This window comes from Aythya marila, assembly GCF_965140915.1.
Source record: "Aythya marila genome assembly, chromosome: 1".
Lineage (NCBI taxonomy): Eukaryota > Metazoa > Chordata > Aves > Anseriformes > Anatidae > Aythya > Aythya marila.
The window spans coordinates 101,843,945-101,988,123 of NC_139042.1; the positions used below are offsets into that span (position 1 = coordinate 101,843,945).

The 144,179-nt window shown below is 42.5% G+C and overlaps 1 protein-coding gene across 1 annotated transcript; it reads right to left on the reverse strand.

The window, feature by feature from the left end:
• Positions 1-8,294: 8,294 nt before the first annotated feature.
• CYYR1 (cysteine and tyrosine rich 1) lies at positions 8,295-67,763 on the reverse strand. The gene is made up of 4 exons (XM_082764365.1): positions 67,352-67,763; positions 65,611-65,716; positions 17,811-17,968; positions 8,295-11,039 (listed from the first exon to the last, which is right to left on the reverse strand). Exons 1-4 carry the CDS (start codon positions 67,437-67,439, stop codon positions 10,906-10,908), a joined length of 486 nt encoding a protein of 161 aa, XP_082620491.1. The 5' UTR covers positions 67,440-67,763; the 3' UTR covers positions 8,295-10,905.
• Positions 67,764-144,179: the final 76,416 nt, after the last annotated feature.

Genomic DNA, 144,179 nt, shown 5'->3' on the forward strand with positions numbered 1-144,179 from the left:
TTTACCAAGACAAACTTCTTCAAGGCTGTCTCTTCTAAGGCAAATTATAACTTACAGCATCAGGTAGAAAGGTTAAAAAAAAAAAAAAAAAAAAAAAAAAAAAAGTGCCTTCCAAATCACTTTGATTTTGAATTTTTGGTTTTAAATTCCTCAGGGTTTGAAAACATCTCTGAAACATGTATAAGGGTAACAGTATTTCCTTTCACTAAAGGACTTAGGGCAGGTTTGGTAGTCTGTAGTCATCACAAGAGATAATAGTGGGATGATCTTAGCAAAAAGTTTAGATAGTTACGTCTCTGTGTTGCACTCCATCTCAGCAAAAAATAAATTTCAAGATCTGTGAGGAGAGCCATTGATGAGCCTTAGCTATGCTCAGCAATACCGCACAGGTAACAGAAAACGTGTTAATCACCAGTGAAGCCAAATACGCCATGGGAGCTTCATCGTCCATAGGAATGGATGCTCAGACCAAAGGTTTCTTTAAGTAGCACTACCTCTGTTCCAATGCTTGCTTTTGGTGGGTTACCAGATCTCATTCAATTCAACATACCCAACTCAAATTTACCAGTAACAACATGAGTAAGGACAGCAACAAAGGTATGGGAGCAAGGAACTTACAGCAGTAGTCTCGGGGCATGGTACAACCTCTCCAGAGCTTCTGTGTACATCCTCTGATTGCTGGTCTGCATGTCCATAAAATCACACTCCCATGTCACCATGCAGACTTTACCCAAAATCTTGCTGGCACATTTCGATGAACAATGCTAGAAACACGCTGTAATTTTTACCTTGTATTCAATACTTCCATGGGCAGAACTGAATATTTCATCATGCTCGAGAAAATTTCTAAGTTCAAGCCTTCACCCAGACCCTACCTAGACGTTGAATAATTTTCTTCCTGAATTACATAGAGACTAGCAAATCAGATATAAAGGAAACAATAAAAAAAATGCTATTTTGTGATTACATTGTCTCTAATAAATAGGAACTGTGAAAAAGAATTACATTCAGTATCAATTATTCACACTTTCACCAAGTAACTGACACATCCTCAAGTTACGACTTCCATCTATGCTGGCTATAAAACACCATTTTCACTATGATTGGAATGGCTGTTCCTGGCTGTCAATTAAAATATATATCATGTCCCAGGCAATAGAAGGTGACAACATTAGGAAGAAATAACACTTGACAGCCACACGGGAAATACATAAGCAAGAGAAGACTGAAAATTACTGAAGATCTTTATCTACAGCTTCTTACTTTTAAACACTGACCTTCAAGATACGAAGATCAGAAAGATTTATCTGCATTTGAAAATTTCCTTTAACTCCTGTTCTATTTCTTTTTCACAACAAGGATGACTGAAATCTTGCTAAATTACAGATTGCATTAAGCATATTCTAAAGAAGCAGCAACAAAGCCATTCATACTGCCCAGCATGAGAAACTTCCCTTAACAGAAATCTTTGGATGTCATTTTCCAGCTCAGAAAACATACCCAGAGTGCACTGGGACTAATTACCTCCAAGTGAAGAAGTCTTCAGATGAAGTTCAGGGAAAGTTTATCATTTTCTTTGTTTTGCCCTTAGATTTAGTGGAATTGGCCTTTCATAGGAGTATGACATTTGTGTAGGAAGAATTTTTTTAGAAACTGGAAATCTGAACAAAATATTCTCACTTCTCCTGTAGGCTTGAACAAAATATTCTCACTTCTCCTGTAGGCACCCAGATATGAAGAAAACTTACCCAAAGAAGCTATACTACCTCTCAAAAGTTAGCAGTCTAGAGACTGCAGAGTTGGCGAAATACCAGTCTAACAGTTCCTAAGACTGGATGCAGAATATCATCCTTTGGAGATGTCAGAGCTGCATCCATTCCTTCTCTCTGCGCTGTCACTGGGCTCTGCTGGTGGGCAGTGACTGGCAGAGCTACAGCCAGGGGCTAACCCCACTTTCTCACTCTGGAGGCATGGAAGAAGTGAATGGCAAAGCCTTACTTGCCTTTTTACATTGCTATGGGCAAAAATACCAGTTTATCAAACTGATATAAAATGCATAGCTGTATTTCCGGATGTAGATCCCACTTTGCTTAATCCACCTGCATCATGCATGCATGTCTTATGTGAGGGTCATGGTGTTCAGGGCACAGGAAAATCAGACACTCTCTAGACCAGGAGAGTTACTCTGCTGCTGCAGACAGAACTGATGCCTGTTGTCCTGTTTCATTTATGGGACTTCTCATCAGATACCTTGACTATCATGATCTAAACAACCCACAGATGGAAAACTGTTTTAAAACTTCAGTGAATCTTGAGCTCCAACTAGTGGGATGCTTTGTTTTCCCTCACTTCCCACAAGCCTAGATCTAAGATCTGAACGAAGCCCATTTATTATCCTTATTGGTATCAGAAGGATCACTCTCTAAGCTTACCAGTGAGTATATCAGGCTTAGAAAGGAAATTCTCTGCACTCATCAGCTAGAGAAAGAAGATATGCTGGGCTCCTACTCCTTTTTAAATGAATATGATGCATGTAAGGGATGGGTAGGTCAGGATGCTACTCTTTAGGCTTTAAAGATAAGCATCAATAAACCTTCATATTTGTGTTGGGACTTTTCCAGGGTTATTGATTATCAAGTCAATCTTACCTTTCTGCAGGACTCCAATCCTTTGAGACATACAGTTTCACCTCTGCACCACATCAGTAGTCACAGGTAGTCCTCAATTTCACTCACTAAAGCTGACCAGAAATTATAACCAACAATAAACACCAGCACCAGAAGTAAGGGTGGATGGGGAGGAAGGTTTTTTTAGTTTGTTTTTAGATCTTACTGCTTGAGTCTGTTATTACTAGGCAATAAATTACATTGATCTCCCTATACTGAGTCTGTTTTGCCCGTGATTATAATTGTTAAGGACTCTCCCTGTCCTTATCTCAAACCATGAGCCTTTTTTCATCATTCTCCCCTGTGCTTTTGAGAAGGGGAAGTGAGAGAGCAGCGTGGTGGAGCTCAGCTGCCCATCAGTGTGAAACCACCACACATGTCGAGTAGGGAAGGCTTACTAAACTGCTCCATTTTGGTTGTAATCACATGGTGACAGCTGGTGGTAACTTTGTTTTACTCTACCAGCCTCTCAGTTGTGACAGGGACTCTTCATTCTTCTCCATATTCTCCGGTAGATTATGAAGACAGATATACAGCGATAGCTTAACTAGGACAGTTGTAAATATCTTAAACATATACTGACAATTTGTCAGTAAGGAGACCAAAATTTATCACTAAGCTGGGTTGATTTACCTCTCAGTTCATCATTTTATGCACAAACATATATGCTGATTTTCTAATCCTGAATCGGGTCATTGATCCCCTGCCATTGACCTCAGAGGAAGAGCACCACCAAATGAGGAACAGCAATGCAACACATATGTATTTATTTTTATTCCTAAAACTCAAGAATTTACCTGATTAGGTCTTGGCTGAGGCACATCAGTGGAGACTGCAGTACCGCAGCGCTTCTTTGATGAATGCCCACAAGAACCTTGCCTTGTTTTTTTTAAGCACAGAAATAATGATGATGATAATTGACAAGGGCAGCCTCAGATGATTTCATAAATTCTCGTTATGTGAGGTAGCAGCATCAGAAACAACCTTGTCTCTTAGCTGTCAATAAATGGCAGGTACCGTGGTATCTCTTCATGCCTTGGCGAGTAATCAACCACCCCAAGCCTATTATCATAACAAAGCAGCTCACTGCCATGACAGCCTGTCTCAAGCAAGGGCCAGTCACAAGTATGCAGGTTTAATCTGCATGTGTGTTATGCAGATCCCATCATACAAGCTATATAATCTGTAGTAGTCGATTTATTATTCAAGTTTCAGGGTATAATGAAATGTACAGTGAAGTTTTGAGTCCCACCACATGAGTTGACTGGATTGCCAGCCTTAGGTTAACATTTTGTGCAATTAAATGCAGCCTAGTCACCACGTTACCACAGGTATGTATACATGAGATATCTAAAAAGTAAGCCCTGAAAAGTGTTATATATCATCATCATCAACAACAAATCAAAAACTTCCCAGTTGACTGATTGTTCACAAGGATCCAGATACAAAACAGAGGGACACAAGTGCCAAAATCAGAGTGCAACCCCAGGTAGGGTTTGGGTTTCACAGCCGTGTGGGTTGCTGAAGCACACCCTCCTCTTGTCTTAAAGGCCGCTGTACAGGAAAGGGGCTGGACCCCTCTTCAGAAATCAGGAAGCATCCTGTCAACTGGATAGCTGGAAATACACGGAGAAAAGGCATCTCTCAGAGCCAAGCTAAGGGCAGATGTGTGCGTGACTTTTTTTTCCATTGCCATTTACTCTCTCTAAATTTAATGGCCATATTTAGATTTTGGGAAAACCAAGAAAGTGTAGGTTTATCACGACTAACTCTTGGGCTGAGGGTGACATCAGGATAGCTGGAGAACAGCTGGCATTCCTCCCCTGTGGAGGAGGTGATGTTTAAAACTGGGCTATGGATTACTCTTGTAGAGCCTGATCTTCCCACGCTGAAGGTGGTAACACGGTGGGGGCAGGGGAATAAAATGTCTTCCTGCGATCAGTATTCTTCAGAAAAGCTCTTTGGCAAGCGATGGTAAAATAAGGACACAGCCTGAGGGATCTTGAGGGAGCACGTAAAACAAGGACAGTGAGAGGAGTCATCGGTAAAAATGCTGTAACAAGAAAAGACCGGGCAGTTTGTATAAACTGGTGAAAGGCGATACCGGTGTGCAAATTCGTTTCTGTGAAGGACTTTCTGTCAATAGAATATGGCATTTATTGAGGGAAAGTGGAGGGATTTTTTCCTGGCCAGGTAAAAGTGGCTTTGCCCATGTTACTGAAAACAAACGTGTCTTAGATTTGTTGTGAAGGTTATGGGCAAAGATAGCCAACTCTGCATTTATGCAAGAGTGCAAGAAACAAACACTGCCCTGAGCCCTCACCCACAGACATCATCCCACAAGTGGGCAGGCAGCTCAGGTAAAGACTGAGGCCTCTGGGAAGACAGCACCACACAGCTCCTGCTTCAGCCTCGCTCCTTCTGGCATCAGCTGCTCACCATCAGCTGCCCGAGCAGGCGGCCTGCCAGCTCGCTTCCCGTGAGGAGCCAGCTCCATATTACATGCTAGCAAAAAAGAACACTTTCTTCAGAAACACCTCAGTCTTTGGCTTTCCTGTTGTTTCTGTTGGCTTTACTTCATTCTTAGTCATTGTTGTGATTGCAATGGCATCCAAAGGCTGCCCTTTCCTAATCTCCACTAAAATACTAATCATGCACAGCATAACAAAACTAATTAATGTTTCCCCTTTCCAGTGCTGTGCAAATATTGACCATCTAATCTTCACAGCAAACCAGACAGACCAACACCTCTTCTCTAGTTACTGACGACAGCACCTTGAATTGCATTATCCCCAAGTATGAGCTTCCTGGGATCTTCTATGGGCTCTCCTCCTGGTTGCACGTCAGTTCCTTAGCACACTTCTTACTCATACCTCTCAGTCTTCCCACAGTGATAGCTATTGTCCACAGCAGTAGCAATCCATCCTCCGCAGGTCACAAAAAAAGCAAAACGTCTCCATCATGTTGTTTTTCCATCTCTGTAAAATGAGGGACTGTCACCCCTTCTTCCTCTAGTCTTCCATTTGTTCATCTAGTTTGACTTCACACCAAAACCACTGCAGAGTGGGAGAGGTGTTTTTACAATAGATGTACTATAATTTACACTTGGGCTGATGTTCAGCTTTTTGGACCTCAGAAGTTGCTGCAATATAAAAACAGCTGCTAGACTGGATGTATCCATTGGAAAGTAGCAATTGGAACCACTTTGATAAAGGTTCCTGGTCATTATTTTCTCAAGGTGTTTTGCTGAGCACTGCCATTTAAGTGAAACTGAAGAAATATATTCAGTATGTCCAAATTCTTTACTGCAACTTCTGCCTCAAGGTGTTATATACTGCTATTGTCTGCTGTTAAATACCTGTTGTGTTTTATTCTAAGGTGACTAAAATATATATATATATTTTTGCCAGTTACTAAAGCATTTGGCGAGCTTCCAGGATGAAAATGAATATAGAAATGCAGAACATTTACTATTCAAATAGATAGCCATCAGTGCCTTATGAATTATTCCATTACATCAAAAAAAAAAAATCATTGTGTCTTAACAAAGGGTCTTGAGAACATTTGCTTTAAATTGAAAGAATGTATTTTTACAGTACCAAGAACACTGCTAATATCGATCCGGGTGTTCTGTGGAGCAATCTAATCTTTTCATTGCGGCGCTATTGAAAATCTGGTCTTGTACAACGGTGATACTGCATCTTTCAAAGTTAGCAACAATGAAAAAGTAAATCCTTACATTAATTAAAAAGGGCTTACAATTGCATTAACGATCCTTTCATTGGAGTGTGTCATTTAGGTAATGGTAGCCTAGCATATTAACTTCCCTTGGCTTTGCCTTGGCCTTGTAACTCCTCCAACTGATTATTAACTAATTTGTAAAGTCTCCCAAATGGGACATTAGCTCTTAAATACATTTCTCCTGCTGTTTGTTATATATCCTAGGAAAAGTAGACTGTCAGAGAGATAACTGTTTTAGAAGTAGCTTATTCCAAGGGAAAAAAAAAAAAAAAAAAAGGTTAACAAAATACCAGATTAAAACTAAATTTGTGAAATGAATCATGGCTTGAAATATCCCCGATATGTGATTATCTAAGATGCTACATATATATATATATATTAAAAAAAATATATATATATTATTTTTTTTCACAAAAGAGGACTGGCATCAGAACATATGCAAGCATATGTGCTCTTGGAAGTACTTGTAACTCCTGATACTTCTAGTCCATAATAACACTCACGCAACCAGGCAATCTTCTAACATGCTAAGCTATGAAACCGAGGAGAAAGGCTCATGGGACCAAATCCTGTACTCCTGATATTACAACCTTCCCTCTGCCTTCTCAATCCAGCCCAGAAATCATGAGCCAAAGGCAGGGCAAACTGAGAGCACAAGCCAGTCAGTAGCACATAGTCCAAGTATTTGAATCACCCAAGGCAATGCTACATTCATTAACTAAATTAGTTATTCTGTCCACTGCCAAGCAAGAGAAGCAAAAGATCATTTTGGTATTTACAATAATCACTTACAATTGATGCTGCCTTATTTTGCCTGCATGGAGGACAGCTGTTGGGTCTTGATGTCCTCACTACATTGAAAAGAGATCTACTCATGGTAGGACTAAAGTGTTTTTATAATGTATTATCTGCGATGTAGTGATCTTTAGTATCTGTGCTGATCAGGCATGCTGGGTGGTGCACAGCCCTGCTCCAAAGCGTGGGAGTATGGGGACGTCTCTCTGTCGTGTTGGACCTGCAGGAGTGTGGTGTGACTCCATCACTGCAGAGCTGGGTGGTCAGGCTGTGCCCAGGGAGCTGGCAGAGGGGTGGACCTGGCGATCTCCAGAGGTCCCTTCCAACCTCAGCCACTCTCTGATTCCGTGATTCTGTGATATGATGCAGTGCCGAAATAAATCTTTATGACTAAGTAAAAACTCTTTGTACTAACCCACTCATCTGCAAGCTATTCATGTGAGACAGAATAAATGACTACTGGCCAGCAATATCCGAACTGCAGGAACTTTGAATACTGAGATGCTGAATAAATTACATGTTTCCACACAAAGAAAATAACACCTAAGGTATAACAACACTTCAACTTTTTCAACAGGATTCAACTTCAGTGTTAGCAAGTGCTCCCATTTGTTTATGCAGCCTATGTTCATGTGCTATTTCTTCACTTCTATACATTTCTCAAACTCCCTCCTCTTTGGTTATTTCCTTATTTTTGAAGCAATCTTAACCTGATTTTGAAAAGAGGTGACTTGACACTACTTCTACCTGATTTGCTGGAAGAGCAGCTCCTGTGTGTTTTATCTTCTTAGCAAGGACAAGACATGTGGTAACCTTTGAGAAGTAAAATAATTGTCTGGTATGGCCCAATACATATGGGTCTGCAGAACATTAACTGGCATACTAAAATCAATCTCCTCACTAGCGTTTTCATATCAAACAAATAGCTCTCTATCACCATGAAATTCTCAAATTGCTATTTCCATAATTTTCCCCTGAAATTAGTCATGTATACATTCCAGTTACTTAGGTCACCATGACATTTATGCAATATCATCAGAGGCAACATGCAGTCTCAAAGCCGAAAAACAGAGGACTCCATGACCAAAGATGTTTAATTGTTTTCCTGAAATTCCTTTTTATTTAAGAGATCTGCTTGGTCACTTGTTCTGACAAATGTCACAGGTGGAGAAATTCTTCCTCTCAGGGGAGATTTAGGATAGTTTTCTTTCTCTGTATTTTTCAGGAGACTGGATTCATCAAATACAAACTACTTTTTGATTGGTGTGTCCACATGTTCAATACAAAGACATGAAATACACAAATGGGGGAAATGACAAATACTCATTATTTACAGGTAACTTTTTGGCACAGAAATATCATCCTATGCAATCAAGGGTAAAGTGCTGAGGTAGTAGCGTAGAACGATGTAGAAGCAGGACTTCCCACATAGAACACCATGCTCATCCTTTCCTTCACACTGACCACCAGCCCAGATGGGAAGTTTGGCAGGCACACCAGCACCCCTACAGATGGTTTTGCAAAGGGAGTGCCAAAACCCAGAAGGTAATAATTCACAGGAGGATTGCAACTGAGGAGCATCCGTCTCTTAGGAGAGGTCATGTTAGCAGCAGAGATGTCACAGGACAAAGCCCAGAGAAGTAACTGTAAAGATAACCTAGTTCAGGATTTTTCATCTCAGAAAGCAAAACAGAAATGAGAATGTAACTTTCCTTCCTTGGGGAAGGCTCCAAGGAACCAGCAGTAACCAAAATCTGTGACACAGCTCAGTTTTCCTCTGACCAGGTCACAAAAGCCCGGAGAGCTAGTGGGTCGGTGATTCAAGGCTGAGTTTGGCCAAAGGCCACAACACAGATCTGATCCTAGAATGGTAAGGACTGAGGCCATTTGTGCTTTCTAGTGTGTTTTTTCAAGAGGGTAAAGTTAGTCATCTTGGAAAGGACAAATACAATTACAAAATCTGAGCAAGAACAGTCAATAAGGTCTTGGATGCAAGAAAGCTTCTGAATAAGTTTTGTACTCGGAGCTAAAAGGTTGCTTGAGTTCTTCCCTAAATCAGGACTGAATGCCAAAAATATCTCACTTAGGGGGTGATGAGAGAGTTTGTTATCTGGCTTCACAGGGATATGGATACCACCTTTTGCAAGCTGTTTTTCAGTTCATTAACATGCTGAAACATCTGAAAAAAAAAAAAAAAAGACGAGGGCTATACTGGAAAACATTTAAATACCTTCAGATCTCTAGGAATCAGTGGTAACCTGAAGCTTCTCCTCTGAAATGAACTTGATGCCACAGCTGTCTTGAACTGTCTCGAACCAGGTGTCGTATTTTGTCACCTTCCAGTATTTTGGCTGCACAGTTCTCCAACTGCCCAGCTACCCAACTCAAACTAAGTGAGTTCAACACTTCTAAATCCCTGAAGAGAACCATTCCCTTTTGGTTTGCATGTAAAACCAGTCTTGTCATTGAAGGACAATGCTTTAGGATGAATGATGCTTTAGGTAACTGGATACTCTGTTCTGAAATAGCTGCTGCTGAATTACAGTTAGGCCAATAAGTATATGGAAGATTTTAAATCATGAAGGTCTGTACTTTACATAGCAGAGATTAAACAATTTTGAACAATATACATGACAAATGCAAAAAATACTACTTGGCAACTTAGACTTTTAGAATGGCCAAGGCAACATTCAAAAGTAATCTGATGCTCACAGTCTCTCTTCCCATCTCTTTGCTTAGGCTGAATTTCATTACTACTGAAAAACACTACAATTTTTTTTTTATTTTTAAAAAAGATCTTTAAGCAATCCAATTGAAACACAGATCTATGATGTTTTAGTAATTGATTTGTTTTTCATCTCCCACTTGTGAGTTTTCCTGAATTAATATTTTATTAAAAAATCAAAGTATCATTTAGTCTTAAAAAAGGCATTGTGGCATTGTCCGATGTCCACGGTATTTAAGTCCAGGCAAAAGTTAATCAGCTATAAATTAGTGTAATTCACATATAAAAATGCTCTTTATGTTTACATTTTAGGCCACAAACTAGTCTCAACTTGTTTAAAAGTAGGCACTTAAAACAGCCTGCACCTGGCCAAAAATACCATCCATCATTTTTTGGTTACTGAGTAACTCCCAACAGCACTTCTCTTTGTAATACACCTATCAGGTCAATATGCACAGCTGATCATCAGTTATCATCATCCTGAAGTAGAAACTGAAAATAGCTTCAGTCTTCCTTGTTCTTCCTTATTCCCCTTGTCTCACGGAAAGGTGTATCACATGTTTGAAGACCGCAGTTGGAATTTTCTCCCAGAATAAGCCCCAGCAGCTGCCTCTTGTGCATTTGAAACAGACCTTGTTGAACCATTTGCAACATTTGCATGTTCCTAAATGGGAAGACCATGGCTCCCGTGTGCTGTAACAGGCTGCAGCTGAGGCTAAACACTGGTATTAAGGGCTACTCATCAGGCACTGACTTAGAGGAACTTTGGTCACACACTGTTTAACCATGAAATGTGATGGTCCAGAGTAGACAGTATTTTTCTTTGCCCTGAGCCACATCAACCCTCCTTGGTTATTTCAACCTCTGACCAGATGTGTTGATGCAGACCCCATCCTCCTTGTCCCTGAGCCAAAAATATTTGTTCCAACGGTGCTGGCTGTTTCAACAGGCAGTTAATATCCAGGTGAAGCCATGTAATTATTTCCCTGAATATCCAGGGTAAGGAGGGGGTGGAGGATACTGTATTGAAGTCTGTGGAGTGGGAGTATATGGTGGAGGTAGATCAACGGGGTACTCCATTTCATATTCATAGCTGTACGGTGGTGGAGCCACTAAAAAGGGAGAAGGAAGAAAGAGTTAAAAATTAATCTTTTTCATATGCAGGCACCTAAGTATTTTCTTGTTGGCATTAAGATTTCCATAGAACAGATGTAAAGTCTCCTGACAACACACTTGTGTTTTTTTGTTTTGTTTTGTTTTGTTTTTTCAGACTGTTGCTATAAGTAACTTTATGTCAATGCCAGTCTTTGCTTATTGCTCTTTCCTTCACTGCTGTCTCTATGCCCACAGACATGCCACAGACATGTTGTGCTGCTAACAGGGCTTGAGTGGCCATATGGCAAAAAAGACCAGGGTAGTGTGGCACAGAGCTACACCTTTTCAGAGGAGGGAGGTTGGGTTTTCATCAGATCTATTCCCTTTCACCCTCTTCACCAGCAACATAGACTTATGGTGTCTCAAAATGATGGTGTAGCCTTCACTGATCCCTACAGACAATTGGAATATTCTCTGGGTCCCCAGGAGGTGTGTGCCATGCCATGCCACACTATGCCAAACACAGTGGAAAGCTTCTTGCAGCACAGCAGTGTCACACCTGCTAGGGCAAATGCTGGACATTTTTCCAGGATATTCCCAGGTCTCAGGCTGAACAATAACAGAGCTTTCATCTTGTTCTCCCCAAAGGAGACACTTGAGGAGAGAGAGCCCTGTGTCTGTAAACCAGGTCAGGCAGTTAGGAAAAATAAATAAATAAATAAATATATTAAGAGGCGGCTGAAAAGCTTTTCTTCAATTACTTCTGCTAACCTTAGAGAAAGATTAATTCAGTGATCATAAAGACAGTAAATGTTGCAGAATTGTATGTATGGTAGGAACAGAAGGCCCCATATCAAAACCCCATTACAGTAGTCCACAAATTTTAAGCTTGAGTCTGCCTCTTCTCAGTTTGTGTCACCACGGAGGCCTTTCTATTCCTTGCCTAGGTATCTCAAGCAGACTGGCATCAAAACAGCACTTTAACAGAGAGGAAACAGAAACTTGGGATGTTTGTGATGGAGGGAAGAGACTCAAGTCCCGGTGTGGCAGGAAAAGCACTCCCTGCTCTCTGAAAAACTGGCTGCCACGGTGGCTGAGGCCAAAGGAAAGGCACCTCCTCACTTGCTGTTCCTCTCCAAAACTGGCAGTGGCAGGGGGGAACAAATCTTAGAGCCAAGGCCAGGTCAGTCATCACTCCAGAAGTGTTCATGACAATGGGGAACACAGAAGCCATTTCAGGGCTTGTCCCATCCTCCAAAGGTGCTGCTGCTGAGAGGAAGAACTGCATGAACAAATATTTGGACCAGGAACAGGGAGTATGCAGTCAAACTGCCTGGAGGTGGAGAGATAGGGGGTGAGTCATAGCAGGAGCAAACTTGGGGAAGCTACAGCCCCAGAGACTTCATTTTGCTGTTGTTTTTACAGCTTGCAGTCACTGTTAGATTCTGAAGTAGCTCTTCAGCAATTCATGGCTGAGAGTACTGCAGTTTTCTTTCATTACTCATCTCTCTATGCAAAACAAGGTCGCCATGATAAGGATGATTATAGCTGGGTTTAGTTTAACTGGAAAGTCAGAGGATGAGGGAGAGAACAGACACTAAGGGCAGTGAATGTGATGAAGGAAGACAAATACTGCATGGCTTGCCTGTGAGTATACTTAATGCACCTGGGGTTTGTGGCAACCTTTTAAACAGGAGGGAATATAAAGGCAGGAGATCTCCAAGAGTGGGATGGGGGGACATGTTCTGTGAAATGCCATTGCCCTTTATGACACTGAACTCGCAGTTATCCCTAGGCAGTTGCTCCTGGATGTGCAATTAATCACAATACCAAAGCAGAGACACAGCTGAAATGCATAAACGCTGTTAATGCTGCTTCCAGGGGCCAGCTTTGTTCTTCAACAATGTGGCCATTTTCATAAGGTGGGGACCCCAGAAAAACAAGCCCTGCAGCTTGGTGCAGACTCACCTTTGGTGCTCCTGTACCTCACTCCTAGTGCATAGCAAGCTGACAGATCTGCACGGAGCTAGCACAGGTGTCAAAGAAGCACACAGAATCACAGAATTTCTAGGTTGGAAGAGACCTCAAGATCATCGAGTCCAACCTCTGACCTAACACTAACAGTCCCCACTAAACCATATCACTAAGTTCAACATCAAACCATCTTTTAAAGACCTCCAGGGATGGTGACTCCACCACTTCCCTGGGCAGCCCATTCCAATGCCTCACAACCCTCTCAGTAAAGAAGTTCTTCCTAAGATCCAACCTAAAACACCCCTGGCACAACTTTAGCCCATTCCCCCTCATCCTGTCACCAGGCACGTGGGAGAACAGACCAACCCCCACATTGCTACAGCCTCCTTTAAGGTACCTGTAGAGAGCAATGAGGTCGCCCCTGAGCCTCCTTTTCTCCAGGCTGAACAAACCCAGCTCCCTCAGCCGCTCCTTGTAGGACTTCTTCTCCAGACCCCTCACCAGCTTTGTCGCCCTTCTCTGGACTCTTTCGAGCACCTTCTTCTAGTCCTTCTTGTAGTGAGGGGCCCAAAACTGAACACAGTACTCGAGGTGCGGCCTCACCAGAGCCGAGTACAGGGGGACAATCACCTCCCTAGCCCTGCTGGTCACACTGTTTCTTAAGCAAGCCAGGATGCCGTTGGCCTTCTTGGCCACATGAGCACACTGCTGGCTCATATTCAGCCGACTATTCACTAATACTCCCAGGTTCTTCTCTTCCTGGCAGCTTTCCAACCATTCCTCTCCCAGCCTGTAGCTCTGCTTGGGGTTATTGCGCCCCAGGTGCAGGACCCGGCACTTGGCCTTGTTGGACTTCATGCAGTTGACCTCAGCCCATCGGTGCAGCCTATCCAGATCCTCCTGCAGAGCCTTCCTAAAGGCCTTCAAAAGCCTTGCTGAAGTCAAGGTAGACCACATCCACAGCCTTTCCCTCATCCACCCAGCGTGTAACTTTGTCATAGAAGGAGATCAGGTTCGTCAAGCAGGACCTGCCTTTCATAAACCCATGCTGACTGGGCCTGATCGCCTGGTTGCCCTGTAAGTGCCGCGTGATGACACTCAAGATAATCTGCTCCATGAGTTTCCTTGGAACTGAGGTAAAAAAGACAGGCCTGTAGTTTCCTGGGTCTGCCCTCCAGCCCTTCTTGTAGATAGGCGTCATGTTTGCTACCCGCCAGTCAACTGGGACCTCCCCTGATAGCCAGGACTGCTGATAAATGATGGTAAGCAGCTTGGCCAGCTTCTCCACCAGTTCTCTCAGTATCCTTGGGTGGATCCCATCTGGCCCCATCCACTTGCGTACATCCAAGTGCCGTAGCAGGTCGCCAACCATTTCTTCATGGGTAGTGAGGGCCACATTCTGCTCCCCATCCCCTTCCACCAGTACAGGGTACTGAGTATCCAGAGAACAACCGGTATTGCCGCTAAAGACTGAGGCAAAGAAGGCATTGAGCACCTCCGCCTTTTCCTCATCTTTTGTAACTAAGTTCCCCCCCGCATCCAGTAAAGGCTGGAGATTCTCCTTAGTCCTCTGTTTTGCGTTGATGTATTTGTAAAAACATTTTTGTTGTCTTTGATGACAGTAGCCAGATCAAGCTCCAGATGAGCTTTGGCCTTTCTAATTTTGTCCCTGCACTGCCTCGCAACATCCTTATAGTCCTCCCAAGTGGCCTGCCCTCTTTTCCAAAGATTGCAAACCCTCTTTTTCCTGCTATGCTTGAGCCACAATTCTCTGTTCAGCCAGGCCACTCTTCTTCCCCGACGGCTTGTCTTTGGGCATGTGGGGACAGACTGCTCCTGCGCCATTAAGATTTCCTTCCTGAAGAGTGCCCAGCCTTCCTGGACTCCTCTGCCCTTCAGAACCGCCTCCCAAGGGACTCCACCAATCAGCGTCCTGACCAGATCAAAGTCAGCCCTCCAGAAGTCCAATACAGCAGTTTTACTGGTCCCCTTTCTGGCTTCTCCAAGAATGGAGAACTCTACCATTTCATGGTCACTCTGCCCAAGACATTTTTCAACCACCACATCTCCCACCAGTCCTACTCTGTTTGTGAAGAGAAGGTCCATCGGGGCATCACTCCTGGTAGATTCACTAACCAGCTGTGTCAAGAAGCCATCTTCCACGCTCTCCAGAAACCTCTTAGACTGCTTTCTCTGGGCTGTGTTGTGCTTCCAGGATATGTCAGGGAAGTTGAAGTTCCCCACAGGAACAAGCGCTGATGATTTCGCAATTTTTGTCAGCTGCCTGTAGAACTCCTCATCAGCCTCCTCATCCTGGTTTGGTGGTCTATAACAGACACCCACCAGGATGCTTCCCTTGTTGGCCTTCCCGCTGATCCTAACCCACAGGGACTCAACCTTATCATTCCCAGCCTCAAGTTCCACGACATCAAAACTCTCTCTGATATAGAGAACTGCACCACCACCCCTTCCGTTCTGCCTGTCCCTTCTGAAGATCCTATAGCCAGACATTGCAGCACTCCAGTCATGAGAGTGGTCCCACCACATTTCCGTGATGGCAACCAAGCCATAGCCTGCCGGCCACATGATGGCTTCCAGCTTCTCCTGTTTGTTGCCCATGATGCGTGCATTAGTGTAGATGCACTTCAGTTGGGTCATTGCCTTCTCTCCCAGCCTTGCCATTGTTCCCCCTGGCACAGCTCTAACAAGCCTTGTTTCAGCCCCATCCCCCTTCTCACCTAGTTTAAAGCCCTCTCAATGAGCCCCGCCAGCTCCTGGCCTAGGATCTGTTTTCACCTTAGAGATAGGGACCTGTCTGTGGCCATCAGTCCGGGTGCCGAGTAAAGCACCCCATGGTCAAAAAAAAACAAGTTTCTGTGTTGGCATCAGCCTCTGAGCCACATGTTTATCAGGTCGGTTTTCTGTGTCCTCTCTGTACCCCTTCCTGCCACCATAGGGATGGATGAAAACACCACCTGTACTCCTGCTCCATCCACTAACCGTCCCAGTCCCCTAAAGCCCCGTTTGATGGTCTTCAGGTTTCTCTCTTCAGTGTCATCACTGCCAGCCTGGACTATTAAAAGAGGATAATAGTCAGAGGGGCGAACCAGGTTGGGAAGCTTTCTGGCAATGTCCCTGACCCTGGCCCCAGGGAGGCAGCAGACTTCCCTACGGGTAGGGTCAGGCCGACAAATAGGTCCCTCTGTTCCCCTGAGAAGGGAGTCACCCACAACAATCACCCTTCTTTCTGTCCTGGTGGAGGCAGTCCTGAGGCATGGAGTTGACCTCCTCGCCCTAGGCATCCTCCTTGGCAGACTTTCTATCTCTTCCTCAGCTACCAGTGTCTCAAGCTCCAGGGCTTCAAACCTGTTGTGTAAGGGCACCTGGGAAGGCGGGGCTGGTGGGGGAGGGCATCGCCTGCAATGTCGAGTAGGGACCTGTCCCCATTCCTCCTCAACTCCTTGGTCCCCTGCCTCTGCCCAACAGCAACAGGGCAGGGGGTCCACCCCCATTTGGGGTGTCTCACCCGGGGCCTGTCCTTCTGGCCACGCAGGGAGTTGCTCCACCAGTCTATCTCGCGCTCACACTCCCTGATATCCCTCAACCTCTCCACCTCCTCCTTGAGCTCTGCCACCAGGCGGACCAGGTCGTCCACCTGCTCGCACCTCACGCACACAGTCTCTCTGCCCCCCGCAGGTGGTAGCAACAGGCTCAGGCACTCCCTGCACCCAGAGACCTGAACTGCCACAGTGTTGAGCGGGCAGTCGGTCTGGGTGCGTACAGACTCCCAGGAGAGCGCACTGTGCCTGGTGTACACCATTGCAGCCTAGCTAGCGGCAGGCCGCCCTTAGAGGAGGTGTTCGTATGGGCGGGGAGAACGCTCTGCCCTGCCCGCGCCAACTGCCGCGCCTCTCCCTGCTGAGGTGCCACGCGCTGTGTGCCCGTCCTGGTGGCCGTGCTCCCTAGGGGCAGGTTATGAACGGCCGGGGAGGGGGCACTGCTGGCCCCGCTACGCCTCGTTCCCGCCTCGTTCACCTCCCTCGCGAGGGCTGCTGGGTCCTGGCGGCTCCCTCGAGTGGGCACGGTGCTGGAAAAATCAGCCCTGCCTGTCCGATCCCCCGCTCCGCTGCAGAACGCATCTGACCCGGAGCCGATCGCCTCAGCTGGATTGTCTGGGTACCACCAGACTTACCAGCTCCTGGTCACCATGGGCACAGCTACGCTACAGCAGAAGTGTAAGGGGTCCCTACTGCCTTTTGGGGTGCCCCAGGGCCCTGGCTCAGTGCCTCCCCTGGTGCTGCCCTGATAAACCATTACGGCAAAATGGCATATGGCCATCTTGGCATATGGCATGCTGGGTCCCCATGGTGCTGGGTGATGAAAGGGAGCTGACTGTACGTGACCCAGTGCAACTACAAGAACCAGAGCACAAAGGAAAACCAACTGATCTGTCACCGGAGAGCCTCTGGCACGTGGAGAGAGCCAGTTCCGCACAGCGCAGCGAGGCCTGGACGTGCTGCTGCGGGCACTGCCCGCCGTGCAGCCGTGCTGAGGATCTGGCACCTGGCCAGACCTCATTAGCGCATGGAGGAGCGGAATAAATGAGCCTGGGTGGAGAGCTGCACTAATGAACCCTGCGCAGGCTGGGCTGTCTTGCGCTTGTCAGCTGGGAGTCGTGGTTCCTGCCTCTCCCCTGCAGGCCCAGGAGAGCCACCTGCGCTCGCACCCACATTCGCTGTGGGGCTGGGGCTGTCCAGAACCATGGCTCCACCCGGACTGCCAGGGCTCCTGCCGGCCCTGTTCTGCCCCCTCACCTGGGTAGGTGCTGATGGCATTGATGTGCGTCGTGCGGATGACCCCGACTCGAGTCCCACGGTTGTTCTTCATGCACATGCAGATGCAGATGGCAATCCCGGCGATCACTCCCATTATAAAGACGATGCCAAAAACGATCCCGGCTATCGCTGTGCCTCTGCAAGGGGAATGGAAATATGCAGTCAGTCGCAGCTGAATAATGTTTACAAAAATAATAAATTCTTTCCTCAGGAGTGGCCTCATTTGAGCAGAAAAAGTGCATATCGGCTATTGAAAATGCTGCAAATTTTGACCCATTAGAATAAAAGAAATGAAAGATCTCAGAGACTGTAACGCAGACTGTTTCAAAGTCACCTTTGCAATTATGCCAGATCACTTTCCTGATTTACTGTATGTGAAATCCTCCCATTCCAGGTCCTTCTGCCTTTAAACACTTCTAAATATTGCCAGAATAACTTCCTCCCTTTCTCCTCATCACACAAGACCTTTTTTTTCCTGAAGGCATTGGCATGATTTTCTTTTTAAAGGCAGTGTAAGCTATCCCCAGTAATATATTCCAGAAGCATCCAGAAGTGCAGCCTGCTTCCACAGGAATGTTTGTGTCATTGTTTTATCTTGGGTCAAAAAGTCCTCCTGCTCTGCTTCTCGGCCCACAGATTAAGGAGAGCCTGCTCTTCTTGAGGATGAGCAGCAAGAGGCAAAGCAATGACTATCCTTTCACACATCTGCTGCTGCAACCAGTGCAAGGATTTGAGGCTTAAATGATTTCTTTTAAAATGGTCCAGGGGCTGGAATTCAGCTCAGCCCCTGAAGTAATGAATCAGGCTTTCCTTGAAATCATACAGAGAAAGGACAGGAAGCCTTGTTGTGCTGGCACACAGGAGAAAAACCTCACTAAAAACTCCCAATAATACCAAGGGCAAAATTGGCCTTTCTGATGGACCCTGCAGTTCACTTGGGCTTGTTGTCAGGCATAGGAATGAAAGGTTATATGAACGACAGTATTTATAGCCTGACCTTTTATGTAACAAACCCAGTGACTTGCCAGAAATATTCTTACTTCGTGCACCTCTTCTTCCTCTTTGGAAGCCATTTACTGGCTTCCAAAAAGTCAACAGGAGTCAGAGTAGACTCAGTATTTGAAAAACCAAACCTTTTATTTAGGGACCTAAATATGAATTTAAGAGTTTGTTTGTAGGTACTAACTTTGCAGGAATCTGGCCAACATTTGCGGTAATACTGAATTGTATAGCATAAGTAAACGCAGACAATTTGCTGTCTTAGTAAAATACACTGCCAGGGAGCTAAATTGCTCTCTGCTGCTATGTAGCAATGAGTGAAGGGTGTGCAGGGAGAGTAAACCTGCTAATATTTTGCAGAATACATAAAGGTCGAATTTATGAAATGCTAACTCACGGCAGCAAGCACTTGGCCACAAAACCAGTAGCTCAGAAGTCATTTTGGAGCACTGCTGTGATCAAGTACTTTGGTATTAGCCTGTATGAATGACTTAAAAAACACCTCCCCTGCCTCTGCTTCAACATGACCTTCCCTGAGAGCTCTGTGCTATGGTCACAGAGAATGCTCTTACACCCACATTTCTTCCACCCACTCCCAGGTGGAAGAAACAGAAGCAGCCACTGCTGGCCTCAGGACCTGGGCTGCATTTCTTTGTGCATGGCTCACTGCTGCACAGCGCTTGCAACCCAGGTAGGATCTGCCAGGCAAATCTCCTTAAATCCCAGAAACTACAATAATTTCCCTTGCTCATAATTGGCAGCAAGCTGAGGAAAATGTGACTTCCATCCTAAAGGTTGACAGATGTGGGTAATGCCCAATATTGCACACACATATAGCTAATACATAGTATAATTACTTTCCAAGACCTAAATTAAAACTTCAATATTGATGAAGCCCATTTTAAATAGAGTTTGACTCAGCTGTCTCCAAAGGCAAAGGTGCCCTGTTTGTTCTGCAGGCGTTCAGCTGGATGCCATTTGGTTATCTGCCCCAAGCGATGGGTTGCACTAGCAACACAGAAAGCATTCTTCATGCACCAGTGCCCACCAGACAGCTTGCATCCAAAGCCCACTTTCCCCTCCTGCATGAACAGCTATTGCTCCAAAGCAGTGTCTCTCTGCTCAGATGCAGATTCAATGATACTCTTCATAGGAAAAGTGTTCATAAAGAAAGGAAAAAACATGACAAAATGTCTGATGTTGTCTTCAAGAGGAGTTTCCACCGTTCCTGAGATACTATGCAGATGCTTGTACACTTGTCAGCTTGCTTTGGGTGACAGAAGTGAGATCTGAGGCCTTAGTTGCAGTCCTGCAGTTTCTCCTAGTGACCTTTGGATGGTGCTGGCTGACGGGCACCATCCTGCCTCTGCAGGGAAACACTGGCAGGGCAAGACAGCTGCACAAAACCCATCAGCATCTGTCCGCATCTGAAATTCATAAAGAGCTAGAATTGGCTAGTATATACATGTGCCTGAAATTCACTGGCGAAACTTCCAAGTTTGAAAAGGCCTCTCAGTCTAAACACACCTTCTGCCAGGTTCAATAAGCAAAATGAGGAGTTGTGTTTTAGCTTACAGTTGTGTTTTAGCTTCAGTTGTGTTTTAGCCCCCATCAGATAGCAAATTCTTTTGCTTGTATCCACCATAGCTCCTGCTGGCATAGCCATGAACTAGGAACAAAAACGGTCACCAAAGAAAATATCCACCAGCTCAGCTCTGTCGTGGCTAAGTGCAAGTCCTGCCTTGGTTCAGAAATCAGGACAGAAAGTGGTTTAAATAGCTAGACCTACTGCTGCTCATGGATCCTTCTTTCCAGACTGCAATGGTAAATTTAGACCACCTATGAGTAGTTATGCAAAGAGAGCCTGAGGTGTGGAGCAGAAGATGTAGGTCACTTTTTAAATCCGGCTGCAGCCTGCCTGAGCATCAGCAGAGAGGCATTCACTGGCCTTTGTGGGCTTCAGATTAGAGCCAGAGTCACACACGTGGAGCTGCTACAAGGGACAGAGTGTTTCACTTCAGAAGGGGCTGGCTGTGAGGATGTGGGGAGATGCACATGGGGACACTCCCTGGCACAAGTCCTGGTGCAGGAACCTGCTGCACCCGCAGTGTCTCCTGTAAAGCTACGGGCACTCTGCTTTCCTGCATCAGTCTGAGTGTCCCGGCACCATCACAGGCATGTAGTATCGGTCTTGTGGATATAACACAAAGACTTGTGCTTTTTGTGGAAAGCCCATGGCATGACTAGACTGTGTGAATTAAAAAATAAAGTATGCATTTTTTAATGGAGTGTCTGGGTTTCTCTTCATGCTATTAGGGAATTTTTGAAAATAAATGTCCTACAAATACATATCCCTTATTTTATATTTAAAAATGCTTGCTTTGTGTCTCTTTGTCTCACAGATATTTTAGACTTCTATGTAGTGACACAGAGGGATACAGATGATATTTTTCATTCTATCTCCACCGCAGAGCTTTTCAAGGGAAGCTGCCTAAGAGATAAAGGACACTGTAGCGCAAAAGGAGACCTACAAACCACACAGCAGAGTCACATAGCAACTGGGAAGTTTGAAACAGAGGGAAAACTTTGAAATGGAACAATTTAAAGGGAAACATTATGCAAAGTCATTTACAGGAGCAAAAGACATATGAGAGAACAAGCACCAGAGAAAAACAATGCACAGGAAAGTAAAGAGAGAGGGGAAAAATAATTTTAAATTGGTGGAAATGTCACGAGGAATTGCCAGGGTAAAAATCAGATAGAGAAGCAGCTTTGGAGGTGTCTTTAGCAATATCCCACTGGAAAGAATATAAAGCTGATTTACACTGCCCGCCAGACAGTGCCTCGTGCAGGGGTCAGCTGGGCAGGGCTCTCACTGCCTGAGCAGGTGGCATGGACGAGGTGCCCGGCGTCAGGCACTCCGTAGCTTGGTGGAACCGGCCAGCTGGGTGTTTTACTCAGGTGTCAGAGGCATCATTTACCCTGCTGGAGCAGGGGGTTGGACCAGCTGACCTCCAGAGGTTCCTTCCAACCTCAGCTGTACCATGATTTGGTGATCAGCAGCTACTGCTCCAACCTGCCAGTGCTAGGGCTGAGGTGACCAGAGAACAGGAGGGGACTGAAGAGCAGCCCCGTTCCTTCAGGTCTTAACGAGTGGGAGTCAAGTTCATTTAGCACCATTTTCCCCTTCAGAAAGCCAGTAGGTTGGGATTTAGGCAAGCAAAGTGGATGCCAAACTTGCAGATACAGGTTAATACTGTCTCTGTGGTCATCTCCACTTTGGGACTACTGGATCTTGGAGGCCTAAAAACTTTACAACTCAATAGGTTATTGTTTCCAAAAAGAAGAATGATTACTGAATAGGCATTGATTTTTAAATGTATTGCCAAAGTTTGGGAGTCAAGTCTCCACAGCCTGCAGTGTGATATGGCAGAGACTTCCTCATCCACTGGCATCCTTCTACTGCTGCAGTTTCTCCTTCTTTGGTTCTACCCTAACTTTACGAGTAGTATTGCCCAGAGCACAAAACTTTGCCTGGAAGCCTCGTTTATTAGAACAAAAAGAAGAAAAAGCTTTCAATCAGTTTTTCCAGAAAGCCCACAGACCATAATACAACATGCCTTAATCCCACCAGCACCAAAACAGCCCCTCCCTTGACTCCCCCCTATACCCCTTGCTCCCACCTGGGGATGCCCAGGAAGGTGCACATCCCCAAACTCCCCATGTCATCATGCCCAAGAGATGCTGCATGGCAAGTCACTGAAGAAAATGTGCATTTCTCTCCTTGCTCCCTCCAATGCTTTGCAGCACAGCAACTCTGACCTAGGTAGGTCTGTTTGTTTTTAACTGTATCACTCAGTGCACTTCTCTGCAAACCTGCCCAGCCTCTCTCTGCCCTCATGCAAATTTTAGCATCCATAGCCTCATGTGGCAAGGAGCTCCCCAGCTTAATTACACACCTGAAGAACCACCTCCTCTGCTCTGTTCTGCACCAAACAGGCAGTTTCCCCAAGCCTCCTAGCTCTCAGCTCTTCTGTCACCAGCTTCCCTGTCTGCACTGCCCATGATTTTACAGACCTTTTTAGCATCACGCCTGGCAGTCAGCTCCCTCCCATCCTACAGGATCCCTGTCCTACTTGGTTGATTTGTGTACAGGAACTGCTTTATACCTTTAATCGCTCTGGTCACCTGTCCTTGTACTTATTCTCATCCTACTTTGTTGGTTTTTGAGTGCTGCATACAGCATTCAGGATGCAGCTGATGCTGGTGCTACACAGAAGCATAATAATGTTTGCTGTCTCTTCTCTAGATTTTTTTTTCCTAAAATAATCCATGGTATTAGATCTTTTTTTTTTTTTTGGCTGTCAAACAGTTGGGAGCTGAGATTTTGTGGAACTATTCATCATAATTCCCAGTCTCATTTCTGAGAGGCAACATCAGCTCAGAGCCCATCATTTCATGTGGGACTTGGGACTGTTTTTCCCAATATGCATTAGATAATGCTTACAGGCCCTGGGTTTCCTGCCATGGTGCCTGGACACGTGTCCTCTACTGGATGAGAGAGACTAAAGCGAGCACAGGAGAACTTAAGCCACCAGATTTTCAAAAGCCCAGCTCTCTCTGTAATATCCTATCAATTTAAAAGCCATCATTGCAGAAGTGGTAGCGCTCTACACCAGAGATTCATTTATACTGGCATAAAGGTCCTTTCATTTTGTAATAGCTTATGTCAGCAATCTTACAGAAATGTGACCGAGTATGGCAAGAAGTTGGTTAGAAGCATGTGAAGATCAGTATTCCCACTCTGCCTTCGCTGTATTTCATTACCCTTTTACTGCAAGAATGACGTGCCATTTTCGGTCTTCACTTTGGTCAGCTGATCTCTTCTATCTCATCATCTCTCCTAATTTCCAGTACTTTTTTAGTCCTCCAATTAATTTCTTGCCAATTCTCTGTATCTGTGATTTGCTGGCGCTGCATCTCCAGAATAATATGAATAATAATGCATGTAATACATTTTGGAATACTACTGCTAATACTAATAAATACCCTTTAATTTCTTCCATCTTTTGGGCATTCAAAAAGAGGCTGATAAAGGATTTTTTAAAAATCATTCTTTGAGATAAAATAAAATAAGAAGAAATCAATAATCTTTGATCTTCTGACCCAACCATGGACGTTTTGAAAAATGTACTCTTTGGACTCTTAATCAGACCCGATGTTCCTTGCAGGCAGGGGGTGTTGGCCTGTTTATTTAATTTGGTTAGCAAACCTTGGTTTACTCAGACTGGCAGCAGAAATGCACTTCTCCTGAGCGCACTGAGCATGCAGACCTGCTCTGGAGGCTTTCCCCCTCTTTACAGCTGCCCCTCTGTTCTAATAAGGGCAAAACCACGTAGTGAGCGCCCGTCCCAGAGGCTGTGCTGTTCGGGGCAGTTTGGCTTTATGGCTGGGGCACCTTGAAAGCGCCACTGCTAAAACTGATGGAGCAATGGTTGATTATATCTGCAGCCCAGGTACCCCATGGCTGAGCCTGCAGCCACATTTTTACAGCCGTGAAATGAAGAAAACAGTGTAAGGTGGACTGCAAAATCATCTAACTCAGGAATCAGTGCAATAGTCTGCTGTCTGCTGCCTCCTGTTTTAAATTAAATAATTAGTTTATGGACTAGCAACTCAAATGGACCAGGTTTGCCTTTGAGGCTGTACTTTGCAGGCACTACTTAGACAAAATTCCTACTAGTACTTCATTTTAAGGCATGTTTTATAGCACAGAGGAAGGCAATGATTGTCTGCTTCCGTAAACAAAACCTGTCTGCCTATTACAACTAAGTACAAACTGTACTTGGACGCTATTCCCTTCTTTTGTTCCCATTCAGTTGGATCTAAGGTGTGCTGTTAATGTTTAATTCCTTCAAAATTGTTTCCTCTGTGCCCTTCTCTCTCTGCCTTGCTATATTCATGACATTATTAACTCAAGCAGCAAAATATTCTGAGTAATCCCGGTGTACAATGGAGAGGTAGTGAGTGGGTAATCATCCCAGTTCCTGACCTCCCTCCTCCCACCTACCTGTGGCAGGTCACCATCTAAGACTACTCTGTACTGTTAAGCTGCGTAACCTTGCAAAGGGTTAAAGGCTGGTACTTTCTGTCTTTTAGTACTACCAGTGCATGAGCAATAGGGTACCTACTACAGCTTGTTAAAAAGCTGCAGCGCCACTGAAGTGTAACTGCGGCATGCTTGCAAAACCAGAGAGAAAATCATACAAAGTGCAAAACAAAAGGACAAGAAATTACAGCTTGTTCTGTTTTGGGCTAGCCTTGGAGAGACTCTTTGGACAATTTGCCCTTTGAGAAATATGTAGATGTCTTATGCTTCTTTCCCTTATGCTAAACCATAGACTCCTCTGCCTGCGTACCATGGGCCTGACATCCTCCTGCTGCCCTGTACAAAGCAGGCGAAGGCAGGGATCAAATCGCTTGCACCCTGCTTAAAGAGTCAGTGCCAGGAGCAAGGCTGTCTCAGAAACAATTTTATGGACAGAGGGAATGATGCATGAAATGGAGCTAGGAAGTGCACGCCGCAATTTAACAAGCACAACACTTAAGACACAGTGGTGTTATTAACCGATCATGGTTAAGCAAATACATTTTGCTCAGTCTCGGCCTGCCCAGCATGTTCATCAGACTGATTTGTGCACATATGCAGAGGCTGGTTTTGAAACTCTGAGCCTGTCTGGCAGTTCAAAAATTTCAGAACATTGCCAGAATGTGAAAATAATAAAAATCAACGTGTGTTTAAATTAAAACAAGAGACTTATAAAAAAATAAAAAATCAGAAATACAGAAGTAACTGGGGGTAGGGAGAAAATGCTTTTCTTTTCGACGTTATATCCAAACAAATTCTGATTAAGATGCTGCCAAAGTTTCCAGTTACCATTTTCCACCCTCATGCTCTCTTGCTGCTTCTCTGCCCTCGCTTTCCAGCAGCTCCTCTTGCTCCACCTTTCCCTGCTCAGACATCCTGTCCTGTTCCCTGAAGTCGTGACCTTCCCTTGCTCTGTAATGTGCTTCACATGCTTCTCTGGAAAGGAAACAGAGCCATAATGCAATTTCCACTTTTCAAAAGGCTCCTCATTGTGTTTATGAATCCAAGGCCCAAGCCGGCGTTGTCTGAAATAGAAAATTGTGGCACAACTGCACCTAACGTAGACTTTCCTTATTTTAGGCATTTTTTATTCTCTTTATGCCTGCAGCTTGCATTGCTGGCAGAGCCTGCCATTTAAAACACTTTCTGAATCAACAACAGGAGAGGCTGAAATTGCTGCCCAACTCGCAGCCCTCTGAGAGACAAAGTGCATGCTGTTGAGATGACGTGGTGGGTTTCCACGAAGATCACAAGGCTAGTAGCCCCAGTAATAACTCACTTTTGGCACCAACCTGTTTACTGGGTGTAAACACTTCATAGAATCCCAGGAATATTATCTTACTGGTAATTCTTAACATACTCTTTCTGACAGCAATTTTATTTATACCAGCTTCTGCAAACAATGACTTTGCACACTCCGTGAGCTTAGCACAGGAGAATCCTACAGCTCCCCTCCTGGGAAGCTCTTGCTCTAAGAGCCCGACTTACTGTGCTGACTTCTGGACCTCTTGCCTGTGGGATCCTGAAATCTCAGAGTGACTGAAGTCAGACCTGCCTGGTTTTACAGATTGTTTTTACCCAGTTGCCAGAAAGGTTGATAGCTCGGCACTTCTTAGCATGCTTACTCCCTGCTTTGAGGCTGTAACAAACCCCAAAGCCAGCCTCTGATGGGATTTCAATCTGCCAAGGAACATCCCGCATGGGGCTGTTACTTGGCTGGTGAAAGAAGTGAGCAGGCACTAGAGGAATGGGCCAAAAGGCAGGGCTCTAAACTCTTGCTCCATGAGGCAGAGGAGCACCAAGGCAGGATGGAGGTGACCCACAGATTCATGAATTTTAAAAGACAAGGAACTCAAATGGCTACTATTAAAAAGAGCAGTTTCCCATGATTTTCATGGCAATTGCCTAAACAGAGAAGGAAACGCTTGATATGGAAACCAGAAGAGACCTCTGTCACAGTCCAGGATGTCTTCTGCGAACTCACTTCATTTTCTTGCTGTTGGCCTCAATATTGTCTCCATAGTTTCGCACCACTCTTTCCATTCTGATCAACTTCACTTGCAAAATTGTGCACGGTGAAGGCTGGCCCTACCTTATTTAATTTTCTCCACACAAGGCTTTCTCTTTCTCAGCAGCCCTGCATGTGCAATCCAGCCGCTAGCCCTGAGCACTGCGGCACAAGCTGGAGTTGCTGGCAGAGCTCTGAGCTAACCATCCTCTGCTGCCACATTTCCTTTAGCTGAACAGAAACTAATGAAAGAGAATAAACTGGTTGTTGGAAAAAAAAAAAAAAAAAACACCTCTGCCTGTTAAACTGACAACCACACCACCATTTTTAACTTTCTGAAAAAAACAAAACAGAAGAAGTAGTGCTGTCCTCTGTGTTTCGTTTGGGTAATGGGGTGGAGGAAGATAGGCACCACGGTGACTTTCTTCAGCTACTAAGAGCTGAAGGGACCTGATTCCTGGACATGGCACCCTCTGGGCTTTCCCAGAAATGCTCATGCTGGCAGAGCAGAGAGCAGGATCTAGTGGCTTAGGAAGGCAGCACTGGAAATGTCTTCTCCTTCTCCATGACCAGTGGAAGCTCGAATGCATGCCAAACTCAACTGACCATGCATCTCTGGCCCAAACTCAATGACTGAGTCAAAATTACACTTTTTTTTTTCTTTGCCAGTTAAATGCTTTTCATGACAGAGTTGTCTTTGAGAGGCAAAAAGCCACTGAATATAACTCCCAGACAAGGTTATTATTTGGTTTGCTAATGAGAAACCTGTTTGCATGATGTAAATGTGCCTTTTCCAGGCTATGACCATGGGCTTTCCAGGTTCCCCTCCGGGGCACCCAACCAGGCCGTGCTTCAAGCATTCTCTCTCAAAATACTCTCAAAGAGGCAAAAGCCCAAACTTGGTCTCTTGCATTTGGTCCGTGCTTCATACAAAACTGCACACTGCTGACTCAAGGTCTTCCTCCCAATTATGGAAAAACTGAGGGCCAACTGAAACATTTTTTCCTCCTTTGTGGTCAGCTCTGAAGACAAAAGTAACCTAGAAGCAAATCTAGTAGCTTATGTAAATTGCTAAGTAAGACATATTTTTAATATTGAAAGATTTCTGCCTAGATGCAACGTAGCCCCTAAATACACGCTTGGTAATTGTTGCAAAGAATTGCACTGTCAGCTCCCGACAAAGACAGCAAATCCAAATATGAGCTTTCAGGGGAATGAAGGCCGTGCTGTGCAGAGGGAGGAGCCAGCAAGCACATGCCCACAGACCAGATATTACAAGGCTAATGGCAGCTCTTTTTTTGTGCCAACTGACCTGGAAGAGCATCACAGAGACCATCATCCCCGAAATGCTCCCTGCCTGTTCAGCACATTTTTCATGAGCTCACCGTTCCCCCTCAAGAGGCATCACAGACCTTGTTCTGGCATCCCAGGATATATCCTCAGCACCTATGTAACAGCACTGTTTCATTTGTACTCTTTCATTGACATTAGAGAGCTATAAATTACTCCCAGAACAGATGCTTGTTAACTCTTCATCTTTTTTTCCCCCCCCTTGGAGATAGAGGGGAGGAAGAAGCAGAGAATTTTGCCTTTTTATGCAATGAAGAGTGGGAAGATTGTAACCAAAACCCCCTTTTCACAACAACAAAGTGAATACAAGATGAAGCAATAAAATACCTGAAAATGAACAGATGACTCCCAACAATGTTCCTTTAATGTACCTAAAAAAATGCTTTTGACCTTTTCAGAAATTTGATTCCCACAACATAAGCCATGCCCCCCAAATGCATTTACGATTTACCATATTTCAAAATGGAATACTTCACTGCTTTTAGACTTCCGTCTGATAGACAGACAAACAAAAAGATGCAAAGATGCAGGCTCTTTTTTTGTTTTTTTTTCAGAAATTGAGTAATCTGAAGTGGCTCTTGGAAGATCTGGGAGAAAAGTCTGGATTAAGAGATTAGTCAGCTTCATATATTATTTGATTCCATTTTAAAAAGGAAATCATAATTTATGTGCACTGCCTGAGTGAAATAGCATTTAAAAAAGGCAGTACTGCACTTCTTGAGTCTAAATAAATCTAGCTGGGCATTGAATTATCCAGCATAGGGGGATTTTTCCCTCATATCTTCCAATAAAAATAATAAGACACTGAGAGTTTAATTTTAGAAATTCTGGATCAGACTGAAAGAAAAAAAAATGTTTTTCATCTTCTCTTTCCATCTCCTTTTTCTAATGCACTTTAATATTCAACTCTCTTACTCCTGTGAAAGCAATAAAAGAGCTTCTTCTGCATTATTTTCTGCATCAGATTTATAGCACCAATTTCATTTTTCTTTCTCGTTCTTTCTTCCCAGGTGCTGTGTCAGAGTTTATGAGGACCACGGAGATAAAGATGCATCGAGCCCACGCCAGTGGAGGTTGTGGCTGTAAGTCACCATCTGCAGAAACCTACAATGAACTGCAGTATTTACATAAGTCTTTGCAGGCTTCGAGCCTTATTACGTAGCATAAGCAAATTATGGTTTTAGTGGTTTGGAATACCCTCGTTAAGCATGCATGAAGTGCCATTTACAAATTTAAAGTGAGTTAAGTGCTTGGGTATATGAATCATTTTCTGTTTCTGAAGAAAAGGGCTATGAGTCAGAAAACTAAAAAAAAAAACTGAAAATTAAACTGTATTTACAAAAATATTCCGTGGCTCTTACAAGTTGCATAAAATGTTGAAAGCTGCTGAATCTGAAGGCAGCTATGAGGAGGATGCAGAAATCGCTGTGCGATAAAACCGTATGCACACACTACATTAAGTAACGTTGAGCTAGACTTGACCTCTTCCCCTGCCGGAGCTCTCTGGGGGCTGGAGAAGAGCCAGTTACTGATCACTCAGCAACAACTTCCCTTGTAAATGCGAGAGATCCTTGCTCAACTGCGTACAGGGCCCCAAAGAAGGGAAACCTCCACATTGGGTGAGGAGGAGCAGACCAAGGGATCTTCCTCCTCTATCCCTGAAGATTAGATCTTCATCGCCTAACCTTGTAGGGCTGTGCAGAAGAGACACCCTGCTGTCTTCCTGGTCCCTCCCTCCCTATTCTCAGAGTCGCTTCACCTTGTTTTTTACACCAATGTGATGCTGCAAAGTGCCCTGATGTCTTCAGGCACAGAGCCTGGTGCCTTTTCCCTCCCATGCAGGGAAGGTGAGAAGCTCTCTCCCTGAAGGCCCTGCTTGGCAGCCTCAGGAATGAACTTAAACATATGCTTAGGTCTAAATGTAACACTCCCAAGGAAGCCAACAGACTCCATGTACTTTGCTAAATAAAAGCCTAAATCCGCTGCCTGTCAAACAATTAAAATGTTATCCTTCCGTTTTAGTTTTGCCTAAGGTAACAACAGCTTTGAGGCTGGCTTGACTATCTGAAAATAAATGCTCTGCTCCCCCTCCCCGAAAGGCGAGGCAGCCTGGCAGAAGGCTCTCCCGTGCTGTGATTATCACATCTGACAGTAGTTAAACACACTTGGGAACACCAAAGCACAGCCAACCTTCAGGTGTCCTTTGTCATACTGCATGCTCTAGTAGGTTTGTGCTCCTGCACGGGGCCGAGCGTTCAGCATCACCCTGTGAAACCACAGTGGCATCCGTGAGCCAGAGGAGCTCATATCCACACAAGTATCTCTGGCAGCAGAAATAGAGATTTAGCGACAGTCTGAGTTATTTTGACAGGATGATCTGTAAACATAACATTTTCTGAAGTTTTCCTCAAGGCTTTAAGCACTGCTGTTATGCCACGACCTGTTACTAATCTAAACTTTACACAGTTTTGCAACAGTGTGAAGGAAGTGACTGAATAACATTATATGGCTTTCAAAATATTCAAAATCAAAAGCATCCACCACTGCTAAACCACACATCAATACAGTTTTAAATTAAGATATATGTTCACCGGGTCATTTTTTTTAACATGTGTCACAGTCCATTAGAGTCACTTCAGACCTGCGTGCATCTGTTGGAAAGAACAGCCAGGTTGGTCAACGCTGTGGTGAAGTAACATAGAGAATTATTTCCCCAGGAAAGCAGACTGAATTATGTCCCTTGCTGCAAGCAAACCATGCACCCCAATTAAACAGGAATTACATCCCTTAATCAAGAAATGCACATTCACCTACACAGTTGACTAATATACTGAAGAGGAACACTGTGAGACATATGAGGACATACATGTACTCTGCCCCACAGCCGCTCCCCAGAGCAGCTCCAGTCTGGAGACACCATCACTCAAGAAGGGACCAAAAAGGATATTTCAAGATTGCAACATGGCATATGCAGGGTCAATTTATAAATCACAGAATCACAGATTAATCTAGGTCAGAAGAGACCTCCAAAATCACCCAGTCCAACCTCTGACCTAACACTAACCAGTCCTCCACTAAACCATATCCCTAAGCTCTACATCTAAACGTCTTTTAAAGACCTCCAGGGATGGTGACTCCACCACTTCCCTGGGCAGCCAATTGCAGTGCCTAACAACACTTTTGGTAAAGAAGTTCTTCCTAATATCCAACCTAAACCTCCCCAGGCGCAACTTTAGCCCATTCCCCCTTGTCCTATCATCGGGCGTGTGGGAGAATAGACCAAGCCCCAAATATATCACCAGAATTAACACACTTGTAGAGGAAGCTTGCAAAATCAAGATTTTCAACAATCTGCAGAGTATGGCTCTGGAACAGCTTTTCGTGGATGCAGCTGGGGTTAGCTACTTATGAGGTGTGAATATTGAGCTTGGCACATTCATAAAAGCAACCACGTGGTGCATTGCCTGTGATAGCAAGAGCCTGGTCACGGTGACCTGGGAGTGCAAAGCAAGCAAAAGTTCTGAATTCAAAGCTAAGCTGCAGCAGGTTAAAAAAAAAATGCAAAGACATCAGAAGGACTCGTGTCTCTCTGAGTCAGTGCTAAGTCACCAACACTCTGGGAAAGCTCTGGGCTCAGATTGAGAGAAGGATCTAATTAGCAACCCCCATTTTCAACTTCTCCAAATTTTCAAATCTTTTCTTTCTGAAGCAGCTGCACACATCAACTGTTCGCTTACAAAACCCAGGAACACTCTTGTACTAAGTAAACATTTAGGCCAGCACGTATATTTTTATCCCATCAGGACAAATTAAGGTGAGATAGTACCCTCAGACCGGTCTCACTGTGGCATGAGAGTGGCATGTATAGACAGGCACCTGATGGTACCAGAAGCATGTCATGGACCAAACAACCTCAGGTGCCAACTCAGTTAAATAACCATTTACTATGTTTTCTGAAGTTCAAAATAGAAGCATGCTTGCCAGCTCTGCGGAAGACAAGTGGTAAATAAAATAAGAGCAGAGTGATGAGAAACAAAAAGGCAGACAATACAATATGGCAGAGAAAGCAAAAAATGGGAAGCTAAGAGCAACTACATTAAAGGGCCAAAGAGACTAATAAAAGGAAGAATTAATTGGTCCTCTCTGTGCCACTGAGAACCTCTCCATGTGCCTTTCAAACTTCAAAGGATACTCGCACTCAGACACGCAGAGTAGAATAGAAAGGTCCTGACTCAACAAAACACTTCATCACTTCAAGCTGAACATATGTTTAAATGCTTTATTGCACTGGGACTCCAGCACTTAAATGGAATGAGGAAAGGAAGAACAAAAAAAAAGAATAAGTGGCAGTATGTTGGACTTGGCAGAAGTAGCAGAATGCACTGCATCTAATACGTGAAATTAACTGAAGCGGAAGAAGGCTGGGAATAGAGTTAGGAATTAACAAGCTTTTAAGTACCAATGGCCCAGATGATGTAATGGCCTGGAAGGACTAACCCTGAAGTTAAGAGAAGCTAATGAGGCACACCAATTTCTCTAAAACAGAACCAAGTTTTACGAGCAAACCTTTGGTTAGTGCTTTGCTTTTCAAATAGCAACTTTGTTGCTTCCCACCCTTTACGTAAGTAATTGCAAGTGGGCTGAAGTTTTGCAGTTGCAAATGGCACCTCTTAGGGATGTGACAGCAATGGCACACGTGGATCATGTGAATAAGCAAGGGTGGGGGTGATGGGAATATCTGAATTCTGGTTGCCTGACATGAGAGCATCCAAAAGTAGGAGAACTGCACTAGAAACCTGTGGCTGTATCACCTGGCACACACACCGCAGAACGAGATCTTGCCATGGGAAGCTGCTATGTTTTGGCCCAAGATGAAAGCACATCCAGCCACAAATTGCAGGAAGCGCCACAGAGAATGAGAACAGTGGTGAGTAAGGTGCCCGTTGCGTTAATTAGAAAATTAGGAACTCCTGTTTGAGCAAACTGAATCACCACACAAAAGGATAGCACCACCAGGAAAAATAAATACGATCTTTAAAACCTGTTAAAGGAAGAAAGCAAAACATTACTGAGTATAATGAAGAAACCAGAGAAAATAAGGGAAAATAATGTTTTATGATACAGTTCTCATTTTCAGCCTTTTTTTTTTTTTTTTTCAGCAATGGAGTGCTTACACACTTTTGACAGTATTTTTTTTTTCCAGTTTCACTATTTCATACTTTTATGCATGTTTGTGTGAACAAAAAACATGACTTAACAATCAAGTAAAGGTATTTTTATCTGCCTATCTTTAATGCTGCCCTCTGGTCTTACAGCACTGAATAGAAGTCGATACAAAACCCATAAAGCAAGAGAATACAGTAAATGGTATAAATGACTTAATGGTGTAATTTAATGGAAGTATTTCCTGCTATAAAAATGCACTTGCGCCTTTCTTATCACCTGCCAGCTTATGAGTAATAAAGTATGTGATCTTCTAGTTACCTAATTATTGTAATGATTCCGTAGGTTGTTTTGCTTAGGAATTCTTTAATAATCCCTTTTTCCACATTATGTTTCTACCCTGCTTTATCACGTAGGTAAGTACAAAGAAAGAGATTTACAGCTATTTTTTTTTTTTTTCTGCTTGGAGAACTCACATGGAAAATGAAACATACATGCTTGCACATTTTATAAGACTGCAATTTCAAACATCAGACTATCACTTGATTTTCAACCTTCAAGTCCTGCACTGGCCAAAAACAACAGAGCTTTTACCTGGACTGCATCAATGACCAAATAATCACCATTATTTTTAAGAAGTAATTTGCATTTTTAAAGCATGTATAAGAAAGTAAGTTAAAGAGTAGCCTCACTGTATTTCCAGCAGCTATTTTTTGCAGAACTACTGTTCAGTACATGCCACACAGTGCAGTTATCACAGTAAGAGATAAATATTGCAGCTGCCAAAGAAGTAGCATGAAGTATCCACGGAATCATTTCAGTCCCATGGTGCTTTGGCTTTCCTTTTCCAGCAACTTCTCTTGAAAGGTGTTTCATCTATTTCAAAATGTTTTTACAACCCCCTCATTTCTTTAATGGCTGTGGGGATTATGAACAGACTCTCCCACCACCAGGGAATCAGATAATGCTCAGATAAACATCTATTTGGAGACTCAAGGTTGTGCTAGACCCATTACCAGATTATGGGTGGTCTGGAGACCCTGTTGTAAAGACTAACTTTTGGGAAGCAGAGAAACAGATAAATTAAATCCTTCTATTTCAAAACAGCAATTTGGTAAAGTGCTTTTTCCCATTTCCCTCCTCAAAAACACGGTTCAGGAGATTTCAGAAAAAAGGTTTTCACCACTAATGACAGGCTTAGCTGAAAGCTCATGTGATTTAAACGATGGTGTTCCTTTGTTCCTATTTAATTGTCAAAGGAAAGTCATGTTTTAATTTTGCCTTTTCCTCATTTACTAATTACACAGAAAGCTATTTCATTTAGCTTATTTAGCCCTTTACAGAATTAAACTCTACAGAACCAAAACGTATATCATGGTCAATCAATGACAGTTTAGGCTAGCAGAAAGCAGTTAAGTCTGACTGGAAGAAGGGAAAATTTAAATGCATATCCAATACATAACTCAAGATCAAATACTCCCCTTTTCCTAGCCTTACAGCTGTGCTTTGTTTCCAGAGATGCCAACCAAGGTATCGTTTTCTGACTGCATTTGACTGCCATTTTGCAACACACTTTGTGTCCAGCTATTCAACCTTTGGCCTCAGGTAAGCAAGAGATCTCAGGGCGAGGGAAAGCAAGGAGCAAAGAGAAAGTCTCTTTCTCAGCTTTCTAAGGATCCTCATCTCTTTTTAACTGATTGACACCAGACATATTATACCCAGACACCCCAGTGACTGAATGTGAGGGAATGTCACAAAGCTGCACCAGGGGAGGTTCAAACTGGATATTAGGAAAAACTTCTTTACTAGGAGGGAGGTCAAACTCTGGAACAGGCTTTCTAGCAAGGTGGCTGATGCCCCAAATCTGTCAGTGTTCAAGAGACATTTGGATAATGTCTCAATAGTATGCTTTAACTTCTGGTTAGCCCTGGTGTGTTCACAAAGTTGGATTTGATGATCTCTGAAGGTCCCTTCCAACTGAACTGTTCTATTCTGCATAAGAAAATATTCACAATACAGGAAATAGCTTCTCATTTCTTCTTTCCAGAGAACAAAAAAGTTGTTTCAGATTCCCAGGTGGCTTGAGAAGATGTAGATCTATGGAACCTAACAAATATTACTGCAGGTATTCACCAGCCCAAGACCTGGCTCAGAAGGTGTTGGAATACTTCCTTCCCCAGTAGCAATCAAATGACCATTTCTGTTCTTCCTCCATATAAAACTGTGGTCAATGAGAGATGAAATAGTTCTGCTGATGCCTACAGCCCCGTATGAGGGGCGGGTGCCCAGGTGGTGGCAGGGGTCTGGGGGATGCTGCTTGAGGCAATGCCGGGGCTGCCCCAGCTGGCCCCAACAGCCCCACCGCTGGGCACCAAAATGGCGGCGCCTCACCTCAGGGGCAGCCTGGGGAAGGGAGGGCAAACACCGCAGGGCAGGGGGCGGTGAGGGGAGCAGTGTGAGGAGTGGCCCTGCACAGACAGCAAGGGGAGAGCATGGAGCACAGGAGGTGCTCCAAGCACCAGAGCAGAGATGTGGAGGAAAAGTGTGAGGAGAAAGGAGTGGCAGAGAGGAACTGTAACGGACTGACCACAACCCCCCACATTTCCTAATTTGTGCAGAACTTGTTGGTGGGTCGGGGGCGAGGGTGTTGGCAGAGGAGCTGGTAATGGAGGAGACAAATTGAGCCTTGGAAGAAGGGAGCAGGGGGCAACAGGAAGGCATTTGAGTTTTTGGTTTTGATTCTCAACAACCTTCTCTATTTTCATTTGGCAATAAACTAATTTTCCCAAAGTCAGGTCTGTTATGCCCATGACAGTAACTGGTAAAGTGATCTCCTGGCCTTTATCTTGACCATTGCCTTGCCATTTTCTCTTCTTCCTCTGTCTTGTTGAGGAGGGAAACTATGAGAGGGGCTGGGTGGGCATCTGGCTGCCAGGCAAGGTCAAGCCACCACAAGCAGATAAATACTAGAGCTATTTTCTTCCATGACTCAGGCTCTCAGACACAGATGTCCTAAGATATCTTAAGTACCCAATCCCTATGCCAGGAGAAGTCAGATTTTCAACTCATTATCAGGGAGGATCTATTTTAGAAACACCCAGGACTGTCACTTAGCTGCCCACTCCACCTCCCCAGAGAACCCTGCTGCAGGGACCGCTCAGGTTTCTGCTAATCACTCACCCACCCACAGCAAATAACAGCCTGCTATATTATGAAAACATGAAACCAGAGTGAGTTTACTTTAACTGCACAGAGCTTGACTGCCATTTTGAAGCAGGAGGCAGTGGTAAGGCTTATATTTTCATTAAAAGGTAGGCTGTTTTCTTCTTTCAGGTTGGGGTGTAATGTTAATATGACCTCCAAAACAAGGCAATAGAAAGTTTTGCTCCTTCCAAACATTTCTGCTTGGTGAGACCAAACACAAAGCAATCCATTGTAGAAATACCAGAACTTGCACAGACCTTCAGAGAATACATTATATTAAAAAATGTAACACAGGTGCTCAGACGTGGAGCTCACCTATTCTGGTCTCAAGCTGACATGACATAAAAACATAAGGAGAAAAGCTTTTGTGAACCGAGCTGAGGGAACAGGCTGTTTATTAAAATGTCATACTGAAAAACTGCAGGTAAGTGACAATAGTTTAAACAGAAAGAAAAAATAGAATGAGGGACAAAAAAAATTGTGTTTCGTAGTTCAATAATATTTAAAAAGACTTGAGAGTAGCTGGTTAGCCATAATTTCCAGAAAAACAAGAATCTCCATGATTTAATGTGGAAGGGTGAAAATAAATACTGTCTCAGTACTATAAAGGAAAAGCATTCTTATCTTTAAAAGTGAACTCGTTAAACACCCGTGTATCACCCTCTAAATTTATGAAAATACAGCTAAATCACACTTCTCACAAATACCTGTGCCCACCCTATTAACCTCCCACAGAGAAACCTGAGGCGCTTATTTTAGTATGTGTGCTGCTTTCCTATTACATGGTGCTGTAAAGAAATTAGTCAGTGCCAGAAGAGCAAAGCTGGGAAATGCAGCCAAGAAAATCATAGCCTAGAAGCTACCATGGTGGCAGAAAGAAGATTTGCTGCTGTCCTGGGGCTAACAAGGAAAAGTGGATGATACCCATTCCCTTCCTTCCCTACTAGTCTCAGCTCCTAGGGATGGGATCTCAGTAAGGTTGGCTGAATCAATCACATGAAATGGAGATGTCATGGTGGAAGGTATAGCATGCCTGGACAAACTAGAGGTCACAGACTGTATTTTGCCTTCAGCACATGTCTTCTCATTGCTATCTGAAAAGACAAATGGAATTTTTATACACTTACTCCTATGTAGCAGGTTTTCTTTGCCAAGATAAACACTAGGAATCGCATTTTTTTAAGCTCTGGAAGTTGATGCCGGTGTCCCTAGCTTGCTTTTACAAATCTTGTGTAGGACAGCAAATTAGCTTTACAAAAGCACTCCTGTCAGGTAACTAACCAACAGCCCTATTTTATGAAAGGAGAAAAGGAGACACAAGAAGTTGAATTGCAGCAGTCCCTGAAAAAGAAGCAGGGATTTCCAGTCATCATAGGTATCAGCTACTTCACATTGAAAACTTGCAAAATAAAGCTTTATAATTTCCAAATGTTCTACTGCACGTGATAAGGAGATATTGAAAAACAGTGCTAGAAGCTTCCTCAACAGTCAGAGCACAAAGATCTGTGCAGAATGCAGTCTGATGCAGGCTGTGGGATGCTTTACTTTCTCTTTGCGTACACATTCAAAGGGTCTTAAACTTAAAGAATGTGTTTGAGATATTGGTGTTGAGCCAAAGAGCCCTCCAGTGATTCAGTCTGACTGTAGGCTTGAATTTCCTTCCTTGCTCACAAGGAGTTCTTACCCAAGTAGGCTGGCAGTCATAAATAAATGTGCAGCCATTTGTATCTACCAGCAAATTTCCATGATCCGTTAGTTTGGATTTGGGCTAAATGCAAACCAAAGCTGACGAAGTTACAGGGGGGAGCACTGATGTATAAGCAAGGCTGGCAACAAATGGTAAGGAGCACCCCCAGAACAGCCAGTTTTGATCTCATCCAGGCATCTTAAAAGCAGACTTTGGGTTTATTGGGTGCTTCTCCTGCTTCAGGCATGGTGGCAAACAGAACACTTACTGAATACGTAATGTGCTCAATACATAAGCATTGAGGGCTGCAGACAAGCTGAACATAGCTGATGGAAGTAGTCAACTTCAGGCACTTTTCTACCCTTTTCTACAGTGACTCTTAGACATTTCCTCCCCTTTCAACTGCAGGATGAATGGAATGAGTGGTTCCATGTTGAAGAGTTATGCTGTAGATTTGCTTGTTGAGTAGTAGTGAGGGAAAGGCCTCCAGCTGTCCTGGGGCTGAGGTAAATACAGAATACTTCTTTTATTTAGGACTAAGTCATGGGGCAAGCAGCTGAGTGGAATGGAGTCATTCCCCTCTTCCTGATAGAGGAGGAACAGGGAGAAAAGAAATAGGTCCGCTGTTAATAATTAGGAAGAAAATCTGATAGCACATCCCATTCTTTATAGTGTTTCATAGGACGCACTTTAGTGTGTCCATTTACATTCATGTGAGATGACAGTAAAAGGTCTGCAAATAAGGACAGGAGATTACACTGTTCTTCTGTAAACATGCAAGATGAAAAGCAGTGGAGAGGAAAAAAAACAACAACAACAAAAAAACATAAATTGGGCATTCATGGTAGGAAAAACAAGATTGTATTGCTTCCACGAAATCCTCATGTCAGATTGTATAAGAGCCTTTTAAGTGCTACACCGGGACCTTGCTCTGCAGAGACCCTTCCATGCCCTGAAGGCTATATGTGGCCCTAAGCCCCCATAAATCTACGTGACACTCCTTCTTTCACACAACTGGTGTTGTAGCAGAGAGTGAGTTATCTGACAAGCACATACATTCCTCAGATCATTATTACATGCTCAGACCTAAAAACCAGGAATGAAATGCTGGCACAAATGTAATATAAGAAGACAGTACCTGTTCCCCTGGGAATCTTAATGGCAGTGCTGTGCACTTTTGAACCAGGCAGAAAAATCAAGAAGGTATGTAATAAAATATGAGTGAGCTTTTGTAGAACAAGTCCTATCAAAACCCCCAACAATGTGTTTTTCCCTTTTCAACATTTCAGTTCTTTTAATCTTTATGTCAACTTCCCTTGTTTCAAATAAAGCAGGAACTATTAATGCATTTGCTTTCATTTCAGGAACCAGGCAAGCTCTTGGCTCAGGAACTGGTGATTGGAAACAGTTATTTTCCCTCAGTATTGAGTCTGCCTGAACATAAGATGCTTTGGAAGCCATGATGGCATCGGCAGTGTAATTCTTTCAATGTTATCTGTGTGGTGTAAATCCAACCCTTTTTGAAATTCATTGCCTGCCAGGCAAAACTATTCATGCATAATACATATCTTGGAGTTGGACACAAGATTACTGACATTATATTACTCCCTATTTCCTTTGTCATGGAAGCTCTGAATTGCTGGTGAACAGAAAAAAATGCCTTACATCTCGCATAAAAAAGACCCCTCAACTATATTTTTATTTACCATTGCTGAGCACTGACTCGAAGTTTGGCATCAGTATAAGAGTTGCTCTTGTTCTTCCTTTTCATAAAGTTTGGAATTTGTTTGCATTGTTCATAAACCGTCTTTGAAATGACATTAAGGCAGAGCATTTATGACAAGCACAATCACAGTACAAGTAACAACATGTGTTATAAAAAAGGTGCGTATCAGTCATTCTTAGGGTAAATCTAGCTATGAAAAATGACGCAACGCTGAAGTAAGCCAGCAATTTTCCTCTGAAAGATGTAAGTCTACATTTTGCTAATATTCTTCACAATTTTATAAGGCAACACGGAATCATATTAGAGCTTTGCTTTTTCATCTTTATCAACCTAAGTATCTCATTAACCACCTTGATAATAAGTACTTGTTCCCAGGACGAAATGGGTGTGACACACTGTCTCACATGCAAGAGCGGTGACATCCCAGGACCCAGCATTGGGCCCACACTAAGATGGCCCATCCCTGCTCTTCATCTGTATGACCATGACAGAAGAATGGTTACAGATAGCTTTGGCAGATGAGTATCTTGAAGTAATTTCTAGGGAATAGCAGTGGGTTAGATCTAAAAGAAATTCAACCTTTGGGATGCTTAAAAACTACCTGTAGTCAAGTTCTTCAGAGTTGTCTTACGGGCTACTTAGAAGTGCAACTATTCACTTGATCAAAGTTACTTTTAAGGTATTTCCAAGAAGGTGCTATTGAGAAATCCAGTATGATTTAAACTCTGGGCTTCTAGCTAATAGCATGATAAGTAAGCAGAGTTAAATTGTGGAGCCTAAGTGAAGCTCACAACAGCTGTTTGCATGGACCTACCAAACATCAAGCCTCTGACCCAGGTCTATCAGGTCCTTCCCCTCATTGGTAATCACATTTGAGTCAATATTAAAAAAAAAAATAAAAAATACATAGAATGAAACAATAGATACTTAAAGGAATTAAGTAGGTAGCTTTGTATGGAGAGCCTCTGGAGATGTTCCAGAAAGTTACTCAGTTTTTCAAAGGATGAAATAACAACAAAAATAAGCTGCTGCTGCTAAGCTGGTAACCCTAGTCATGTTATCTGAGCTGTGGTTGTGCCCTTAGTTAGGGGGAATGAACTTTTTGAATGAAAACAGTCAGATATGATGGACTTGTGGAGAAGGTCATCCACACAACCCCCTCTGCTTGTGTAAGTGCAGAGTGAACATACAGTTCTAATGACCCAGCACAGCTGTGTTTGCTTCTCATTTAGCCCTGGTCTAAACAGTCTGCCTTTGCGGAGCAAGAAGAAAATCAGTGGAGAAGATGGAGAGCAGGGCAGTATGCAGGAAGACATGATTGCCAGCAGAAAAGAACTTCTTGCATGTATTAGTTACTGTCAATTTTATTCAGAAGAAAATTTAGTCTTACATCAGAAATCAGTAAATATATGACAGTATCACCTACTATTTTGGCAAAACTGTCTTTTTCTTCCAAGCAGCTTTTCCGGATTATCATTGTCCTGCTGGTTTCCACATTTGGTCAGGCTGATCTTCTGCCAAGGGCTGCTGCTGAACTCTCTAGCCCTCTGATCCTCACAGCACCTCTACCAGTCCTGACACTTGCCTCAGGATCAGGAGCAAGAGGGTGGCCTGGACAGAGTCAGCCCTGGAAGAAGGAGACAACTAAATGTGCCAACCAAAGGGAGCCATGCCACTGACAGGAAGTGCCTGCACTGACTCTCCTGTTGACATGGGAGCTGTAACTATTTAAAGTCTCCAGAGACAGAGAAAAACTCCTTCCTACCACATTCACTAGAATGTTTCTTGCTGCTGATCCATGTGGAATAAAACTTCAGGACCTGTGCCAGCACGTGAAAACATAGAAGCAGACACAAACCATGCAGTGTTTTTCCAGGGATAATGTGACACAAACCCCAGAAATTCAAGACCAGAATTTTTCATTTAAAAACACTCCAGGATTTGCAAACCCTACACAACCTCATGATTTTTACTGTTCTGATTCATAAATCAGTGATTGCCATCCCAAGGGTAAAGAAAGGATTTATATTTGAAAGCATATTTAGGATTTATTGGCAGGATTTGTACTATAAAGGCATGGAAGGATTTGTAAATCTAATTTTTCACTTATAAAGGCTTTTGAGAATATTTGTGTGGTAAATCCAATTAATATAATTTTAATGTCATGATTAAAAATCAGGCAGCCCTGCGCCCCAATTTTGAACCATGTCAGTGCAACCCGCTGGAATAGTGAGGGGACCCTGCCATTGAGTGAGGTTGTCTGGAAAAGCCTCACCTACCTACAATGGAGACAGGTGAGAAGAAGCATGGCCTCCAGCCACATGGGTACTGGAGAAGAAACACTGATGGCAGACAGGCCTTTAACTTTTGTCTCAGTACCTCCTCTGCTTGCTCAGCACCATCTCTCCTGGGACCACAGAAGGGAAACAGAGGCACTTTTAGCCCCAAAGAGGCTGAAAGGAGACCTCCTCCTTTGGACCCAGCTGTGTCCCCACATCCTGGCTCAGCTGTCTGACCTTGGGGGCAGCAGCTTCCAGGGATGGAAAGGATCTGGTAGGTGATCAACCCACAATTTGGAACATCTGTCTGCAGGGAATGGCTGTCTCCAGGCTGACAAACCCCATAATACCTCCCAAAGCTTTAACTCTGCTAGACTCCTCTCCTGCATCTATCCCTGTCTGGGTCAGGGCACCCCAAAACACAGAGTGGCGGCTCACCTCACCGCATTCACTGCACTGGCCCCCACAGGCACATCCTCATGCCAGAGGTTTGTGCTTGAGTAACAACACTACCTTCAAGTGTATTGCTACCTGAGAGACCAAGGTCCTGGACACCATTAATCCTCAAAACCCTAGTTTTCCCGAGGTTGAGCACCTACGGTGCATTATCCCTGCAGAGCTAATTTTGAGGATACATACTAATTTAGAACATAAACAGATTTAGATTTTGAAACTCTACTGGCTGTAGGTGTGAAGGTGTTTATAGCCAGGTGCTGTGGGGCCGCTGTGTGAGGTGACGCCGGGGCTGCCCCATGCCAGCCCCAATGGCCCCACCGCAGGGCACCAAGATGGCGGCGCCTCACCTCAGGGGCAGCCTGGGGAAGGGAGGGCAAACACCGCAGGGCAGGGGGCGGTGAAGGGAGCTGTGTGAGGAGTGGCCCTGCACAGACAGCAAGAGGAGAGCAGGAGGAGGGCAGGAGGTGCCCCAGGTACCACATCAGATCTAGAAAGAGAGAACCGTGGAGCATATATACCCACAGTGCAGCCTGTGGATCAGGCGGATATGGCATGAAGGAAGCTGCAGCCTGTGGCAAAGGAACAGGGGAAAAGCGTGAAGAGCAAGGAATGGCAGAGAAGAGGTGGTCTGACCATGGTCCCCATTTCCCATCCCCCTGTGTTCCTTGAGAAGATGGGAGGAAGAATCAGGAATGAGCAACATTCAGCCTGGAAAGAAAAGGAGGTCAAAGGGAAGGTGTTTTTAAATTTTATCTTTGTTGCTCCCCATCCTACTCTATTTTTAATTGGAAATAAATTAAATTAGTTTTCCCCCAGGTCAAGTCTAGCTTTGCCCATGATGGTAACTGGTAAGTGAGCTCCCCATCCTTATCTCGACCCATGAGCTTTTCCATCCCACTTTCTCCCCCTGTCCTATTGAGGAGGAACAGTGAGAGAGCAGCTGGGTGGGCATCTGGCTGCCAGCCAAGGTCACCCCAACACAGAAACACAAGAAATGTTGGCACAATTCAGGTTGCTGAGACAGCAGCACCTATGCAATCCTTCTTCCTTCAGTGCAGTTTTGCATTTTGTAATTCGTCCTTGCCACTCTGTCAGTACTTTTACTTAACCTAATTATGTGTTTGCTTTTTTTTGCAGAAGAACAACCACCCTCTTCCTGATGTTTGAAACAGCTAATGCAAGACAAAAGAATTCCAAGTACTTAATTATCCACAAGAAATTACTTGATTATAGTAATGTTAAAACAACTGGTATCACATATGCACTTGGATTTTAACCAGTGTCTGTTTTCTGCATTCAGATTTGCCCATCAGTTTCTAAGTCTCCTGGGTCAGCAGCTAGAACGGCCTGTGTCTTTTCAAACAATGAGAACGACTTTTAAAGAAACCAAATTCCAACTTTAGGGCCAACTGCCTGCAGGGTAAGATCAGGGACTGAGTACATTAGCTGAGCAAGACCTTGCCAATTTGCATCTGGGAAAGATTTGCACAGAGATGCAGTTATTGCAGCAAGGGACCAGATACGAGGAGAACTGGATTATACATGGTGATATAATTCTACTCCTTGCTCATTTAAAATATTTAGACAACTCACTTCATCTCATGGTGCCTTACTGCAAACATAGGGGGGGAAAAATGATTTTCTGTTACCTCCAAAAGGAGCTGTAAAGCAGTATCTGGTTCCTTGCAGCTTTGGGATTGCGAGCTGTATAAAATGTGGAGGTAATTCTGATTTAATTTCACTCCTAAATTCTGTCAAAGTGCATCTAGTAAATAGGGAATATGCTTTATTATGACTAACAGTACCACAGGGTTTCAACCAAGGCTATTAACTTACTGAGCCTGAAAAAGAAAAAAAAATACACACATGCCCACAGAATTGGGAACACTTGATTCCTGCAAGGCATTTACAGGCCAAACCAAGGCTACCCAGGACACCAGAACCAGAGCAAAGAATTTACCTATGACTTTTACTAGTCAATAATCCAGCAATTCAACCCTCATTTTGTCCTTGATACTTTCACAAAATAAACCAAAAGGAGATTCCAGTATTAGCTGAGATAATTCTGATGAATCACAAAAACTAGAGTATTGCTGGAACATGTGTTTCTCTCCCACGCATTAGAAACAGGGATGATGCCGGTAATCCCCTACAAACCACTGGCTTGGTAAAACAATTAATTACTGACCTTATAAAGGTTTAACAGGATAAAAAATCCTGCTAAGAGAAAAACGCAGTGTACAATTAAGTTTTATCTTTTGATGAAGAAACCCCCTTTGTGCTAAAATACTGCGTGATTTATGTTTTCCATTTCAACAGATCGTTTAAGATTTAACAGATTGCTGAATAAATTGTTTAAATATGCAAATCATCTGGGCATTTTGTAATATCTCTCCAAGGACTTTTTCCCAGTAGTTCTGACCAGATCATGCAAATTGCTAGTGATTCAGAAAAGGAAGCATATTATATTTTAATTGGCAGGGTGTTTATTTCGGCTTAAGTTCTTTTACATTTTCCCTCATAGATAACTGGAAACATATGACCTCCAGGAATACCCATATTCTGTGGAGTTTATGACAAAATAGAGCATTAGGAGAGATGGAGCACAGGAAATTAAGTGTTTTACATAGATAAAATGCGCTGACTTTGGGTATATAAATAGTACTGAGTTACACTATATAGCGTGCCCTGTACACTTTATTTACATGATAAATAACAAGCTGCACTGGGCATTCATGCATTCATTACACAGCATCCCCAGAATTGCATTTCACCTCTCCCCACGTCCTGCCTAGAGGCTGGCAGACTCCATTTCACAGAGGTCCAGGATCTGCTTTGAGAAGGGAGCACTGGCTGTCGGGCACCCTCACCACCTCGCTGCTTACCCACCCGTTGTGGTTTCTACCACCACACACCAGTGCAGCCAAACCCCATTTCCATGAAGCACTCCCGACTTGATGCTCAGGGAATCTACCTTTCCTCCCCAAAGCCACGAAGAGGAAAAGAGGTTTTCTCCTTCTTTCCCATGGCTGTCTCCTGTGACTGCTTCTTTAATTACCCTGGTTAACTAGCAGCCCAAAATCTCAACCTCTGGGCCAGAAAAGAATTGAAGATGAAAAAAGACAGCTTTTTCCTTAATGACTCACGCACTGATTACATTTATCCACTACCTGGTGAAAAGGCCAATGCATTTGTAATTGCATTAAAGAATAACATTAGACACAACCTTTTTTTCCCCCTATTTTCTTAAAGCTCCACTTCTATACCGGCCTAAAGAACGAGTAACACAAATGCACTCAGTCCTGGTTAGCCAAATTGTTTCCCTAATACACTTCTGCTGAGAAGCAAACTGCCTGCTACTGAGGCAGATTTGGGTACGCTGGCTTCAGCACAAGCTCAGTTCCCCAGTGATCCACTTCAATCAGAATCTGAAAAGAGAGATGCCAGCCCTGCAGCATGGTGTGAGCTCTGCTACCTCATGCATTATTTCAGCATGAAATATTTATAAATGGGAGAGAAGGGGCAGGCTCCTTCTTCAAAAAGTATAATGAAATTTTTTTAAATGCATGAGAGCAACTTACGATATCCTCGGCTTAACAGCCAATTCCCAACTTCTTATCCATACGAAAGGAGCTAAGATTTCATCTTGCAAATGACTTCTCTTTAAAAACTCAGCTTGGAATAAGCAGTTATTTTTATGTTTTAGGGCTAATTTTGCTTTTCTTTACACTAGCTCTCAACACTACACTTGCATATCTTATCGTAGAGAAACAACGTTATTTGTACTGTAATTATCTTTCCCCTAGCAGCAGTTTGTATTCTGTAATTAAAGTGGTGGCCACAGTCTAGAGTGACACGCTGTCACAAAGCTGGTCCTTGGAAGCCCACAGAGAAGTGATGGAGGCAGATCTGACAACACAAGGGTCAAACCAGTATCCCCGTAATACAGAGCAGACAGTGGAAAAAGCCTCTGACAGGAAGATCCCCTTGCTCTACCAGATTACACCTGTAAAATTTAACTCCTGTTTTAGCTGGAAATCGGAAGCTGGGACTTAAAAAAGGCAGAAGGTAAATGGGTCCCCTGGGGCACCGGAGTCCTCAGCAAGGGCAGCAGCTTCATAGCTTGGAGGACCTGGGGCTGAAGAACACAAATCTCTGCAAATTAACCTGTTCGACGTGTAACTCACTAATGAATTCTACAGAAACAGTTACACAATTGACCTGTTCTCTGTAGTGCAGATGAAGCATTACTCTTTTTTACCTACAGATTTAGTAATATTTACCAGTAGACAACTAATTGACTCTCAGGAGAACAAACCCAATTTTGCTTCCTTTGAAACATCAGGAAATAATGCTGGTTATGTAGCACCTTGCAAGCAGGAAAATGGTGGTTGTTACTGCCTAGCATTTCTGAAGGCATCTGATTAGAGAATAGCTAGCTACTTTTATTTTAATGAAACGTGATTTCTTTCTTTTTCTTTTTATTTTTTTAAATATATTTCCTATTTGGCAAAGCAAAGGTCAGCTGACCTGCCTTCCATTCAGCCCTAAAACACGTCCTATCTCTGTCACTAGCTAGCGTGCATGCCTTAATTTATATTTCCTTCAAGCCTGCACTATAAATAGACTTCTGTGGAGGTACTGTGTGTGCAGTGATACTTATAAATGCCAGAACCATTGTGAATCCAGCCCAGGAGCCAAGAGACATGCACGAAGCTGAGCTGAGCAACCGAGCATGCCACACAGCCTCTGCCAGCTAAGGGCACAGCTTTCCGAGGGCATGGACAATTCCTAAGCGTCCTGGATAAAACAGATTACAAAAAGAGCTTAAGTCCAGTGAGAATGCTGAAAATTACTTACATGGACTGCCTGTGGAATTATAAATTCCTGGGTTGGTAACTCTCTGTTTGAACATCAGGATAAATGCACCACAGACTGCTCATATGTGTCTCCCTTCCAAAGAGATAATGGGAGACCACTACAGTGAGTTGCCAAAAAGATTATGCTTTATTAAAGGTAGCTGGTCCAGCTACAACCCCGTATCTCAGTAGGAGGAATTTTTCAGGAAATCAAGCGTTTGCGCAAGTTGATAACTTTTTTCCCCACCTGGGACCCCCCTTTGGTTACTCATTCCTTTAGAGCATTGTCTGTTTGACTGACAGACACTGCAGTGAAGGGCATTTTGTGGGGAATAAAAGCCTGTACTTCATGTATTTCTAACTTATTGGACGTATCCTTCCCAACAACAACGCAAAAGGCTCCATTTCACTCGGTGCAGTACAGGCTGTGCTAAACCTATGCCATCTGGTGCAGAGGCACACAGTAAGTACCTATTTAAATTTAGAGAGCAGCTACAGTATGACCTACAGATCACAGCAGTAGATATTCATGCCTGAGCAACATTATGTGCTTCCATTATCACCCTGCCTTTTAAATGGAGCCCTAAAGCTGATGGCACATTAGCTATTTTTGCAAGCGTTGTCTTTGTTACACATTGCCTTCTTCGTGGCACTATAACTAATTTGCTGGAAACTTCTAGACATGGACTATACATTGCAATATTCACTGTCCGGCTTCCTGACATTAAGCTAATAGATTCAAAATGTATCTGCTTTACATCAAAGCACTTCTCTTGGAGCCAAACTCCGCAGCCTTGTTTTCAGCGTATGACTTTGCTTCAGGTTCTAAATGGAGATTACACTGATTTTTAAATGTGCTGCTTAAGGGAGGCTTGAGACATCCAAGAGAGCTGTAATAAAATATACCTCTACGTGATCAGTTCAGAAGCCACTGCTGTAAGACCAGCAGCGAAACTGCTGGATGGCTTCAGCCTGCTCCTGAATTGAAAGGGATCCAGCTCCCAATAGCCATAACCGGCTATTAAGCCACCACAACCGGTGCCAGCCATGAGGCTGACTGGCCAGCTCAGCAGCAAGACTGAGAAGCAAATGGCACTGCTGTTCAGGTGGAGGAGGAAAGGGTAGCATTGCCACCAAGGAGGTGATGGTCCTCTGGTCTCCTCTATCACAGCCCATGAAATACAGTGTGAAACTTTCTGCTGAATTCCTGGGGGCCTGGACTGGGACATAGGTTACAACACAAGCTGTTTTCAAGAAAAAACGCTTTTTTTTTCGAGAAGAAGAAAAAAAAAAAGTGACATGGTTTGCAGCAAATCCATACACTCTCAGCATAACCACTTGTACTTACAAAATAAACACTACTGTAAACAGCACTTTGGCCCTTGTAAGACGATTCAGAAAATGCTACAACACTCCTTAGTATAAAGCTGCTCCAGCTCCCACTAACCACAGATTCTTTCAAAAGCCTGTACTCGTGTTGGAAAGGTAACTAAATTTAGAGCCAGACACCACCATGTATTTAACAGTGAATGCTTTTTCCTTACACCCCGTTCCTTGTAAGAGCTGCCCCAAGGGGCCATCAGGAAACATCCCCTGCTGTATGCCACCGCGTGCTGCTCGTGCAGGTAGCATGCCAGCCATCTGGCAGGACGAGATTCATAAAACAGCTCTGGCCACTTTCTTACATCCCCAAAACAGACCAGGCTTCCAGAAGGAGAGGGATTAGCAGATGATGTTCCTCTGCAACCCCTTTCGGTTCCCACACCCTGCAGGTTGTTCCACAACATAGGAGGAACATCCCTGTGAACCGCTCCTTCTTCTTGGAGGATGACAACTTCTGCCACCCCTTTCCTGCCTCTCCTCGAATGCAAAGCACCCCTGGAGGGGGCAGATACGTGCCATCATCACCCCTCATTTCTCATACCTGTCCGCTGAGCCCTGCCAGCACCTTTGTATCATGGAGCAAACTCCAGCAGATGGGCACTGGGCAACCTGCTACAGCCCATTGCCCTGCACTCAGTTGGATTGTACAACCTCCTGCTTCAGAAAGAGAAGAAAGAATGGCATAAAGACACTACACTGATACTGCACTGCTATGACGAATGGGCTCCAACCATCACTCTTGCCTATTTACTTTGGAGATTAAAATGGCACACGCGAACCATGCATCAACCATCGCTATGCACACAGACCAGAAGCATTTATTACCCGTCCGGTTCTATAGCCTCAACAACACTCCCACTGACTTAAGGATAAATCAAATTGGCATTTTCAGGACCACTGCAAATCTGTTTTCAGACTGTAGAAATTAAACCTGAGACAGACATATAAAGGCAGATTCATTTTTTAAAGAGTCTTGAAAATATCTTGCTAAAAATGCAAGTAAAAAATCCTGTTCCACAGATTAAATATAACACTTGCTATGAAAAATATGCTAAGTAGCTTAAGAGAATGAATATATTGTTACTGAAATCTATTTCAAACAGGATAGAGCTTATTTTCACTCTCTTCTTGACCTTTATTTGAGAAGATGCACTGAAACTCCAGATATTTTGTATTGCATCTGATGGCACTAATTCAAAGGAGTTTTCAACCTATATTCAACTATCAGAGATCACAGTGCAATGCCCTCTCCCCCGCCCCCCAATTTAATTTGCCATCTTGGACAGCTTTCAGAAATAGAAATGCAGTCACATCTGATTAAGAGCTTATTTATTATATTTCATGGTTTAACAGAAATAATGTAACAATGTTAGTGGAAAGTCTGGAGGGATCAAGAATCAGAGTAATTGAGCAAGCAGAGAGTACAAGGACTTTTTGAGATATTTGTGAGTGCATTTTCTTTTTATTTGTTTAAAGAGGAACAGGAAAGAGCCATGCTGCTAAGACTATGAAGTCAGGAAGCACACCATGAAGTCAGCGTACACAAAGACATTCAGTTTTCCAACACTCGGAAGTTTGGTCACGGAAAGTGAGTGCTCCAAAAGTCAGGGGGGACTCTGGATGCCCCTACCCACAGGAGACCACCTGCAGAAAGCCTGAGTTTTTTGAGACTTCCCAATGCTTTTTCTCTGGAAGTGAACCTCTTGCTGGATGCATGAAAACAGGATCTGGGATCCCACAGAACTTCTGAACATAGAGGCTGTAAAGCAGTTTGTTATGTTTTTAATTAGGCCTGGTAAAGAATTTTGGCTATGAGTGGCTTGAGCCACTTTCTGCTCCAAAATCTCCCATATCAAGATCAGAGAGGGGCTCTTTTGTGCTACTGTGAGTAATATGCATTAAGAGTCTAAGTTTAAATTTGTATAGAGAAGTACATTCCCTTATACATTGAAAATATCTCTGCAAAAGCCATACAAATGTTATAATCCTGCTGCTCTGTGGAAACTATGTAATTGCCTGCACCTCAAAAATACACAGAAAAGGAACAAATGAAGGTCACAGAACTGCCCTTAAATCTGAGAACTTCCAAAGTGCGTTCATTTAAGATGTATCTTTGTCACACATACACACACGCACACACTTTTGAGCAAGGATTTTGCATTTACATCCAAGGTTCTGACTGGCATCGGAAAATTTTCAGTGCTAGTGCTAATCCCCAACGAACTTTGCTGCAAACAACCCTTATTACACGGTAATTCTTTGCTGCCTCCACTTTCTGACATGTCAGCCAGTTCTTAATCCTTTTAACTTCTTAATGAAGGAGCAGTTACACAACGGCGTTGTCCCACAGAAGGTCACTGATCTGTCTCCGGAGAGCGCTTCCCTGGCACGCGGCAGGGAGGAACGGGCTCGGATCCTGCTCACGGGGATGGACAGCTCTCGGCCAAACACCTTCTGGGAGGATGGGGCTTTCAGGCTGGGAGAAGCAGCAGCAGGCACTGGGGGCAGAGGAGTAACACTGCTGCAGTGCAGGATTTCCTCTGAAGAGATCTGCTGGCAGGGGCAGCGACAGCTCCCACCTGGGGCCATGGCCTGATGTGTCTCAGGACAGCCACGTGCATCCCTGCAGCACGAGAGGCACAGCACTGTTGCTGCTGGGGAACAGTTGCATGGTCTGGCCCAAACTGTTTTTATTTTGGCTTCTGGGCCTGTGTGGAACTGCTAGAGCAGAAGAGCAAAAGCCTGGTGAAGGCAGCTCTTCCAAGCAACGTGCTCGCTGCCGAGATTTTTGTGTCACTGCAGTCGTCACAAAAGCTTTCCAAGCCCATTGGCAGGCCAGGCAGGTGGACAGAGATAAAAGTAAATTAAGGTGGCTATTTTGTGAGGAAGAATCAGTTAAAATGCTCAGAATAAAACAGGACTGAAAACACTTGGCTACTGAGCAGGGGCCAATTTGAAGGTCAGCCTCAAGCAACTTCTTAAGTAGGTTAGACCACAAAATCCAAACCCTAAGACTTGAACTCACAGGGTGAGGGAGGGCCTCCAATCTCTGTTTTATGGCTCAGGCCCCTGGATGGATGGGCTTGTGTTGCTCTTGTGAAGTATGAGGATTTTGCTGACACTACCAGGAAAAAAAGAAGTGTTTCTCAAGCCCAAGTGCAGGCAGTGGAGCACCAGGAATCCTTATGGTCATGGAGAGATGGCCCAAATAATGCTGCTGGCTAGTCTGGGAGGACAATGTGGTCACCCCTCTCACACTGAACTTTATTTTCAGGCTGTGCATGTCAGTGCAAATCAAGTGACTTGATGACTTTGATTAGTTTATTGACGGTTTGCATCTCCTGACATGAGTTGAAAAAGCAACGAGAGTGACAAAAATATGGCAGCAGCCATAGAGGTGCTACTGGTGGTTATGAAGGAGCTGTTAGTTCTGGCAGTTATTAAAACCACTTGGTGCAAGTGACAGCTAGCAGCAATAAATCATCTGGCTTGTTTCACAAATCCACACATCATGTTTTTTTGTGTGTGAGCGCAGCAAATATGCAGCCTAGAAAAACAATGACATCTCATTACAAAGCCTTATTGGCACCTGAAATGTAGATTAAATTACCGACACGTAACAAAGCCAAAGTGAAAACCGTCACTGGAGGCATAGCTCCTTCAGGTTTAAACAGCGGCTACTAACTCCTAATTTGCTTTCCAGTTAGCGGTCTCGCAGAGAAGTAATTGCTTTCACATTGGCTAGAAGAGGTACTGCGCCTTCTCTCAGTGCCAAGGCTGTATCCTCACAGAGTGGCTTTGGGAGGCTACTGGGAAGGTGCAAGAAGGCACCTGTAGAGTGAGAGCATGTCCTTGCCACCCCCAAGGCCTCTGTGTCCTCCCTGCCAAAGACCCAGCCTCCCTGGGACCACTTTGGCCACCCTTACCTCAGCCAAGAGGCCAAGCACCAGGCTAGGCCCACAGGCCTCAAACGGTGCCTGCCGTGGAGCATGACACAAGGGGCAGGACTGTGCCAGTCCAGCTGTACTGTGGTGACTTTCTGGATGAGCCTTCAAGTGTCCCCATGGAAAAGTAACCTCCCAACATATTAAGTACTAAGAACTTTCAAGTAACGCAACTTTTCAAGAAAGAGACGAGCCAATGTTTAATGGGAGCCTAACCTAGTCATTGCAAGTTCCTGGGGTAATTTGGGATTTCAAGTAGCTCTGCAAATGACAGCTCCTCTCTGGAAGAAAAATAAAGCAGAAGTATACAGCAACTTAATTGATGCTGTCTGAAAATAACCTCACTTTAGCCTAAGACAGATTTCAAATTACATGGAGATAAGCTGCAGACATTACTTTCCTGAACTTGTTTAAATACCTGACAATCCAGGGAACACTCAGCCCTCCTTGGCTTGCAATAGCAGCAGCCTCCCTGCAGCCTCCCACTGCCCCCTGCCTGCATAGGGTCCTTCAGGACCATTTCCCAGCCCTTCAGAGGACACCAAGGGCTCTTCAGATGCCCCCTGGGCATCCTTCTGGGTAATTATTCATGGACATGCAGAACAAAACCTCCCTTGTAAGAGGGAAAAGCCAACAACTTCTTTAAAGAAGGATACACTGCTGAAAAAACAAAGCAAAATTGCTTTATGACTTCCTAAATAGGAGTGACACAAGCCAGGGCTGCTACAGGAGCAGAGCAGAGGCCAGTTCACCCTCAGAGGCAATTCTGCCTGCTAGATAAACAGTACCAGCCCCGTATGCAGACACCAACCTGGAGGCTGGCTTGTAAATAGCTGCTGTCAGCTTGTGACTTTAGAGAAAGAGAGGGGTCCCCATATCTAGCAGCTTGCCCAGAACTTCAAATGGAATGAACTGTCCAGACCCCAAATTCCTCCTCTTTCTGTGGCAAACGGACCTTCCTAGGTCATCAGATCCATTCGCTGCTGTGCCAGGCAGCCAGACCATCCCAGCCATTTTGTGAGCAGGCTGCATGTCCTCACACACCTTCCTGGAAAGGAAGGGTAATGGGAGGCTGTGGGGAGAGAGCAGGAAAAATCCCGCTTCTTGATATGGAATCTTAATGCAAAATGGCTTATTTTAGAAGGTAGCAACAATGTAAACGTACCAAATACAAATGTTAAATACCACAGCTTCCCTCTTAATTTCAGCGCATTATCTTATTATCTTGATGTAGCGTGGTACTTGAAACACGCACCAGACATGCCGCTATGTTTACAGCACCCGTCATATAGCAATTTTGAAAGCGTTACTGTCAAGCTGACATTTTATTACATTTCTGGAAATATGCTAATTCAATCATTGAGCTTCATTCAACAGTATGAAGGCTCAGGAACAAAGATGCATTGCGCTGTACTTAAAACAATTTTAAATGGAGAATGAGGGCCATAACTTTTCATCCTTCCCCCGCCCCCTTGAAACTCTATCCTTTTGCCCTCCACCAGAATTTAATATCACATTATCTCTGCAAGGAGCCACATGAGGAAAGCAATGCGAGGTAAGCAGCCTGGAGATCCTGTCAGCCATTTTCATCATTTCACTTCATGCAAATAGGCCATCTATTGCCAAGCCAAACACAGGGTTACCACAGTGGGCTGAGCAGACATTATTAGCTTTCAGCCATGTCAATATATCAGCTATTGTTGGACACAGCCTCACTGAGGTCTGTGGGGACGAGGACTATGCGGCATAGCAAGCAGCCGGCACACTATAGTGCAGGAGAAGCTGTGCCCCGGAGCAGAGCTGTTGGCAAACAGAAAGGCAGACAAAAATAACAGCTGCCATAGAAAAACACAGCATTTGCACATCGGATGCTCTGACAGAATAGGTTACTAATTCCTCTGATTAGATCAACACCAAGAAATTTCATTCAAAACTGCAGAGCTTTTGTGCTGGACATAGCACTAAGAAGCTCCTCACACACAAGGCCCAGGAGGTTTTCATCTCAATGTGCTCACCCATGACATACTCAGTATCCACATCTAGATGTCAAACTTTGTCTCCAAATAATCAAAATTCTGCCCAGAGTTCCAAATTATTTACATTTATTTGTGATCATTGACACCTCTAGATCATTCAGAACTGACTAGCCCATCACCAGCCCACCGCCACGTGGATTACAGGCAAGCAATACCCAGACACAGTTTCTTTGCCTGACAGGATAAGCCTGTAAGTATTTTGGACCCTTTGGATGGTCATATGCTACACAAGGGGAAAGCAAAGATAATTTCAAAAAAGCTGCACTAACAAAATTATTGTTACTCTTCCAGGAAAACCTCAGATATTCCATGAGATATATTTCACCAATGTCTTGTATAAAATATGAGTAGCACTGCTTTAGTCCCAACAATAAAAAGTAAGTGATAAATTTATGCTGGCTGCTTATTTTCTCTCCTGTTGTTTTACATTTCCAAAGCAGCAGATGAGGAGAGGCCTTAAAGCTCAGGGACTTGCTGAAGGAAAATTCAAAAAACAGAATTAAGAGCTGCTGTCATGTATCATATAAATGCTATAATATTATAAGCACTACTTTTAAGTGAGTAATTAATTTAGGGTCTTTCCAATGCTTGTCTTCTGTCCCTGAATTCTCCTCAGTATGTTATCAAAGTATTTCTGTTTCTCATTTGCTCCACGCCAAGGGGTCTGTTGTAGAGGTGTCACGATATGGGAACATGAGCTCTGCAGTGTTTCTCCCTTCTCCCCACTCAATCACAACCAAAGTCACAGAGCCTTGAACTCTGAGTGCCGACTACTGATGATGGGCACCATCAATTTTATGCTTCAGCAACACAAACACCAAAAGAGGACTGTAATGCCAGCAGCTTCTCTAGATGGTTTTAGTGTTGCTGGAAAACAGGAAAGCAGGAACAGGTTGCACACAGAAGTAGCTGAGTCACCGTCCCTGGAGGTCTTCAAAAAACATATAGATGTAGAGCTTAGGGACATGGTTTAATGGTGGACTTGGCAGTGCTAGGTTAACAGTTGGACCAGATACTCTTAGAGGTATTTTCCAACCCAAATGATTCTATAATATATATAAAAATTATATATATAACAATATGTATATATATTATAATTCATTTATAAATTAAATAATATATGTAAATACTTATATAATGTAAAAAACATAACAGACAGCAGTTGCAAGCCCCTGTCCTCCCTTGCCAACCTTCCTGTTCTCCCCAGCTGTTGTTACTTTAACCACAGGCTTGCAATCTACTCCTGGGGGTCTTTGTCTTCTGGATGCAAGACATCCACTGGTGAAGCTGGTACCTCACCTTCCATGGCAGGACCCACTGCTCTCCAAAGCTGTTTTCCTGGTGCCCCAAACGACTGTATCTATTCTGTTCCTTTTACTGGGGAGGAGCAGGGAGCACCAGTGGTGAAGAGAGGGAATGAAAGGGCACAACTTACCTCCAGGTCCTCTCTCACCCCACTGCTGGAACAAAAAACTCAAATGCACAGGCAGCATAGGAGCAAGCAGTACTAGGGAATTGCAGATCAAAACTGCAGTTAATGGGATCACATCAGCACATGCATTTGGGACTGCATTTTATATATTATTCCTAGTTTACTAACACTAAGCAGCCCATAGGGCTGCTTAGCAGCTGGAAATAGCTGCAGGTCAGCAGTACCCAGATTATGCCTTCATTAGATCACCTTGACTATGGACTGTAAGAAGGGCTGAAATACAGAGAATTTATACAGTCTCTTTATGTTTCAAAAGCAGTGTAGGAAGTCCACAAGGTATCCAAAAATAAGGTTCTCTGCATCTTGGCTGATGAACAGATGTTTCAACAATAGCAGTAGATCCTCTTGCGCTTGTCACAAACTGTACCATGGTCCTCAATAAAGAGAGAGAAGCTGGAACATTCAGCATTAAACCAAGCCTCCCTTGAGAGCAAAAGGAATAACTTCATTTAATGACAGCAGTAAAAACCTCTTATCTGTGTGGATGAGCCAACAGAGGGAGATAGGATGATGGAACATGCCTGCCCAGCATGTGGTATTACTGCCTTGCCATCCCATACTAAACACTCACATATAGAGTAAGACCCAGGACAAATCTTTTATTTTACTAAAATAAATCATTAAAGGAAAAAAAAAAAAAAAAAGAATATTCCAAAAGTAAATGTCACCACTTTTTTTTTTTTTTTTAATAGAGAAAAATTATTAAGAAACCTTCACTGAATTTCTAAAGATCATATTAACCGTGGAATTTCCATCTACGTGGTGGTTATAAATCTCAAAGGAACTTACTTGTGGCTGCCCTGTGAATTAATAGTTCATTTCCTTTAATTTTTAATAACTCACTTATATACTCCAAACTTTCTTTCTGTCCCTTAAAGAGGCACATGTAAGATTGGAGAGTTTTCTTTCTAGGAGAATATTGTTCAAATATTGAACCAGTGCTACAGGTGTTATTTGGACTGGCTGCAATTACAGTGTGCACAGCATCAAATGGCCCTCTCGCACAGCTTTTGACCCAGAAGTATCTTCATTAATAACCCTACCCTGAGTCAGTCTGATATTACTTACTCCAGAGGAACCAGTACAAAATTCATCAGGCCAATCCCCTGAGAATCCTGTGAGCTCAGTGAAATCTCAGAATTAGCCAATAAAACAGAAATTCTCCAGCCGAGGGTAGGGAAGGCATGTATGTGTCTGAGAAATGCAGGGAGGCAGTGCAGGGAGGTGGGGTTTGTCCTGTGTATCTCCTGACCTCCCGCCACTTGAAGTAGGAGCAAGGGAGCACGAAGAGGCAGAGAGCATGGAAGGTACCACGGTTATGGAAAAAATTAAAGAAAAGTGTCTTTTTTCTAACAGCTGGATTCAACAAGGTACTTGAGCTTACAACTCGTCCCAATACAGCCAGTGTATGAAATCCCCACTGAAGTAATTAGCTTATTGATTTCAACAGGGTGAATGATACACTGCATCTCCTCACTGCCTTGAAGTTACACGTGCGTTTAACTAGTTGCTGAACTGGTGCCTAGCAGTCTGTCTGAATTATCTTGAAAGCTCTGGATGTACAGATGGCTTAACAAAGTTACAATTTTATATAAAATTCAGGGCTGTACCTTTCTCATACTGGAAAAAGGAAAAAAAATGGGGAGGGGTACAAAATAACAGACAGAAGATAAAATTCTTACAAAGGACAGACAGGGTTCTTGTGATCAACAGAATTCCCAGGCCCAGTTCTTTATGCCAGTCTTACTAAGTGCTAAGAAAGAATCATCTTTTACATGACCAAACCTTGTGGGAAAATCCTACAAGCTTCCAAAACAGACAATTGCAAGTGATAAATACAAAATTATCTCACCTTTTCACTGAATAAATCTTTTAAAAGCAAACAGTGCAGTAAAGGCAAGTTAATTGCACTGAATTCCTTAAGAATGTTTATTTCCCCCCCTCCAGTGAGTTTTCTGTAAGCCACAGGCAGCACTTCAGTGATTTATACCTTAATGCATCCATTTGCAGGCCAAATTCTAGCAATCTTCCAAGTGATGAAAAACAGATGATCCACAGAGATGTCAAGAACTCAGGGCTTCACACAACCATGCTATCCTTTTTTCTCATGAACAGCATATCTTTCACGTTTACAACGGCTTCCAGTTTTCATTAAAAAGGTATTCTAGTTCTTACAGCTACTTACTGAATAATAAATAAATAAATAACAACAAAACTTCTGAAAACAAACAAACAGCCAAAAGAATCCAGTCCCAGTCCCGTTGGCCTTAAACATTTCAAAACAGTTAGTCAGATGCCCTGTGCAAATAAAAAGGAAAAAAAAAAAAAAAAAAGAAAAAGGGGTGGGAAACTTGAAGTGGGAGCTATCTTTTGAGAGTTTCTGTTTGGCAAGTTAAAGAATTTTTTTTTTTTTTTCCATTTTGAGCTGCTTGTCACAACACAGGGTCAGAAATAAAAACACAAAGGGCTAAAGAAGAGACGCCCTACGTTTTAATTCTGGTGCTGACAAGGGTTTCCTCTGCATCCGTCGTCGGGAGCAGATACTGCTCTGGTCGTAAATCTGATCGCACATTCTCCACTGAAGGATATGAGCTGGAACAATAGGCATGGAACAAAAAACAACTGGGAGTTCAACTGCTTAGCAAAGGTCACATTTCAAATATCAGCTCCCTCTCCAGCAGATCTTAGAATGAAAACGTGGTCCTAGGTCTTTCTCTGAGCTGTAGTTAATCAACCCCCTGCACAGAGCAAGCTGGATGCCTCTCTTGAGGAGGCTTTCCCAAGCTGAAGCATGAATAGCACACTTCCACAGGTACTGCAGATGTTGAAGACAGGGATTGAAGGGCTGAACTGCTATCCTCCTCTCACACAGAATGAAAGGGAAATAGTTTTAGTCCTGGAGCCTTGCCTGTACCAATCATGTGTTTACAGCCAGCCCCCAGTGCTCAACACAAGCGTCCTCAGGCTCTGCCCTCGTCACCTCGCAGTTCAGCCTGCACTCAGTGTGCTCATTCAGGGAGGCTTTCCTGACCAGAAGCCACAAGTCAAGCCAATTGGAAAAAATAGTTACTGAAGCAGGCCTTTGTCCCTCCTTCCGGCGTCGCATCAGGAGTCGTGGAGCCAGAGGCACGCCATGGTAATTGTCAGGTGAACTGCAGTTTTACATATTGTCCAAAAGTGCTCCAATCGGGGAAAATTCTGAACACTGCACTGACAATGAGGAACCCGGTTTTATTTTAAGCAGAGTACCAAGCAGCTGAAGTGCAGACACAGAACCATTCCCAACCCATATGTTGCCTCACATATTTACTGTGGGATGCCTGAAAATATCTAATTTTAATTATTTGGAATATACAGTGAATGCCAAGCTTCCTGATTTTTTTTTTTAATTTTATTTTATTATTCACTATGAAGCCCGGAGGCTACATCTCTCTATACCTAACTCTTAAAATGTTAATTCTGCCCTTCAGTGCACTCCTCTTCCATACCCACCCTCCAACTCAAGCTGCCATATTAAGTGAATCAACTTAAGGGACATTCTTTCTTCCACAAACAAAACGGGGGTCTCTGAGGTCATCTGCACTTCTCGTAGTACTACTGGCTATGATGTCAAATCATGTCAAATGCCACACTGACATACACTATGCACGTTTTTTTCTTCGGTTTTACAGGCTGAGGCCTGCATGTGACTTTTATGCTAAATATATTCTCTGCCTCTTTTCCTCCCATTCTCTCTGTCTGCCTTCCTTCCTTCCTGGCCACATTGTGCGGCTCCTGGACTTAAAACAAAACAAAAAACCATGCAAAAAAATCATGCTTTCCAACATACATTTAAGTTCACGTAAATAGCACCTGTTTCAGCAGTCACTGAATAGGCTGCTGCTTCCTCATTATCTCTGGTAAGATTTGTTCCACCTACTCTCTTGCAAATTGCCATCCACTACCTATAATGAGATCAGAGTTCCCTAAAGTTTTTATTTACTTTTTCCCCCAGTTATTTTTGAAGTCCTTGGAACTATTTTTTTTTTCTAAAAAAGTTCCCTCAGCGTAAGTCATTGTGAAGACGTTTACCAAGAAACTTCGTGTACTTTGTGACTTAGTGTAGCACCACCGCATCTTAGCTTCCTTCTTCCATTTTAGCTAATATTCCAGTTTATTCCCCTTCAAGCCTTACACAGGAAAATATGGACGAACCACTAAGGCTGAATATTTTAGCAGTGACTTTTCACAAATACTGTGGGCCAAATCTGGGCGCAAGCCCCTTCATTTCCAACAAATAACCAACTGGCCCAGCAACATTCATCTGAAAGAAGAGCTGGTTTATTTGTCCTCTGTGCCTCATTGTTCACCTGGAGTCTGGGACTGATGGTTGCTGGCAAGAGTGAAAGGGCAAAGCAGCACCCCGAGTGTGTCCTGTCAGCATGCAACTGCTGACATCTCCTCCCAGGGACCTCCTTGTGACTCCAAAGGTATATGTGGGCCACTGTAAACACAAGGCAGAAGGTGATGGAGAAAACTAAGTGTGAAATTAGCCCACAGAAAACCCAGCAGCCACTAGGCCAAGTATGTGGACCAGACAATTTGGGGCCTTAGAAGCAAATACATAGGGCGCTGGCAGAAACACTCATGGATGCAAATTTGGAGCCTCTGAGGAGCACAGGGGTTTGAGACTGGAGCTGAAGGCAGTAACCAGATGTCTCCAGATCCTCTGAGTAACAGAACGCTGCTCGTTGGTTGGTTATGAAGATACTTTTGCTGGGGGCAAACCTGGAGCATCTGTCACAGAGGAAACACAACTGCAGTCCTCTCAGTCCCCAGCCAGGCAGCAAGTTGCAGAAGTAGACACAACACAGGGAAACTGATAAAAGGTCAGTCACCATTGATTCAACAGGCATAGAAACTAGCTTCTGAGGAGGAGGGGAATTTGAGTTTCTTGCCTCAAAGGGCTGGGATGGTGCTGAAGGCTGGCTGGAAAGGGTGCCTCCACTCTGCTGTTTGGTAAGGAATGAAAAGCTGAGCAGGAGGATCAGTCTGACCACTCAAGCATCCCTGAATCTTTTCATTCATTGCATAGAAACAGCTCCATTACATAGCACAAGTCCAAACATAAATCTATAATTTGTCCAAGAAAAAAAACACATTTTTAGAAGGGCAAAGTATTGAGCACTAGATGCCTAGTGGATAAACAGGAGGAAATGCACATGCATCAGAGGAAATAATGACAGGCTATAAATACTGAAAAGTAGTGGGAAGGGAAATATAGCTGGAACATTAATGCTGTAACAACTTGCTCTGAAAGGGGATCATGAAAAGCAGGGGGAGAAGGAGGAGGAAGGATGCATTACTTTATATTAGAGATGCTCATGGGATAACAAGTGACTCAGTCACAGACCTTGAGTACTTAAATTATGCCTGTGGTCCAGCTAAAGAGGGTGTTATGGGAGCACCTCTTAAAATCCCCAAAGTCCTAACAGTAGAGTGAGCTGATAACTCTGCATCTGTTTTTCATATGCAGAAAGAAAAACAGGCTAATCACAGATGCACACAGCCTGGAGGATGTTTGCTGAAAACCTCATCTGACTAAAGAAAAAAATTCCCTGGTGTCCTAAAAAGATGACGGCTTCTTAAAATAGATAACTCTAGAACCCTACATGGAATATCTCAGAGTTGAATCTCATTTTAATGAGTGAAGAGACTTAATTAATCACTGAAAAGCTAAAAGCTGCCTAAGTATCAATGATCATGATCTAGTCACAGTGACTCTGTTTTAAAATTAGGATGTGCATTATTGCCTGGAGTTTATATTCTGTTTGCACAGTCGTTGGCATATGGGTCTAGAAAGAGAACAGTGAGAGACGTAAAGCAAAACACAGAGCTGTTTAAAAGGAACCTACCACACACTGAAAGGCTTTTCCAAAACTGCAAGGGAGAGTTATGCTTGTGAAAAAAACATCCTGGAGAAGATAAAGAACAGAAACCTCAGAAAGATGTCCCAGTGTATAAAGAATGGAGAGAGGAGAAAAATGAGTGGTAAACAAATGAAGAAGCATAGGGAACCTCTGAAGAAGCAGAGGAGCCAATAAAACACTAAGGACTACTAACAGTGCTTCAGGCAGTAAAAAGGCACTTCTAAAAGCAGCCGTGCAGATCGAGTCCACTTGGTGTTTGGTGCAGGCAGTAAGATCAAGAATGATGATACAAGCAAACAAGGATATTGAAAGGACATCGCTATGTGGAACTATCAGGGCACATCATTTGTTGGATTAAAAACAGTTCTTTGAAAGATTTCAACACACAGAAAGACATGAGCAGAAAGGTCACCAGTGGTGATTTCCAGATTCCACAGATCTCACAGTGTAATTTCACAGGTTTGTCCTTTGGGGGTGAGGCAACATGAAACTTTGTGGAAAAATGGTGTCACATGAAACAAAGACCGGTATAGTGCCAAAGAATGAAAAGCGATGGTTATTGTTACGGAGCATAGCTGAAGATACAATCTAAAGTCACTCTTCTGTAATAAAACTAAAGCTGCTAACCCCTAGCAAAGAACAATCTGTAAGCTTAAAGTAGCAGACATGTTCTGAGGACAGTGACTTAAGGACTTAGACCTGGAACAAACCGCTAAGTTCACTTATGTCTTTGGTGGTGATCATTATAGACAAGTGCTTCAAAATACGTACCCAAACCTAGACTCTCAGACATAGAAAAAAATAATCTTAGTCAGGCTTCTGTCAAAACCTTGTGCTCAGCTCCGATAGACACATTTTCAGAAGGAAGTGAAAATACTAGAGGGTGCTCAAAGGAAGGCCAAAGAATTGACCCCTGGGCAAGGCAGAGCAAAACAAGGCAGATCCTACATATGAGGCTGACAGAGTTTGCCCAGCTTACTGATAAGGTTGAAGGCTGTCATGACGACTATTTAGGACCACATTTCAAACTCACAGATAAGGTAAGAGCTGACATTAGGAATTTCAGCCTTCATTTCCCAACAAAATTTTCCAGCAACATCAGTAAATGAACTAGAGAAGAGTTTACCAGGGCAGACGGTGAACTCATTAATGACTGAAGTTTTCAGAATGGTATTACATGTGTTTGTAGAAGGTACACCCCATACAGATTTCAGGGGAAAAAAAGGTGTGGCTCAATCATGCAAAATGTCAGGTCAGAGGAGTATAATGACTCCTGACTGGTCTTTGAGTTTATGAATTGGAGTACTTAACCATAAAAAATGAGAAGAATCAAATGTCTCCTTCATGTCATGCTGCGACAAACAGTATTTGTAAGAGCCACTCCGGTGTTCGAAATCATCCAGATACACCCAAACCTTCCCAACATGCCAGTGTCACTCCCACTTCAGCTCTAATTCAATAGCTGTTTACCTTGGTTAAATAAGCATACAAAAGACTAAGTGTGAACCTGGTATTAAGGTTGTGGTTTGAACATTTCAGCAACCATTCTAAAGAATAAACCTGGCTGATCCTTTCCACAGTACAGCTCTGACATCAGGCTAGACCAATGCCAATGGTGTTCATGTGCAAGTGGGAGACGAAATCCACTTGCTTTGCTGCTCTGTGGGAAGCCTCTGTACGATGCAATATCCCATTCTGCTGAGTCCATCATTTCTAACTGCACATGAGCTGGAATCAGCTATTCAAAAGCAGCACCTCCTTCCATGCATTTAAATAGGAAAGCAATCTTGGAACGAGAAAAGAAAAAAAAATCAAAGCAGACATTCCCTAAGTGAGAAGAAAGCAAAATCACTTGTCATTCTCCAACAGTAATCTGTCTTGAATGCATGCCTTCTTATTCCCAGAGGAATGAAGTATTCTGGCGCTCTATCACCATTTTATTTACCTTAAACCAAGAACTGCTCTGATCTGCTATAAATGCTGTGGATCAGTTCTGTACTAAAATGCTGTCACTATGCCTACTCCTTCAAAGTGCTATATAATATGCTGAAGGGAACACTACCACGTTCCCCAGGTACCATGGCTAAAACAAAACCTGCAACAGATGAATCTTTTAGAAAAGGCAACTACCACCTTCGCACTCACTCCTCCTTAAGCACTGAGCAGTTCATGTGACACGCCTCACCTTCCTTCTCTGGTTTTAGCCAAGAATACAAACCAAAACCACAGCACAGACTGCATGCTAAAGATTAAGGAAACTACTTGATGGGGTTGACAAGACACCATTTAAGATGCCCTACCTTCAGAATATTTTATGTTCTGAACATAAATGTTCTGTGTTCAGAACATTTTATGTTTTGTTTAGGTTTATCCACATGCACAAATGTAATACTTATGGGCTGTCACTTAAATGAAGCCCAGAGCCTGGAGTCAAGTCTGCTAGTGCACGGGCTTCTCTTCTTCCTCATCAATAGAGATCGAAGAGCTAACACTTGAACTGGAGACTGTTTTTTATCAACAGCTCACCTCTATACTTTTCTTTAGACAGAAAATACCCATTCCACTTCACCTGCTGTGTTTTTTTTTAGGCACTGTGAAAGGTGCTACTTGTACCACAGTATTAAAGGATCAGATTACTCTCACCTAGAATGCATTCAATAAATTCCACCAAAAGCCAAAACGCCATTTAATCAAAACAAATGAGTCAGTAAAAAGAAAAAAAAAAGTACCCAAATCTCAAATCCAAGTCATTTGAATAGTGGCTTGACTCAGGTATTGTAACAAAGCATTTCAAAAAAAAAAAAAAAAAAAAGCTTTCTGTTCCTTTTCACTTGAAGAGCTTGAAACAAAGTTCTCAGTGTCTCTACAGTTTGCTTCAAAAGGCTCTATCAAAGTACATAATCTAAGGATGTAACCCTCAATTTTAGCAAGCTTTTTAGGTAATAAGCATGCTTCAAAAAGTGAGACTTTACAGAAATAACAATATTTGTTACTAGCAAGGAAAAAAAAAAGAACTAAAACCCCAAGAACCCAAACCCTGCCACAGTTTCTTGCCAAAACAGTTTCCAGCAACCTGAGTTTACATCAAGTCCATGAACACAGTGCATCAGCTTTTCTGAAGAGCAAATATACTTACGAAAGGACATTCCCAATGTAGGCATAATATGAACAGCAGTAGGGAGTAGTCCCATCACAGCAGTAAGCCTTGCAGTCATTATCACACTGAGCCAGACAATCTTCTGCTGAATAAAAATAACATTCATGAGGTCAAACAGCAGCAACAACAAAAATCTGTACAGCACAGCTTTAAAGAAAACGCAATCTACCAGTTTTATACAATCACAGGACTTCACTTGAGGCTTGACCTGACCCTGTAATCCAAATGGCAGCCAATTCCCACTCATTCAAAATTTCAATAAGAAGTTCAGATTTAGGTGCTTTGTGTACAGGTACTTTGTAGCTGGCTGTATCAGTTCCTTCTCATATTTAATCACTTAAAATAAAAAAAGAGCATCTCAAAATGTCAAGTCACCGCGGATGATCTTTTTTTACGCTCCAACAAAGAGTCCAGATTAAAACCCGAGGCCAGGCTGCCTCCCGTGCCGTGCTGTTGGGCAGAGGGAGAGGAGAATGAAGCTGTCTGCAAGCTGGCTGCCCCCTGGCCCCCCGCCTGGCGCAGCCCACCGGGGTTCAGAGCTCAGAGCTGCCCTGGCCAGCTGGCAGCGCTGCCCTCTCTCTGCGCCACCTCCAGATCTGGCTCCGGCTGCAGCTGGGCCCCAGCCAGCACGGCACAGCACTGTCCTGCCCGCTGCCCCAAGGGCTCTTCTGCCTAGCAGGGGCCAGGAATGGCTTCAGCAGCGATGCTCCTCAGGACTGATGAGCAACTCCAAGAGCAAAATAACAATAAGGGAGTTCTTTACAAGTGAGAGGTATGGAAGAACACATCCTTTTATTGTAGCAAGGAGCTGTTTTGAAGCTATCGATTGCTTGTTTGCAGCACTGCTGTTGCTCCTCTGTTTTGGAAGCTCCAAGCCAGGTCCCCCTAGGTAAATGTTACAGTACAGCCTCAGTGTGCTGGCACTGTCCTGCAAAAGCACCCACACGGGTCGCATATTTCTTGAGTCTCGTTCTGGGCTCTCCTTCTTGACTGCAAGGAGCTCACCTGCAGCCCCTATGACCACAAATGGAGCCTCAGCCCTGAAGACGCTTGCTGCTACAGCACAGACCTAGACATGAGGACAGCTAACCACGCTTCTGCATTCCCAACCAGCTGCGGCTCCTCTTCCCCAGGCAGCAGACCTTGCTGGGGGGGTCCCACTCTCCCTGTGGGTTTTACTCCCACCCTCAATCGCACTGGCCCTGTTTGCCCGGACCCGGGCAACTCCACCTCATCCCAGCCGCTTCCTTGGCCACCTCCTGCCCCATCCCCGGCTGCAAGCCGCCACCTTGCTCTGAGGCTCCCCTGAATGTGTGAATGTGAATGTGTGGCGAGCTGCTCGTGCTGCTGGTCCATCCCGCAGCTCATCACCTGAATCCCGCTGGTTGGGGTTCAACAGGTCAGCTCCCTGAGCCTGCTCAGGCTCGGTCCCGTGAGAACAAGCACCAAGGTGCGGGTGAAGCTGCCCACCTGCGCCCTAAATCCGTGCGATGTTGGAGGAGGGCATGTGCACGACGGCATGGCACAGCCGAGCCCTGCCTGCGGGCCGAGCAGTGCCAGGCTCCTGCCCTGCCCCGCACCGCCTCCCCCAGCCCCGGCAGCCCCCGGCCGGGCTCCAGCCCCCTCCGCACACCCCAGCCCCTGCGACACAAAGAAAAAACCTCCGGGAGATTTTGCCTCAGCCCCGCCGCCCAGCCCCGCCGCCCCGCGTCCCGCTGACCTGCGAGGAAGAGGAGGAGGAGGAGGAGGAGGAGGAGGGAGGGCAGCAGCGCCCCCCGGGCCCGCCCGCCCCGCAACGCTGCCTCCATGCCGGCAGCGGGCGCGGAGCCGTCGCCGCCCGCCCCGTCGTGGAGGCGGAGGCGGGCAGGGGCCGGGGCCGGGGCCGGGGCCGGGATCGGGGCCGGGGCCGGGACCGGGGCCGGGCGGCGCCGTCGGGGCCGGTCCGGGCCCGCTGCCCCCCGCCGAGCCGGGGCCTCCCCCGGGCAGGGCCGGCGGCGCCGTGTGTGTGTCGGCGGGGCCGCCCCGTCGCGGCCCGGCCCCCGGCCCTTCCCCGCCTTTGTCCGCCCCGGGCCCTGCGGCCGTCGGGGGTGTGAGGAGGGCACGGGGGAGCCCCTTCGGGGGAGGGAAGGCTCCGCGCCCCGTCCCCCTTCGCACACCGATGGGTGTCCCAGGGGCGCGAGCCCCTTTCCCAAAGATTTCGCAGAGTTTCGCCGTCTGGCTTGGGAGCTGGGAGCTGCATCTTTCGTCTGCGTTCCCCCAGCGGGGTTTGGATGGCCGCGCTTGTTTTCCTTCTTCCTCCAGCAAGCACGGTTTCCGAGCAGTTACATTTCTTCCTTTCTCTCCTCTGGGGTTAAAACCATGCCCTGTTCGTAACCGCGAGGGAGGCATCAAAGCATGGCACCTCCTGGTGAACACAAGATACCATCTACACGAGTGACAGCAAAATGGGACCTCTCCAACAGCAGAATGGGACCTCTCCAAGCGTGGCGAGGTCCCCTGCTGCCCCCAGGGAGCACAGCCCTTGCCGAGCTGGCACAGAGCAGAGTACAGCACGGCCGGCAGCCTGCAACCCCCCCCCCCCCCCAGCCAACCTGTCTGCATTGTCCACTGTTAGAGTTGTTCCGTGACCCGGCTGGAGCCATACTCTCTAAAGTGTTTTTCACGAGAGATTTTTGATAACTGTTCAAATGCTGCGGCAATTAGCCCTGTGCCAGAGTTCCCATCGACAGGGCCCGGAGGCCAGAATGTTTTCCCCATGTTCTCACAAAACAATAGGGCCAGCACTGACCTTGTGTAAAGAGTTACAAGTCAAGGAATGCACTTGGAAGCACTGAAGTATGCACGCAAAAATGAGAAAAATCCACAGGTGTTTCTGCTCATAAAGGGCTTCCTGCTGTTGGCAGCTTAGAAGGGAGGGCTGACACAAAAACATACAATGACATTTTTTAAAAGGATTTAGCTATTCTACTGCGGCAACAAAAAGCAACCCCCAAAGCACCAAGTCAAATCTCTTGAATGCCAGTTGTTTTGTTTATCAGCACACAGCTATTTTTTAAATATATGCCAGAATCTAATCATCAACAAAGAGAAACAACTTTTTATGTTTTTAACTACCCTGCGGTGTGTATACCTTAGTTATGTAACAGCCTGAATTAAATGAATAAAAGGAAATTTCACTTATTTCTTGGTTCCTTCCCTTGTAACCCCCTCCCCTTCATAGATCTCACAGCAAGTCACATTTCACTGTTACCCAGAAATGCTGGGTAAAATTGCCCAGTGCTTATAGACCAGCATAGCATGTTTGAGTTCAGTACTGCTTTGCACATAACAAGCTTATGGACTTTCTGTAGTTGCCACTTGTTTATGTCAGCATTTGAGCCTCTCTAATGCTCCCCAGCACAAACTATGAGAAGGCTGAGAAGAGGAAGCACGATGCCAAGGCAGTATCTTCTGCTTCAGCTGGGATATGGTAAGGGCCTTCTGGGACCAAAAACCGTTTCATGTGCTCAGAAGGAGATTTTAAAGGAAGGCAGATTCACAGCAAAGAACAGCAAAAGATGAGAACTGAGGCCCTAGCCATGATGATACTTCTTACGAAACTCAGCAATACATGATGACAAAATCATTTTTTATTTTTTATCAGAAATATTTTTCAGAAGACAGTTTTGAATAGCATGTGGGATTGATAAAGCGATGTTATGTACAAGCCCTGAAGTGTCAATCTTCAGGCACAATCCAAGGAGAAAATCTCGTTCCCAGTGCACTAGTGTTTTGAAACTCACTATAATCGGGCATTTCTGTCTCCAGAAGCTTAATTAGCAGTTTAGAAACAGTAATTATCACACGTAGAGCACTAGAGGAAACTTAATAGAGAAAAAGTCACATGCTTAAGGCAAGCGTTTAGACTTCTTTACCTCTAGACTACCTCTAGAGAAATCACTTAAGAACACTTACCAGCATATCTTTTATACATACTGAAGATGTTTCTTGTTGAAGCAAGACTGCTGGCTGGCTGAGCATGAGGAATGACAAGTCCTCTAGATGTTTTCCAGCATGTAACCAGCCATGCAGCTTCTCAGCATCTCCAGAAAAGCCTGGACATTCCCTGTGGCAGCAGTGGAGCTGTTGGTTTGGCCAAACTCCTAGTTCCGAAACGAGGGGAGGCCAGAAATGCTCCTGTTGAGCTCTGCCCCATGTTATTATATACTGAGGCGTAGTCTCAACTTCTGTGTATTAGCCACCTCCGAGCTCCTTCTCATCCTGGCTCTACAAGATTTAAGTGATTGGGTCTCAGTCATGGTTGATGCCTGCATACACTTTGGTACCTATCAGAAGAATAACTATCACCTTTGTTTTCCTGCAGGTTCCTTCTTTCAAGGACCAGACGATTAGCCAATGTACTGCAGAGAGCAAATATGATTTCATTGTTGTGGTGGTTTTACTCAGGTGGGCAGCCGAGCTCTACCACAGCCACTCTCTCACTCCCTCAGCTCAAAGGGAAAGGGGAGAAAAACACGATGAAAAGGGCTCAAGGATTGAGAAAAGGACAGGGAGATCACTCAACAGTTATCGTGATGGGCAAAACAGACTCAGCATAGGGAGATTAGAGAAATGTATTGCCTATTACTAACAAGCTAGAAAATCGAGAAACAAAGAAAGCAAACTAAAAACACATTCCTGCCATCCACCCTTTTCCACCTCCTCCCCTTGAGCAGCACTGGGGAACAGGCAATGGGGGCTGCGGTTAGTCCCTGACACCTCCGCTCCTTCACGGTCCCTCTCTGCCCGTGCTCCCCATGGGGTCCCTCCCACGGGATGCCATCCTTCCCGAACTGAGCCTGTGGGGGCTGCCCACAGGCAACAGCTCTTCAAGAACTGCTCCCACACAGCTCCGTACCCCGGGGTCCATCCCCCAGGAGCAAACTGCTCCAGCATGGATCCCTCACTGGTGGGCAGCTCCCCCCAGGCCCCCTGCTCCTGCATGGGCTCCTCTCCACGGGCTGCAGCTCCGGCCTGGGGCCTGCTCCTGCGGGGGCTCTCCATGGGCCGCAGCCTTCTCCAGGCCACATCCACCTGCTCCACTGGGGGCTCCTCCACGGGCTGCAGCGTGGAGATCTGCCCCATGGGCTCCTCCCCCATGGGCTGCAGGGGGACAGCCTGCTCCACCAGGGGCCCCTCCACAGGCTGCAGGGGAACAGCTGCTGCGTGCCTGGAGCACCTCCTGCCCTCCTGCTGCACTCACCTTGGGGGTTGCAGAGTGTTTCTCATTCTTCTCTGTGCCAGCTGCTGTGGCAAAGCATTTTTTTTTCTCCTTTCTTAAATCTGCTCTCACAGAGGCACAAACAACATCACTTATTGGCTCAGCTCTGGGCAGCAGCAGGTCTCTTTGGAGCTAGCTGAAACTGGCACTTACCTAACATGGGGCTGCTGCTGGATTCTCCTCACAGAAGACACCCCTGCAGCCCCCTACTACCAAAACCTTGCCACTACAAATATGCATTTCATTTAGTACCTTCTCTTTTCCTACATCACAAAAGTACAACCAGGATTAGCTGACAGAGGGCATAACTCCAGCCTCCACTGAAGTTAATGAAAGGCCTCCCAGTGACTCCACATTAGCCAGACCTGGCTTTTAATTTCTGGTTATGTTCTGCTTCCCTGTACTTATCTCATTGCTGGTCAAAAAGTCTTAATCTTTTATCCTTCTTTAAATTGAAATCTTTTCACACTTCTAATCAGTTTCATTGCCATTTTGGGATGCAATTTCTGCTAAATCTTTTTCTGAGGATGGCATGAACACTAAATGCAATATTTAAATGGATTTTCAATATCAAATTCTGTCCTTCTCTGACAAAGTGCCACGTCTTTTCCTGACCACTCCATTAGCATGCATTAGGTCTATTGCAGTATTGGCAGATAGTTAGTCTCACACTATTAATGACTCTAACACAAAAAGTACATGCTTGCTTTCTTTTTCAAAAGTGTTGTCTATGATTACGTTGCTGCTTATCTCCACACAAGCCACTTTATTATCTCTTTCAGGGTTTCAGATTTCTGCCACTATCTGTGACATTGGAGAATTTATCACAAAGCTCCTAGACTGGGCTACTAGACTGTTTTTCTTCTCCACAGACTACCAATCTCTGTCACATGATGGATGTGCAAACACTCCTGCGTGTTGCTGTGTGAAGCTCACAGAAAGCACGGTGCAGGAATGCTGTAATTCAGATGCAGCAAGCAACACATCACATTGGCCCTTCAGTTACACCTACTGTGTTAAGGTAGATATAATGCCTACTTTACAGAGTATATTCATATTCTATGGAATTGAACTGTTCTGCAGGTATAAATGCATTCTTTATTTTTGTAAGCATGAATGAAAGCTAGAAAAATCTTGCCTACATTTTGCACACAGAAAAGCTCAAGGCAGTAGAGAAAATAGGTGGCTGTTTTTTAATATTTACAAATCAGACATTTCCCTTCTTCATGCCATCTCTTATGCCACTTCAAGTTTTTGCCTACAGAAAGGGAAATAATGGAATATCTTTAGCATTATTTCTACTAAGAACAAGGTGTGTCCCCAAAATGCTGTTTCATTTCAGGTAGAGCACCAGGCAGTGATTTATAAGTCTGTGCAGGCAGCATCTATCTGCTGAAAGGCTAACTCTCATTCAGACTTGAACAACACTAGTTAAAAATACAGGCACTTGTGTGCTTTATTGCTTTCCTTAATGAAACATTTATTTAATAAACTAATCAGTAGTGCTTGGTGAAGCTTAGCAAACAGTAACAACATTGGGGAAAATTCACTAACTGCAGAAGCCTTGGATTTACCATTAAGATTGATGATTTTTGTTTTCTAAACACCCTCTCTCTACAATCTTTTTTTTTTTTTCTTTTTTTTTCATAATTCAGTATGAAAATTCAGAATCTGGGTAATAAATAGTCTTTCTTAAATAATGATATAGCATTTGAGGTTGTATGATTTGACTGGATCAAGATCAGAAATATAATTAGTTGATCTAAACTAGACTTTCATTTCCATTAGCCATTAAACACCGGTCTATGACATAAAGTGAGTTAACTTGAAGTAAAAGGTGTTAGGAGAAGTAGTTTATCATCTGACTAATAATACTTTTTTTTTTTTTCTATTAATTGAATAATTTTTTCAGATTTTATTTTATTTTATTATTATTACTATTTTTAATTTGCAAATTTTATCCCATACATACTTTTAGGGGACAATGCTAAATTTTTGTGAGTAGTATCTGGTTTTAGGATGACAGCAGGTGAGGAAGATATATAAGTGGATGAGCAACCAGCTGGAGATTACCAAACCAAAATTTGTTCTCAACAGCCTAGTTGCTGTTATTTTTCACATTCCTTCTACAGATCAGGCAAAACTCTAGTTAAACAGAAAAACACTGAAATAGGATGGACAATGAGCTCAGTGAACTTCAAGTTTCTGCTCCAAACAGAATGTTTTTGTTTGTTTGTTTGTTTTTTGTTGTTCTAAACAGAATAATTCTGAGCACATGCACAATGCCTCTATCATTCAAAGTTGAGTGAGGTTTTAAAAGCTTGTGTTGAAGATAGGTAGATGAAAATCTCATTGGTTCAGCAATGCTGAATGCTGGTGAAGGATGCATTGGTATCTAAAGAAGAGCTCTGTCTTTTATTGTACACTTTCTCTTACAAAGTCTGCTCTGTCTTGTGTTTACCTAACACATCATGTGTTATCTCAGTTTGCCTTTATTTACCGCCTATGATAAGAGTAGAATTGAAGGGGTGCTAGGAAAAGCTTTTTATTTTTTTTTTTTCTGTTCCCTCCCCACTCATATAATGAACTTACTAAAATTTTTCCTAAGGAATGTACAGTGTAAACAGCCAAATGTCACCTTTTCCTGTAGCATCCAGCACGCAGGGTGAGTAGCTTCAAGTTCTCCTATCAGTGTCTGTTATAATTATTGATGCTTGGCTGGTACTTGTGACCTTCAGAGAACTTTGACTTTGTGAAAAATGTCACTAAATCTACTTTTCTTGCCAAACAGATCTATGTAGGAAAACATTTTACAGAAACCAAAAGCCAACAAATGGCAGACTGTGGTTTATCCATCTCAGTCTGTGGATAAACTGGATTACAAATAACTACACTTATTTACTTGACTAACAATGAAATAACAGCAGAAATCAACAAAATGGGTAGCGCATGAAGAGGAGTGTAGTAGTTAGGAACTGTAGCTTGTTGTACATGTATTTAGGAGAGAGGAAATTGTTATTCTGCTGATCCCTTAGTCCTTGTTCTACAGTTATTAGGATTGAAACAGATAGTCTTCAACAGATAGTCTTCTATAATACTATGTTCTTATATATTTGCTTGGGCAAGCATAACTATGTTCTGTTTTTAATGTGCTATTTTTTCTATAGCATCCTTTTAATCCTCGTGGTTACAAAAATACACATTTCTGTTTTGCGTTGTCAGTGTGGCTTGACTTGAGAGGAACCATTATACTGGACAAAACATAACTCTTCCACTTGAAGCCTAGGGCAATACAGACCCTGCTGGCCTGAAAAGAGAGCAGTCTGGCATGCTGCTTGTGGAAATGGTGGTGGAATGCCTTTATCCTAGCAGACACCCTATGCTAATGGACCCTGTGTCATTCTCTTCGGTATCCTATTCCACAAACTGAAGCAGGAGAATAATATTGAAAACATAAAATATTAACATTTATTAAACCCTTTCACAAGAAAAAAAAACAGTCCCTGAGTTCAGTAGCTGGACTCAGTGCCTTACCTTTCAAAATTCTTTTGGCCTGTATGGCCACACCTCAAATTCTCACATAAATTGATAAGCGGGACAGCAGCAGCAGCATACTTTCATTGAAAAACAAAACAAAATGTTCTAAACTCTTCAGTTAAAGAAGATGAAAAATCTTTTGGAGCAGGGTAGAACTCATTCAAAGCGGAGGCAGAGATAGGGGTCAAGGCAGCACCATCTATTTTCAGTAATGTTCCCAATCATCATCACCAGTGACATTGGAATTACTATTCAGACTGCACACTCATTAGCACCTTGGCAGCCTTCTAGTTCACCAGAACTGGCAATGGAAACAAGTGCTTTGTATTCATACAAAAAGCCATCCTTAAAATTGCTAGATGTTTTTTCAGTTTCCCAAAAAAGCTCAGCTGAACAACTTGTGTCTTCTATTTTCCATGATGTATGCAAACATCTTTGTATTAATCTCCATGACACATAGGACATTATAATAAAAATATTGTTAATATTCTTACAGTGGTGTTCTGCTTCCTGGTCTGTAAGAAACTGAGGTAGAGAGACTACATGACTTTCCTAACCCAACATGAGAAGTCAGTGACAGAGTCAAGATTTGAACCTAAATGATCATGAGCCCCTCCTTCAAGTGCAGTCATAAATGATACCCTGCATACAGCATAAGAAATACTAGGTACATGAGTTTCATCAACAGATTCTGGTGAGAAACTGAGGACAAACCTGGCCACACCTCACATCACACTCTGGCCACACAAAGTTTAAAAGCTGCTTCAAGAACTATGGCTCTGTTGTGGTTCCAAACGCAGAGATTTGGTAACTTCTCGTAAAAACTATAAGCTTGTCTCTCTTTTTCCTGGTGATACACTAAATATATACTATATATATTTACATTCACACATACACACACATATATGTAAATACATCAGTAGGCAATGAGCCTGTGTTCTGATAAAGAGCAGCACAAGATGCTTGTTGTGGAGACATGGTGCTCCCAGCTAAGGCTAAAAGGCAACATCCATGGGATTCAGAGGAGGAAACTGCAGTTGCCAAAGATTCTCCCTATGCTATTCCATGGTGGCACTGTGTTTTGACCCTTATGTGAGACAGCCAAAGACTTCCTTCTCAAACCCTGAGATCTGACGGAATTGACAGGCATTGAGTCCTGAGGCTAGAGACACAGATTAAGTCCAGGGATTTGGAAGTAAGTGCCAAGGACTAATAAATGGGAGATTAAAGCTCACCCTTCTGAGAAATGCCCCACAGACATCTCACAATGACTTCTTGCCATAAGAAGGACTTACTGGAATCAAAAAGCTGTTAACACAATTAAAAAATACTGTTAAAAACAAAATGTCTAACAATGACAAATGTACTTTCTTCCCAAACACCGGGTCTTTGGAGGTCATGCTCTCTTCTGTAGTGTTTGAGCCTTGGATACTTTTGCTTAAAGAATAATTTCTGAAGCAGAAAACATTTTCTAGAGATTTAATGGCCAGTTGCCATAATAGTTCAGGTGATCCATTTTCAAGAAGTGTCCCACTTTTCATGCTATACTTTAACTTGAGGGGTTTCAATCTCTTGACTTTTTTTTTTAAAGTTTTTCTTTTGAATTGAGAGGCAGCTTGCATGTGATGTCCCCCTTGCCAGCAGCACAACAGCTGTTAATTGTATTCTGTAGAGTTCGTCATGTGGTGACACAAGATGTGCAACTGAAAAGCAAAGGGCTGGAACAACACAGGAGTATAATCATAAGGGGGCTAGTTATAATCAAGCCAAATACATTCAGTTTAGGAACTGAAAAATTATCTTTTCAGAGTGATGAAATACTTAGTAAAATGGATTGTAGGAGTAAAGCCAAGAGATTACTAACTTAATCAAAAGAGAAGGCATCTCTGTGCTCATTTTGATTTAATTGCATCTATCCAGAGTTATCCTGTTATAATGCATCACACAATGGATTACCTGGTATACACTTAGTATCTATTTTTTATAAAAGGTACAGAAAACGCAAGCTTTTCCCCCCTGTACTAATCCACATGCACTGGGTGCTGCAGGGGCAACATTTTATCAAGTACTTCAACACTCACCCCTAGAGACAGCCTGAAGCTCCTATTAGAAATCAGCATGGGTCAGTTCATGAAAACTGTTCCAGTTTGGGGCTTTGTCCTCCCTATGCCATCAGAGCAACAGTCCACCCACTTACTTAGGGTGCAAGAAAGGTAGGAGAAGGAGGATGAAAGGACACTGTGAAGCTCTGTATTCATGTGTTGAAAATTGTGTCTCTACAGCTATTAGGCACCCAGCTTGCCCATGTGCCAAACCTAGGAGGTATGTTTTTTCCCAAGAACACACCAATGCAGTCATGTAATTCACTTGCAGGAGAACTGCCTAGACTTTCCTAGCAGCTCAGGACAATTCCAGTGAAAAACAGTGGCATTATGTCAACACAGACATCTGTAACTGAGCTCCGTTCTGCGGACACGTATCACCACAATTGCCTCCAAATGAAGGCACTTCTTTATCCACCTGTGCTCCTGTTCTGCTCCTTGTATCCCTTTCACTTGTTCTGGCTTGGGATTTGGCCAGATTGCCTGGTGAATAGAGCTGGGAAACTTCTATGAGTTAACCATTGCTTCCTTCTTAATTTATATATGTATTTCTAAATTTTCTGGTTGGGTGATTTTCTGAGAGGAAAATGTTGTCAGATGTCTATGCAAGGCACAACGTATATAATGACCATATCCTTATCCATTTCCTTTGTTGTATCTGGAGTCTCTGTCTAAGATACTGGCCCTCTATACTGTATTCATAATTTCTCTTCCTGTCAGACATTCCTGTGATAAAGCATGAGTTTAAAATTCCATTCACTTGTTTATGGTGATCAGAGGTAATTATTGTAACTGATTGTTGACCAATGAGGGTCACTTCAAGGAAATCAGTTGGAAAACACAAGCTTTAAAAGGTCATTTTTAATCAATTCCTCTTCTGAAAATCTCCAAAGGTCTCTTATTTTTTAGTTGTAGACTCAGTACTCAGCTATGAATGCAATACTGATTAAAAAAAAAAAAAAAGAGCAATGAATATAAGTAATCTCAAAGATGTTTCACAGCTTATGCATAAGTTAATGTCATTAGTTACAATAATGTGATTGTCAAAGAAAATTAGGATTTGTAGACAGTTATCACACAAAGATGAGTATTTTCTCTATTCAGAGCAGAAAATATTGTTACCTATAAAAAAATAGAAAATGACATCTTAATTATAACCACTGCATTATACGAGCGGACCAAATACAATTTTACTAAAACATATAAGAAGGAAGCTGGCACAATTAATACATATGTGTTCATAACCATAACTCTTGAAAGAAATACTGTTTTGGCTTCCTAGAGGTAATACCATTATCTACATTATCAACATTATCTATATCCATATGCCAAGCAGTCAAGGAGTGACCTCTTCAGGAAACAGTGATATTCTTGCTCCAGTTTGACAGATATCCTTACAGGGAATTGATGGCACATGGGATAATCAAAAAAAGAAATGGAAAATGGTTTATAAAAGTAGTGTTCTTGAGGGTTAGGTAAATCCTACTTTAGCATTCAGATTAAAAAAAAAAAAAACACCTCTGAATTAATGAAAGTTATTTGAAACATGTCATTTACATTTGTAATTTTTGGCTAGAGCCTCTGCTGTTGTAAACTGCTGTAGCACCACTAAAATCTGAGCAGTTACACCACTCTACAGCAAATAAGGATCTGGGTCGTGATGTTTATGCACAAAGCTTGCAGAAGGTACATCTGCCAGAGAACACAAATGCAAACTCATAAACTGAGAAGGTATTGAACCACAAGATCAAATACCAACAACTTTTTGGAAGCCACAATGAGAAATTGAAAGAATAATAGGGCTGAAAGTTCACAAAAAATGAGAGCTCTTCTCAGAAATGGCAAGGATTTCCTTCATGAGCTCCCTAACCTTTGTATTCCTTGTTTATCAAACCATAAATTAAATTGGACAATAGCTACCCACAGAGTTCTTAGTTCTCCTTTGTTTTGCAAGATCCATTGAAAACCGTCAATAGAATCTACAATAGTAGGTGAGTTATATCTTATCACTCAAATTCTACAGGAATAATAAATCAGTAAGTAATAAAATTAAATGTATAACACTTTTAGCATTGACAGCATGACAGTAGAAGAAAGAAGAACTTTTTTGATAACACAAAATTCACAGATTAACTTGTTCTATAGCAAGAAACATCATAACCAAAATCCAGAGAAGAAAAATTTTGGTTGCCTGCCAACAGAAAATGTAAAAATGAGGATTCTAAAACTTTTCTTATTGCTTGTTCCATTATTATATCCACATAAAAGAGGTATGTACTAATATGCTGTGCAAGTGAATGCATAGTTCATGATAGCATCCGTGTCTGAAGGCTGGAATGCAGCTGAGTATGTCCAAGGCCATTTGTTGTTTGAAGGAAGAAAGAGAATCAGCACCATCTACTTTTTCCAGAACAGAGGTCATTTTACAGATTGTAATAGGCTTGGATTTTAAAGGTCTGTTTCCTGAGAGAACTTTTTAAATTTTATTTATTTATTTTTATTGCCATTCTCTCTGTTGAATAAAGAAAAAAAAAATAAAATAAAAACATATTACTTTGAGCCCAGGGATTTCTGCTCATTCTCTTCTTCTTCTACAACAAAGACAACCACCACTACCCTAGTTTTGAAAATGCTTCCTGTTTAAATTCTGTTTCACAAAGGTTCCACAAAACCCCTTAAAAATAACTATAAAAATGCAGCTGGTTATGCTGAAAAAGGGCAATATCAAAAATCTATAATGATATTTCCCTTGCTTGTCAACAAAACAAAACAAAACAAAACAAACCACTTTTCTTACTCTTCACAGGAAATGCCTCGTCTAATTGTAAGCCATTTACAGGTCTCTGGAATATGATGAATCTAGGCATTCATTGATTTAAGCATACTCTACAAAACTAAAAATATGAAGAAGCCTTATTTTTTATATTTCTAGGGGTGTCCCAACCTCTTCCAGTAATATGAGTGGGATAGTTCTTTGGTAAAGTTAAGCTTGTGCTTAAAAGCATTCTTGGATCAACACTTAAATGTTGTAACTTTTACCAGATTATTTACTTTTTCCACACTTTGCTCATAAACTATTCCTTTTATAATGGAGGTCTTATATGTTTTATAGAAAATTGCACAATTTTAAATGTCATTTAAAGGCATTTTAATTATATATATATTATTATATATAAAGGCATATATATAGAAAATAGTAAAATTAATACATTTTCAGAAGTCTCTAGAAATGCTTTAAAAGAGATTATTCTTCAGTACTGATGTTTTCAAAATTCACAGAATTACATAATGGTTGAGTTTGGAAGGGCCTTCTGGAAGTTTTCTGGCCCATTCCCTGCTCAAGCGGGGCTGCTTAGGGCTGGTTGCGTAAATGGCTTTTGAGTATCTCCAAGGAGGGAAACTCCACAACCTCTCCAGGCAACCTGTTCCATTGCTCAGTCACCCCCACAGTAAAGAAATGCTTTCTGATGTTCAGACTGAACCTTCTGTGTTCCCATTTGTGTCTATTTCCATTTTTGCTGTTACTGGGCACCACTGAAAAGAGTCTCCATATTCTTTGCACCTTCCATTCAAGTATTTATATACATCAATAAGATCCCCCCAGAGCCTTCTCTTCTCTAGGCTGAAGACTCCCAGCTCTCTCAGGCATTCCTCATAGGAGAGGTGCTCCAGTCCCTTCATCATCTTTGTGGTCCTTCATTGGTCTGTGTCCAGTAGGTCCATGCCTCTCTTGCACTGGGCAACCCAGAACAGCCCTCCCATTGTAGCCTCATCAGTGCTGAGTAGAGGACCTCCCCTGGGACCAGCTGACGAGCCAGTTTTCAGTACACCTCATTGTCTGTCCATCTATCCCATAAATCAGCAACTTATCTATGGGAATTGTATGGGAGACAGTGTCAAAGGTTTTACTGAAGTCCAGGTAGACAATATCCACAGCACACCCTTCATTTACCAGGCTAGTCACTTGTAGATAAAATGACTGTAGAAACTATATTAAGAAAACCCATGCTTAATGTTGGTTTATTTCAAAGGAATAAAATGTGTGAAAGCATTTGCTCCATAAGGATAAGTTTAATTCATAAAACCTTCTACCAAATGATCCTGAAAACAAATGGAAGAGTTCAGAGGAATAGCAGGTATGTTTCTTTTCCTATAGTGTAAGACATTCACATCCAACTCCTATTAGCTGTTAGGTATTGCATATTTATCCTATCATTAGTCAGGAAAGGAATACCATAGGTTTACAACTCATTCTCATATTTAGGCAAGTTGGTTTTATGGAAGATTTTTATAACTCTCAAAATGTTGTTATATGCTTCTTGGAAGGGATTTGGAAAACCTGGAGAAGCCCCAAGAAAGAGACAGCAACAGAAAGAAACTAAGTGTTGCACCCTCGATCTTTTTATATGACTAAGACTTTCATGACATATTGGATAACATATATTTCTTCAGGCACACCCCACTTCAGTTGCTTCAGTTGAAGAAATGAAACCTGTTGTTACATGTAAAGTTGAACAAGAGTACTGTCTGTAGAGAATGTAATGGACTTGAATGGCTCTCGCAAATGGTAAATAAAAATTTGAATAAAAGGTATAATTGCCGATTTGCCAGATAGACTAGAGTAACTTCTGTATTGTCATTCTGGTCTGCTGAGTACATAATATGCTTTAAAAAAGCTTAATTACATACTTAGCTGATAGACTAATAGCTCCAGTGGGAGTAATTTTGCTCTATTAAGTATGAATAAATATGTATTTACCCAAGATGGAGCATTCCTAGTCTCCTGAATGAAGTGTAAGAGTTGTTGCTTTCTACTTAGGCATGAAAGAATAATAATAAAAATAAATAAAAATACAGAAAAAAATGGCAAAATAAGGTATTTTTACGTACTATAATAACTACATAAAAATAAAAATAAAAGCATTAAAAAGATTTCACAGATAATAAAGCATTAAAATAACACTTTTCCAGGCTCTCCCCAAATACAGTCTTCTATCTATAAATATCCACAGGTGAGAAAGAAATCCCCTTTACATTCCAAGAGCCAGAAAGTAATTTCCTTCCTCACAGGACAAATTGTGCTACAGAGAAGACATGGGCTTGCCAGATGTGAGATATTTATTTCTCTGGGGTCAGGTAGACATCAAGAGACAACTTGAGGAGACGGTACTGCCAGATGCTCTGAGCAGCTGCATAAGCAGCTCCACACTAAGACACACAGGAGGTACACTGAATTCTCTTTGAATACACTAGCCAAGTACCTGGCATCCCTTTGCATCCCAAGGCAGCTAGGTACCACAAGTGTAATTCAACACCCTGCTCCAAATGGGGCTAACTTCACAGTCAGGTCAGGTTGATCAGGCATTGTACTGTCTAGTTTTGAATATTTCCAAGGGTGGAGGTTCTGATAACTCACAGGCCAATCTGTACCACTGTGTAAACTCTGTTATTATGATCTTTTTAGCTTATGGTTGGAATTTCCTTAGATGTGACTAGTAAACATTGCCTCCTGTCCTTTTGCTGAGCACCTCCAGCCTTTCTGACTCTCTCTCTTCCATAAATACCAGAAGATAGCAGAGGAAGGCAATCTCCTGGTCACTTGAAGCCATCTCTCCAGGCTGAACAATCCAAGTTACCTCAGCCTCTCCTTGTATATTATGTGCTCCAGTCCCTTAGTGTCCTATTGGTATGCCTCCAGACTTAATACAGCGTGTTGGTATTTTTCTTATTAGTCCTCCATCTGGGGTCTCAAAGGAGCTGCATACAGAGGAAGCATCACTTCTCTTGTAACCAGCTGGTTACACTACCACTAACATAGCCCAGTATGTGGTGGACCTCCATTGCTGCAAGGTTGCATTGCTGCTCATGTTCAACCTGTTGGCCACCAGCACCCCCAGCTCTTTCCGTGCAAATCACAGAATCATAGAATTTCTTCAGTCGAAGGGGACCCACAAGAATCATTAAGTCCTACTCCTGGCTTCACACAGGATCATCCAAAAATCAGTCCATGTGTCTGAGAGAATTACCCAAATGCTTCTTGAACTCTGTCAGGCTCAGTGCTGTGACCACTTCTCTGGGGAGCCTGTTCCAGTGCCTGACCACCCTCTGGGTGAAGAACCTTTTCCTAGTATCTAGCCCAAACTTCCCCTGTCCCAGTTCCATGCCGTTCCCTCGGCTTCTGTCACTGTCCCCAGAGAGCAGAGCTCAGTGCCTGCCCCTTGTGACAAAGCTGCAGGCCGCCATGAGGCCTCCCCTCAGTCTCCTCTGCTCTGGGCTGAACAAACCAAGTTGCTGCGGCCACTTTTCATACAACATGCCCTCCAGACCCTTCACCATCTTTGTAGCCCTCCTTTAGACAGTCTCTAATAGCTTTATGCCCTTTTTGTACTGTGGCATCCAAAACTGCACATAGTACTCTTAAGTTCAGGCTGCACCAGCGCAGAGCAGAGTGGGACAATCACTTCCCTTGACCACCTAGAAATACCATGCCTGATACACCTGAGGGTATGGTAGCCATTTTGACTGTCAGTGCTCACTGTTGACTCATATTCAATTCAACGTCAACCACATCTCCCAGATCACTTTCTGCAGGGCTGCTCTCCAGCCACTTATCCCCCAGTCTATACATATATCCAGAGCTGCCCCATCCTAGATGCAGAATCTGGTACTTGTTAAACTTCAGGCTACAGGTGACTGCCCAGCCTCTAATTTGTCAAGATCTCTCTGCAAGGCCCCTCTACCCTCACAGGAGTCACCAGCTCCTCCTAAATTGGTGTCATCTGAAAACTTAGTACATATTTGTTTTGGGTCTAGGTTATTTATGAAAATGTTGAAGAGAACTGGCCCTAAAATGGAGCCCTGGGGAACCCCACTAATGACTGGCTGCCAGCCTGAAGTAACACCAGTACTATAACCCTTTGAGCGTGACCTCTCAGCCATGGAAAGCTGCCTTCTGGCTGGTAAGTTTTCAGTCCATGCTGCTTCATGGGATTGTTCAGTCCCAGGTAAAAGACGTCTTTGTTGAACTTTAGGAGTATTTTTTTTTTAACTCCAATTTCTCCAGCCTGTTGAGGTCTCTCCATCTGTAGTGCTGCCTTCTAACCTTCAACCACTTGCCCTTGGTTTGATGTTAATTACAAAGCTGAATTCTGTCACATCATCTGGGGCACTGGCAAAGTGTCAGGCAGTTGGGATCTGTATTCTACCCTGAGGAACAGAATCACAGAATTGTCTAGGTTGGAAGAGACCTCAAGATCGTTGAGTCCAACCTCTGACCTAACACTAACAAGTCCTCCACTAAACCATATCACTAAGTTCAACATCAAACCATCTTTTAAAGACCTCCAGGGATGGTGACTCCACCACTTCCCTGGGCAGCCCATTCCAATGCCTCACACCCCTCTCAGTAAAGAAGTTCTTCCTAATATCCAACCTAAAACACCCTTGGCGCAACTTTAGCCCGTTCCACCTTGTCCTGTCACCAGGCACGTGGGAGAATAGACCAATCCCCACCTCGCTACAGCCTCCTTTAATGTACTTATAGAGAGCGATAAGGTTGCCCCTGAGCCTCCTTTTCGCCAGGCTGAACAAACCCAGCTCCCTCAGCCACTCCTCGTAGGACTTCTTCTCCAGACCCCTCACCAGCTTCGTTGCCCTTTCCTGGACTCTTTTGAGCACCTCCATGTCCTTCTTGTAGTGAGGGGCCCAAAACTGAACACAGTACTCGAGGTGCGGCCTCACCAGAGCCGAGTACAGGGGGAGGATCACTTCCCTAGCCCTGCTGGCCACACTGCTTCTTATACAACCCAGGATGCTGTTGGCCTTCTTGGCCACCTGAGCACACTCCTGGCTCATATTCAGCCAACTTTCCATCAATACTCCCAGGTCTTTCTCTGCCTGGCAGCTCTCCAACCACTTGTCTCCCAGCCTGTAGCTCTGCTTGAGGTTGTTGCGCCCCAGGTGCAGGACCCGGCACTTGGCCTTGTTGAACTTCATGCAGTTGACCTCAGCCCATTGATGCAGCCTATCCAGATCCTCCTGTAGAGCCTTCCTGCCCTCGAGCAGATCGACACACGCACCTAACTTGGTGTCATCTGCGAACTTACTGAGGGCGCACTTGATGCCCTCATCCAGATCATCGATAAAGATAGTAAAGAGGACCGGCCCCAGTACCGAGCCCTGGGAAACACCACTAGCGACCGGCCTCCAACTGGAATTGACTCCATTTACCACGACTCTTTGGGCACGGCTACCCAGCCAGTTTTTAACCCAATGAAGTGTACGCCATTCCAAGCCACGAGTAGCCAATTTCTTGAAGAGAATGCTGTGGGAAACGATGTCAAAAGCCTTGCTGATGTCAAGGTAGACCACGTCCACAGCCTTTCCCTCGTCCACCAAGTGCGTCACTTTGTCATAGAAGGAGATCAGGTTCATCAAGCAGGACCTGCTTTTCATAAACCCATGCTGACTGGGCCTGATAGCCTGCTTGCCTTGTAATTGCTGCGTGATGACACTCAAGATAATCTGCTCCATGAGTTTCCCTGGCACTGAGGTCAAACTGACAGGGTGATAGTTTCCCGGGTCTGCCCTCCGGCCCTTCTTGTAGATGGGCGTCATGTTTTCCAGTTGACTGGGATAGTCCCTGATAGCCAGGACTGCTGATAAATGATGGAAAGCGACTTGGCCAGCTCCTCCACCAGTTCTCTCAGTATCCTCGGGTGGATCCCATCTGGCCCCATCGAATTGTGTACATCCAAGTACCATAGCAGGTCGCCAACCATTTCCTCATGGATGGTGAGGGCCACATTCTGCTCCCCATCCCCTTCAACCAGTTCAGGGTACTGAGTATCCAGAGAGCAACTCGTTTTGCCTCTAAAGACTGAGGCAAAGAAGGCATTAAGCACCTCCTCCTTTTCCTCATCTTTACTAACTAAGTAAACTAACTAAGTAAACTAACTAAGTTCCCCCCCGCATCCAGTAAAGGCTGGAGATTCTCCTTAGTCCTCCGTTTTGCGTTGATGTATTTGTAAAAACATTGTTGTCTTTGACAGTAGTAGCCAGATTGAGCTCCAGATGAGCTGTGGCCTTTCTAATTTTCTCCCTGCACTGCCTCGCAACATCCTTATAGTCCTCCCGAGTGGGCCGCCCTCTTTTCCAAAGATTGTAAGCCCTCTTTTTCCTGCTATGCTTGAGCCACAATTCTCTGTTCAGCCAGGCCAGTTTTCTTCCCACCAGCTCATCTTTGGGCACATGGGGACGGATTGCTCCTGCGCCATTAAGATTTCCTTCCTGAAGAGCTCCCAGGCTTCCTGGACTCCTCTGCCCTTCAGAACTGCCTCCCAAGGGACTCTACCAACCAGTGCCCTGAACAGTTCAGAGTCTATAACAGACCCCCACCAGGATGCTTCCCTTGTTGGCCTTCCCGCTGATCCTAACCCAAAGGGACTCAACCTTATCATTCCCAGCCTCAAGTTCTGTGACATCAAAACTGTCTCTGATATAGAGAGCCACACCACCACCCCTTCCATGCTGTCTGTCCCTTCTCAAGAGCCTATAGCCAGTCATTGCAGCACTCCAGTCATGAGAGTGATCCCACCACATTTCCGTGATGGCAACCAAGTCGTAGCCTGCCTGCCACACGATGGCTTCCAGCTCCTCCTGTTTGTTACCCATGCTGTGTGCATTACTGTAGATGCGCTTCAGTTGGGTCATTGCCTTCTCTCCCAGCCTTGCCATTGTTCCCCCTGGCACAGCTCTAACAAGCCTTATTTCAGCCCCGTCCCCCTTCTCACCTAGTTTAAAGCCCTCTCAATGAGCCCTGCCAGCTCTGGGCCTAGGATCTGTTTTCACCTTAGAGATAGGGACCCATCTGCTGCCATCAGTAAAGTGCTGAGTAAAGCACCCCATGGTCAAAAAACCCCACAAAATTTCTGTGCTGGCACCAGCCTCTGAGCCACATGTTTATCAGGTGGGCTTTCCGTGTCCTCTCTGTACCCCTCCCTGCCACCGTAGGGATGGACGAAAACACCACCTGCACTCCCGCTCCATCCACTAACCATCCCAGTCCCCTAAAGTCCTGTTTGATGGACTACTCCACAAGTCTATCTCGCGCTCACACTCCCTGATATCCCTCAACCTCTCCACGTCCTCCTTGAGTTCTGCCACCAGGCGGACCAGGTCATCCACCTGCTCGCACCTCACGCACACAGTCTCTTTGACCCCCGCAGGTGATAGCAGCGGGCTCAGGCACTCCCTGCACCCAGAGACCTGAACTGCCGCAGCTTTGAGCGGGCAGTCGGTCTGGGTGTGTACAGACTCCCAGGAGAGCGCACTGTGCCTGGTGTACACCATTGCAGCCTAGCTAGCGGCAGGCCGCCATTAGAGGAGGTGTTGGTATGGGCGGGGGGAACGCTCTGCCCTGCCCGCGCCAACTGCCGCGCCTCTCCCTGCTGAGGTGCCACGCGCTGTGTGCCCGTCCTGGTGGCCGCGCTCCCTAGGGGCAGGTTATGAACGGCCGGGGAGGGGGCGCTGCTGGCCCCGCTACGCCTCGTTCCCGCCTCGTTCGCCTCCCTCGCGAGGGCTGCCGGGTCCTGGCGGCTCCCTTGAGTGGGCACGGTGCTGGAAAAATCAGCCCTGCCTGTCCGATCCCTGCTCTGCTGCAGAACGCATCTGACCCGGAGCCGATCGCCTCAGCAAGTGGCGATCAATACCAGTAATCTGCTGCTAGCTAGGTTTTGAATCACAGACTACTATTATTTGATCCCAATGTTCTTAGCTTTTTCACCCATTTTATAGACCATCCACTCAGTCCATACTCTTCAAATTGATTATAAGGATAAAAATTTATAAATGTTTTTGGCATATTAACAGAGCCTGAGTCTATACCACGATTTCATATTGAATGTGAGGAGAAAGAAAGAAAGAATCCTTGTAGCAATTCATAATTGCAAAATGTAGCATGCCACCCTTCCTGTGGATTCAGTACATTTCTCTAAGTGCACACCCTTGGACATATGTCATTTCTCTGATGAAAAACTACTGCATGACTGAGACTGTGAGTTCCTGAACAGAAGCTCAGGAAGATGAAAATGGCCCCCCATCATCATCAGGAATGTATACACTAAGATCTTTTTTTTTTTTTTAAATCCATTTTCAAGTCCTAATCTAGACTGTGTCAAGTATAAGATACATTTGGGCAATGGAAGGTGTATATTTGCAGTTGGCTTTTGACTATTTTTTTCACAAGAGTTTGCTATGGAATTACATGTACAATACTGACAGTAGCTGGCTAAAGGCAATGGATGGAGGATGATTAGCTTCTACACTCACAACCAAGTTGTTGAGAACGCAAAGTTGAAAGGGAATACCTCTTCCCTTGTTTTTGGTAAAGAATTGTACCAGAAGCTTAGGAATATCCTTCACCAACCAGAGAAGTATAGACTGAATTTGCAGTGCAAGGATTAAGACCTTTTAGGGAAGGCTGACATATCTTAAGAGCAAGCATACACAAAACTGAGATACAGATGGTTGGCTTGTCTGCATAGGAAGTACAGATTCATGGTGCAGAAGAAAACTTGCTGCATGTGTGTATTTTTCCACTTCTAATGTGGTGGAGTACCAAATGGTAAAATAAGAATGCCTTGTCCAGGTGGGGCTGGAGGTCTGCTTTGCTCAGTACTATGTCTCTGATTGTGGCTAACAAGGGATGCATAGAACAGAGCCTAAGGAAGAGAAAAAAACACAACACGCTGCAATGCTTCTCCAGTCTGAGACTCAGGCTTGTTTTGTTTGATAATCCTTGAACAGCCTTTTGTATATGAATTTGCCTGAATTTCTTCTTGAACTCTTGAGAATGCTTATGGCACTCACACCCTCCAGCAGTAAGGGATTCCACTCCTGAGCAATGCATTGTATCAGGTGGTAACTCCTTTTTTTTTGCTTTCAGCCTGTTACTTTCATGAATCATTTGGTGCCCCTTTGTCCTTATACTGGGAAGCAGTGAGTTATCATCCTTTATTTATCTCTGTATTATCGTGGCTTTATAAATATCATAAAGTTTATTTATCTTCCAGGCTGAATGGTTCTAGTCTGCTTAATCTCTTAACATATGGAAGCCCCACACCTTAACCATCTTTTTACTTTTTGCTGCATCTTTCCTAACAGTATGGTATTCTCTTGAGATGGAGAAGGTGAGGGTTATACATCCTACTAAGGATACAGCTACCATCCAGATCTATACAACAGCCTGGTGACGTTTGTTCTTTTGTTCTCTGTTCTATTTGCCTTTTTGACCGCTGCCAAGCTTTGAGCTGACATTTTCACAGAACTATTTATTATAATTCCAAGATCTCTTTTCTGAACAGTAATTGCTAGTTCAGAGCCCCTCAATTTGTATGCAAAGTGAGGGTTGTTTTTCCTCTTGTGAATCACCTCACAAACAGTGAAATTCATATGCTGTTTTATTCACCCATCAGTCTTCTAAGAACTTTCTGCAGCTTGTCATAGTTGACTACTTTTCTTTTGACCTTTGCCATGAATAAGTTATTATCATCTGCAAATTGTCACTACACTCTCTACTTATTTTTAGATCATTTAGGGTTATTTTAGATGGTGCAGGTCCTAGCACCAATTCCTGTAACCTCTTTCTGATTGCAAAAATTACATTTGTTCCTACCTTTTGTTTCATGCCTCTTAGCATATTACAAAACCATGAGAGGACTTGCTCCTTTGAGTCCTTAGCAACTGAGTTTCTTGAGAAGCTTTCTGCTTGGGGAAGAGGAAATCTTGCTGATAGCCTTCCAGAGAGGAAGCAGACAGGCATGGGCCTGTAATGTTTGTCTGTGTGCTCAGTGTGCTCAGTCCACTTCAGAGGACTCATGGATTTGTGAGGCATGACTTCTCTCCACATAAAATAACATGATTTTCCCCAATGCTATATTTGGCAGTGCTTTTATGAATTTGGTTCTTTAACACATTTTCTGTCAGTTGCCCCTACACTGCTATCAGGCCTACAGGTCTTCATTTGCCAGCATAAAAAGAAAAAACAACAAAAATGCTGCTGCTAAAAGCAGTTAGGGAAAAGAAGTGGCCATGTTTTGTTTTCTGCTCTGACTCATCTTTGATAAGTTCTCTGTCCCAGTATATCTAATCCCTTCTGTTATATTTGGTAGGGTGCTACAATAGCTGTTCTCCCTTACCATGGTAATGTGAGATGTAGTTAATACAAAGAGTGAGATGGCTCCTCATCCAAGGACATGGCTGATTTCAGAGTCTTCCTGCAGATCCAAAACTGCACTGTCACAGATAAAAGTTTTTTACATGTGAAAACTGATTAAAAAACAAACAAACAACACAAGTGCTTCAGATTTGTTCTGTTATTTATGGACACAGCTATGTATTGATGTTTACTGAAGCACACCTTAATATGTCTTTTCCCCTGTACTTCAATATTTCTAAAAGGTAAATATTAGTTTCATAGGATACTTGGAGCCTTATGCGTGCCATATGACAATAAGGTTGCCATGGAGACTTCTCATCCTTGAATATTGGTGTAATTAATGTAGAAGAATTCAGTTCCTTTTATCTGCATGAAAGTTACAAGACAGTCTCTTCTTTTTTTTTTTTTTTTTTTTTTTTTTTTTTTTTTTTTCTGGTAAATATGCACGCCTTGTGTAACAGAGCAAGGTATGTAAATCTGCAAAGTTTCATGATCTCTGAAACAATGCAGAAAATATACAAATAGAGTGTTCACCGCTGCAAGCAGAGACCGTGATACAGCCTGTATGAAAAATGCATCAGTAGCAACACAATTGCAGCTACTTACAGTAGGATGCATACAAAGCAGAAGGAAAGCTGGAAACATGATGAATCACAAAATGGCAGCTTCCCCACACTTCTTTTCCTTGTAGTATCTGTAATAATTTGTCACATATGATATGAAAATGTCTTTTTAATTGATTCATTGATAGCTTAATAGTTACCTAACCTACAGATATCTGACCTGGAAAATTTCCTTTACCCAACATGACATCAGTAAATGTGTTGTTTTGATGTTATCATCAAAAGCAACATGTTGTATTGACAATGTAATGCTTTGAAAAAAAAGCTAATGCTTTATATTTAAGAACTGTTCGGCGAAGAAAGGGATATTGAATTTAAGTTAGAGGAAAAATTATTGTGCTGTTCTGGATGATTGTTTACTTACATTTGAAATGCTCTCCAAGACTGGACCAAAGTTAGGCTGCTGATATTAAGGCCATTTAATGTTTTTTCTTTTCATCTCGTCTATCACTAGGAATTCAGATCCTGCCTGGACTGGATGATTCTTTTTGTTGCAGAACTAATGAAACCATGACTGCACAAGACACAAGAAAAAGAGATATTACAAAGAAATAGGGTTTCAACACAATTGTTTAAAAGTAATTTTTGTTTCAGTTTTGTTAGCACCTATTTAATTTCAGCACCTCATGTTCTTTATAAATCATCAAGGTTCTGTTAAAATTTATACACTCTTAGCATTTTACTCAGGAATTTGAAATAAACAGCCATTAGACTGTCTCCTGACAAAAAACCTTTTATTGCTGGTTTTATATATTCGGGGGCATGCTGTCAGTAGAAAGTAATTTATGTTCTCAATTCATGTTAATGAACTCAGCTCAAATGCTGAAAGATAATCTTCTCATGCTGAACTTACTTAATGTTCTCTTTTTTCCTGGTGGAGACATAAACTAAGGTACAAAGCAGGCAGACTTTAAGGACAACTGTAAAAAACTTAGAAGACATCACCTTTCAAACTCTTTGATATTTTATCTGATATTCAGTAGAGCTTCCAGCATTCACAAAATTTATTATTTTGCTTGTATACTTCCATCTTCTCTGCTATTTTTGAAGTGGAAATACAGGAGAAATAGCTACTGATAAAAGCCATGCCACTCCATCCCTGTAATTTTATTTTTTTGAGACTAATTGGAGTAAGCAATTCTCAGCTTTCCCTTCAACATGTGGTCCAGTATTACATCTACAATAATTGTATCAAATAAACTTTGAAGGAAATAGACTTCAGGAGTAGCACTCACTTCTAGCACTTGAGGCCACAAGAGAGGCCAGACCGAGCCACAGCACTGCCATGGGCAGAGCTCATCAAAGAGGCTATTAGTAAAAACATACCTTGAGATGACATCCCACTTATGCTCCCTGTAAGAGTTGGCTTTCTAACAGAAGCCTTTTGAGTAGGGGCTGGACTGAAAAACAGAGGATGCAGTCTCAACTTCTGGCTTTCTTGTAGGCATCTTGGGGCCCGTATATTCAGTTTCCAGGGGTCCAATGAACAAAGGTGCCTGAAGACCTTGAAGACACTGGTGCCAGGCTTTCTGGACTGCAGTTCTCTGTCATCAGAGTCTGTTCTTACCATCTGGCTTTCAACTTTTTGTTCATCCTATCTGTTAAGACTGAAAGAGTAATCCTCCATTCTGGACTTTGAGGAGCACTTCATTTAACTGAAACCCTGCTCTCTGATGTTATGGGTAAATTAGTGGATTGGATGTGCCCACATGATGTGGCTGGCAAACGTGTTGCTACTCCATGCCTTTATAATGGTTCTTGTGAGCCAGGTGGCCTCAGTGGGGTGTCTTGTGCCATCAGCATGGGACCCCTGTGTTGGCTGCAACAATGGTATGAGAAGAGCACAGAAAGCCTGGAAACATATCTTTCTAGGAGCCGTCCTGTCAGACCTCTCCACACAGGGCTGCATTCAGGTGTGTTGGACCCTAATGTTATAGCTACATTCTCTGTGGACCCCTTTGGTAGTGAGAGAAAGCGAGAGAGAGGAGAGGAGTGTCTTTGCATCCAGGACTGTGTCTCTGTGACTAGAGTGCTGTTGAGGTAACCATAATTTGACACCAAACATACAGCTTGTGTTTGCTCTTGATGCTCTTCTGAAGTAGCCATTAAGAAGCTTAAAACATCAGATTCGTATTTCCAGAACCTGCCCAGACTGTCATAACCCAGTGTCTCTCACAAAATGTACATACCCTGTATTTACATATCATCTTTGGTTTAATTTCTGATGTTCATTCTGTCTTAGACTGCAGAGGAGGAAGTTACAAAATGATCTGGTAAACAACCAGAGCCAGCCACAAAGTGTCTGGCACCTCGAGTGAGACTAATTACAATGATCCATATGGAATAAGTGATAGGACAGACTTTCCTATCTGAGGGACTTTTACTGACAAGAGTTTTGAGATTTCATTTTCACTTGCAGGAAAAAGTTGCCAATAGAAGCAGATCTTCTTGTCACGCATTTAGACAGAAAGGCTATTAGCAGCATTTGTTGTCCAAACATTGCAGGTAGAGAGCTCAATTTGGGGGCGAATGGATTATTACGTGGTACAAGTCATTCTTTTTGTTGTTGTTGGCTTACAGCAGTTAATGGGAAGGAGAAACAAGAGTTTGTGCCTCTCATTGCCACATGGAAAGTGCATGACCATTCCAGCACCGAAGTAGCCTGTTGGCAATTGCACTGCAAATGCCCAAATAATACTAGTGAACTTTAAGAGAGAGTCCATGTTGGCCACCAAATTTTACTTTGTGAGCAAGAAACCAAAACTGCCACACAGACTGATGTGAGAAGTCAGAAACAGGTAGGACCGCAGAGAGACCATGGCTTTCCCAAAGTCCAGCTTTGTTCCTTATGTAGTTTATACCATGCTCGTGAGACCTAAATCATCTCTGCTTTAAATGTAATCCTGGATTAGGTTCTCTTGCATGATTCCCTATTTTGGCATATCAGACCTTTTAAAAGGAAAATTGGCACAATTGTTAACCACTGCAAATGCCCCACAGCAGAAAATACCCACCTTCAATTGCTGTCAGTGTTTGTCAGTTCTGTCCTGGGGGATGCTGATGCCCCTCCCAAGCACCCAAGCAAGAACTGCAGCTTTTGCTGCAGGCTCTGCCCAGCTCTGACCTGGTGCTGCTGTGGTGCTGGGAAATCGCCAAATCACCTCACCTTGGCAGACACCGTTGACACTGAAACTTGGCATTAAAGAAATAAAATAAAATAAAATAAAATAAAATAAAATAAAATAAAATAAAATAAAATAAAATAAAATAAGATAAGATTCAAGTATGTCTCCTGCTTCCCCCTATCCTAGATGATACACTCAAAGATTACATTTGCTACATCAGTGACATGATTGCACATTCAGCTGATCAGCTGCTATCTTCCTGGTAGTCTCCTCTCACTGCGGTGTGACCTCCAGTCTCGTCTCACAGATGTGTGACTGCATTAGGCTGTACTGAGAAGGTTGTTTGCTAGCCTGCCTCCCACTTACCCAGGCGACTCTGAATCAGTCACTTCGTCTTTTTTTGCTGTTGGCTGCTGTCCTAGCACTTGTGCTCACTGCAAACTTTGTTAGCAATGATTTAATAGACCCACGCAGGTCACATTTCAAATGTTAAATAGCACAAAGCCAAGGCCATTGATAGAGAGGTTTTCAGAGAGAACCTACAACCCCACGAGTCATCCATTTTTACAATTACATTTTGAGATATGTCACTTAGGCCATTTTTTATTCATTTAGTGAATACCAGGTTGAGTTTGAATCATTTTAATTTCTTGACCAAAATATAGAATAGTATCCAGTCAGGCAAATTGCACAAGGTAACAGTACATTACCTCCATAAGTTCTAGTTATTAACAATATTTATAATGTTATTAAAAGTATATATATATTTAATAAGAAATAGACCTGTGTAAGCTCATGTGCTATACCAAAAATTCAAAGAAACAGCAAAAATTCCACATTTTTCTGTTGTGGGTTAAAGACAACATTCCTATCAAGATATTTGTATTTGTATTTAGTCCAGTTTCACTTTGTGGTATATACATATATTAAGGTTCCAAGCACAGAGTGGTCATCTGAAAAATGCAGGATATTTTGGTTTTACTTTTCAAAAGTGTAATCCCAATCCTGCTACCTTCATTCACAATCATACTTCATTCCTCAAGTATTTATCTGAATTCCTGGGGAATTCATGGATTAAGGTCACACTTAGAGCAAGAAAATGTATTAGGATTTGGTCCTAAATATGTTCTTAAATATGAATACACATGGTATTTGAACTATTTTCTTGAAAGTATATGACAGCAATAATCCATCACTTGCCAAACAACAAGTAGAAGCAACTAGTATTATCACAGCTATAACATCATTTATTTTTTGATGGGTCAGTTCTCAGGAAACCATCAAGCTTCCCTCTGATCTTTTTTGTCCCCTGCCTCTCCTTCCTCCCCCCAGTTTAAACAACAGAGGAACACTGCTGAAATTTTCTGCTGGAGCCATTATGAGTAAAAATATAATGATAAAATCAGTTTCTAATATGCTGACAGGCAGACATGAATGCAATATGATCTTAAATTTTCCTAGAGCTTTGCACTGCATTTTACAGCTTTATATATTTGCTCTTCTCACCATGAATTTCCTCCTTAATTTTCTCATTGCAATCTGGACTTTATGTTTTCTAAGTGAGTTGTCACTGTAGTAGAATACAGTGGACTGTTCACTGAGTAAACAGCCTAGGAGGATGTTGAGAAAAGCATCTGCCACAACAGGGTCCTGTTCTTCAGCTCCCTTCTCCTGTATATAGACTCAGAGTAAACACGATTGCTTTCATTGCAGGGGTTCTGAAAAACAGGTGTAATTGATCCCATTGCCTGGACACAGCTCTGCAGTCTGTGATGCTGAGGAGGAAGGAGACTGCTGGGTCCAACAAGTAGCAGAGTCCCTCTGGCAAGGGAGGATCTGGACTGTTTATTCCAAGATCCAAGGAACATCTTTATTGAGCAGCCACTGTGTAATGCAAAGAGCTTACTGACAATGACAAAGCAGTAACAGAATAATGTTGATAATTGAGCTTTGGTACATTTTATTTGATTGGCTTGAAAGTGGTGAGAACACACATGGCTAAATACAGTTTTGGCTGTTCCAATTAATCCACAGAGCTCGGAAGGATTAGAGATGAATTTCTGATCTTCACAGAGAAGTCCTTTTTAAGCTCTCATCTCCCCTAACTTCTGTTAATCACAAAGATTGTACAATGCTTATTTCAAAATTACTTTTAACAGACAGTTCAATTCTGACAGCATGCTGTTATCCTTTTCTAATGCATTATCCTTTTGTATTTTATGGGTCACAGACTAAAGTATATGAAAACTTTCTCTCATGCTGACAGCACAGGACAGCCAGACACAAATTCCTGTATCAATCTAGATTAGGCTATCAGACCACAAAGTTTTGCTTTGTTATAGCTGCTCAGCACCCTGACATAATTCAGAAACCATCCCAATCATCCTCTTCACTTGATTCTCCCATAATTGCAATAGAAGAGGGTTGAGATGACGAAAACATAGTTCCCATTGCAACAACATGCCATTCTCTTGTCTTTGGGCAGGTGCAACACTAGTCTCAAATGCAAGAGATTTGGATTTCCTGTCTGTTTTTCCCTGGATCTGGAGGTTTTAGAGATCTCACTGAGGGTTTTTGTGCCTTGGTTTCCCAGCCATGCATGTAGGATACAAATATTGCCTCTCTTGTTGGCAGAGTGCTAAGTGGAGAGAGCTCCAGCTGCAATACTGACAGCTAAGTTAGAAAAACCCATTATAAAATATCTTACTTGTAACACGTGGCTCCATATAGGTCTGAAAGCCTTTCAGCATCTTTTTTTTTTTTTTTTTTAACAGCAATATGGATACACAGCATATTCACAAAAGACTGCAAGTCATTACCAGCAGAGATGAAGAGGTTGTTGGCACCTTTCTACAGGTGAAGAAAGCTGATGGATTGATTTTGTTTTCCTTTTTTTTTTTTTTTTTTTTTTTTTTTTTTTAAAATCTTTATAAAATTTTGAATTGAGTTTTTAGTTTGAGTAAATCACTAGTCAGAGGAACTATGACCAGTTCCTCCAGATCCAGATGAGAGGTCTACCCATGCTAGGTTTAGCATCCTCCCTGAGCTGTGTGATATGCTTCCAGGAAAATGTAATTTTAGGGCTAATATTAACTTCTTTTATCACAAAGTTGTTGTTATATCAAATACAGTATCAGCATGTGTCAAAAGGAGAATCGTGATAACAGCAACACTGAAAAAGCCCCATAATTCTATTTTTAGTGGGAGTAAAATCTCTTCAAAATGATTCCACAGGACACAAAATGCAGAGAACTGAGTCATACTATAATGATTAGAAAGAGATTGCTGCCTCTGATGTAAGTTTTGAAGCAACTGGAATTGCTATGATCACGGCTGTTCATTTAATGTTGGTTTGTAACAACAGGCTTTTGTACAAGTTTATCCAGTGATTCAGACTCTTGATTGCTGCAGGTAGAAGCCATTAGCCATCCCAGTCGTGATTCAGTCATTTTGAGCCACTCCAGCTCAAATCCAGGAGAGGTACTGGGTAAGTCCTATCAGAAGTCATTCAAAAAATTTATGTCTGGGCCATTCCTGAGACTGTCACAGGGCCCAGGCAGGACCCCACACCAGCCCTGGGTCCATCAGACCCTGCACAAGCAAGGCTGCAGCAGGGACAGGATCCAGCTCCCCACAGCCCTGCCTGTCCTGGCATGGTCCAGCCCAGCTGGGCCCACCGATGGGCCCTTATCCAGTCCAGGCCTCCTCGTCTGAGCCTTGTCCCCAGGGAGGTGGCCAGTGCTCTGCGCTGGGGCTGCCCAGTGCCCCTGCATGCCCTGCTCCTGGATGGGGTGGCGAAACATGTCCCAGGGGAACCCCTGTTGCTCCCAGTGCCCTGGTCCCCAGGGAGCTGCTGATCCATATACGATCCATATATGATTCATCTATGATCCATATATGTAGGCCCAGGGTCAGCTTTATGAACAAAGGCTTTGTGTTAAAAAGAGTTTTTGTCCACGCTCCTAGATTTCAAAGTTAATGAAGATTTGCATAAATTTGTCATCACCCCTGAACTGCTGAAACTATAATAATGGAAAAAAGAAGTAGTCTCTGTAAACCTTATTTCAAACTGTCTAGGGAAATTTCAATCCGACTGTTTTTCGGTATCTTAATAAGTGTGCTTGTTCAGGATAGATCATGCAAATACTGCATATGTTTGGATAAATCTCATTTCTCAACTACGAAGCATGTAAACAGAAGTGTGTACTTCATCATTAAGATGTGCATGCTCATGCACATGTGGTGATGGCAGAATGGAGCGTAGAGTCGCTACTGCAGAATGATGTGATAGGAATTACTTTTTGCCCAACCAAAACCAACAATAAAAAAGTATTCCTCAATAAAAATCTTTGACAGTAAGGCAGAGGCACATTAAGAAAGGAAAATCTCCCACAGAACAGTGGTGATTATATAGACAGCAGCCTCTTATTAGAATATTAATCTTTATAAGGGCTAAACCTTATTTGGAATAACTTCTCCCTTCCCTGCAGGTTTATAGCTCCTTGGAGAGAAGGAAAAGGTTTTCATAGGGCACGTCTGAATAACTTAACAGTTTCTAACTTTATGTATTAACCTTTCCATGAATCAAGTAAGTATGCACTGGTTTAACGCAAAGATTTGCATGGGCATAGTATTGTCTGGAAGCTGATACTGCAATGGGACTGTAAATGAAGCAACAAGCATCCATGTAGTAAAAGAGCTAATAACAGACTGAGGTCCAATGATGTGCAATTTCAACTGGATGAAAAACATTGTGGAGATGTGTAGTAGATGTCTGAGTGAGAAAAACAACCACAAATGTTATAATCAAGAATATAATTAAGAAAAGCCTAAACATGCAAGATATATGAAGTCACTTGGTTTGCTCAGCCCCGAGCAGAGCAGGCTGAGGGGAGGCCTCATGGTGGCCTGCAGGTCCCTCATGAGGGGAATGGAGGGGCAGGTGCTGAGCTCTGCTCTCTGGGGACCAGCAATAGGACCAGAAGGAACAGCATGGAGCTGTGACAAGGGAGGTTCAGTTTGGATGTAGGGAGAAAGTTCTTCACTGAAATGGTGGTTGGTCACTGGAACAGTTTCCCCAGGGCAGTGGTCATGGCACTGAACCTGAGAGAGTTCAAGAAGTGTTTGGACAACACTCTAAGACATGTGGTCTAATTTTTGGGTGGCCCTGATTGGAGCCAGGACTTGGACTCAATGGTCCTTGTGGATTCCTTTCAACTGAGTAAATTCTGCGATTCTATGTAAACGGAGAGCATTTGCTACACTGCACTATGTTTTTCCATATAGGTTGATCGCACAACATAGGAAAAAATGCCTATTTGCATTTCATGGTTTTAGTGTGGAGTCACAGTCATGCTTTGTATTATTTACTCATTGTGTACTTGGCATGAACATGTTACTTTGGAAAGGGAAATACCTAACAGAGCTTGCACATTACAAACACATATGCTGCCCTATTATTTTGAGAGCACAGCATGGTGCCATTTCCCCATGGTGGATTCTTTCTGTTAGAGAGGAAACACCTACATATTGCCAGTCTTCATCACCCCCTTAATATTTGGGGATGGTTCCAGGAAGGAAATAGTAACTTTTCTATTCCTTATATTAGTAAGAGTTTCTTATTATTTTCCTATCAGACTGTGTTTCAGGGAACAAGGAATCAATTCCTCATGTGATCAAAAAAATAAATAAAATAAGGTCACTAATTAAATTCCAGTACTTCTAATAAGGAATCAGACTCTGTTATGCCTCCAAAAAACTGTTATGAAGAACATCAATGACAAGGTTAGCCAACGATGGAAGAAGATCTGTAGGAAAAGAGGCAAAAATACTCAAGCATGCAGGGCTATTCAGGTATGAAAGGAAAAGCTGACATTAAATTGCCTATGGGAAGGAATCACGGAATCACGGAATTGTCTAGGTTGGAAGAGACCTCAAGATCATCGAGTCCAACCTCTGACCTAACACTAACAAGTCCTCCACTAAACCATATCACTAAGTTCAACGTCAAACCGTCTTTTAAAGACCTCCAGGGATGGTGACTCTACCACTTCCCTGGGCAGCCCATTCCAATGCCTCACACCCCTCTCAGTAAAGAAGTTCTTCCTAAGATCCAACCTAAAACACCCCTGGCGCAACTTTAGTCCATTCCCCCTCGTCCTGTCATCAGGCACGTGGGAGAACAGACCAACCCCCACCTCACTACAGCCTCCTTTAATGTACTTATAGAGAGCGATAAGGTTGCCCCTGAGCCTCCTTTTCTCCAGGCTGAACAAACCCAGCTCCCTCAGCCGCTCCTTGTAGAACTTCTTCTTCAGACCCCTCACCAGCTTCGTCACCCTTCGCTGGATTCTTTTGAGCACCTCCATGTCCTTCTTGTAGTGAGGGGCCCAAAACTGAACACAGTACTCGAGGTGCGGCCTCACCAGAGCCGAGTACAGGGGGAGGATCACTTCCCTAGCCCTGCTGGCCACACTGCTTCTTATACAACCCAGGATGCTGTTGGCCTTCTTGGCCACCTGAGCACAGTCCTGGCTCATATTCAGCCAACTTTCCATCAATACTCCCAGGTCCTTCTCTGCCTGGCAGCTCTCCAACCACTTGTCTCCCAGCCTGTAGTTCTGCTTGAGGTTGTTGCGCCCCAGGTGCAGGACCCGGCACTTGGCCTTGTTGAACTTCATGCAGTTGACCTCAGCCCATTGATGCAGCCTATCCAGATCCTCCTGTAGAGCCTTCCTGCCCTCGAGCAGATCGACACACGCACCTAACTTGGTGTCATCTGCGAACTTACTGAGGGCGCACTCGATGCCCTCATCCAGATCATTGATAAAGATAGTAAAGAGGACCGGCCCCAGTACCGAGCCCTGGGGGACGCCACTAGTGACCGGCCTCCAACTGGAATTGACTCCATTCACCACAACTCTTTGGGCCCGGCTATCCAGCCAGTTTTAAACCCAACAAAGCGTACGCCAGTCCAAGCCATGAGCAGCCAGTTTCTTGAAGAGAATGCTGTGGGAAACGATGTCAAAAGCCTTGCTGAAGTCGAGGTAGACCACATACACAGCCTTTCCCTCATCCACCAAGTGCGTCACTTTGTCATAGAAGGAGATCAGGTTCATCAAGCAGGACCTGCTTTTCATAAACCCATGCTGACTGGGCCTGATCGCCTGGTTGCCCTGTAAGTGCCGCGTGATGACACTCAAGATAATCTGCTCCATGAGTTTCCCTGGCACTGAGGTCAAACTGACAGGGTGATAGTTTCCCGGGTCTGCCCTCCGGCCCTTCTTGTAGATGGGCGTCACGTTTGCTAGCTGCCAGTTGACTGGGACCTCCCCTGATAGCCAGGACTGCTGATAAATGATGGTAAGCAGCTTGGCCAGCTCCTCCACCAGTTCTCTCAGTATCCTCGGGTGGATCCCATCTGGCCCCATCCACTTGTGTACACCCAAGTACCATAGCGGGTCGCCAACCATTTCCTCATGGACAGTGAAGGCCACATTCTGCTCCCCATCCCCTTCAACCAGTTCAGGGTACTGAGTATCCAGACAGCAACTGGTTTTGCCTCTAAAGACTGAGGCAGAGAAGGCATTAAGCACCTCCGCCTTTTCTTCATCTTTTGTAACTAAGTTCCCCCCTGCATCCAGTAAAGGCTGGAGATTCTCTTTAGTCCTCCATTTTGCGTTGATGTATTTGTAAAAACATTTTTTGTTGTCTTTGACGGCAGTAGCCAGATCGAGCTCCAGATGAGCTGTGGCCTTTCTAATTTTGTCCCTGCACTGCCTCGCAACATCCTCCCGAGTGGCCTGCCCTCTTTTCCAAAGATTGCAAACCCTCTTTTTCCTGCTATGCTTGAGCCACAATTCTCTGTTCAGCCAGACCAGTCTTCTTCCCCGACGGCTTATCCTTGGGTACGTGGGGACAGACTGCTCCTGCGCCATTAAGATTTCCTTCCTGAAGAATGCCCAGGCTTCCTGGACTCCTCTGCCCTTCAGAACCGCCTCCCAAGGGACTCTACCAACCAGTGTCCTAAACAGTTCAAAGGCAGCCCTTTGGAAGTCCAATACAGTGGTTTTACTGGTCCCCTTTGTGGCTTCTCCAAGAATGGAGAACTCTACCATTTCATGGTCACTCTGCCCAAGACAGTTTCCAACCACCACATCTCCCACCAGTCCTTCTCTGTTTGCAAAGAGAAGGTCTAGCGGGTCACCTCCCCTGTTAGACTCACTAACCAGCTGCGTCAGGAAGCCATCTTCCACGCTCTCCAGAAACCTCCTAGACTGCTTTCTCTGGGCTGTGTTGTGCTTCCAGGATAGTCCCCCACAAGAACAAGTGCTGACGATTTCGCAATTTTTGTCAGCTGCCTGTAGAACTCCTCATCAGCCTCCTCATTCTGGTTTGGCGGTCTATAACAGACCCCCACCAGGATGCTTCCCTTGTTGGCCTTCCCGCTGATCCTAACCCAAAGGGACTCAACCTTATCGTTCCCAGCCTCAAGTTCCACAACATCAGAACTCTCTCTGATATAGAGAGCCACACCACCACCCCTTCCATGCTGTCTGTCCCTTCTCAAGAGCCTATAGCCAGTCATTGCAGCACTCCAGTCATGAGAGTGGTCCCACCACATTTCCGTGATGGCAACCAAGTCATATCCTGCCTGCCACACAATGGCTTCCAGCTCCTCCTGTTTGTTACCCATGATGCATGCATTACTGTAGATGCGCTTCAGTTGGACCATTGCCTTCTCTCCCAGCCTTGCCATTGTTCCCCCTGGCACAGCTCTAACAAGCCTTATTTCAGCCCCGTCCCCCTTCTCACCTAGTTTAAAGCCCTCTCAATGAGCCCTGCCAGCTCTGGGCCTAGGATCTGTTTTCACCTTAGAGATAGGGACCCATCTGCGGCCATCAGTAAAGCGCTGAGTAAAGCACCCCATGGTCAAAAAAACCCACAATATTTCTGTGCTGGCACCAGCCTCTGAGCCACGTGTTTATCAGGTGGGCTTTCCGTGTCCTCTCTGTACCCCTCCCTGCCACCATAGGGATGGACAAAAACACCACCTGCACTCCCGCTCCATCCACTAACCGTCCCAGTCCCCTAAAGCCCTGTTTGATGGTCTTCAGGTTTCTCTCTTCAGTGTCATCACTGCCAGCCTGGACTATTAAAAGAGGATAATAGTCAGAGGGGCGAACCAGGTTGGGAAGCTTTCTGGCAACATCCCTGACCCTGGCCCCAGGGAGGCAGCAGACTTCCCTACGGGTAGGGTCAGGCCGACAAATAGGGCCCTCTGTTCCCCTGAGAAGGGAGTCACCCACAACAATAACCCTTCTTTCTCTCCTGGTGGAGGCAGTCCTGAGGCGTGCAGTCGACTTCCTCATCCTAGGCATCCTCCTGGGCAGACTTTCTACCTCGTCCTCAGTTACCGGTCTCTCAAGCTCCAGGGCCTCAAACCTGTTGTGTAAGGGCACCTGGGAAGGTGGGGCCAGTGGGGAGGGCATCCCCTGGGATGTTGAGCAGGGACCTGTCTCCATTCCTCCTCAACTCCTAGGTCCCCTGCCTCTGCCCAACAGCAACAGGGCAGGGGATCCACCCCCATTTGGGGTGTCTCACCCGGGGCCTGTCCTTCAGGCCGCGCAGGGAGTCACTCCACCAGTCTATCTCTCGCTCACACTCCCTGATATCCCTCAACCTCTCCACCTCCTCCTTGAGCTCTGCCACCAGGTGGACCAGGTCGTCCACCTGCTCACACCTCACGCACACAGTCTCTCCGCCCCCCGCAGGTGGTAGCAACAGGCTCAGGCACTCCCTGCACCCAGAGACCTGAACTGCCGCAGTTTTGAGTGGGCAGTCAGTCTGGGTCACCTCACTCCCTATGGGCAGTTTATGAACGGCCGGAGATGGGGCGCTGCTGGCTCCACCTACGCCTTGTTCTCACCTCGTTCATCTCTTTCGCGAGGGCTGCTGGGTCCTGGCGGCTCCCTCGAGTGGGCTCGGTGCTAGAAAATTCAGCCCTGCCTGTCCGATCCCCCGCTCCACTGCAGAACGCGTCTGCCCCGGAGCCGATTGCCTCGGAAGTGCAACAGTCAAGTTGAACTGTCATGTTTAAATCGCAGAATCACAGAACTGTAGGGGTTGGAAGGGACCTCGAAAGATCATTGGGTCCAACCCCCCTGCCAAAGCAGGTTGTGGAGATGTGGATAGGGATTTGGAGATACAATCTGACTTTGAGGTAGCTGGAATAAGGATGGACTGCCTGCCTCATGAACAGAAAGGAAATCGTAAGAAAATTTACAGGAATCTCATCAGAAAATCTATGGGCCAAGGTGTATAACTACAGTCTTTATCCAGACATAGTTTTTGACTAGCGAGCTAGTGCATGACACCAGAAGCCATTGATATGTATGGCCACATACATTCATAGGAGACAAAGACCATGAGAAAATATTGACGTGCATGTGAGATAACCTACTTAATGGACTATGATGGTGGAAAACAAAACCAAGCTTAAAATTTTGGATCCCAACAAGTCTTCCTTCAGAGACCAGCAAGATTTGTTTGCCTTTCAATTTGAGCAGATGGACACTAGTTATGGACCATAGGTAGAAAATAGTGTAAATGCATTTCCTCCTTTTTTGTCATTAATTACTCAGAGACTGAAGTAACAACCACACAAGGGTAAATACATCCCTGCAGGTTCAAAAGAATGTTCACGTACTTCCTTATACCATAATAACAGCTTGATAGACCACATAAGAGCAGATAGGGACATCATAACATCTTAGTAATGAAGCAGGAATAGACCAATGGGCCTTAGCAATAGCTGCATTTTTTTTTTTTCAGCACCCTCAAGGCAGGGATCTCAAAAGTACTGTAACCTTATTCTACCCTTCTGAGCTATGCTTTAATATCTTGAGTAAGTTAGCAGAGAAATAGAAGCACCAAGTATTATAACTGAGTTAATAAGCAAAATCAATAACAGATCTAGAAAACGAACCCGGGGTTTATGTCTTCCAAACTTGTTTTCTTAAAACATCCTTGAAAATGGAATTGTTTGCTCAGCACTTTTTTCAAAAATTGAAGCAAAAAGCAATCTAAATGAACATCTCACGTAAAGTCCTGATAGGTATTTTGTACTGAAATCGCCTGTTCCAGCTTTCTGTCCATGACTAATATAGATGTGCACTGACAGCCTGCCAAATGAGGTAGGAAGAATAATGTGTCTCAAAACCAACCTCACTACACTGGGGCTAAAGAAATTTCAATAGCAAAAAGAAGCTTATGTTTTTTTCCTGCCCTATTATTTTTTTTTTTCTGTGTGCTGGGTTGAAAGTTCAGAATCTGTTTTAAGTTTTTTCCATACCTATTACTGGCTTTTTTCACAGAATTAGAACCATGCAAACATCAGTCCTTCCGAAACACCAATAAATATGTTGTCATGTGGAAACCTGCTCATGTCCACTGAACACTATATGAATATAGTGCTTGACACTGTTGCAGGTTAAGCCATTCTGAATAGTTTTGATTAGTGCTCCTTGACTGAAAACACAAAGAGAATTGTTATATATTTGGATGATCAAATTCCCTCATAGAATATAAATCAAAATATAATAAAGTTATTATTTGTCATAAGAAAAGAAATGATGAGCACAAAAGATTACTTGCCTACTTAATGTCCCAAATCCCTTGATATCTAGCAAATTGCAAAAGATTCTAGGCTGTCACCAAAATACAAGTCAGATTAAAATGTAAAATGTTACAGTTTACTGGATATAAGAATTCATAATCCATTTTTAATCATTTGAGATTAATTTCAGTTATATATTTCCTACTAATCTGCTGAAGTATAAAGCTGTAATCTAGAGAGAAAAAAAAATACTTTGAATTCATTTTATTAAGTTATCTTGCCTTTACTTACTGATCTTGGTTTTATTTCTGAAACTCCAGGAATTACGTGCACAATACATAGTTCTAGATTAATTATTTCTAACTCTCTTTTTGCCTGTAAGTTTCCTTTCAAAACCAACCTAGAAAAAATAGTTTCTTACCCACAAACAAACAAAACATCAACAAAAAATGATCAACCAAAACTCTACTATTTGATAAACTTTCCAACTTGCATAACAAAGCATCCTATTAACTGCATTACTAACAAATCCCGTATCTTGTATAGATGGCCACCTTTTCCTGATTTTATAGGTTAGAAATAAATTCTAAAAACTGTAAGGAAATAGACTTACTTTATCTGATTTTCTAGTACCGATGTCTTGCAAGGAATTCAGATGTCAAACGAAGTCAGCATCTATACAACAGGTTGCAGCATGTTGTATATACAATATGCTGGGGACACTAGCTACTCTTAAACAACAACAACAAAAAACACATTAGAACACACAGACCTCTATGCTACCTTGGTTGCCTGCTTCCAGAACTTGCCCTACCTTATCTAAAACTACTATTACTGTATTAATGCTGTGAATATAGGGTGTTCTATAACTTCTCTCCCATTGAAAATTGCGGGGGTAGTCAAACCACTTGCCTTCAAAATTGCATATTTCCTTGCAAAGTGGTCAAATAAAAAATAAAATAAAGTGTTAAATTAATGTACATAAAATAAAATAAAGTAGAATTTGTTAATACATATTATGATGAACTTAATACTTATATTTAAAGTTAGTAAATAAACTATAACCTACCAATACCCAGTTGATGATGCACACATAAAGGACAACTAACTAGCTACTATTCCTTTGTTTATGAAGCAAGAATTCAAAGGATGTGCTTGAATGCAGGGAGATTCTCAGAAACAAAAACAGCCCTCTCTTTTTCAACATATTCTTTAGAGCTCCTCTAGAGAACAGGAGAAAAATTATTAGAGCTGTGATGAACTTCTTTCCTATTATACTCCCAGAACATGACCAATATTATATTCCTGTAGAGACCACCCCCTGGAGGCGTTGTAGCACAGTGCATTCATCTCCTATGCTCCTGCCAATCGCTCAACTTTAGTATCATTATTGCAACAAAAGCATAATTTATGTTGGCTTTATACCCACAAATATACAAGTAACAGCACAGAATCTACCCAAAGCACTAATCTTAATTTCTTGCCTTAAAATAAAATAAAATAAAATAAAATAATAAAATAAAACAAAATAAAATAAAACAAAATAAAATAAAATAAATCAGGATGATAATATTGGATTTTCTGATCCAAGCCATAGGATCCCTATGAAATAGTTTATCACACTCAAACCTCTAGGAAGGATTATTAGTGATAATTGACCTTGCTGTAGTGAAAAGTATGTGCCCTTGATTCAAGCTTGCAATGCTTAAGTGCTCAGAGCAGCCAACTATGTCACAGTAATGTTGGTATCATCGTGTTTTACTATTTGAAGATACTGTCTGCCACTAAACATCAGCAAGATATTCAGCCTGTCACAGATGAGCAGTCAATGGCTGATGGCCTGTGATTCTCAAATTATAATAAATCTAAAGGAAAGAATTGCTCTGCTAAATGTTAGCTGAGTCACTGTTCATTACAGTATGAGGGTTAAATATGGGGATGAATTTTGTGAAGGGACAAATACAATCATTAATAGACCCATTATGCTTACAGTTCACACTTTTTTTTTTTTTTTTTTGAATATGAATAAAGGAAATTAGAAGGCAGGAATACCCCTTGTAGCCTTTTGGGGTGTTCAAATATTCAGAAAATATTACAGATTAAAACAATTTCAATCTAACCTACCCAAAAAGGTTGGAATAAGATGGTATTCCCTATGCTATGTTTGAGAGTAGCTTATCTTTGTCTATATCAAGTTTCTCTGAGCTGGAAGTAAATATGACTCATACACCCTCCTGCAGAGATTAAGTATTCTGGACTCAATTAATGTTCTTTCATAATGTTTTGAACTTAAAAAAAATAGATCAAACCTCCAAATACATAAAAATACTCTTTTGAGAAATAGGATTTTATAGCTCACCCAGAATATGGGCTAACCTACTGGGTCTTTTTCATCTTAGCATCCTTTTTGCACCTGAACCCTGGAATCCTACAGACCTGCATTTTTTTTCCATGGTGACAGCTGTGCAGGAAAGGTGGTGACTGAATTATTGGAGCTAATTGTAAACTTCTCTGGCTTTCTCACTTGCTCTATGAAGGGTAATTTTCTTTGACTGTATAGGAGGTGAAAGCTATAACCATCTCCTCTTAGTTCAGCCACATTAGCTTCTTTAGTGGAAGAGTGATGAACAGGGCTCTGTGTCCTCTCCTCTCTTTCCGCTACCAAGACATAAGGCCAGATATAGATGTTGGCTTGGGTTTACCATCACACAAGATAGTATTAGGCTTCTGGTACAGAAAGGATGCCTCCCCCACTCTCCCCTTCTTCTCTTAAAGTCTGCTTTGAGTTTTAATTTGCTTAGTTATAAGACTGAGATTCAAAGGGTTATAAACTTAGATGGAAAGCCAGAATATATTACAGTGCCTGTTCTGACTCTGATTATATTAAGAGAAAGCTTCCTCTGCCAGGATTTATATCACCTCACTTCAGACACTTCCACATTGGACACCTAACCATATCCACTGTCTACCTGCTCTGGCCAGTTGGCAGAGACAGGCAGCACTCAGTGGTGATTTACTGCATGTGATGCTGACCGTGGAGGCATAACATACTGTGAGGGGATTCCTGTCTCCCTGTTTCTCCCTTGACTAACAGAGATTCAATGCCTAACTCCTGTATAATCAAACAGATGGATCCCACTTTTGGGAACACCAAGGGACTGGATCAGGTTCCTAAACATTCATATTTTTTAGCTGCAGAAGATCTCTGTAGAAAAAGTTTGTAATTAAGTAAATAATTTCAAAAAACTTGAATACAGTAGTCCAAGTGTTGGAGAGAGGTAGATTTTTAGGTATAAGACAATTTTCTGTCACAGTATTGGCATATTTAGATGTCCTGGGCTGAAACACGCTTGGCTGTCTACCTATCACCTACACCTGATCATTTAGAATAAAAGTCAGTTATCCCTATGGAGAACAAACACATTTCCTGTTTTATAGTAAAAAATCCCTATAGAATACTGCATGTGGCAGTTCTAGTATCTTTGCAGCTGCAAGTTGAAATGTGGCAGGAATGATTCACACGCTGTGAGTTGTCCCCTGCAAAATCTTACTCAAATTTGGCCAAATTATGTGTGTTCAGTTCACATTGCTCATCAGAGCACCTGGCTGCTGCTAATCTCTGTTAATTCCATCTGATGAAGATTATGCTCTACTTCAGTTCTTTCAAGTGCTGCATGAAACTCCCCACTGCTACTTGGAGACTGCAAAGGTGTTTGCTGTGTGCTCTCAGCAATTCCCACCCTGTCAACGTGACAATGTTATCTGCCTAATGACCCATGAGGAGCTAGGAGAGAAGGGAAAGACTCTCACAGAAGGAGCCTGGGACTAAATCTGAGGAAGGGCTGGGGAAGAGAGACGAGGGACCTTGCTGATGAGTCCAGAAGTAGAGTGCAGTAACTCACTGGAGCAGACTCAGTATCTTGATGGAGCACTAGGATTCATATGGGTTAACATATGTAAGTTCTCAGGAGGTCATTAACCAGGAAACGAAGACTCCATTCGTGTCAACCATGAGGATGGGGAGGAAGGCTCATGCCTGGAGAGTCTATATAGTTCACTATGGCTTTCTCTTACCACCCTGTATAGAGCTGACAGAGGAAAAAACTCCCACGAATCCTGCTCCCTCCACAGTTGTCCCACGTACATTTCTGTTTGAAATAACAGGTGCTATCTTGCATGTCAGTTCATGACTCAATCCTGAAATCTTTTGTCATGTAGATTGTACCTGGAAAGTACTGTATTTAGGAAGTCATGATAGAGGCAGTAGGCTAAAATTCAAAATCATTGAAGGTTTCTTGATTTGTGCCAACCCAACTATTCAAACATCTTAAACGTGCCTTCACAAGAAGGTAAGAGTTAAAAAAATAAAATAAATACAGCATTGTTTTTATTTACCTTCTGTTTTTCAGTTTCTACTATCCAGGCATCAAATATCTCCCTACAAAAAGCCCTTATTTACAAAACTGAGAAAAAATAAAGTTGTTATTTTCTCACCAGAGTCACAGGAATTATGGAACAAAAAGACCTTAGTGAAAAGACAGAAGGATTAGCTGATGCTGAGCATGGACCTGGAAAGGATGGCAGTACAGCACAGGCCTACTCATTGCTTGCCAGCTGCATTTATTTCTGTCCCATGAATTATGACAGAGATTGTGTGCACTAAATCCTGCTTGAAAACCAGACAGCAAATATAGTAAAGCATAGAAAGTATGAACTTTCAGTGCTCATTTTCTTCTCTTTGGTTCCGAGAGCAATAAAATGAAAATGTTATTAATCCCCTCTATTCTTCATTATTTTTCATTGAAAGAAAAGGAAAGGGAAGGAAGGTTAAGAGATGAAATTGTTTTGTGCCTTATCTTAGAAATGGACCAATCTTCTAGCCCCTCTCAGAACTCCAGCTGCCAGGTGAGTCTTCTTTTCAGCTACTAATTCCAATAAAGGATATTTCTGAAGCAACATGTTACTAGGTGACACTTTCCAGGTTCTTCTTGTTAAAATTTACTATAAGAAAATAAAATACAGCTTTTGATATCCCTCTGCTTGCCTTGAACCTTGCAGTTAAGATGACAAAAATCCATAAAATGGAAGAAAGCTAAGGCTTCCTCCCCAATCCCACACTTCTTAACCCTAACTCATTGCCTACTACCATGATAGAGATCTTTCCCCCCTTCTCTTTTGTTTGTGACTGCAAATCCAGATCTGCCAAGCCGAATGGTTTATATTTTACAGAGTGAAAGAAACAAACTTTCCAAACCAAAATGCTGCTTTCCTGCTGTTCATAGCAGAGAACCGTGTGTGTTACTCACAAGCCTTTGGCTTACACAGTCAATGAGTGGCACAAAAACATGGGAAATCATGAGTTAAAAATGTAGGCCTGGGTGTAAAAAGGCCCTGTCACCCTCCTTTATATGTCTGATAAAGTGCTGATAATATTCCAGTAAATGTTAATGGTGCAAGTCCATCAAAGTTAACAGTATACTTAATATTACAAGCCCATGCTAATAAGATACACTCTGAGAGGCCCTTGATAACATTATGCACTGCTACCCTTAAGACATCAAGAGAAGGGCATCCATTAGTCATTTAATGTGTCTTTTAGGTGCCCAATGAACCCTTCACTGAAACAAAATGTTTAAAGCCCTGATCCATCATTGGGACTACGGGGATGAATGAAGAGTGCAGAACCCAGCCATCAGAGAAAAAGAGCGCCAGAGTCCTGCTGGCTTATCCCCATAAAATGTGCCTCTGGGTGCAGTCAAGGGGAAGTGATCTGCAGCTAATTCCTTGGGAGAGAAGCTCACGGGTCCACATACTCTAGGATCAAACTTGGGCTTGTTTGTAACAAAACCATATAGGACTGATGAGTGAAAAAGTACAAAGACTAAGCAGTCTGCCTCATTCATTTTCCTTCCGTGTTCCACATTTTTACACCATATTTTTTAATCCCCCTCTCAGCATTGTATCTGAAAATGACTTCTTTAATGATAGTTGTACCTAATTCTCAAAGATATCAGAGAAGTTTAGGAGTTGAAAGGAAAGAAGCAGCATTAAAAAGACAAGGAAATACTACTCTGCTATAGTCTGAGTGTGGTGTTGCTTGCTTGAGAGGGGCTGCTGCACCCCCTAAACCATCATCTTCTTCTCACTGAGAAGTGGGCAGACATCTCACTGATGGTGGGCAGAGGCTCGCTCTCATGGTGCCCCAAGTGGGACAGTGGGCACCGTGCTCTGGGCCCCGTGTTTGAAGGCAGCTGCTGACACTGAACAGGAATAATATCACCTCAAATAATCTTGATCTTCAGGTTATACTTTGAGGATCCATGATGGGGGCTTTGTAATATCCACAGCAGAATGAGTGCCCCCATGGTCTTTTCTGCATAAGGAGTGTATAAAGACGCACCTGTAAACTGTTAATTCAGCTAGATAAGCCACATAAGGACAGATGGGAATAAAGCATTCTCATATTTCTTTATTGCAATGCACACTATGGGGATTATTCTACCACTTCCATTGCAGACAGTTCTCCAGTTTAATGTTTTCCTTCACCTCAAAGTCATGTGTCAGTTAATAATATACTTTTTTTTTTTTTTTAATAAAATAGCTTCTCTGCACATACCACACAGTAGAAAGAACAGTGTTGTTTCTTGTATGTTTATGCCTTGCAACTAAAATAACATTACATAAATATTTAAAAATGCTTGCTTCCTTTACTTTGAAATGCTACTTCAGCCTCATTGCTGGGTCATTTCTTCTCATAGGCAAATATTGCCCCCTAAGATGCAGCTACTTTTAGCAACAGTTAGAAGCTCATAAGCTATATGTACCAGTGTGGTATGAAAGAACGATAATCAAGACACAATGTATCACCTTAATTAAGCCAAACAGCAAATAAAAATTTTGGCTTAGACTTGGACTGGATCATCCTAGTCGCTTTAGGCATCACAGCCTCTTGCTCTACTGCACTCCACTGGGCGCCCAGCTCCATGGTTAGCATGGACAGAGACAAAGTGCAGTGGGAAGTGTTACAACGCATTACTGTAGTTTGAACAGAAATTGAATTAACCCTTCCCTGACTGTGCCTTGAACTGGATAATACTATCTGTGCAGGATTGGATTTACATTATCTCAAAAGAAAGAAAAGAGTGGTGACAGAGAACAGGCCAGAAGCATTAATGGCACTCTAACCATTTCTGTAGAGTGTTTCACAGTTTTCACTCTGGGATCACAGTGATCCCAGACAAAGAAGGTCAGAACCATCATTTTGTTAAAGTCAACTTTATTTTCACAAAGTTTGCTTTCTTTTTTTCCGCTGCAGTGTTCCTGCAAGATCAGAATTAGAAGTGAGGACTTCTCTTTCAACATATCAGTCATGCAAGGCCAAGTGAGACTCTGGGAAGGGAGTACAGCTGGCAGGAGGAGCAGCTATATTTAGAGGTGGCCTTTTTTCTCCTCTTTCGGACTGGAAGTGCATTCCTGGTACATGGGACTTCTGAGTAGAAATGGGAAATATGGCTCAGGTGCCATCACTTCAGGATGCCAGAAAGACTTGCAGTTTGGTAGTTCAGAGTGGGTCTTATACTTGTAACACAACTTCATGATATCCTGTTTTCTTAATTACTTTACATGCATGGCTATGCCCAACCAAAAACAACAACAAAAACAACAAACACCACACACAACCAAGCAAAGCCCCCCCCCCCCCAGCAAAAAATCCTGACACCACTTCATTGCTGAAGGCAACAACAAAATGGCAAATGATCAAATATGGCATGAATTTAGTTGTATTTTTGCAACTAAACAGCCAAATAATACACTTTTCACAGTCATGACACCAGGAAACTGCAGCATCTTTGCACATTGGATTAGTGTAAAATAATGTGTCTTTTCTTCTAATGTAGGCAAGGCTATGAATCATGCATATGCCATCAAATTTCAGGTTCTAGTATTTCAGATTGAACAGCTTGGCAATCACACTGTTAAATGCATTTACTTGTGGTAAGATCAGAATTACTTGCAACTTTCAATCTGTGAGACTAATTACATGAAGGGCAAACGAACATATTTATTTCTAAGAGCACAGATTAAGCCCTAAGCAATAAAGCCAAATGTGGAGGTTCTTACTGAGATTCGCACTGAAATCAGCAGTGATTTTACTGGAGTTACAACAGGGGAGACAATGGGGAAGGTTACAAAAACATGATAAGGAAAGAGCTCTCATACTGTTTTAGAAATACTGATGTCTTTGAAATAATAAAAGCTATTCATGATGTACTGTAAAAATAATGTAGAGTAATCTAACTAATTAAAATCTATGCCAGATGCTTTTTTTTTTTTTTTTTTTTTTTTTTTTTCCTGCAGAGCCAATGAAAAGCAACATTGGCCACAAGGGTACCTCAGCTTGGAGCCAATGGTTCATTTTTCTAAGAACAGCACGCTGTTTACTTGAATCTGTTCATTATTCAGCTTTCTCTCAGACAGTTCATAAGCAGTCTCTTGTGACTCTCTTACAATCAAAATTCAGTCAGTTGTGCTGGAGCTCACTACTGAAACCACTTGGGTAAACACTTATGGCCATGGAGACTTGAATGCAGGACCAAGGCATACACTGCTTAGTCCATACTGGATGCTTATCCTCAGGGACTCTTTGCTCTTCTGCTAAGTATAATTTTTGGTCTTTTTAATGCCATTTATGAATTCAAATATCACTTTTTTCTGGGTATCTTTTATAAGTGCATTTAGCTGCAGTGCTACATTGACTGCTCCCACTCGTAAACCCATTTGCCAGAACATTAATGGATGAAAACATCAGAGTTCAGGTAAAGCCAATTCATTTTTGAAAGGGATTTTCCCAGGTCTTGCATTTGGTAATTTGACAATGAATAAGCACTAAAATTTTTGGTATCCCACAGAGGGGGAAACTGAAATCATCATCCAGTAGCTAGCTTTGGGCTGCTCATCTACACAGGATTTTTTTTATGTTGCATTTGATTCTGAGCTTCCCATCTTATGAGAGTGGTGAAAAAATGCCTTCTGCACCTTCTTTTCCTTACATCCCTCTGCTGTGCAAGGCTCCAGGCCTGCACCACACTTGGATGCACCACTGCTATGCCAGGAAGAGCCTGCAGCATTGACTGTTAGGGAAAAACCTACTCCTATGGATGTGGGGGATGGGAGGGAAAGAGGGAAGACAAGGGCCATATCTCCAAAAGTGCCACCTCATTAAAAACATCTAAAAGCTGTATTAACCAATTCATGAGCTATGAATTCCATTCTGACTTCCATTTTCATTATCTTTTTTTCCTTTCTCTCACTTGTGGTCTTCAAAAATAACCAAATTAAAATAGTAAATCTTCAAAACGATCTCTTTCCCCTGTTTATTAATGCAAATCCTTTCTCTTGCTAGGGATCTTCATTGTCTTTTGAAAGAAGAGAGCAGAACACTTTATTATGAAGATTTTTATTCTTCCATATAAATAGATTATAGAAAACATCATATAATTTTTATATCACTGATATGATTGCTCTGTGTTTCACAGTTGAATTGGCAAGCAGCAGCAACTTAAAGGTTTAATAGTGTGAGGTGTCTTGTGCATTTCCAGATATATAAAAGCATAATAATAATAACAATAAGTTGTAATGGTGGATGTAAAAACATCACGTAGGGAGGAATGGATAAAGCACACTCCTCTAACTAGGGACAAGTTATTATCTCTAGACATTGAGATTAGTCATACCTGACTTCATCTCTTCTCCCACAATCTCACTATGTTTACTGAAATTAATCTGAGTATCATTCAGGCAGTCAGTGCTAGGATGATTTCTGCTTTCAAACCTATTCTCACACACCCTCTTCCCAAATTAAAGAACTGAATGTATCCTAAGGTGTTTCTGACTGAGAAAAGTTGTAAAGTTGACTAAATTTCCTCACTTTTTAATCTTCTCTCTTTGTCAGCTTTGTAGGTAAGTTCTAGTTTGGCATGAACTTTAACACTGAGCCTGTAACACAACAGTGTTGAGTACTGATACCTTTTACAACATAGGATGTAATTTGCAAATATAATAGTCTTTCCTTTACATCACTGACCTCCATGGCATTACTGCTGATTCTGAGAAAATCATTAAGGGCCACGTCGTTTTTTTACGGATTGTGTCATACATCTCTTGCAATGCTTTATTTTAATCCTACCATTCATCCTAGAAGGTCCCAGACTATTACCATCTGCTAATCTCTCCCTGTCAATGGAGGGCAATATCTCTACAAAGTAAACTGTGACAAACACTGCACTGTGCAACACTGAGAGAGGTGGGAGGAAAATCATCGTTTTGAACCAAACATAAAGGTTGATGACCCCTTTTTCTCATTAACTCTGTCACAGAAGTTTTAATAACGATCCAGAAAACACAGCAGCTAAAATATTAAAATCTCTTAAAAGATTCTCCTTAATAGCTTCGGAACTGAATATCTAACCTTGGAGCAAAGCTGATCCAACTACAGTATGAAAACATGGTTTCAAGGAGGTCTTCCCCTGGGAAAAGTGAGAAGATAGTCACTTTCTGCCCATGACTATTGCTGATTAACATATATATATTATTCACATTTTATCTTCTCCTTTATCCCTGCCACTTCACTTCATTCATTTGCTGTCTCTCAGCCTTATGGTGGTCATTTTTTCTTGGTTCTATGTGACATTTTGTGCAAGTTACTTAAAAGTTATTTTGCTTATTCGCAAAATGCAGATCTCAGACAAAGAACATATCAATTGAGGAGAGAGGCTCTAGTGAAGCTAACAGCCCTGTCCAAGGGAGGTGTTTATGTGGGTAGGAAGATGCCTTAGTGTAAGGGCATCTGTCTATCTGATCTCATGTAGCAAGAAGGTCATCCAGGTAGAAGTGATATGACGATGGTAGCAGAGACAGATGGTGGGTATAAGATGAGGGAATCAAAAGGCAGTCTTATTTCAGCACACTTTTGTCTACTTCTGCTCTGATCCCTGTCTTAGAGGGATCCTGCTGTGAGAGACCTGACCAGAGCATCTCCAAGAAGTTGTCCATGGCCACCAGGGCAATGGAGTTACAAACACCAGAAGGTATCACTGGGGTCCTGTTTCTTTGCCACACAAAGCCAGCCACAGTGGGAGTTCTGTCCTCTTAGCCACAGCATCAGGCACAAATAGAAGTAATTTCAGTCATTTGATTTTTATTTGCTTTCTTAACTGTCATCTCAGTGATGCCCTAGTGTTTCTATGTATCTGCGATACCACAGGCTGAGTGCAGAAAGATACAGACAAGTGTGTGTCCTCTGTGTGAAATTGCATTTAAGGTGAATGTTTTCCCCCTCTGACTGACTTTTAGACTGTAGAGCTGGAGGATGAAGGAATTATTCTTTCGGCCATGCCTGCACTCCACTTATATTTACCAATGCCTTAATACATATTTTAAAAAGCACACTGTGGCAAAATCTGTTTTCAACTTTTTTTTTTTTTTTTTAACCTTTTGGTTGTCATGAACTACTAGCGAGTCTAGCGAGTGTCTGTTCCATGCTACATAAGCAAAGCACCTTACACAACCCCCACGCAATCATACCATGCAAGTTTGGAGCTGTACCAGACAGAAAGAAAAATGGGGAAGACAGGCTAGAAAAATAAAGGTGTATGGGAGAACATGCAGGAGGTGATTTATTATGATGATTATTTCACATAAAACAAAGGCTATCCAAAAAAGGCTGCCTCTACTCTTGTGTTTATAAAAGAGTTCCAGCAGCATACTAGAAATTTCCCAAATCTCTTATAGCTCATACGGGGCTGCACTCATCTCACACATCCTTAACAGCTATCTCTGTTACTATTAAAGATGTGAATAAAGTCAGGAATAGAAATAGGGAACAGTCAGTTCTACACACTGCAAGTTTTTCAGAGCAGGGACTAACTTGTTAGTGCTCTTCACCTGTATGAACGTGCCCAGCATGGTAGGTCCTACTACCAATTAGAGCCCATGGTTGGCTGCTGCAATAGAAAGACCCACACAATAGAAAACCATAATAACACCAGGGTAAGGAAGGGCACTAGGGAAAAGAAAGAAAAGTGAAAGAAATGACTTTGAGGAAGGCGTTGGAGGAACAGCAGAAGGTTGCTTAGCACTGCTTTTCCTGTGTGCCATTTTTGGTGCAGGGAATAAAACAGTAGTGCCTATTTATTAGATTCCCATTCTTGCTAAGCAGACTAAATCTCAAGTAAATAAATAAATAAATATTATTTTATTGGCAAAGAGTTAGAGATTTGCTGAGACTTGACATTAAATAACTAATCTTTATTTCTCATTATCACCATATGCAAAGTGTTGTCTATACTACAGTTTGGTCTTGCATATGCTAAATAGCTGTATGAGTATCTGCTGGTGCAATAGCTTCTGCTGCAGTGATTCAAAAGTAAAAAAGGAAAAAGAAACAATTTAATAATTCTGCAGCCTCAGATCTGAGTCTTTTCATCCCTGGCTATATTCATTACCCTTCTGTTGCATTCACATTAGCAGTAGAAGAACACAGCATTTGATTCTCACTTATGCCACATTTGTGCAGACAACTAAGTCTTAAAACATTCATTTGTTGAACATGGCATGATCCCACAAATAATAGTTATGGCACTAATTTCAGAAAAGATCACACAGCAAGCACTAGCCTACAGCAACCATACATTTCATTTCCTAGTATCTTTTTTTTTCAGTACAGGCTGTACTAAATGACCTAAATGGAAGGCTTTTGATGAAAGAAAAGCTAAAACAAGAACCCCAGATAGTTCAAACAGAGCACATGAAATACTTAAAGTCTGGAAAAACAAAATCCAAACCAAATGGCACCATACTGAGCACTGCTAAACCAGGTTGTTTTACCTTAAATGGCACTCAGCTGATCTTTCTGTTTGCTTGTTCTGGCTTTGCAAAGTGCATTAGCTGCATGTGATTTCATATTGCAACCATTGATCTCTCTTCATAAATTCTTTTTTATCATTTATGACATTTGATGTGATTATTTTCTCTCTCTCTCTTTTTTTTTTTTTTTTTTTTTTTTTTTTTTTTTGGTTTTGTTTATTGGACTAGGAATAGGGGGAATGGAAAAGAAGTTAGGCTCTGTAACACCTGTTCATCATTTTTTACATGGGACAAAGACATTTCATCTTTCCCAGACAGACAGAATCTAAAAATTCTGAGTATGAAGAACAGACACACACATACACACACAAAATCCCTATATGTTTCTAATCAGTGATTTATAGATTTAATCAGCAACTCCTGCAAGCCAATTGAAATTCACTTGAAGTTTGTCTTCTTAGGAAGCTGAATTGGAAGCTTCAAATCAGCTTTCAATCCTGCTTTTAAGCACTTGTTACCTGTAAATTTAAAATCAATCCCTCTTTTTCTCAAGCACTGATGAGTCCTCATAGCGAGGCTGAAAGGAAAAACATGATGTTTTTTCTTTGAAACTCCACACTTGAGAAGTGCTAATGGTGGAACTTGAAAGGAAAATTTACATTTTCGACATGGCCTTGCTTTTAGTACAGAACAACACCTAAGGAGCAGAAGAGCTGATTTTCACTGAAGTGTTATTAGACTAGTATGAAAAATTCTACTTCAGGGGAAGAAGAGTTTTGTCCAAGATCAAACCTCATCCATGAGCTAACAATGGTTTATTAAACTCTTATTAGAGATTTCTTGACCTATCTGTATCCAGTGCCTGATGACTTTCTCAAGTTGTTTAAGAAGCATTTCAGGTTCAAGTAAAATTTATCAGAAGATAGCATAAGTTTCAACAACTCAGTTTCACAAGTTTGATGATCCTATCATATGTGACCAGCAAAGCTCCTTTTTGAGACAGAGAGAAACAGAATTATAGCAACAACCTGACCCAGCTGAGGAGAAAAAGAGTAATCAGATAAAAAAGTAATTTCCTCTGACTGTCTTAGTACTTATATCTGTGTTGTGGTGGCCTTGTGTACTGTTGCTTTGTGTAACTACCCCAGTTTTAGCACTATCTTAAAAATAATGTGAACAAAAGTATGAAATAAAATAAGACATTTTTGTAGGAAACTTTCTTTCCCTTCCTAAATCCTATCCTATCTCATCTACAATGCTTTCTCTCTCTGTAGCTTTTTACAAGCTTTGGGAACTTTACATTTTCAGTTATGCAAATTAATAATAGTTAGACACTCGCTTGCTGACCTGACTTGCTGTCTTCGCAGGTTTGCTGCTACTGGGAGTAAGGAGGACTCTAAACTGGGAAAGGCAGGGTAGAGAGATTAAGGCTCACAGTAAGGTGTGGTAGCGGCAGTCACTTGTGGAAGCCAAGGAGTGCTGGGTGACAGTGACAGGGGAGATCTCAGGAATGGTAAAATAGGGCAAAATGATGCCCACTTCAAGCTGCAGTCTGGGGAAGAGGTAGAAGGAACAAGAGCTCCACCAAATTATAATATTATTGGGATAACTGTGATGTCATGAGATAGCTTGCTTAGAGGACTGCTGTGCTGCAACAGGTAGATACCAGCTCTTCAGGAGAGACAAGCTAGGAGGACAAGTGGGACTTGCCCTCTACGTGGTGGAGCACTTCAGACACAGTGAACTCTGCTATGGGCTAGACAACAGCCTGCATGAGAGCTTTTGTGTCAGAATCAGGAGAGGCTGGCACTTAGCAGGGCTATGTTGCACTGGTGGTAAGGTTAACAAAGCCTTCTTTAAATAACCTAAGGAAGTCTCTGGATCACAGATCCTGGTAGACATACCAGGAAACCAGTTTGGCTGAACAGGGAACTCATGGCTGAGCTCCAATGCAGAAATGGAGTGTGCAGGAAGCTGAAGAAGGGACAGACCAGGAAGCAGGCGTTAAGAAACATAAAGATGAACAATGAAAACATGGGTTCATTGATGAATGGGACAGGTAATTTAGTGACTGTAGGCATAGATAAGGCTGAGGTACAGCATGCTCTCTTTAATTCACTTTCCACCAGGAAGGTCTCCCATGTATCTGTGTTCAGAGGCAGGCTTTAAGAAAGGAAAATTAAATTCAAGAGTTTGAAGAGAATTGTCTTCAAGGCAGTGGAAGAGAATGAAGTCAGGAATTACCTGACAGGACTTGAACCATACACATATGCAGCATTTGAGGATGTTGAAGGAGCTGCCCAGTGTCACTGCTACGTTACTTTCTGTCATCTTCAAAATGTTGTGGAGATCAGGAGAGGTACCCAATTAAAAACTATGAAGACAAACAAAATGCACACGTCGAAAACAAATAAACAAAAAACAAAGTAGCAAACAAACAAACAAAAATAAACCCAGAGATCTATCCTTCTGTCAGCCTCATTTTGGTCCCAGGAAAATCAAGGAGTGAGCGAGTCATCTGCAAGTACTTTTCTGGGCACATGGGTGAGAAGATGTTAAGGAACAGTCAGCTTGGACTGAACAAGGGTATGATCAATCATGATTGACTGGCCTGAATGGCTTCTGTGGTAAGATGACTATCATGGGAAGGTGACAGATAAGGTGATAAGGATGAAGGGAAAACAGTGGACATTATTTATCTTGACTTTAGCAAGATTTTTCATCACTGTATCCCACATCACCCAGTATCTAGTTTGGGATCTTGTGTCTTGGATGGGTGAAACAGTTGAACTCAGAGAGTGTCGTATGGGATGTATTCCACCTGGATGCCAGTAACAAGTGGAGTACTTCAGGGGTCTGTCCTGGGGCCTGTCCTGATTAACATCTTTGTCAATGAGCTGGGGGAGGCAATGGAGTATACTCTCATCAAGTTTGCAGATGATGCCAAATTTGGAGGAACATGTGATATGTTCAAAGGCAGGAGAAATGGACTGACAGGAACATCATGAAATTCATCAGGGATACAAGTAGGGGGAAATTCTTTCACCTGGGAAGGAATAACACCTTTCAGGTATACAAGATGGAGGTTTACTCACTGAAAGAAAGGATAGCTCTGTAGAAAGAGCTCTGGGGATCTGGGTGGACAACAAACGTAGTGTGAGTTAGCAGCATGCCTAAGCAGTAAGGAAGGTCAATTGCATCCTGAGTTGTATGAACAGGATCTGAGCCAGTATACCAAGGAGATTGGTCCTTTTTATTTAGCAATTATCTTTTCACATCTAGAATACTGCATCTGGTTTTGGCCTCTCCCAGTACAAGAAAGACGTGGTTAAACTGGAGTGAGGTCAGCAGTGGGCCACCAAGGTGGAGCACTTGCCCTTTGAGAAGAGTTTGGAGCAGGTAGGCTTTACTCAGCCTGGAGAAAGGATGTCTGTGGGGAAACCTGTTTGCCACCTGGCTGCAGGGGAAGCAAGTCTGCACATATGGGGAGGCCAGCAAGAATATGCAGCTGAACTCTTCATAGCAGTGAGCAGCACGAGAACAAGAGGAAAGAGACAGAAACTGAGAAGAGAGGTTCAGACTGGATATAAAAAGAAACTTTTCCCCCATGAAAAACAGTCAAGCAGTCAGACAGGTTGTGCAGAGAGCCTGCACAGGCTCCATCCTTGGAGGTTTTCGAGACATAACTGTAGGAAGCCCTGTGTAGCCTGGTCTGATCCCCGGCTGATCTTGCTTTAGGCAGGAAGCTGGATCAGAAACATCTTAATGGTTCTTCCTACCAGAAGGATTTTGTTGCTAACTAGACAAGGTAGCTGAGGAAAAAGCTCGTGTCTCCCTGCATTCAATATCCCTTTGTTCAATCTTTCCCATTCGGTAAATAAATTATACAAAGGGCCACACAGTAGCTTTTCTAAAGAGGAAAAAGCAACAACAAAGTGCTCAAAATGTCCGAGTGTTTAAATGTGTGTTGTCACAGCATCTGAGTTGTCTGATAGAGGAAGAGTGATGTGGGGCATCCAGAGTTGGGATCTAAATATTTCAGACAGGTAAAAAGTACTTGAAAGTTCAAAAGTGTTTTTTTTTTCCAGAACTGCACAGGAAAATAATTGTTTTATATGTGTAGCTTATGAGACATAGCATCCTAGCAAGGAAAAGGTTATTTACATGCCAGTTAATATGTGTACACTACACTCTGCTATGAATTACAGGTCAGAGTCTTGTTACTTCCAACCAGGTCATATTACTCTATAGTGGAACAAAGCAGCCAAAGCATGTCACATCCCATGGTTCCCATATAATTAAGGGTATCACAGTCTTAGCCTATAGGGAATAGAGAATCACTCTACAGATGGTAATTCACGGAGCATTCAGTGAAATTACCAATAGGTATGTCAACTCCTACAAAATGCTTGCAGTATGTTGTAGCTAACTTTAAATTAAACCTGGGAATGGTGCTCCTTTTTTAATGACTCCTGAAAAAAAAAAAGGGGGGGGGAGATTCTCTGACATTTATCCTCAGTAATCACCTTGGGGAGTTTGGCAAGTCTTAGTCTGCAGGAAGATGAGGGGCAAGATATGGCACATAGCAGGCACAGGGCTGCCACCAGCCAGTTGGGGTAGTGGCTTGGAAAGACCTGAATTTTCCTCTAGATTTTTTTTTTTTTTTTAAATTTAAATGTTTATTACATATTAAGAGTTTGGGAAAATCTGTTCTAGGGAGTGTGGAACAAGGAACTTTTGTGTTCCTATAACTTCAGTGCAGCAAGAAATCTGATAAATGGGTCCATAGGTCCATTCAGCCTTTTTAAATGATTTCCAGTGTCTCCACACTAGACCTCTGAAGGGAATGGGTAGAAAGATGTGGAGTTTCAAGACACTGATGTCCACATCACTTCACCTGTTTGAATCTTACTTTATTTGGTTAATGGAAGGATGGCACTGGGACTGTAAGAACACAACAATATCACGTAAGTTGCATTCTTTCTTCTCTTCTGAACAGATCTGCGTATTTGATGCCAGTGGGCTTTTAAAGAATGTATTTCAAAACCTGCCAGAATGGGTTGAGAAAAGCATACGAATGAAAAGCTAGCATATGGAACACGTTTGTAATATCAGTTCTCTGTACCACAGAAGACAGAACCGAGAGCCAAGTTTTTAGAGTTTTGGAAAACATCCTATTTAGTCTAATCTTTGCGAAAATTTTGGGTAGGAAATTTTTTCCAATCGAGACTAGAAAGAAAACAAGAAAAAATTACCAAGTTTTCCATGCTAGCTACCATAGTATTTTTATCCTTTTTTATCCCCTTTTATCCATTTTTCATCCATATCCATTTTTATGGTTTCCCTTCTACTTCCCTTTCTCTTCACTTCCTTGGGGGAAAAAACAAAAAAAAGAAAACAACGAAAAAAAAAGAGAGAAAGAAAGAAAAGAAGAGAAAAAAAAAGAAAGGGAAAAAAAAAAAAGAGGCATGAGAGCAAAAGCAGGAAGAAATGGCAAAGAAATGACACATGCACATTTCAGAAAGGTACTGGTTGCTATCAGAAATGCAGGACATACAGGTACAGAAATTACTAAAGCAAAGGAATATAAGAATCTTCATCACAAGTCAAAACACAATTACCCTTTTGTTTTGAATAATTTCATAGGTGGAGTTAGGTGAAAATCTAATACTTCACGTTCCCACTTTGCATTCACACACGTACTCTATTTCTTTTCACCCTCATTATGCAAGTCTTCATAAAAAAAGCAACAACAAAAGTTCTGCAAACCAAAAAGAAGGGGGGCAGCTGTATAATATCAGCTCTCCATCTTTGCAACCGCACTGACTGTTACTTGCGGAAACACTGTGGAAGATGTTTAATCTGTCATTGCTTGATAATGCCAGAGATAGTTCCCTCCAGGAAAAGTATCTCCTGGAAAAAATGTGCAATGCCATAAATGGTGATATTAGATTTAGACATCAAGGGATGATAAACGGAGGCTCTTCTGAAAAAATCATATAATAGCTTGGATACAGCTTATTGCAAGACTAGAGGCTGGCTTTTACCACTAACACAGTGCATATAGTATTACAAATGTATGCTGCAAGGATTTTCTTATGTCTATAAAATTGGTTTTTTAGATAAAAATTAACAGACAAACGACAGAGTTTTGACATGTCTGTGACACAATTAACTTTCTCCAAAAGCTCTATTTATGCCCAGTTATGAAAAATCTTTGGTAAACTGCACATATTTCTGCACTTGATTATATTGTCATGCCAGCACAGTCATTTAAAAGAAAAAAAAAATCTATATTGCAATGCTTGTAAAAAAGGATTGGGTTTGAATATAGTTTGATATGTTATTTACTACAGAGAAATTCGCATACATCTAGGAAATTAAATAATAGCATCTAATTCTGTTCATTCAACTATTTAGATTCAGTTTTGTATTCTGAAGTTGTATCCATAAGTATTTATGTTCTTCTGCATGTATTTTTCTTTAATGACCTGTAAAAAAAGTCATGGCAAGAAGCATTCAAATAATAGAGTCATTTTTCCTTTAGCAGAAGTAATAACACATCTGAAAAATTTTCAATACCTTAACCTAAGCGAATACAGGTAAGACCTCCAGAGAAAATAGTGAAGAAGCTACAGTGAAATACTAGTCTGGACAACCAGATATTAATCATTATTGTCTCTTCCCCCTGTTCAAGTGATATTTTTAGGAGGTTTATGAGGATTCAATGCAATTACTTTCTGGACTGGTCATCAATCAATGGACATTTCAATGTCTTCTGTGCATAGCCTACTGAGATACCTCTCTTTCATGTCTTCTCAGATACTTCTCTCACTAAAGGAAAAAAAATAATCCTATCTGTAGTTTATCTTGGGCTACTTGCATAAGACTGACATGCACTTTAAAAAAACAAACAAACAAACTAACTAACAAACAAAATAGCTTTGTATAATCATACATCCCACTTTCTCTTTGTTTTCTAAATAAGCAAACAAAACCCAACAGCCAGCTCTGAGAAACACCTTACTTTGGTCTTATTACAGGTGTTCCAAATCATGAATATATGCATTCCTACTGCCACATTCCCTTATTGTCTTTAAAAGGAAATGTGATTATTTTTGGTAAATTAGTAGCTTCCTGGTTCTTCTATTTCTATTTACACATTGAAATATGTTTTTACTTTCTAGTTTCCTTCCAGACTCATGAGGTTTGGAAATTTTTAATTTTTTATAAATGAGATTCTCATATCCACATAATCCAGCAGGTATGATATCAAAGCAAAAAGTGGAGCCATAAAACTCAGTAAAATTGGCAGTCAATCACAGCACTGTCAATCAAACAGCAGGTGTACTTACAAAATTAAGTAGTGTGATTTCCCATGTGCACGGAGGTGAACTAAAAAAGTACAGTAATTCTCTGGTGCTTTTAGGAATAACGTGTCTGATCTGATTGCACTGTTAAGTGTTGCAGAACCCCTCACCAAAATGAACAAAGTTAAATGAAAGGAGACTGTGCAGGATCACCTATGTGTACCCCTAGGAACAGTAAAACAATGGACTCCAAAAGAAGCATTCCCTTAATCTAGTACCAGTTGCTTATAACAATGGAGAAAACCTCAGTCTTGCCCTGCAACCATCCTGTTTTACCTGAGAAGAAGGTCAACGTCATTCATTAAAATTTGTCTCTGCAGAGAAGAGGAGATGCAGGTATAATCCAGAAGATTGCAGAGGTTTTGCCAGGGGAGGCAGTTGTGAGTTTAGAGGCAGAGGTGGGGCAGGGAGAACCCACCTCAGCTATTGCTGGGGACTTCATCTGAAGAAAAGGAAATTATTAACCTTGTTTTTTCATCTTGGGTTCATTTTGTTCTGCTTTTTTTGAAGGAGCTGTCTATGCCACCTGGCCAATTATCAGAGCTCCAAAAGCCAAACCTGCAGCTGAGGCTGGACCAGCTGAGCTTGCCATGGCTGGGAGCTGCAGAAGGGGAGGGAGGAAGGTGCAGCCCAGCCCTGGATCAGAAAAAAGGGTCGGGGAGGTCCATCCAAAGCCCGCAGCCAGTGAAGATAAAGGGACAGAGCCTTGGGACTGGAGAGCTACTTTTGATGACACTCAAGAGGCAACATCCAGCAACTACACTTCCCATTACCAAACATTTAAAAGTTTTGCATTTTACAATGTTTAACTCACCTTGAAATAGGAACTTGACAAACTCATTTTGTCAATGCTCAGGTAAAGTGGAGAAAATGGCCATAAAATATGAATAAAGTAAAGCACTTGTGTAATGAGTAACTCCAACGATACATACAGAATGATAAGCATGTAAATACCTCAGTACAATGGTAGGCACATAAAACAAGAAGATCTAAACTGCTTCTGGCTCATCCCCTCTTTAAACAGAAATGTCAGAGCAGTATCATCTGTAAATGGGCTAAATACTACTTGGGTCTCTTCTGATGAAGCTTTTCAAGAACACTAAGCCCTGGCCAAATTCCAATCTCTCTGAAACGTTCAGTAGCTTTCCATTGGTGTACAATGCCAGGTAACACTGAGCATTCAGCAGTATTTCAATAGAGTGAAGAATGTCTTTACATTTTACAAAGGATCCATTCTGCAAGAAGAATTTTGAATGACTAACATAGTCTGAGGCTATGCTATATTTAATAAGCGTTTTTTCATCCTTATTGCACAAACTGCCACATGTTTACTTACAGACTATCGTTTACTATAAAATATGTATATGAGGTGACTACAAAGACACATTCAATCTTTTGAAGAAATAGCAGTACAGAATAGCTGCCTCTTCAGAAACAATCATCCGAGTGCTAAATGCTATCATTTAGTGCGGTGAATACCCAAAGCTGAACATATTCTGGTACTAATAATATCAATCCAATTATTTCTATATGAAATTACAGTAATTTCAGGAGAGACCATTTTTAAGAAGGGAAACTACAACAGTAGAAACACTGAGAACAGAGCTCTGCCAGCTTGAATGCAAATCTCAGGCAGGAGAGAGGTATGGATAAAGCTGTGTCATGCCGACTGGCTGCACAGAAATGCAAGTGTGGCTGAGCCAGGCAAGCATATTTTGCCACTGGTCTCATAAGGCTGTAGTCTCTGTAGTTATTTCCCTCCCCCCCCCAAAGCGAAGGGCAAACATTTACCAACATCGGAGCCTTCTGTTTCTACACAAATTGTTTCCTTCTTGGCTTGACAAACTGAAAAGTGGGGTGGCCCCCACGCCCACCTCAGAACAGCAGATCAAGCATGGAAGCAAGCATGAAATCTGCCTGCAAGGGCACTGCTGCCATCCTGAGCCGTGCCCATGTTTGTCACGCAGCCCAGCACACGCTGCACAACTACGCACTGCCATAGCCACGTGCAGCCTTCGGCAAAGCTCTTCTCTCTGCTCCTTTAATTTCCGATTTACCCATATTGCTGATTCCCCTGACCACTTACAGAGATCCTGTAATTAAAATGGCCTCTGAGATCACTCATTTCATTCGAAGGAATTCAGCGGACAATATTTACCAGCTGAGGTTGCGCTGCACTCCTGGTATTTATCTGGCATTCACTGTAATAGGAGGTGATATTTAATGCTCTATTGATCACTGCAGCAACAGGTCTCATTCTGGGGAGAGTGATGGGATTGGGTTTCACTGTATTCATCCAAGTTTGAATGATGGGACCTCAGTATTCAAATGCTCTGATCCTCTGGTATGTGTGATACACTGAGCATTGCAGAAAGGTGTTGCTGCAGTGAAACTGGAAAATGTATATACTCTTTGGGAAGGAAAGCTGATGAAATTAAAGAGACTTGACTTGGTTTATCTCCACTGATATGGCACAAAATTTACTACATCTACCTACTAATATAGGTTCATTTTTATTTCACTGAACTCATATGGAGGCTCATCTTTAGTCCAGATATCAGTGGGAGGGTTTTCATTAATCTCAGCAAGCATTAAATCCACAGTTCCCACCGTGCTTTTCTCTGCGAGAAGAAAGCAATTGCAGGTATTAGACATTCTGCAAGGGAGGCCGTGGGACTCAGCACAGCATTTCCTGTGATCAGCTGAATATGAGAGATCAGTTCAGTTTATAAAAATAACCTTACTGTAACACACAGTGTGTGTGTAAACTAAAATAAATTCAACCTTCATCTGAAACCATGGGAAATGAAGATTTTCAGAAATAAACAAGGGATTTTTTCAGGATTTTCCATGAGAATCAGCTAACTGTCCTGTGAAAATGTATCCCCAGAAGTATATGCTACTTCTTCCATTTCCATACACTACATCATTTTCATTCTTCTGAGCTTCGCCTTTTGATCAAATTAATCAGCCATTTTACTAACAAACAGCTGTGGAAAATATCCTTATGTATGTTTTTAATATTAGCTGAATCAAATTAATTAGTTTTAACTTTCTCTCCCCCACAATTCTATCAAATCCTCTTCCCCTCCCGTCCCCCCCCCAAATATCTTTAGCATCTATTTTATTATGTTTAAAATCATCTGTTCTCACCCATGTGGGAATTTTACTGGGAGTCTTACATCTCCCCTTGTTTAGAAGTTGTGCAAGCAACCCTCTGAATTATTAAATGGGACTAGACGTGACCTGACAGCTTCAAACCGACAGTTTCTTCCTTGAGCAAAGAGTTTATTGCTCCTCCCAATCTAGAATATAACTGCCTCTTTGCACTTGTAAAGTTATAAAAACATTTGGAAGGACTTCTTGACTTCTCTGAGCTCCACTGATGTAAACAATTGGAGTGTGAAGATGAGAAAAGTGATTATTATAAGAAAACTTAAAACATTACATTGAAATTAAAGAAGTTTCCCCAAGGGAACAGGCATTGCCAGAGTCATCCAGTTCAGACTGAATCAAGTACTTGAGAGTACACAACAGATACCAAACTTTCTTGATTGGGTGACAGGATGCTATAATTATAAAATATTTGGAAAATGATGAATATCCTTAAATTCATTACACAGCTTTCTTATAACTGATAATTGGTACTAGCACTACTTTTGGCAGTGAAGAGAGGTGGGCAGGGGTAAAAGGGTCTCCTGGCAGACAACTGACACTTTCAGGCACTTCACAGCCATCCCACTAGTGCTATTATATATATATATATATATATATTATTATTATTATTATTTTCCTGAAGATCTCTGTAGCACTGTGGAGAACGCATTAGTCCCGTGAGTATTACCACTGCTGGATATGTACCAGGGACACCCAGCTCTATGGACAACCTTTACATTTTATACATTTTAGCAACAGTTCTGTTTCCCTTGTGTCAATGCTGGTAGTTCCTTCACAACAATGAACCTGACAGCCCTTACGTAGATTGCTGAAAAGAATTTGATGGATTAGTTTAGTCCAATGTTAAATTATTCCTGAACATCTTTGTATAGAAGAAATCACCACTCGAGCAAGAGAGTAGGTCTCATCTATCACTCAGTCACCTTTTTCTACAACTCCAGAGAAGATCGTCTGCAGACAGAAATAGATGCTGGGGAAGGAAGGTGCGGATTGACTGGTGGGCACCTAACCACCTGTTAGTGGGGAACACCAATGACAAGGTGAAAACAAAATATCCTGAGATTATTTTACCAAATGTCATTTAAAAACCACCACCACCACCACCAACAAAAAAACACATTTCAAGTGTCTCTTGCTGTAGGCTGTTTATAAAATCCAAGCTTGGAAAACTGGCAGAAAGGCAGAGCCTTTCTCATAACCATAGCTACCATAGCACATGCCACCATGCATTATTTTGCAACACAGATGCACAAAGAAATAAACAAATCCATAACCTACTCCAAAACTGATGAGGGGAGGAGTTATCGCTCGGCTTTATAGGTCCTTTACCCTAAATACTTTCCCTATCTTCATGTAACAGAGAGCTGTCAGAGCACTTAAGATAGGAGTCCCTTTGAAGTTCACATGTATGGTTTGGATCTCCTAGGTGGGTACTGCTACATTTTTTACTTTGTTGCTTTTCTAGATACCTCTCTTTTCCCCAGCAGTAGTGATTTTAGTACTTCTAAAAGCAAAAATATTGAAAATAGTATACAGTTACTACATTTTTACTGTGCATGACCCATGGAGAAAGCAAACTAAACCCCAAAAGTCCATGCTTGTCAATCAGCTATTATACTTAATTACTCAATTCACACAGCTGGGCTAAGGAGGCTGAGATGACCGGCTTCTCTAAGATGAAATGGGCCATCTAATTATGCAGTTTTATATCTCATTATACCTCATTTTGAACTTGAAGCACAAATTAATTCAGAGGAACTTAGTGGCTGTGTTAAACTGAAGGCCATGTTATTTAACCATGAAAATCCTGGTCGGTATTAAAGATATGAATTTATGAGTCTAACTTAAATCCATATGCCTTGACATTCAGCACTACTATTTTTAACAACGTGTGCCTTGAACAAGCTTTTTGAAGCTGCAGCCTGGTTGGTCTCTGTTTTTTGCAGGCATGGTATGAGCATGTCTTGCTGTTGCAGAGAAAGGCAGCCCTTGTCCCAAAGGGCAGCTATTTATCATCCAAAAGGCAGTCACTAAGTGGCCAAAGAGAGAGGTTGTGCCAGGGAGTAAATGAGGCGTCCTGCCATGACTGTACTACTGCCAGACACTTCCATGGTAATTGACTACCTGTGTGATGAGCCAGGCCAGTGGCCTCAAGGCGTGAAGCCAACAGGGTGACCAGCTGCTGCCTGGCCCTCCCACTTGTCAGGTCACTGTGCTCCATGGGTTGCTCCCTTGGTGGGAGAGAAAACTGTCTGCCCACCAATTTGGTCCTCACCTCCTGTGATGTCAAGGGAGGGGTTGCAAGCAGCAGGCATCAACCCTGAGTCAAGAGTCTCATTGGGTCATAAAACTATAGAATATTCTGAGTTGGAAGGGAACCACAAGGATCCTTGTGTCCAACTCCTGGCTCAACACAGGACCACCCAAAAATCAGACCATGTGTCTGAGAGCATTGTCCAAACACTTATTGAATTCCATTGGGCTCTGTGCCGTGACCACTGCCCTGGGAAGCCTGTCCCAGTGCCTGACCACCCTCTGGGTGCAGAACCTTTCCCTCACACCCAGCCTGATCCTGCCCTGTCCAAGCTCCATGCCGTTCCCTTGGCTCTTGTCACTGTCCCCAGAGACCACCTGCCCCTCCGCTCCCCTTGTGAGGGAGCTGCAGGCCACCATGAGGCCTCCCCTCAGCCCTCCTTTAGATACTGTCTAATAGTTTTATATCCTTTTTACACTGTGGCACCCAAAACTGTACATACTGTACACAGTGCTTGAGGTGAGGCTACACCAGCACAATGCATAGTGGGTGTGGTGGTTTTACTCAGCTGGGCAGCTGAGCTCCACCACAGCCACTCTCTCACTCCCCCTCCTCAGGGGGGAAAGGAGAAAAAATATGATGGAAAGGGCTCAGGGGTTGAGATAAGGACAAGGGTGATCACTCAACAATTATCATCATAGGCAAAACAGACTCTGCGTAGGGAAATTAATGTAATTTATTACCTATTACTAACAAGCTAGAACAATGAGAAACAGAAACAAACAAACAAACAACAACAACAAAAAACCACAACCAAACCAAACAAACTAAAAACACCTTCCCCCCATCCACCCTCTTCTACCTTCTCCCCTCAAGTGGCACAGGGGAATGGGGAATGGGGGCTGCAGTCAGTCCCTGACACCTCGTTCCTTCACGGTCTCTCCCTGCCCCTGCTCCCTGTGGGGTCCCTCCCACGGGATGCCGTCCTTCCTGAACTGAGCCTGCGGGGGCTGCCCACAGGCAGCAGCTCTTCAAGCACTGCTCCCACACGGCTCCATACCACAGGGTCCATTCCCCAGGAGCAAACTGCTCCAGCACGGGTCCCCCACGGGTGGGTGGCAGCTCCCCCCAGACTCCCTGCTCCTGCGTGGGCTCCTCTCCACGGGCTGCAGCTCCGGCCCGGGGCCTGCTCCTGGGGGGGCTCTCCATGGGCCACAGCCTCCTCCATGCCACATCCACCTGCTCCACCTGGGGCTCCTCCACAGGCTGCAGCGTGGAGATCTGCTCCGTGTGGGACCCATGGGCTGCAGGGGGACAGCCTGCTCCACCAGGGGCCTCTCCGCAGGTCAACCACAACATTGGTCTCCCCCTGGGCAGCGGGGTCTTCAAAGCCTCTCCAGCAAAGGCACATGGTAGCTCGTGTCTTGTGCCCACCAACACACAGTGCTTGGAGCAGAGGAATTGTAGCAGGGGTCAGGCTGCTGGTTGGAAGGGTGCCACCTGGAGCATGGAGGGGCACAGTGCTTTGGCATCCATTTTGCGCCCTGAGTACATAGGTGTCATTGGGTTTCTGTGGTGGGTCAGTCATTTTGGAAAACTAGTTTCATTAATTTCTGTTTCAGCACACAGTAACATAAAAATGGATTTTTGTTTCCATGCCCAAAGGTGTAGTGATACCAGGTATGACATTTTAGATTTCATTGTTGTGGGAAAAGATTTGCTGAAAAATGTCTTTATGAGCAGAATGAATGGATTGCCTTCTCATCAAGCAAATTGAATGTTTCAGTTTTAACATCTGAAAGTCCAAATTCATTTATTTATCCTTTGAGAGCATGCAGTTAAGTTTACTCAATGCATGTGATGTTTATCATAATTTTCTACATCGATTAAACTCAAATTACTCTTAGACTTTCTTTCAACAGCTTCTGAAATGCGGATCGCGGCCGGTGTGCTAGAGACCGTCACAGTCCCTGTGCGATTTCTATCTCAAATGAAGATTTCTGGAGGAATCCGGGTTCTGCTGGCCGGCGTGCTGGCGGCGCTGCCGTGCCGAGCCGAGCCGTGTGCGAGTCCCGTGTGCCACCCCGCGGCCGCTGCCGTGTCCTCCCCGAAAAAACGGGGCTTCAAGTGCTCCCGAGACTCCGCAGCAACCTTTTGAATGAGTCAGCACTGTCCTCCTCCTCCTCCGAACGGCCGAGATTGTCTTTAGTTCATTAACAATGCACTTTGAAGAAAAAAATGTGGAGTCAGGGACACCAATCATGTAACTCTGAATGCACAGCCTTCTCTTTTGGAAAATAAAAATGCTGTATATGCACTAGTTTGTAGCTGTTAAGAAAAAACACAGTCAAATCTGTGAGCTGAACCTATTACTTATCAACATCTTCTGTGCATGTAAATTGTGTATTTTATAATTTCTTATGATTAATTAAATTTGTACTGATTTAATTAGAAAGAATGAGTGGATTCGGTTTGCTGAGATATCTAGCTGATTCTACAGATTAAGGAAGGTTATAATGGTGAATGTGTCACCAATACAGCTGTGTGTGTGTGCATATGCTTGCGTCTGTGGCTTTCTAGGATTTTTTTCTTCCCTCCCACAGCTAAATGCATCACAGCCATTTGCAACCACACTTGAGTAGACAACGGCTGGGCCCATTTCAGCAAGCTCTGTGCAGTGCATGTAGATGCCTTGGGTAAGAATTTATTATCTGTACACTGACTATCTGTCATGAGCACTTCCCTGGACTTTCCTTTTCTAGTCCTTGCCACGCAGACATTGCAGGAACATATTTTATTAGTTATGTATCAACATAACAGAAAACAATTGTGACTGTATACTTCATTACTTTGCATCAAAATAGATAAGTCAAAATATACAACTAGTCAGTGATTTGGGGAACGTACTTGAAACTTAACAAGAAAAATCTGGTTACCCACCTTGCAAATAAAGCATTTTTTGTGTTTGATTTAAAAGCCATGCTGCTGTCATGAACTTTTCATGTGACTACCTTAAATAGAGGCTGAATAGCAACCAGATCAGCAATTAGATGCCAATGAACAGAAGCGAATAGAACATCTGCCTTTCTTACATGCTTCGTGTGCAGGCATAAAGGTTTTGCAGTGTTTGTGTAGTCATTCAAGCAAATAATGAATGAAATTTCAATGCAGAGGATCCTTTTGCTTTATTTACAGTTTTACAGTTCATGATGGAGTTTTCATTTTGATAAAATAAATATCAGATGCCGATGCTGTTTACCAAATACCCTCTGTTCAGATTATTATGCTACAAAAAGCTACAGAGAAACAGCAGCATTTGCCGATAGTGGTTAGTATGACAAATCCTCTGTTTGGCAATAGTAGATGAAGCTGTCTCAGAAAGCTCAGAAGCTCTTTTCAAAACCTGCAAGCCTCTCTACAGCAGAGTTTTTATCATTAACTTCACCCAAGACCAAGGAACTACTGAAACAGGCACAACACCTAAACAGACAGTGATTGCCACGTGCATATTGATTGGTTAGTTTTGCTGTCCGAGGGGAAACCAACCATCATTTCCAAATTTGTTCAACCTTCTTGTGAGCAGACATCTCGAGCCACTTAAGTTCTACTGAAGTTCAGTGTAAGTGATAAAACCACAGCTGGTCTGAAAATTCATCCCAAACCCACATGAATCACTATATCTTAGGCTAGTTGTTGAGCAGCCTGTTTACAGGTTTTCTAAGAAGTACTTTGAAGCCAGAGAGAAAAGTGAAGGCATTCCCTGTCTCACACCTGAATAAAGGGACATGAATAACTTCAGGGCCTTGCAAGTTGCCTATGTACAATTCACAGATGTTTCATCAGTCTGACCTGGGTGAACAACTCACTCCCCAGCTTCCATTTGTAGTGAATGCATTACTTGATGCCAGCTGGGCTTTCCTGTACTAGAGGCATTGCTGCCTCCCTCACTGCTTGCTACCCAGTAACACAGCTAACAAAAGCCACTGAGCAAGGGCACTCAGGTGACAGAAACTGACACAAAGCTGCAGTACAACCCTCATTATTTTCCTTCTTCTCTCTCTCCTGAAAAGACAGCATGGATGACTTTGCTTATCTTTGATGCATGAGTATCTGTATCTACAAAATTAAAAACTCAAAGTCTATGCTTAAACAGTTGATGTTATCTATTCCATTTTTAAAAATCTTTCAGAAGCTGCAATGCATTCTCAGCATCCTATACTGCTCTTTCAGAGCAATTGATATTCACATCCAAAATAATATATACGTTTGTTATTGGCTGCAGATGAATAGCTGTGTAGAGAAGTCTAATAAAATACTGCTTAGATTTCAACAGATACGATTTTTCCTTTCAGAAGAAACAGACTTCTCCAAGGCTCTTACTGTAAAAGTTTGGATCTTCATTTTCAAATGCACTTAAAAAAAATGGAAGAAGCCTGTTACTGAACAAGCAAGGAAAAGAAACAGAACAAAAATAAGTGCATGTGTGGGTATTTCTCAACAGATCTAAGAAGTCAGCACTTTTTTTTTTTTTTTTTTTCTTTCTCTCTGTTTCTTGTTTTCCAGTTTTGTTTTCTTTCTCTGCAGTTTGCCTCATTCAATTTACAAGTGAGATATTAGTCTGTCACAATTAAAACAGAAATGATGATGTAGGACTTTCCTTCAAAATCCATGAAGGATATGTCTCTGGGTGTACTGCTTCTATCACATTCATATCCTCATGCCTACTAAATGAAATTGTTTGGCAGAAGCAAGTATGCGTCTTTTTTTTTTTTTTTTTTTTTCCTTTTTTTTCCCCCTTTCCATCAGCTAACATAGAATATACATTGTGAATAAATTCCTTAACTTTATGTAATGAATAAGCTTCTGCTATGAAAGCTTACTCCTATCTCATGTGTAATGTCTTCTACCTCACAAAGAATGGAAGTGGAAAACACTGCATTTGTCTAGGTATAAAGTTTCTAATCAGAATTTCCAAAAGAAAGAAGAAAAAGACATGCAAGAAATTAGTGATACAGATCTGCTGTGCTTCTGCCTGAAGAATTTGCTGCCCAAAGTAGAGTGTTTTAACAGTGGTAAGCTGATGGTCCTGCCCTAACTTATTAGTGATGCAAAGAGGAACTCTCATAATAGCTTTCTGAAGCATGCAGATAACCATAAAATACATGTATATCCTAGAGGAATGATTTTTCAAGAGCCATTTACTTACTGAGACTAACGGATTATGGCAATAAACTTTCATCTATTTATTTCTTAAGTCTTAAACAACAACAAAACAAGTAAAAAAAAAAACACCATGATTTTCTAAAATGGTGAAGCAAAGTACGTGACAAAAAATTTGCAGTCATTACAGAAATAAAGGCGTGCACAATATATGCAGATATAGAACCATGAGTATCTATGGTGATATACAATGCTTGTAGAAAGAGGCCATATCTTTTACTAGAACAAAAGACAGCTGGAAAAAAACTCACACAGGCTCTTCTTCAGGTTCGAAATGGATAAGAAACTTTGCAATCCTGACTAGAGTTGGCAAACTTCTACCAGCAAATCATTTATTTGTTGAAAAATGTAGTTTTAGGGCAGACAATGCTCTTTGCCAAATCTGAACTATTCACCATGAGTTACAGCCAAGAACAGAAAACTCTGGAATGTCAGAAGGATTTATCTTATTTTTTTCTGAAATGGAAACAGTGACTGAGCTCATAAACAAAAGTCCTGACACAGCCACATGGCCACACGCTCAGAGTTAAGATTCCATTCACAAAACAGCAGACAACCCTCCACAACATAAAGCAGGGCATATGGGAAGCTTGTGTTCAAATATTGTTCTCATGTTTGGTACATCTGAGTTTTCCATATTCTAGAGAGTATCCTAATGATATTTTGACCACTTTGAAGTACAGCTTTCCTAATCCCACTGATAACCTGTGTTATATTTTAACCTCACTAGACCTGTGAAGGGGACTGAGCCAAAAACAGATTTCATGTGATATATCTGACAGAGGGAAACAAAAGGAAGAGAAAAAAAATCACAAATATAAGAACAGACAAGCAAAGAACCTCACCCCCCAAAAAAGAAAAGGGCACAAAAAACATCACACAAAACCCCCAAACAAGCCAGCTTCCTTGCATTTCTGTACCACAGATTAAAAAATAAATAAATAATAATAATAATAATAATTTGGCTTAAAACAAAATAAAACAAAAAAAGTAAAAACAAAAAAGTAAAAGATTTTGTAGAGGCTTTGACTCTTAACTTTCCTAAGTTAAAAATATATTTCAACATGATGTTCTAATATACAGGCAACCAAACATCCATATGCAGCAGTTTCCTTCTTAGACTAGACAATAAAGATTTCTTTTTGAAAAATGTCCTATTTTCAAGCCAGTATATAATTTCAAATATTTTAATATGATTGGAAAGAAAAGAGAGTCAAGGTGAACTAAGAAAGAGCATAAAAATATTAGACACTTAGATGACATGATTTATTAAATAAGACTAAGCGATTTACTGTTTGCAGTTTGTAAGAAGGAAAACAATCACAACAACATTACAAATCTTGATTTCTGCTGTATTTTTAATCTTAAGAGATAAATGATGTACAAAATGAACAGAAATAAAAACATGCAGCACATTCAGTAGTGAAATACAACTACCCCTGAGATGGGAAGCAGTGAATGCAGATTGGGACAGTAAGAACAAGTCTCAGAGGACAACAGGGGTGGTAACTGTAAATGCAGCAACACCTGCTTCGACGGTACAGGGCTGGGAATGACTTTGTCAGGCCCTAGACTAACCTGAAACACTGGCAGTGCAGAGACAAAGGCAGACAGTCTTCCTGAACCACTAACTCTTCTTCCTCATCTGGCACCTGTTCCAGCTCCAACAATGTTGAGATCTAGCTAGGGAACAGAGATACAAAACTAGCAGAAAATAGCAGGTGAAACTCCCAGAGATACTTTTCTACAGCTCAGAGGGTGACCTCCCCTGACAATGAGAGTGCCAGACCCCTAAAAACAGGGTTTATTACCTGGAAGGTGTTTCTAAGACACACACTAGCTGCAGCTGAACCCATATCTCCTTCCCACCGGTTCACTCCCCAGCTGGATCTATTTCACACACACACACACATATATTTATGTGAAGTACATATAAATATATGTGATATATATATATATATAATATATATAATATATATATATATATATAATATTTATTTATTTATTTATTTATTTTTTCCCAGGACTTCAGACTAAGTCCCATTTCTCTGTAGTGTAAGAAATAGCATTGGTAAGGAGGACAAGACCTTACCATGCTGCCATGTGGTAGTAACAGAGGAAGAAAGGGACAAGTGAAATGGGACGCCAGGGACTCCAACCCACAACTGATGGACAAACCTCACACCTTGTGTTTAACATGTCCTTCTCCTGTCCTGTCTGCTGGTTGGTGCCCCTTTGGATATGTGTGTTTGTGATGTGTGTTTTTTCTTCGGGTTAAACACTTACATGATGATAGAAGCGCAGGAACATATCAGGTAATAGAGCGGGCTGCAGCTTTGCCTTGCTGTTTTGCCCCAGAGTTTTCTTCTTGGCCTCCGAGCAGCTCAGTATCAGAAGGGAGAGCAACTGTGCAGCAAAATCTTGCTCTCTACACCTCCAGCATACATCAGATGAGGAAATCAGCTTGCAATAAGAAGAAATATTTCCTGACCCAGATTCAGGCATTTTATAAACCTCAAGCCTCTTTCCAGCTGTAGAGATAAAGCACTGTAGCTGAAGCAAGAAGCAGTGATAGCTGTCAGAGACAGACATCTTCGCCCTTTGTCACTGTGTGTGGCACAACCGTTCAGAAAATTTATACGGTGTTTCACAACAGAAGTGAACATGTGTTCCAGTCCTGAAAGCCTCTCTACTTGATTTGTTTCACTGTTTCTGCTGAGCAACACACTGCTGACTGAAAAGCCAGGCTGCAACGCAAACTGTTACACAACGAGGCCTTTGCCCAGCCCTCCAACAAAAAGACACCTAAGTAGGGAAATGGCATCCTCCCAGTTCTAAAGTCCTTCTGCAGGCACAGACTGGCGCCTCCAGGCTTACTGAAAGGCTCCCACAATATCTCATTGTGCGCAGTGCTCGTTGTCACCCTGCCTGGCTGGGAGATGAGCAGTGCCTTCGTGCCTGCTGGCCCGGAGCGCGGCAGTGACATCCTCTGCAGCTGCTCAGAGGCCTCTCTTAGGAAAGACCAAGAAGCCTTTGAAAGACAAATGTAAGGGTTTCTTTAAAACAAAAATCTGTATTAAGTAATCCCCATAAATCCTGGATAACAACTTTCTGCAGATAGCAAAAACGCTAATTGCACAAGACTATGTTATACTTTATTTTAAAGCAAGAAATTACATTTAATTCCACAACATTTTATTTTTTTTAAATGTCTTCTAGGAACAGATGTCCACTTTTTTGAAGACAGTGATGTGGTTCATTATTGTCCTCTTTCACTACCCATAACAAGAGGGTCTTTATACATGGATACAACACAAATGATAATTGACACTTCAGAGAAATACTGCTAGAGGGAAAACTCTATGGAAGTGCTTCAAAGTTTTTTTTTTTTTTTTTTTTTAATTAATAAAGTTTTCTACAATTATTCCTTCAAACCAAAATGTCTTTTTTAATGAAATTCTGATGATACTGCTGATGGTACTTTCTCCTAGATCATGCACCTCGAACAAGCAGGCACTACATTTTGCAGTCACAGTGCAGAGTCACTGCTTGTTGGACACATTTTATGGCATCTGTTGTCACCGCACTGACATCATGCCCTCTGTTAAAAAACTATGCAAGGGCAATCAAAGGGCAATGCTAAATGTCAACCTTAACTCCAAATTGCTTTTGCTAATTTAAAGATTGAGGTGGTGGGGTGGCAGCAATGCCACTGGGGATTCTGGTGATGCTGAGCAGTGGGGAGCCGGCGCCACATCCCTGCTGGCTTCCAGTGGGAGCCCACCACAGACAGCTGTGGCCATGAGGGTTGCTGGAGCACAGCCATATGTCAGCTCTGGGAAAACTCCTCTTGCTTTCCCCATGGCAGGGATATATATATATTCAAATAAAATCAGAAGAAAAAAAAATAAACACAACAAAACAAACAAACAAAACCCAATAAAACAAAACCACCACCAACAACAATGCATCAGGGGTTGAAAATGACCCAGCTGAAATAGTATAATTTGATTTGGAAATGGAAAGCCTGTTTCAGAAGAAAATTCCTGAGATGCTTGTTTTTAAAGTGGTAGAAGCAATCTCAAGAAAACAACAACGTGTCTGCTAGAAAATGAAGGGTAATATAAGGCCTGACCTCAGGACTTACCTCAGGAGAACCGAGCTTTGTACAGTTCTGTTGCCCTGCAAATACCTCACGTAATTGAGAGCAAAATCATAATCAGAATAACAAAATCAAGGTAAACTGCTGCAGACATTTCTAAGCACAATTTGTCACACAATACAATTCCTACTGAGGTAAAATGGGTCAGGAAGACAACTTTCAGACAGCTAAGGCAGGCAATATTTTTGGGCAACTTTTTAATATACTCTGAGATGCTAATAGCTTAAACAACCAAATTCCAATGCTGCTTTAAAGGTTTATTAATTTTTATTTTCTTTTTTACTTTTTTCTTTTGTACTATGCAGATGAAAGAACAGAACTCTGTTTATATGGCAATACTATACGCTGGCTTCAACTGAGCCTGGGGAACTACTGTGCTAAACACACTATAAAACAAAACCTAGAATAAAAGACAGCTTTCCTGAAAGAGTTTATAAGTCTGAACAAACAAGATGGTAAAAAGTATTACTAATAATGCTCTCCGTTCAGAGGAAGGGACTATGGCAGATGCTGTCTTACATCTAAAATGAAAAAAAATTCTGGGACATGGCGTGGTTTTGTTCATAGAGAAATAGGATGAGCCAAAATTAGAGACAAATTAAGAGATGGCAATGTGCTGAATGTTTCTATTACCCAAGTGATTTCTTCAGAGGGCCAAATTATTTCTAGCCTCTGGAGGGATTTGGTTTATTTCACAGTATCTGTAGTCTGTATGAGAAAGCCAAAGTTAAAAGGTGCCTTACTGATGGATTCAATGAGTGTTTCTGCATATCACTGACTTTTTTGAAGCTGAAATATTTGCTTTTGTATCAGCTGATTTGCTTTGAAATCCTCAGATCACATGTGTTAATGAGTTTTTTTATTGTACATGAAACACACAGAGGGTTGTTGCTACTCGGCTGAATAAATGCACAGAAAGACTGAATTTTCCTCATGATGTTTGTTCCCCTGAAGCCATCACCTGTAAGCCAACTATATATGACACAAACTGCAAATTCATAAAGGCCATGTAGACAAAAGGAATGCTGCATAAGAGTTTTCAGTCTGGACATGAAAATACCCTGTGTTATACAGAATTTACTAGCACTAAGGGACAGCTCTGCAAGAAAAGAAAAAACAATGGATAAATATATGGCAAATACAGACATAATAAAAAAGAAAAGGATGATAAAATCTCTGGACACCAGCAGTTCCAGTGTATGGCTTACATTCACTTTTTACTACACCCTCTCTTCCTGTTTGCCTGAGAGCTTATCTTTGACAAAAAACACAAACATTGTTTAAGGTCTGACTAATACCCACAAAAACAAGGACAGTCAGAGAAGGACAAGATAACTCACATTTCTTTGCATTCTCTGGTGTCTTATGAATTGGACAACACTGCTGAATGAAGCATTACATTTTGATCTGAACCAAAAAAGATCTGCAATTGCTCAAGTTAGATGTTTCATTTGCCTGGAATAGGATCACTTTTTACAAGTATAGCTAAAATTTATCACCAATTATAAGTGAATCACTCTTAGTAGATTACTTGCAATGACTAATAAGTATTCAGTATTCCTAACACCCTTTGGTTTGTATTTAGGATGACATATAAAGCAGGCTTTTTCTTTTAAGAGCTGAGTGACATTTAAACTCAAGCATCTCAGCAAGCTCTTGTACTTAGGATTTCAATATTTACTTTCCATAAATAACCTCTTTAAAATGTTCTGTTTCTTTGCACTTCTCTGCAGGAAAAACAATTTGCTAATATCAAGGTAAATGTGCATGAGGTCAGGCAAAGTAAATCTCTGTTTTGTTCAAACAAGACAGTCCCTTCCTCAATTTTTGACCTCCTCCTTTCTTTGAAGACCTGTAAGCTATTAAATCTGATTTATATCTTTTGAATTGAATGAAGCAGAATTTCTCACCACCACCTCCAACTACCCAACTTTGGGAGTAACCACATACAAATATACACCCAATCATCTCAATATATATATAAGAGTTTAGCTCCAACTATTGCATATTTGTCTTAAATTGATCTACTGCTGTATAAAGTTAAATGAGTCTCCAAATATTTAAAGAATCAGAGGCCTTGCCACTAAGTTTACAACAATACTCCATTGCTTCTTTGAAATTCTTTCTATCCTCCTTGGTACGCTGAATGCATCAGCACGCCGTGTTCTCCATCATCAAACACTGCACTGCAAAATCATACTGCAATGTGACTTTTCTATTTGCAGTCCCTTTGATAGGTTTGTTATAGGACATGTAATGAAAGGACCAAGATACTTCACCAAGAGTGAAAAAGGCGTTTTAAAAGAGTTCTGCACTATGGTTAATTGGATCATTCATCACTAAAATTTGTCTTTAGAGTATAGTTAGTATTTGCTTCACAGTTGATCGCTGGTAATTTTATGGGGATGAATGCATTTATTAAAAAGATTATTGGTCTATAATTTCACAGATTTCTGCATGCAACCAATTACACAACTGGTAAGTTACTATTAATAAAATTCCCTTCCATAAATCAACCAGCTTTAAAAAATATTTCAGTCTAGCTTCTGTATTTTAACATTTCTAATGTTTTTGTACTCTGCATTTTTGCAACCCGTGTTATTGATGGGGAAGGAAAAGTAGGACTTTGACCATCTGAAACATGCTCCCAAAGTTGTGATAGCTAATCCCTTTAAAGAATAACCTAACTGGTCAGGGCAATCCTATAGCAAAGCAAAGACTTAGTAAGCTAACTTCATGGTGCATCTAGCCCCATCAGTTCAAGGGGCAAGAGACCAGAGGTCATTGCAGAACCTTAACCTCTCTCACAATGGCATGCAGAACTGCCTGGCCAATTTCCTCTGGGTTTTATTTAGCAGGCATGTGGCCAGCATGGGAAGCAGCCTTTCCCACAGATGTTTAGTATAAAAGAAGCTATTTGTCAGTGTGAGTTATACAGTCAGACTGTGATCAGAATAGATCAGGTCTGTTTCTTCAGTATGTAACACAACAGTTCCCATGTTCTCTAAAACAAAGGGCTACAATGACTAAATTAAAACTAATTTCTGCCTGAAGCCTGTTTGCTTGCATCATTGTCTTTTAGAGGACACTGTTTTACACCCACTTCTCACCTGGATTCATGTTGACTGGGAGGATGTGAAGGATCACAGGGCAGATGGCGGTACTGTCCAAGGTGACTGGCTGTACAGACCTCAGGAAACACCAGGGTTTTTGGACAGACCCAGTCCTATCTCAGCTAGCCCTTCCAGCAACTCCCTTTAATGCAAGCATTTTTCTTCCCTAAAAGTCCTCTAATTGGTGGTCTTCTTGCTGTCTTTTTTGTTTTAAAACAACAACAAAACATATGCAAATCAGCCAAAGTTCCTTTTCTCAAACACCAGACTCTCTCCTCTCACATATTTGTCATGTGTTATAAATACCACTGTGTTTGTTTCATATACAAAAAATATCTCAGATATAAGTCATTAGGTTCCTCTGGGACCAGAAGGACTAGAGGTATTAGCCCATGGTAAGAAATTGTCAGGCTGGACATATTTGTCATTAGTCCTATAAATGTCTCTGACTATATGACTTCCATCAAATGTAATGATTAGATATATTTCTGATGTTTATCTTTGCAGCACATTGAAAAGCATTTAGATTCAGTCTGCTGTCTCTTGTTTATATTTATGTAAGATAGGCAATTTTATTTCATTGCCATACCTTTGTGAAGGCAGTGGTGTTCAGCAGCCCCACGAGACCATATTAGAATCTTTCTTGTATGTAGTAGAATCATAGAATGGTTTGGGTTGGAAGGACTTTAAAGATTATCTGGTTCCAACCCCTGCCATAGGCAGGGACACTTCCCACCAGATCAGGTTGCCCCAAGTCCCATCCAGCCTGGCCTTGAACACCTCCAGGGATGGGGCATCCACAGCTTCCCTTGGCAACCTGTGCCTCACCACCCTCACAGTAAAGAATTTTCTCCTTATATCTAATCTAAACCTACCCTCTTTTAGTTTAAAGCCATTATACTCCTTGT

Bases quoted from the DNA above. Each gene is read 5' to 3' on its own strand.
- CYYR1 (XM_082764365.1), bottom strand. From the start codon at position 67,439: ATGGAGGCAGCGTTGCGGGGCGGGCGGGCCCGGGGGGCGCTGCTGCCC. The intron at 17,969-65,610 runs GTAAGTATATTT...TTCCCCTTGCAG, and splicing joins TACATTGGGAATGTCCTTTC to AGGCACAGCGATAGCCGGGA. The intron at 11,040-17,810 runs GTGAGGGGGCAG...CTCCCTTTTTAG, and splicing joins TGCCATCAGCACCTACCCAG to TGGCTCCACCACCGTACAGC.